The sequence below is a fragment of the Podarcis erhardii genome, assembly GCF_964252035.2.
Source record: "Podarcis erhardii genome assembly, chromosome: 14".
Lineage (NCBI taxonomy): Eukaryota > Metazoa > Chordata > Lepidosauria > Squamata > Lacertidae > Podarcis > Podarcis erhardii.
The window spans coordinates 53,160,763-53,275,154 of NC_138503.1; the positions used below are offsets into that span (position 1 = coordinate 53,160,763).

Below are 114,392 nucleotides of genomic sequence, written 5' to 3' on the forward strand. Positions count from 1 at the left end.
CAGGGAGTCCCCCACACCTGCCTGCCTCCTGTCCCCCAAAAACAGTACTTCTGTCTTGTCAGGATTCAATCTCAATCTGTTAGCCGCCATCCATCCTCCAACCGCCTCCAGACACTCACACAGGACCGTCACCGCCTTCACTGGTTCTGATTTGAAAGAGAGGTAGAGCTGGGTATCATCCGCATACTGATGAACACCCAGCCCAACCCCCCTGATGATCTCTCCCAGCGGCTGCATGTAGATGTTGAAAAGCATGGGGGAGAGGACAGAACCCTGAGGCACCCCACAAGTGAGAGCCCAGGGGTCTGAACACTCATCCCCCACCACCACTTTCTGAACACGGCCCAGGAGGAAGGAGGTTTTCCAGAGGTTTTCAAACTTTTTGAGTCCATGGCTCCCTTGGCCAACTACATTCTTTTGCGGCACCCCTGGGGGGCTCAGGAGCCCAGTTATGTCACCATTTGCTTGCAGAGCACATATTTAGATGTGCACCTGTTTGATTTCCACCCGCCCTGTCTTACTCCCAAATACAGTGGTATCTCGGGTTACATACGCTTCAGGTTACATATGCTTCAGGTTACAGACTCCGCTAACCCAGAAATAGTACCTCGGGTTAAGAACTTTGCTTCAGGATGAGAACAGAAATTGTGTGGCGGTGCGGCCGCATCAGGAGGCCCCATTAGATAAAGTGGTGCTTTATCTAGGTTAAGAACAGTTTCAGGTTAAGAACGGACCTCCAGAATGAATTAAGTTCTTAACCTGAGGTACCACTGTAGCTCCTGGTACCATTCATTTCCAAATTGCCAAAACCTGCTGATGCAGGCAAATTCATTGGATTCCATTCCAAGCAAAGATAACCGGCATCTGGGGGCCTCTCCAGATGTTTTGGAGCACAACTGCTATCCGGCCCAGCCTAGCTTTGGTTCCCCCCCAAACATCTGCCTAGCTTCAGGTTGCTGAAGGTTGCAGCTGGAGGGGTTGTTTGAGTTTTACATATGGCAGCAATCTGCACCTGAGGCACAAGGGAACGGGTGGAGGAATAGAAATACGCCCTTTTAGTGCAGAGGTTTTCAACCTTTCTGAATCCATGGCTCCCTTGGCCAACCACATTCTTTCTGCGGCACCCCTGTGGGGCTCGGTGGCCCAGGTATGTCACCCTTTGCTTGTAGAGTAGGCAGCCTCTCACCCTTTTTTGAACACGCTCCCTTCTAGGGTGTTCCCCAAGCCTCCTCTCCTCTCACCTCTCCTTGGGCATCCTCCGGGCAGCCGCCCCTGGTCTCTGAGCTGCCCCAAGGAGAGAGGTGCCTCCTCACACTGCTCCACAGGGACTTGGGACTTGTCTGTCCATTCCCAACTGCAAGGGCTGGTGGACTGGGCTCCCTTGCCTGCTGGCTTGCTTGCTCGCTCCTGGCAACCAGCACCCCCTGACCAGCCCCAGAGGCACCATTCGCTTGAGGAGCTTGGAGCCGGGGCTGCTGCACCAAACAGCTGTGTAAGCCTTTGGGAGGCAGAGATGCAAAAGGGCATCAGAGGAGGGAGAGAAGGAAAGAGAGACAGACAGAGGCCCCTGTTATCCGCAGCACCCCTGACCATCATTCAAGGCACCCCAGGGTGCCACAGCACACTGGTTGAAAACCACTAATCCAAAGGTAAATCTGTGTCAGACTGAGCTTGAGTCTGGACTAAGGGTTCTGAGCTCATGTATTCTGATTCGATACATGATGCCCCAATCACAGAACATTTCAGGATTTGGGCCTCGGCCATTGGCCCTTGAACTCTGAGTCGTGATTTGCAGCTTGGAAGTTTAGACAGCCAATCGTGTTGGGAGTGGGAGTGGCCCAGGCTTTCAGGTATGTATATGTTGTTGTTTAGTCGTTTAGTCATGTCCGACTCTTCGTGACCCCCTGGACCAGAGCACGCCAGGCACTCCTGTCTTCCACTGCCTCCTGCAGTTTGGCCAAACTCATGCTGGCAGCCTCGAGAACACTGTCCCACCATCTCATCCTTTGTTGTCCCCTTCTCCTTGTGCCCTCCATCTTTCCCAACATCAGGGTCTTTTCCAGGGAGTCTTCTTGTGAAGTCTTGGAGCCTCAGCTTCAGGATCAGTCCTTCCAGTGAGCACTCAGGGCTGATTTCCTTCAGAATGGATACGTTTGATCTTCTGGCAGTCCATGGGACTCTCAAGAGTCTCCTCCAGCACCATAATTCAAAAGCATCAATTCTTCAGCGATCAGCCTTCTTTATGGTCCAGCTCTCACTTCCATACATCATTACTGGGAAAACCATAGCTTTAACTATATGGACCTTTGTTGGCAAGGTGATGTCTCTGCTTTTTAAGATGCTGTCTAGATTTGTCATATAGGTATAGGTATGTATATAAGCAGTTGCTCTGCCTGTTACGCAGCTATGTAGCTCAATAAAGGTTCTTGCTGTTATCGCTTTGTCTTGCCTCGTGGGAACCCACCTACACTTCACTGGTGACGAAGGTGGAATGCTAGGCTAGTCTTACTGACCAGTGATTTAAATCAAGTCTTATTGACTAGTGATTTAAATTGTGATTTAAACCAGTTTGGTTTAAATCAAATCCACCCTGGTTCTGAGCGGGGGCACACCTTTTCCGTGTTTTTATAACGTAACCGCCCTGTGATTCTTGGATGAAGGGCAATGTGGAAATTTAAAAAATAAAATAAGACATAAGACCACTGTTCATGTATGCCACCACAGCAGCAAGAATCCTTGTGGCAAGAAAATGGAAAGATGAAAAAATACTGACAATTACAGACTGGCAGATACTTATGCTAGAATACCTACAATAGCAAAACTGACGGGAAGAGTTAGAGGAGTAGTGAACCAGAAAATATTTAGAGAATGGAGAATATTTAAGGATTATATAAGATCATATTTTACCAACGATACAATACTAGCAGAACTCGAGTGGTACCTGTAAACAAAATGCATAACAAACATCGTTTTTGGAGTAAATGGGAACAATACTAAAGATTAGGAAACTGTGACAAAAAGATAGTATAAACAGTGCAATGAGAACGATTGGAAGACTCATTTTATCAGAAGTCTTTTTATTTAAGTGTTTATTATGATGTTAATAGGAAGATTACATATGTAAATTTGTTTTTGCTCCTTTCTTCTGTTTCCCCCTTCTTTTCTGCAATTTTTCTTTCTCTTCTTTTTCTTTTCTCTTTTTTCCTTTCTCTTTATTTTTTCTTTCTGCAACATGAGAGTGTGAACTCTTTGTAATTTTTTGTGTATATGTGTGTAATTTACACTAGTAAAGATTACTTTTTTTAAAAAAAAAGGAAATTAAAAAAACCAAACTGCATTTTCAAGCCGCTAGTCCTCTGTGTCCTCCATTTCCTGCTCCTTATGAGATCCTACCCCCGGCTAGCCCTTAAAGCTGTGCCCTCACGCGCACCTGACAATTAAAGACCTCTGCGCCCCCTCTTCCACCCCAACACAATAGGGGCTCCCACGTCCCGCCTGCAAAGACGGCCGCCAAATCCCATATAGGAAGAAGAGGCGCCTCCTCTTCCTCCCTCCCGGAACTCTGGCGCCGAGGAGGGCGGTTTCCACACGGACGGATTTGAAGATGGACCCGCGCGCATGCCCAGAAGTGGTCGGGTAGGAGAAGAACCCGGAAGTAAAGGGGCGCTGGCTGTGCTCTCCCAAAATAAGTCCGGACTCCTCCCCCCTCCCATTTCCCCTTTTTACTTTTTGGAAAATAGGATGTATTCCGCGGGGACAGAGAGCTTCCTGCGCCAGGCCAGGTAGGGGGAGGCAAAATGGGGGCTGGGGGCTGGGGAAGGGGGAGTCACTGGGGGGGGGGAGCAGAAGCCCTCCAGAGGCTTTGGGTTCCAGCTGCTTCTTTGGAGGAGGCTGAGTTGGGGCTTGCCAGCTTCCTCTTCTTTATTAATATTACTACTATTATTTATTTATTTGTGCCCCGCCTTTTGCCCTGGCAGATACTCTTTTTTCCTTTTTTCTTTTTGAGTATTTTATTGGTTGAACACTATAACAGAAGTGTAGAATAGATACTCTAGACAAAATGAGAAATACAAAATAAACGGTTCTTCATTCGTTAACTAATGCATGCTTTGGACATCCAAAGTACTGTTAGATAGATAGATAGATAATTTATTACAGTCAGAGACCAGCTTATAAAACACACTTTGGGGTACAATCCCAGAAGGAAACGTTTAAAACAATGTACAACAATAAATTTGTAAATGCGATAAGCATATAGACACGTAAAACTTTAATTCAAAGTACTGTATTTTAATATTTTGTTGGAAGCCACGCAGAGTGGCTGGGGAAACTCAGCCAGGTGGGCAGGGTATAAATAATAAATTATTATTATTATTATTGGTGATTAGATTTTTCAAGACCTCCGATCTTCCCCTTGCATTCCCGAGTTAAATTCCTCAAAATAGGTGCTTAAACTTTCTTTTCCCCGTATCATTTGACTTACTATAGATTTTATTTTATACAGTTAACCTATTTGCACACCGAAGGTCAGTCAAAACCTCCCAACAAATTGACAATGTTCTTTTACATAAACTCTGTATATATCCCACTCTCTGGAAAATTTTTCATCTGTAACGTCTCTTATGCCCTGGGTGGCTCACAGATAAAAACAAGAGCAGCTGAAGTGCTATTTACTTAAACAAGTTTGCTGCGTTTGTTTGCAACCCGTCTCTCCCCCAGCCCTACCCGAAGGAGCTCACGCATGACCCTCTATCCGCACTCTCTCTCTCTCTCCATGTTACCCTCCCAACATCCCTGTGAGGTAGGCCAGGTTGAGGCAGCGGGTGGCCCCAGTGAATTTCACAGCTGAGTACGGATTTCAACCCTGCTCTCTTCCAGGTTCTAGTCTGACTTTCCTACTCTTGCACACTGATGTTCGTTTTTATTATTATTATTATTATTATTATTATTATTATTATTATATTTTATTTTATTTTCAGTTTTATACATTTCAATAATTTTACAATCATTTTAACATTTCAAAACTTGACTTCCTTGCCCCTTTTTCTTCGGTTCCTTAAATTTATTTTTAACATTTTCTGTGTATCCAAATTAACTCAATTTGCTCATTTATTCATCTGCTTTAAATATATACTCTTATAAAACTGCAGGTTATTACAATAATCCTCCCAATGTTCTAAACTGTTTACAGTTTATTTGTAAATATTAAATAAACAATTTCCATTCTTTTGTAATAAGTTTGTGATCTTGATTTCTTATTTTTCAGGTAAGTTTCTATACACTTTGGGTATTTCTGTCCCTTGAATCCCTCCCCCCTCCAAATACTTTTGGGATGTTCATTCTTAAATCTTAGCTACCCAAAGGGCTCCCACGGTGGCTTTTGATTGTTCTACTTATTTATATCCTCCCTTTCTTTCCAGGAGCTCAAGGTGGTTACTTTCTTTGGAAGCCGCCCAGAGTGGCTGGGGAAACCTAGCCAGATGGGTGGGGTATAAATTTATTATTATTATTATTATTATTATTATTATTATTATTATTATATTAACTTATTGCAACAGCCCTGTGAGGGGAGGTTATGTTGAGAGGCAGTGACTGACCCAAGGACACCCAGGGAGCTTCCCGGGATTCTGTGAAATGTGGAGACTTCCTCTTGGTTAAGATGTAAGGACACAGAAAGAGCCTTGCTTTATCAGGCCAGTGGCCCATCTATCCTGTTCTCACGGTGGCCAACCAGATGCCTTTGGAAAACATGCAATGCTCTGGTTTGCTCCTTGCAAACCATTTTCATAATGGAAATATAAAAGTATGCAAGGGTCTGCCTGGTGCTTTGCCAGCCCATGAGCCATCCAGCCCACCCAGTTGTCACTGAAGTTGCCAGCAGAGTCTTTCCCAGCCCAGTGTATGGCAAAGCAACTACTGTCATGGTTGGCAACAAAGGCCTGATGTGGAAGTTTGCAAAACGGAGATTTCTTAATATCTATATGCTTTCCTATTAGGGAGATCCAGGATGAAGAACTGAGAAAATTCATTTCACGAATCACAGGCTTTCTCCAAAATCAAGACTTCGGAAATGAGGCTGTCGATAGCTTGCAAAGACTGTTTTTGATCGTCTCAGCCACTAAATATGGACGGAAGTAAGTGAAGGCAAATGCTGGTTTTAATGAGTCCAAGCAAACATCTGTAGCATATTTATAGCTCTGTTAATCAAATGCTGCAAGTGTCTCTGTAGAACTACGATGTGAGTGGCTTTCCTTACCTTGGGCTGGTTCCCTTTCATACTGGTGTTCAGTCAGTAGAATATAACAAATATTAAAACATCTTACAGGGCAACGCTATACATGGCTGCCCAGTCTGACTTACTTCCAGATATGTGTGCATTGATTGCACCGTTAGCTTCTCTTCATTTTGTGTTTGCTGCTTAAGTTGATGATGCTTTTTGCAGGATAGATGGCAAATTTCTGGAACTTCTGCAGACAGTGTTGCATCTGCCAAAGACTCCTGAGCAAGTCCAGTTTCTTTGTGCTGCCATCCTGAGAGAGACGTCACTTTGTAATCATTTATCTGTGTCTTGGGATAACATCCAGGACACCAAGCTCCTGAGCCTTGCCTTCTCCATCGTGCTAGCCCAGGTAAGTGAACTGTGGTTTTGGAAAGACTACAGTTTAGTTCTTTGCTTTGTTTCCCTGTGACTGTGGCCTGTTTCACACCCAGATTTTGGACATGGTATGGTTTTTTCTTGTCATTTTTTTAAAATGCTCCCCCATCTGGTAAGATCTGGTATTTGCCAAATTCCAGGCATCCTAAACTTTGGTTAGTTGTTCACTCAGAATCTTAAATGCATTGCCAGAGGGCAGGTGCCTTTTGGGTAAGCTCAGCCCCTGTGGCTTGTGGGCCTTCAAAATCTTTGCTTTTATCCAAAGGGCAGTAAAAAGGCAGTGGTGGAAGCTTTTGGGCAGCGTGTGGTGAAAGTCCTAGAAGGCAGGCTTCCTGAAGGTCAAAATGCACGGCACCTTCTCCCCCTCCTGTCAAAAATCATCAGCTTTCTACCGATGAGCCTTAATGAAGGTAAGTGGAAGAAGTGGGCAGTCTGGTCGGATCTACTTTCTATTTTTACTAGAACCCCAACCTCTGAGCTGAGGAACTGAACTAAGCAGAGAGTCCTTTCACATAAAACTTCAATCCTGGTTAGCATTCTTCATTTTAAGAGCCTTGTTCAGGTGAGAAAAGTCATCTGGTTGCTGCTATTCTGAGACACCAGGGAGTCTGAAATCATTGCTGATCTCCTAGAGATCTGCTGGTAGACCCATATCTGTCTTTCGTCCACCCCTCCTGTAGAAAACAACCAAGTTAATTTGAGGCTGGGACTTTGAACATTTGTTTTAGTCCTTTGAAATTGTAAACCACTGTGGGTGCCTCAGCAGAAAGGCAGTATATCGTTCAGCCCAGACACTGAGGTCCAGCTCTGAGGGCCTTCTGGAGGTTCCCTCACTGAGAGAGGTGAGGATACAAAGAACCAGGCAGAGGGCCTTCTCGGTAGTGGCGCCCTCCCTGTGGAATGCCCTCCCACCAAATGTCAAGGAAATAAACATCTGACTTTTAGAAGACATCTAAAGGCAGTCCTGTTTAGGGAAGTTTTTCTTATGTTTGATCGTGTTTTTAATATTTTGTTGGGAGCCACACAGAGTGGCTGGGGAAACCCAGCCAGATGAGTGGGGTATAAATAATAAAATCATTATTGTTATTATTATTCAGACAGTGTAGTGCATGGCATATGTTTTGGCCATGCCAAATTTGGTACTGTGGGTTTTGTCATCCAGAACTTCAGGAGGGGAGCAGTTTGAAGAAGGTTTTTAAAATGTTTTGAACCATGCTGAGGTCTGTGGATGAAGGGCAATATACTAATTTAATTAATAATTAAAAAAACCTAGACACTGCCAATGTCTAAAGCAGGTAGCTGTTCTGCTCTGCTTATGCAGTCACCCAATATATTTTCAGCCAATATGACAGAGATGAGGTTTTAGAGGCTAAGGGGTTTGCTGTTTCGCAGGAGCAATTAAGTGCCATAAACAGGCTGCATCCAGCCCAATGTAATTAGGAAATGCTGGAGGTGTGTATAGAAGGGTAGTCTCTTCTGGTTCCTGATAACAACCTCTTCCAGCCTCTTTCCTCCACAGATGAGGGTGCGTGGGTAGAATAAATTGTGGGTGTTAAAGATGCAAATCCACAGGAACAGCTCTTCTGTTGATCTGCAGAGTTTTCTCGCTCCTGGCCCCAAGCACTAAGCTCTTCTCTGGACAGTGTAGGGGCAGATGAAGCTGTAGGTGGACCCGAGGCTGCCTGATGGTGAACCATTGGTATTGCCAAGGCTCCCCACAGTTGTGTCTTTCTGACGGGCTGTGTTGTTTTCGATCCATAGATCAGATCAACCTGCTCAGCAAAAGGATGGTGGACTGGCTGAGGTATGCCAGCGTCCAACAAGGAGTCCCCCAGTCCTCAGGAGGCTTCTTCAACCCTCGAGCAAGACAGGTGCAGAACTGCAGTTCCAGGGGGCATGAACCCAGGCTTGCTTTTTAAGAGACGGCACGTGGAAAAACCATCCAGCTAGTCAAGTGCACAGACGCAGATTCTGCGCTGGGGTGACCCTGAATCCTGCCCTTCCTCCAAGGAGCTTGGAGTGACTTGCATAGTTCACCTTTGCCCTTGCAGCAGTGGGAGTTTCCCCCAGGCATCCCGTTGGCCATATTGAGAATAGCAGGACGCTGGACAAGGTGGACCACTGCTCTGATTCTCATGTCTGGCCTTTAAACACCTGGGCTCTCTGGTCCTGATTCTCTGCTTTCTAAGTAGCGGCTTACCCTGCTCTTTCTTCCGCCCCACAGCCTGGCCCCATAATGGAGGTGGACGGCACGGCCACCACGGACTTCTTCACTGTGCTCTCAGTCGGCCAGTATTACACAGAGGACCAGTGGTTCAACATGCAGGCCTTCTCCATGCTGCGGAAGTGGCTGCTGTGCTACGGGAGCAACGGAGCTAGTAGTCCAAATTCAGGTAAGGATCTAGAGAGGTGGAGGGGAGGGCAGTGTGCATACAGCCAATGAGGAACATGATTGGCAGCCGCCGTCAGCACATCTGCTGTTATGGTAAGACACCAAGGGATCAGATGGCGGACAGCATTGTTTACAGCAGCACGCTCCATAACGGATAGATAATAAATACGATATTAGGTAAAGATAAAGGGACCCCTGACCATTAGGTCCAGTCGTGGCCGACTCTGGGGTTGCGGCGCTCATCTCGCTTTACTGGCCGAGGGAGCCGGCGTACAGCTTCCGGGTCATGTGGCCAGCATGACTAAGCCGCTTCTGGCAAACCAGAGCAGCGCACGGAAACGCTGTTTACCTTCCTGCCAGAGTGGTACCTATTTATCTACTTGAACCTTGAGGTGCTTTCAAACTGCTAGGTTGGCAGGAGCAGGGACCGAGCAACAGGAGCTCACCCCGTCACGGGGATTCGAACCGCCAACCTTTTGATCGGCAAGTCCTAGGCTCTGCGGTTTAACCCACAGCGCCACCCGCGTCCCACTAAATACAATATTATTGGTTTGTTATAATTGGGGGGGGGGTGCTTTTCTTTTGGGTTGACATATTATTTGTATTTCTTAAAAAAACAAAACCTCTCTCTCTATATATATATAAATATATAGTGAAGAGAGTGTGACTTTCCAATCACAAATTAAACCATGAGATCTCATGAGGAGAGGTTTCCTGCTGCAACCCTGCACAACCCACTGCTTATTCCAATGGGCTTCTGATGGGGGCAGCTAGGTTGTGCTGTGTCTCTGCATTGGGTGTGATTAGACCATTCAATTGCACCTCATGCAGAGAGGCAGTGGAGTTAGCGGCCCTTAGAGGAGCTGTGCCCAGAACAGGGACTCAAGCAGAAGCATTGGGGTGGGCAAGGAAGTTAGGCCCTTCTAAGTCTAGGCAGTGTTTACCATCTTGCAGTCTTAAAGGTAAACACTCTTGTATGAAAAGAATGAGCTGCACTTTCAATTTTAAGTGAGTTAGAATGTGTGTTAGAAATTTAGAGGAAAATAGGAAATTGACAGAGATAGATATTTACTTAATAATGATTTGAAATTTGAACTTGAACCTGTTTAGTATGTTGGTAGGTTCTTAGCCTTACAGTCATACCTTGGTTTTCTTTTTTTTTAAAAAAAATAATATTTATTAGAGTTTCAGATAATACAAAAAGCAAAAAATAATAAAAGGAAAAGAGAAAAAGAAAAAAAAATTCAACCTTTACAGTCCATATTTTCAATAACTTTTTTCCAGAACTTCCCCTCGCCTCCCCTTCTTGTATTCCATGTCCAAATATTTGTTCAACAAGTTCTTATCCCTAAATTTTTAACCTTAATTTGTTGTTATATTTAATTCAATTTATATATCAACTTTTAACTTATATACATCAATCATATATGCTTATACACTTTTTCTAAGGTCGACCCAGTTTCCCTTCCACGAATTCCCCATTTTTATACTAATGACAACACAAGAATAGAAAAAAAAATAGTAAAAAGAATCAGATACCCTTTGGATTTCCAAACTCCCACCCTCCCTTCCCCGGTTTCGATCCCCAGGCCATTGTCCATTAGTCCATCTACTATCAGCCTGGCTCATGTCTGAGGCCCTTAAATCTCTCTCAGTCTCTCTCTGCCGGTTTCTTTGAAAGTCCTTTATATTTAACACCAAGTCTCGGAGAGGCACTATCCCTATAATGTCCATGTTCCTTCCAGCCAGACCTCCATGGTTAAAGGTGGAGCTCAAATCTTGTTTCTTAATTCTTTTAAGTCCAAATAACCCAAAGGCTCCAACTTCCACCTTGATTAAATTTATAATCCATAGATCTTCAGATCCCCACAAAAGGAGATCTTTCCATTCCTCAGTTTTAAATTCAAACCAAATTTCCCTCATCCAGTCCTTATTTTCTTTTATATCCATCTTGACAGGCCTCCGGCTCTCCTTTGCCTTCTGCAGCGTTGCAGCCCCTCCTTCCTTTTCTTGTTCAGCTGCCTGGGTTTTGCTCTTGCAACTTACACAACTTTCTCAAGAGAAAAGCAACCTCGTCCAGGTCAGCTAGTATTTTCTGACCTATTTCCATTCTTGTAATGTCCCTGAACCCCCTCTAGAGGGATTCTGGTTGTTCAATATTCCTTTCACATCCAACCCAAAAGTCAGGTTAATTTGTTTCAGTTCTTCTTTATTTTCAACAACTTATAACTATATTGTATCTAATGTAGCCGGCAAGAACATCAGAAACAAAGTTCTCTGTTTTTTCCGACTTTGACAGCTAATTTGACAGCTGTCAAAATCTTCTATATCTCCTCAGCAGGCTCCTCTCGTGGATCACTCCTGGTCCCGGGATGGGTGGCACTTTAACTCAAGAAATTAGCTCTTATCCTCCAGCACAATTACTTATGCTATCAATCCGTGCAATTAATAACTTTTATCCAATAAAGAAAAGGCTCTTCTCTCGACCTTAGTTGTCAAACCCTTGCTTTAAATTGTATACAATGGGGGGGAGACGGACTTCCTTTTTGCACCTTCCCCCGCTCGTGCCGAATCCAAGAAAATTTTTAGTCCGATTTCCAAATTACTCACGGGTTGTTGTTTTTAGATTTTAGTCCAAATTTTCAGAAGAAGAAGTCAGCGCTCTCCGTCGAATGGCATGCGGCTTCGCTCGGCAGGGGAAGCAGAAGACTCACAGCACCGCGCCATTCCCCGTCCCCCGCTTCGCAGCCTTTAAAAAGGCTCCTTCGCGGTTCGGGGAGGGCACAAACGGTGCCCGCCAAGTCACCAGGTCCACGGGCTTCCGCGCCCGTGGTTTTTGAGGGTTCCCGCATCGCCGGCGCGGCAGGACCCAACCCCTGTTGAGCAGATTCCCTCCAGAGCTCAGAGGGAATCCGCCATTCGGCTATGGCGCCAACCCGGAAGTGAGTCATACCTTGGTTTTCAAACAGCTTAGCTCTTGAATGTTTTGGCTCCCGAATGCCACAAACCAAGAAGTGACTGTTCTAGTTTGCAAACTATTTTTGGAAGCCAAACGACCGATGGGGATTCCGTAGCTTTCTGCAGGAACTTCCTGCAGCCAATCAGAAGCCACGCTTTGGTTTCCGAACATTTTGGAAGTCGAACGGAACGGATTCTGTTCGACTTCCAAGGTACAACTGTATTTGTTAGGTTTTTTTCCTTCCTGTCTTTAATTATTTTCTTTCTCCTTAATTCTCTTTTTCTTATCTTGTAAAAGACAAGCTGCATAAAATGTGAGGCTGTATCAGGCTGAATTTAATGATTGTGTTTTGCTGATTTGGAATGTTTTGGACGCTCTATTTTGATTTTAAGTTAATAAAATTACTAGAAAAAGAAACTGAGGAAACCTTTCACTGACTCATCTTGCCCCATCTTTCTGTTTGCGTGTGTGATTTTTAATCGTATAGAGAACAAACAAAAAATATAAAGTTGGCATATAACCTCCCCCCATAACAAAACAGGAGTATTAGGACCATAAATAAGAAAACCATACATCAGTGAGAGGCAAAAATAGGTACAAATACAAGAATAGGAGCTGAATCTTAACAGAAGACAGGGAGGAGATCATGCAAGCCAAATTGCCCTGGCGATTCCCAACAGGCATTTTTGTCTGTGTGATTCAGAGGTATATGAAACTAAAGTCCCACCATATTGCACTCAAAGACTGCTGCTGTTCTTTACCCTGGAAATCTTTCTTCAAGACTGCATGTTCCTACACCACGCTTGTGTGGATAAACTGCTCACCTTGTCTCCACTTTCTTTGCAGATGATAAATCGGAGGTGGACGGCTCAGTCATGTCCATGGTCTCCGTCACCTCCACCTCCAGCCGCCTGCTCCCCCCCAAGGAGCGCTTGCGGGAAAAGGCCTTTGAGTACTGCCAGCGGCTTATAGAGCAAAGCAACCGCCGTGAGTCCCCTTTTCTGTGCTTGCCTTGTTTCCTGCTGGTGAGGGTGGCAGAGATTTAGGGATGCTGTTTGCTCTTTCACCTCTTCTCTTTTCTGTCTCCTATTTTGCATTGCAACTTGCACAGAAATTAATTTTTTTCATGCACCCATATGTCTGAATCCCCTTCTGGAGTCTTTCCTCCCAACTATCCCTCCAGTCGTCTATGAGGGGAAGGAAAAGCCCAGCTTTTCCAGGAGAAGCAGCAGGTGGAGGTGACTTTTTTTGGCTCACATGCCGATTCAGTTGTCACAAGCTGGGTATGTTTAACTTGGAGAAGAGGAGACTGAGAGGTGGCATGGATAGCCACCTTAAATATCTGAAGGGCTGGCACATAGAAGATGGAACAAGCTTGTTTCCTGCTGCTCCAGAGGGCAGGACCCAAACTAATGGATTCAAATCGCAAGAAAAGAGATTCTTACTAAGCATCAGGAAAAGCTTTCTGATGGTAAGAGCTGTTTGGGTATGGAAAGAGTCCCTCGGGAGGTGGTGGACTCTCCTTCCTCGGAGGTTTTTAAGCAGAGGTTGAATGGCCACCTGTCAGAGATTCTTTAGCTGCCATTCCTGCATCACAGGGGGTTGGATTAGATGATGATTGAAATTGAAACTAAAATACTTTATTGTCACTTGTACAATTTGTATGCAGTGAGATTACACGAGCACCCCCCACTTAGCTCTCTTAGTCTTAATTCCCCTTGTTTACTGATGCACACCCACCAAACCCAAAAGTCATTTGCCCTCTTGTTATCTTTTCATTCAGCAGCCTAACAGCCCACAGACAGAAGCTGTTCTTTACCCTGTTGGTGTGACTAATTATGCTTCTATATCTTCTGCCCGAGGGCAGGAGATCAAGAAAGTGCCAGCCAAGGTGTGAATCATCCCTGAGAATTTTCCTCACACTCCTGAGGCAACCTTCTTCTGCAATGTCATGCAGTGGATTCATGGGACAGCCCATAATATCTTGTGCTGTATTCATCACCCTCTGTAGGTACTTCCTATCAGCTGATGTCAAACCAGCATACCACACCGTGATGCAGTATTGAAAGGACACTTTCTATTGTTGACCGGTAGAAGGAGATCATGATGATGATTATGATAATACTTTTATTTATACCCCACCCATCTTGCTGGGTTCCCCCAGCCAGCTCCCAACAGAATATTAAAAACACGATAAAACATCAAATATTAACAACGTCCCTAAACAGGGCTGCCTTCAGATTTCTTCTAAAAGTCAGATAGTTATTTATTTCCTTGTCATCTGGCGGGAGGGCATTCAACAGGGCAGGCGCCACCACCAAGAAGGCCCTCTGCCTGGTTCCCTGTAACCTCACTTCTCACAGGGAGGGAACCTCCAGAAGGCCCTTGGAGCTGGACCTCAGTGTCCGGGCAGAATGATGGGGGTGGAGACACTACTTCAGGGATACTGGGCCAAGGCTGCTTAGGGCTTTGAAGGTCAGCACCAACACTTTGAATTGTGCTCGGAAACGTAACTGGGAGCCAATGTAGCTCTTTCAGGTTATATGGTCTCAGTGGCTGCTGCATTCTGGATTAGTTGCAGTTTCCGGGTCACCTTCAAAGGTAGCCCCACATAGAGTGCATTGCAGTAGTGCAAGCGGGAGATAACCCGTGGGGTCCCTTTCCAGTTCTACAGTTCTATGTTCTGTGGTTCTATGCATTCAGTTTTGTTTTGTCTGCCAGGGGCTCTGAAGAAAGCTGACGGGGAGCTTCAGAAAGCCGTAAGTAACCTGAAGGAAGGTCTTGGGGCTTGAGCAGGGATCTTGGGCTGCCATTCCGGAATCCCTGACGTTGACGTCTCTCCCCCTCTTTCCCTCGCACAGTGCCTTATTGAAGCCATCACCATCATGGATATAATTTGCAGACAGGACTCTTCCTACGTCTACCGCTCGCTCTCCTGCCTGAAAAACGTGCACAGCCGGATCAGCGGGGACCTGTCTTACGCCAGGGTGCTGCTGCCCATTGCCCAGTTCTTTCTGAACCACAGTGAGTAAGGCTGGCCGGCTGAAGCGAAGCTCTGCCTCCGAAACTGCCTTGGTAGGGAGGCCAGCTGCGATGCCAGACAGCATCCTTGGAGATTTCTGTCCTTGCAGGCAACTAGGGGCAGTTTGCTTGCCTTGCGTTTCCCTCTCGGCAAAACCAGGAAGCTGAACTCCAAGCAATGCATGCTGGGTGGCAGGAGGAAATTGGGTTTGTCACAAACTCTCCCCCAGACACCAGGTCTAAACTGAGAAAGGGACTTTTTATTAGAATATGGGAAAAGGGGAAAGCAGAGAGGAATAATAATAATAATAATAATAATAATAAATTTATTTATACCCCGCCCTCCCCAGCCAAGACCAGGCTCAGGGCGGCTAATACCAGGTAAAAACAATTGATTAAAATACAACTTAAAAACAAGATTAAACTACAACATTAAAATGCAGCCTCATTTCTTTGGAAACTCAAATCAAAAGCTTTTGGGGGGATGAAAACGTCAAGTCTTCACCAAGGCTAAATTTCCAGACTGGTCCTACATGGGCCAGAAAAAAGCCAGGGAAGTCCCCAAATAGGAGTTCCATCACAGAAGCAGAAAGGAAAAAAGAAAGAGGGGAAGGGAATCAAGTTGATTCCAAGCCAAAGGCCAGGCGGAACAACTCTGTCTTACAGGCCCTGCGGAAAGAAATCAGATCCCGCAGAGCCCTGGTCTCATGAGGCAGAGCGTTCCACCAGGCCGGAGCCAGTGTTGAAAAGGCCCTGCCTCTGGCTGAGGCTAATCTGACTTCCTTAGGGATGATGGGAGATGGAGTCTAGCAACATCTGGAAGGCCAGCAGGCTCCCCTCTCCCGGCATAAGGGATATAATTCACCAAGGCCAACTATCCAGACTGGTCCTACGTGGGCCAGAAAAAAGCCAGGGAAGTTCCCAAATAGGAGTTCCATCACGGAAGGAGAAAGGAAAAAAGAAAAGGGGGGAAGGAATCAAATTATTTCCAAGCCAAAGGCCAGGCGGAACAACTCTGTCTTACAGGCCCTGCGGAAAGAAATCAGATCCCGCAGGGCCCTGGTCTCATGAGGCAGAGCGTTCCACCAGGCCGGGGCCAGTGTTGAAAAGGTGCTGGCTCTGGTTGAGGCTAATCTGACTTCCTTAGGGGCCGGGACTTCTAGGGTGTTGCTATTTAGGGACCTTAAGGTTCTCCGTGGAGGACACTGGGAGAGGTGGTCTCGTAGGTACGAGGGTCCTAGGCTATGAAGGACTTTACAAAAGCACCCTGGGTTTCCCCATCCCCAGGGCTGACTAAAGCAGGATGGAGAATGCTAATTTTATGCATCCGTACGTGTGTGTTTCTATCCTCGCTCCCCAGGTGAGACGGCGGCTGTGGACTCCGAAGCTGTTTACAGGCACCTGTTCACCAGAGTTCCCGCTCAGCTTTTCCACAGCCCGATGCTGGCCTTTGAGTTTATCCAGTTCTGCAGGCAGAACATTCGGTTCTTCACTGAGAAACTCAGCATCTTCCGACAGAACTTCCCAAACCTATTCAAGGTACCTGAAGCAAGACTCTCAGGGGCAGGGGGCCTCATTGGCAGAAGTTAAAAGCTGTTGGAGAATGTGCAGGTGGCTTCTGCTTTTTCATCCAACTGCTCTTAGTTGGCTCTTTCTTAGGGCCATTATTATTATTATTATTATTATTATTATTATTATTATTATTACTACTACTATTATTTTATTTAACGTATTCATATGCAGCCTTCCTCCCAAGTTGAGATTCAAGGCAGCTTCCACCATTTAAAAGCGACATTATGAAATACAAAGGAATAAAAACAAACTGGTTGAAAAACATAAAAACAACATTTAGAATTGGCAAAATTAAAATCCAGTTTGCGGGTGGTGCTGTGGTCTAAACCACTGAGCCTAGGGCTTGCCGATTGGAAGGTTGGTGGTTTGAATCCCCGTGATGGGGTGAGCTCCCGTTGCTCAGTCCCAGCTCCTGCAAACCTAGCAGTTCGAAAGCACCCCAAAAAGTGCAAGTAGATAAATAGGTACCGCTCCGGTGGGAAGGTAAATGGTGTTAACGTGTGCTGCTCTGGTTTCGTCAGAAGCAGCTTAGTCAGAATCCACTTGGGGTGTTGAGGGAGAGCAGGCCCCCTCATTGCAGTTTCATCTCATTTCCCCCTCCCTTGCAGTTCCTGGCATGGAACAGCCCAGCCCTTGTCGCCGATTATATGGACCTTCTGCCAGCCCTGCTTGGGACCGACACGGCCCTGGAGATCTTCCACCTGCTGCTCGACTTGCCTTGTGTGGCAGTGGCGCTGGATGTCCAGCTGAGGTAATAGCTCTCCTCCCCGCAGCCTAGCTCCAGGTAGCGCAGAGTAAGGGTATTACAGTGGTTCCTTGGTTCTCAAACTTAGTCCGTTCCAGGAGTCCGTTACAAAACCAAAGTGTTCCAAAACCAAGGCGCGCTTTCACATAGAAAGGAATGCAAAACGGATTAATCCGTTCCAGACTTTTAACAACAACCCCTATAACAGCAATTGAACATGAATTATACTGTCTAACGAGACCATTAATCCATAAAATGAAAGCAATAATATTCAATGTTCTGTACTATAAAATAAATAGGACAGTATCGTAGATGATAAAAATTAAATTTATTATTTTTTCCTTACCTGCACTGATGATAGTCATTGTTTGGATGCGGGGCTTTTATCCATTTCCGCAGTCACACAATAAATATGAAGAAGTGTGCATGCACACGAAAGCTCATACCAATAACAGACTTAGTTGGTCTCTAAGGTGCTACTGGAAGGAATTTTTTTATTTTGTTTCGACAATCAGTCAGTCAGTCAATCAATCAATCAGTAGATGAACTGGTTTCCACACAGTCATAAAAACAAATTAACCGAAAAAGCCTCAAAAACAAAAACGCAAAATAAATAGCAAAAACCAAAGTGCCAAACTTACAGTGGTACCTCGCAAGACGAATGCCTCGGAAGACGAAAAACTCACAAGACGAAAGAGTTTTTCGTTTTTTGAGTTGCTTCGCAAGATGAATTTCCCTATGGGCTTGCTTAGCAAGACGAAAACGTCTTGCAAGTTTGTTTCCTTTTTCTTAAAACCGTTAATACCCAGGGTGCATTCAGGGGGTGCAGTTGCGACTTGACTTCGAGGAGCAACTCATAGCACGCGGTATGGTAGCCTTTTTTGAGGTTTTTGAAGACTTTGGTGATTTTTGAAGCTTTTCCAAAATCCGTGCATCGCAAGACGAAAAAACTCGCAGAACGAATTAATTTCGTCTTGCGAGGTACCACTGTAATTCGTTCCGGAAGTCCATTTGACTTCCAAAATGTTCGAAAACCAAGGCGCAGCTTCTGATTGGTGCAGGTGCCCTGGAAACAAGAGCTTACAGCCGCATCAGACATTCGGCTTCTGAAAAACGTTAGAAAACCGGAACACTTATGTAATGGGATTAGGGGTTGCTTGTGCGTAAGCGCCGAACCGCTCCAAGCTGAGTAGTTGGCTAAAACCTTCCCTGACCGGACAGCCCTTACTTCGTGGCTGTCTTAATCACTGGCAGAATCCATCAGTGGGCATTTCCTGAACTTTTTCCAACATAAAAGCTCCTTGACAGAGAGTCTCCGCCTGGATTCCCTGCGCAACAGCTTTCTGCGCAGAGTGGGCGTCCCCAGGGGAGGTCCTGAGCTCTCTCCACTGGTCTCGCTGGAAGCGTCCCTGAGCCTTCCCTCCTCCTCCTCCTCCTCCTTCCCTTCTTCCTCAGCGGAAGCTCTCCCTCTTTCCCTGCTGGTTCCCTCCCCAGCATCCGAGAGCCTCTCCACCCCCCTGAGCTCCGATGGCAGTTCCCTGACAACTTACTTCCAGGTTTTTGGCGATTGAGAACCAAAGTACCCACCGTACTATTTTATATTTATTTATACCCAGACCAGGAATCAAGGTGGCTAATCAATTAAAATGGAAAAAGCTCATCCTTAGATGCAAGGCTGAGCTAATATGCATTTACAGGCTTGTAGGAAGGGGTGGGGGGCTACTTGTGGCCAGATCCCTCTGCATTTTTAACAGATGGTACTTTTGAACAAGGTGTGTGTGGGATTTTTGTCTGTCGCTAGGTCTGCCCTGACTCCCCTGCCTGAGAGGACTCCTGTGGACCCGGCTCTGAAGCCAGTCACCTGCCTGGAAGCTTACCGCCACCCGGACTACAGAGCCCTTTTCCAGTATCTCCTTCGGGTCGAGTCAGCTCCCGGAGACCCTGGCAGGTAAGAGGCCATGCCTGAGACAAGCTACTCTTCTTAATTTATTTGATGCTGTCTCTTTTGGGGGTGGTACCCGGGTGGCGCTGTGGGTTAAATCACAGAGCCTAGGACTTGCCCATCAGAAGGTTGGTGGTTCGAATCCCCGCAACGCTCCTGTTGTTCAGTCCCTGCTCCTGCCAACCTAGCAGTTCGAAAACACGTCAAAGTGCAAGTAGATAAATAGGTATCGCTCCAGCGGGAAGGTAAACGGCGTTTCCGTGCGCTGCTCTGGTTCGCCAGAAGCAGCTTAGTCATGCTGGCCACGTGACCTGGAAGCTGTACGCTGGCTCCCTCGGCCAATAAAGCGAGATGAGCGCCGCAACCCCAGAGTTGGTCACAACTGGACCTAATGGTCCGGGGTCCCTTTACCTTTTTATTTTGGGGGTACTCGTACCTTGCCCGCTAAACAACGTTCCTGAGGCATCTGACAATATAATCAAAGTACTGTTGCGGTTGTGGGGTTTTTTGGCAAAACTTTTTTCTTAATGATTTTCAATTTTTTTGTCCAAATTGGTCACTAATTAAAACAAATTAAATTGAAACAAATAGACATTTTCCCAAATCTGAACAAATTTAACATTTTTCTGAAACTGACTTCCTGCACCCCCTCCTGGATGTGTTGATGTTTCTCCTTGGTGTTGCATCAAAGACCCCAGGGGTCATCTAGTCCAACCCCCTGGAATGCAGGAATCTCAGCTAAAGCATCCCTGACATATGGTCATCCGGCCTCTGCTTAAAAACCTCCAAGGAAGGAGAGTCCACAACCCCTGAGGGAGTCTGTTCCACTGTCAAACAACTCTTACTGCTCCTGATGTTCAGTCGGAATCTCCTTTCTTGCAACTTGAAGCCATGGGTTCGAGTCCTACTCTCCAGAGCGGGAGAAAACAAGCATGCTCCCTCCTCCATGTGACAGCCCTTAAGATATTTGCCCCTTTAGTCTGATCTAGCTGCAGCCAGACTCTTCTGATGCTCTTCTGGGTTCTTCCATTGTGGTCCCGTCCCCCAGGTTGACTCCCATCCGCCAGCTCCTGGGATCCATGGCCAGTTCCCCTCGCGTGGTGCAGTGTGCGGAGAGCGTCCCTGTCTTACTGCAGCTCTACTTTGGAGTCGTAGCCGAGGTAAGGTTTGCTTGCCCCCTGCAAGGATCTGTTCCAGTTTCATTTCCTCCAGTACGCCTGCTTCAGTGAAGGTTTCAAACAAGGGCTTTAAAAATTCAGACATCAAAGGTGCACCCAGTGCTTAGGTATCTGGGTTCCTTCCCTCCTCCCAAATCTGTATCCAGCTCCTGTTTTGATTCCAGAGCGTAGTCTAGGAGGGTATTCACTGTGGCCAGCATCATGGCACCGAGTCTTCTACAAGGCTGGATTGTTCCATAGAATCATAGAATCATAGAGTTGGAAGAGACCACAAGGGACATCGAGTCCAACCCCCTGCCAAGCAGGAAACACCATCAGAGCACTCCTGACATATGGTTGTCAAGCCTCTGCTTAAAGACCTCCAAAGAAGGAGACTCCACCACACTCCTTGGCAGCAAATTCCACTGTCGAACAGCTCTCACTGTCAGGAAGTTCCTCCTAATGTTTAGGTGGAATCTTCTTTCTTGTAGTTTGGAACCATTGCTCCGTGTCCGCTTCTCTGGAGCAGCAGAAAACAACCTTTCTCCCTCCTCTATGTGACATCCTTTTATATATTTGAACATGGCTATCATATCACCCCTTAACCTCCTCTTCTCCAGGCTAAACATGCCCAGCTCCCTTAGCCGTTCCTCATAACGCATCGTTTCCAGGCCTTTGACCATTTTGGTTGCCCTCCTCTGGACATGTTCCAGTTTGTCAGTGTCCTTCTTGAACTGTGGTGTCCAGAAGTGGACACAGTACTCCAGGTGAGGTCTGACCAGAGCAGAATACAGTGGCACTATTACTTCCCTTGATCTAGATGCTATACTCCTATTGATGCAGCCCAGAATTGCATTGGCTTTTTTAGCTGCCGCGTCACACTGTTGGCTCATGTAACACTTGCAACAGCCTTGAGGAGTGATGGCATTGAGAGAGAGAGGGAAGTTGCTGATTTCTGCCTGCTGACCATGCAGACTGGCACTTGCTTCTGAGTAAGCATGCAGAGGATGGCATCTTTGGGCCACAGTCCTCAGCACACTTACTAGGTAGTAAAGGTAAAGGACCCGTGGACGGTTAAGTCCAGTCAAAGGCGACTATGGGGTTGCAGCACTCATCTCGCTTTCAGGCTGAAGGAGCCAGCGTTTGTCTACAGACAGCTTTCCGGGTCAGGTGACCAGCATGACTAAACGGAGGACCGTGACGAGTGCCAGAGCGCACAGAAATGCCCTTTACCTTCCCGCTGCAGTGGTACCTATTTATCTACTTGCGCCAATGTGCTTTTGAACTGCTAGGTTGGCAGGAGCTGGGACAGAGCAACGGGAGCTCACCCTGTCGTGGGGATTCGAACCGCTGACCTTCTGATCTGCAAACCCAAGAGGCTCAGTGGTTTAGACCACAGCGCCACCCACGTCCCTTTACTTGGTAGTAAGCTGCAGGGAGCACAGTGGGATTCTCTGCATCGGATTGCTGTTACCCAGTGTGCTTTGCGGCTGCATCAGGATTTGAACTTTGGTCTCCCTGGTCTAAGTCCAGCACTTAAACCACTAGACATGCTAGCCCTCAACTTAAATGTGGATTTGTTGTTTATTTCTTTATTCTGGGAAGCAGCAGCAGCACCATGGGGGCTGATGATGTGCTCATCTCTGTATAGTAAAGGATTTGCCGCTAACCAGGATGCGAATATATAAAAGGATGTCACATAGAGGAGGGAGAAAGGTTGTTTTCTGCTGCTCCAGAGAAGCGGACACGGAGCAATGGTTCCAAACTACAAGAAAAAAGATTCCACCTAAACATTAGGAAGAACTTCCTGACAGTAAGAGCTGTTCGACAGTGGAATTTGCTGCCAAGGAGTGTGGTGGAGTCTCCTTCTTTGGAGGTCTTTAAGCAGAGGCTTGACAACCATATGTCAGGAGTGCTCTGATGGTGTTTCCTGCTTGGCAGGGGGTTGGACTCAATGGCCCTTGTGGTCTCTTCCAACTATGATTCTATGAAACCATGGTTTGCAGTGTGTTGGCAAGGCCTGGTTTGTGCTGCATCCGCGCCAATCGAAAGCACTTTTCCTGCTCCTCCAGCCTCTGCCTTTGCAAGAAAGGAAGCAGCTGCCTCTAGTGTCACCTTGGACAAAGTCCTTCAGCAGCAAGGTTGAAGCCAGCAAACTAAGCCAGCTTCAGTGCACCTTTGGGATCTTAAGCAGACCCAAGTCCGCAAGCCAGTTATTTCCCAAAAGAGACATCTGGTTGGCCCCTGTGAGAACAGGATGCTGGACTAGATGGGCCCCCTTTGGCCTGATCCAGCAGCCTCATCTCATATCCTTAGCGAGGGTCAGTGCTAACCCTGGTCCAGTGGTGTGGCTGCACCACCATGCCAGAATGCCAAAAAAGATCCCCTGTAAGCAGCACACAGGCTAATAATATATTGACAATATTTACAGAACACTATCAAACTCTTTCAAAATTCATAGACAGAAGACTTGTAATATGTCACAAACTAATAAGAGTCAAGTAACTATTCCATAAGCAGAATGATTAGAATGGTATGTCACTATAAAGCGTGACTGAAATGGAGGCTGAACGCCTTTCCACAGTAAATATCAGATCCAAAATGTTGTCGAGAGTGAGCTGGAGCACGGTGGTGCTATAAGAACAGATTGAATACAGGCCTGTCATTTCAGTCTCTGTATTGTATTTGAATGTAATGGATTTCATTTTATAGTATTGCCAGCTGATGAAGAATTATCATTGAAAATGTTCATTATCCTGGAAGAACTGTTTTGTCTGCTGCTGTGCTCGGAGCACCCTTTTGTGACGTTTGGAGCACCTACCATCTCACTTCTGAGTTGATGTTCTTATACATTTGGATCTGATATTTACTGTGGAAAGGCGTTCAGCCTCAATTTCAGTCATTCTTTATAGTGACATACCATTCTAATCATTCTGCTTATGGAATAGTTAGGTAAAGGAACTCCTGACCGTTAGGTTCAGTCGCGGACGACTCTGGGGTTGCAGCGCTCATCTCGCTTTATGGGCCGAAGGAGCCGGCATACAGCTTCCGGGTCATGTGGCCAGCAGGACTAAGCCGCTTCTGGCAAACCAGAGCAGCGCACGGAAACGCCGTTTACCTTCCCACCGGAGTGGTACCTATTTATCTACTTGCACTTTGACGTGCTTTCAAACTACTAGGTGGGCAGGAGCAGGGACCAAGCAATGGGAGCTCACCCCGTGGTGGGGATTCGAATCGCCGACCTTCAGATCGGCAAGTCCTAGGCTCTGTGGTTTAGACCACAGCACCACCCGCGTCCCTATGGAATAGTTACTTGACTCTTATTAGTTTGTGACTCCCTGCACATATTACATGTCTTCTGTCTATGAATTTTGAAATAGTTTTATAGCGTGATATAAATATTGTCAATATATTATTAGCCTGCGTGTTGCTTGATGTTTTTCAAAATACAGATGGGTGGCAGATCTGCTCAGTAGATCTTTGTTGTAGCGGGCGATGGGATGAGTGCAGCACGCAAGGGCCCGGGATTCTCCAGGATTCTTGGATCTTCCTTCGCTGAGTTAAGGCACTGAATGGTCCTGCTCTTCCTTCTTCTCCAGTTTGCAGATGGAGCTCTTGCAAACAAGCTGGTCCTGGCAATTCTGGAGAGGAGCGATCAGCTTTATGGCATCCCGGCTTTCAAGGCAGAGGTGTACAGGTGAGTGCAGACTCATCGTTTCAGGTGGGGAAAGGGCAAAATCTACCATCTCCAGCCTGGGGAGTTTCTCCTTGAGCCTTTCTCTCCAATGGAGCAGTTTTCTGATTTGATACTACATTGTCCCTTACAGTCAAGGTTCCTCTTGGGATATTATCTTTCTGTTCATTGCCCTGACCTATTGGTTGCTTACGTCTCTATCCCAAGTCTGGTAGAAAGTGGTCTATTCATTTGTTTTATTTATAAAAATATTTATTTACTGCTAATTCTTTTTTTAAAAAAAAATTGGAGTAGATTACAGCAATGGCACACAAAACTCATTCAATAAAAACCATATAAAAAAGTTTAAATCAGAAATCAGCTAACTTACTGTGGAAAGGTATATTGCCTGCTTAGGCATGATGGACTAGAAAAAAAATTAATTAAGCATTTAAAAGTTGAGACAGAAGTTGTCTACTGAACCTCTAGTGGCAGAGAGTTCCACAGGACTGGGCAGATGAAGCAAAAGGCTTGGTTTCCAAGTAATGTGTATATTATATTGCAACTGAACTACTGACACTGTTCTGACCAAGTGTTCTTTAGTTGAAAAGGCTCCCCAAGTGGTTTACTAAAATCAGTAGTAAGACAGTCTTTACTTCCAGGCTTGCAATCTCTTTTAAGACACGACACACAAAGAAAAAAATGATGGGAGGGAGAGAGGAAGAAACAAGCTCCATTCATGTTCTTATACCATCAACAAGCTTATAAACAGCTTTTTTAAAAATGCATTGTGAGCCATGGAGACAGTAGTGCCTTTGGATAAGAAAAGTCTGAGGATGATTGATTGGAAGAAGAGGTGGCCCTTGAGAAAATGCCAGGGCAGCAACTTGACTAAAGAAGCGTTAATTGATTAATCACACGAGACTGAGTATGGCATCTAAATTTGCATATTGGTGTAAAAAAAAAATGCATTTCTGATACGAGACACCAGCTCTCTTTGCTTTAATATTGTGTGCATCTTCAGAGGCCTTCTTTTCTGTGCACACAAGAGAAAAGGAGAGAATGCCTCTCTTTTTTAAGTTCAGGTCTCTTAATTTATATTTTTTCCTAGCTGCCATTTATGCGAAGGTTCCAGGGTAATGCGTACAGAAGTGAATAAAATCAATCCCCACAGCATATAAATGCAGTTTAAAGTAAGCATTAAGAAAAGAAGAGAAAGCAGGCATACAAAGCCACCCCAGAAATACAGTTCCCAAGAATTTCATCTACATGATACACATTTGTATTACAAAAAATAGCATTTTAAAAAATGTACGCTGCCAAATAAATCAAGAGCAAGTTTTTAGTTGATCTGGAACGTGTCCAGAGGAGGGCAACCAAAATGGTCAAAGGCCTGGAAACGATGCCTTATGAGGAACGGCTAAGGGAGCTGGGCATGTTTAGCCTGGAGAAGAGGAGGTTAAGGGGTGATATGATAGCCATGTTCAAATATATAAAAGGATGTCACATAGAGGAGGGAGAAAGGTTGTTTTCTGCTGCTCCAGAGAAGCGGACACGGAGCAATGGATCCGAACTACAAGAAAGAAGATTCCACCTAAACATTAGGAAGAACTTCCTGACAGTAAGAGCTGTTTGACAGTGGAATTTGCTGCCAAGGAGTGTGGTGGAGTCTCCTTCTTTGGAGGTCTTTAAGCAGAGGCTTGACAACCATATGTCAGGAGTGCTCTGATGGTGTTTCCTGCTTGGCAGGGGGTTGGACTCGATGGCCCTTGTGGTCTCTTCCAACTCTATGATGATTCTATGATTCTATGAGGGTGTTTTGACGCAGCGAGTGCAACAGATGAATCCCTTTGGTGTTGCAGCCCTAACTGATGCCTGCTCCCCTGGTGTCATCAAAGCTTTTGCGGCTGCCGCAACAGCCTCTCCCAGAGCCCACCCCAAACACCTCCTACCAAAAGCCTATTCAGAAGCAGAAAGTGACCCAAACGCTGTTTTAGAAGCCTTGCTCTGTGGGTTGCAGAGCACCCCTGGTCACCTCAGCTGTCCTCTTTTCCCTGCCAGGGTGATGAGCTCCCAGCTGTCAGTTCTGTGCAAGCTGCACCCTTCGCTGGTGGTGGAGCTGTCCCCACAGCTTTTGGAGTTTTCGGGATCGGTCACCAACATTCAGAGCAAAGAGGACCTCTTCACTGACGTGGTAAGCAGAAACCCACTTGCCCTGGCGGGTAGGACAGCCCCCACCTCTACATTCCCCTCTGAGATACTGATTATATTCCTTATGCCGGGAGAGGGGAGCCTGCTGGCCTTCCAGATGTTGCTAGACTCCATCTCCCATCATCCCGAAGGAAGTCAGAATAGCCTCAGCCAGAGCCAGGGCCTTTTCAGCACTGGCTCTGGCCTGGTGGAATGCTCTGTCTCATGAGACCAGGGCCCTGTGGGATCTGGTTTCTTTCTGCAGGGCCTGTAAGACAGAGTTGTTCCGCCTGGCCTTTGGCTTGGAATCAACTTGATTCCCTTCCCCTCTTTCTTTTTTCCTTTCTGCTTCTGTGATGGAACTCCTATTTGGGGACTTCCCTGGCTTTTTTCTGGCCCATGTAGGACCAGTCTGGAAAGTTAGCCTTGATGAAGACTTGACGTTTTCATCCCCCCAAAAGCTTTTGATTTGAGTTTCCATTGAAATGAGGCTGCATTTTAATGTTGTATTTTAATGTTGTTTTTAAGTTGTATTTTAATCAATTGTTTTTACCTGGTGTTAGCCGCTCTGAGCCTGGTCTTGGCTGGGGAGGACGGGGTATAAATAATAATAATAATAATAATAATAATAATAATAATAATAATAATAATTCAAAACAGGGATGGGGGAATCTGTGGTCCAGCTTCTAAGTTGTTTCTTCTTTGATCCACTCAGCTGAACCATTGCCAGTTTTTCATCCATTCACCAACTTGTGTTTGCTGTGGAATTCCCTCCCCAGATAAATTAATCTGGCATCTTTTAGGTACAAGGCTAAATTTCTGCCGGTGGTTTTAGCAGAACATTGACCAGGTGTTAATTTACTCCTTGCCAGGTTTTTTTTTATCACATTAACTTTTACTTTGGTTGAAGTTGTTATTTTACATGCCGATTCACCTGACCTCATGGAAAATGTGCACATAATCTGTTCCTGAAGAAGGAATTGTGTGTGTACGCAGTTGGGGATTCAGGTCGATGTGCAGAACCCTCAACGGGCTGTTTGGAATGTGCATGTCTTAACTGCATTTTTGTACATTCTCCAGCTGTTACATGTTGATTTCCAACAGAATTTGGGAAATGCACCTATCTCGATTTTGCAAGCTGCATCACTTAAAAAAAGGAATGGAGCAAAAATGTCTTAAATAACCAGAAGATAGCGGACCCTTTTGGAGTTACGGAACAATTTAAACTACTGAGTTTAGACCACAATTAGTTGACTTATTATTTAAATCCCACCATTCTCCCCAAGAACCTAAGGTGGGCCCCCCTCTCCTATTTTGTCCAAACAAAACCCCTTAAGGTGAGGTAAGGTGTGGGGAGAGAGGGAAGATTGAGTGGGGCTTTGACCCAGGGTCTTCTCAGTTCTAGCCCCCATTTTTATTTACACCCTATTGTTCAGTTCAGAAGGAGCCAAAAGGCAGTTTGTTATTTATGCAGCACACTAAAATGAGGACTGCTTGTACCTCTTCTGACTAATAATAATAATTATTATTTATTTATAACCCGCCCATCTGGCTGAGTTTCCCCAGCCACTCTGGGTGGCTTCCAACAGAATATTAAAATACAATAATCTATTTAACATTAAAAGCTTCCCTAAACAGGGCTGCCGTCAGATGTCTTCTACAAGTCTGATAGTTGTTTTCCTCTTTGACAACTGGTGGGAGGGCATTCCACAGGGTGGGTGCCACCACTGAGAAGGCCCTCTGCCTGGTTCCCTGTAACTTGGCTTCTCGCAGCGAGGGAACCACCAGAAGGCCCTCGGAGCTGGACCTCAGTTTCCGGGCAGAATGTGCTGCAGAGTTATGCCTGAGGCCCAGGAGAGTGAGAATCATAGAATTGTGGAGTTTGAAGTTTGAAGAGACCCCAAGAGTAATTTAGTCCAACAGTGTAGGAATCGTAACGAAAGCACGCCTGACAGATGGCCACTCGACCTTTGTTTAAAAACCTCCAAGGAAGGAGAGCACCTCCACCTTCCTAGGAAGTTGGTTCTGCTGTCAAAACAGCTCTTACCCTCCGAAAACTCCTCCTGGTTTCAGCCAGCAGAGTCTTCTCCCTTTCTTCTAAGGAGAACTGCTGTTCTCTCCCTGGCCAGGGAAAGAGGAGGCGGCACCAGGTACAGGTGAGTCGATTTCTGGTTAGTTCGCCCACCCCTAGGGTCCCTCAGGCTTTCTCTGCTGCTTCCCTCTCACGTTTCTAGCCCTCTGTGAGGTAATGAGGTACATATGCCCCCCCTATGAAGGAGTGTGCCTTCCCACAGGTGTGGACCATTGGCGAGTACGCGTCCGTATCGCACGACAAGCGGTGCACGGTGGAGCAGATCAACAGGTTCTTCGAAGTCCTTGAGGCCATGCTCTTTGAGATCACCCAGCTGCGGCCCTTGGCCACCATCCCCAAATACTCTCCTCGCGCCATCGCCGTCCTCATGACTGCGCTCACCAAGCTGGCATCTCGCAGCCAGGACTTGATCCCAAGGTTTGAACCCGGGGGGGAGATGGGGGGGGGGAAGCAGGACTGAACATCCACTTTGGTTTGCGTATGCGCACCTGGTAAGAACTGACGAGGACATCTGTTAGGGCTGGGCGACATCTGGTTTTCAACATTGTGATATGTCGCCAGCTAAACGTCTCGTCGTACCAATATATCACGGTGTAAGGATGGAGCTATGGAGAGGCGTTGGCTGGCTTCACAGTTTTTCCTGCTGCGTGATTTCTGCCAGTGCCTGCTCTTGTGATTCGCTGCTCCCTGTTTGCAGGAATCGAGTGAGGCATTGGCTGATTTCATGTTTCCCCCCACATTGTGATTTTTGCATAGCTATGCCCCCAGCCAGATGGACAGGGTACAAATAAAATTCTTCTTCTTCTTCTTCTTCTTCTTCTTCTTCTTCTTCTTCTTCTTCTTCTTCTTCTTCTTCTTCATATATTGCCAGGACAAAAATGATGAAAGCGATACCACATTATGGACTTCAAACTGGTTTTGGTTGATATTTTGATATATTGTCCAAAACAAGTTTGAAGTCCATACTGTGATCTCGCTTTCATAATGTTTGACCTGGCAATATATTGTGCCCTACACACCAGCTTGATATGGTTGGGGTACAGTTTGGTGGGGAAGTACCCACCCCTTGAAAGGACAGCAGCTTTCCCCAGCCTGGGCCAGATGTTTTGGAGCAGGGATCAGCAACCTTTTTCAGCCGTGGGCCGGTCCACTGTTCCTCAGACCATTTGGTGGGCCACACCATATTGGGGGGGGGGGGAATGAACGAATTCCTATGCCCCACAAATAACCCGGAGATGCATTTCAAATGAAAGGACACATTCAACTCATGTAAAAACCCGCTGACCGCCCACAAGCCAGATTTAGAAGGCAATTGGGCTGGATCTGGCCCCCACGCCTTAGGTTGCCTACCCCTGTTTTGGAGTATCACTTCCATCAGCCACCCAGGTTGGGGAGTGCTGATGTGAAAAGTCCCAGCATCTTAGGTAGTGCCTTGTCTCTCCCCCTCTTGGTTGCCGGCAGCAAAGCCTGGTCAGTGACACAGCCCTACTGGCTGGTCGGTACCAGAGTACCAGATCTGGCTTTAGTGGCAGGTGGTTTGCAAGGATTTTTGCCTCCCAATTGTCAAAGCAATAGCAACAGCTTCAAATTCCCTCCCCCAAAATTGCCAGAAACTTGTGGGGTTTTGCTGCAATAAAGCTTGCGCCCATGATTCTGTCCACCAATTCCTGGGCTGAGCCTCTGCTCAGAGGCCCTCCATTCCTTGGCCTTTTCCTTGGCCTGGCTGAGCTGCTGCCATTTTCCACGGTGAAATACAAAGTTCCCCCTGCAAAGCTTGAACCTGCCATCCCGAATGAGACCCTGTTGGACTGACAGGTGGGGCCACTGAATTGCTTCGTAGGATTTTGGACCCGAGTCCTCCCTCCCAACTCAGTTCTGGTCCTTAGAACCTCAGAGGAGCCTGGCTGCTCAGTCTGGCCAAAGCCCATCTCGCCCAGCAGCCGGTCCCCACAGTGGATGGGAAACCTGCATGAACACAGAGGTGCTCTCTCCCCAGTCACATTTCCCAGTGGCTGGTAGTCTGGGGCAAACCAGCACAGCCACCATGGGTCAAGGTAAAGGGACCCCTGACCATTAGGCCCAGTCACGGACGACTCTGGGGTTGCGGCGCTCATCTTGCTTTACTGGCCGAGGGAGCCGGCATACAGCTTCCAGGTCATGTGGCCAGCATGACTGAGCCGCTTCTGGCGAACCAGAGCAGTGCATGGAAACGCCATTTACCTTCCCACTGGAGTGGTACCTATTTATCTACTTGCACTTCGTGCTTTCGAACTGCTAAGTTGACAGGAGCAGGGACCGAGCAATGGGAGCTCATCCCGTCGGGGGGGGATTCGAACCGCCAACCATCCGATCGGCAAGCCCTAGGCTCTGTGGTTTAACCATGGTTAGTACCCATTATTAGCCTTGCCTAGTTTGCCTAACCCCACATTAATGGCCATCACTGCCTCTTGTGGCAGTGAGTTCCGTAGTTCAGCTATTTGCTAGTGTGAAATACTTCCTTTGCCTCCCCCCCAAAACACTTTTCTTAACTTCCCCAGAACCCCTTACCTGGGTGAGGTGCGCAGGATATGTTGGAGATGGCAGGTGACCAGGTTTGGAGCCCACAGCCCCAGTGACTCCAGCAGGAAACCTGTTTCTCCCTGCCCCAAAACCTCGGGGAGTGAGGGGTGCTCTCCTTCCCCCCCCCCCTGCGAGGTGGCTCAGCCCTGCTCTTCTCCCCATGTCTCCCCACAGGGTGTCCCTCTTTTTGTCCAAGATGCGGACCTTCATCCAGAACCCAGCCGTCTCCTCCACCTACAGCCCCGAGGACGCTGAGGCCATCCTGACCCGGGCCACGGAGCTGATGAACTTGCTGAAGATGCCCAGCGTGGCTCAGTTTGTGCTGACCCCGTCCCCCGAGGTCTCGAGCCCCCGGTTCCACCGCGACACAAACGTTTCCCTGCCTCTCGCCATGAAGGTGGCCAGCCAGATTCTGGAGAGGGGTGCAAGCTCCGTTCCTGGCTGAGTCCTTCAGATGGAAACGTATTGTCAAGGACTGTTGGCTGTGGGGGCTGCCAGAGGCATAAGCAGAGTTTGGGAGGGTGTGGGACAGGAACCCCCCACCAACAGGGTGGAGGGAGTCTCTCTAGGGAAGGTTTGTGGGCGAAGGAATGAAATTAGTCAAGTCGAACAATTTCCTTTTCGAAAACCAGTTTTATTTTTGCCTTCCCCATTTTTCGGGGGGATTCTGACTCCCTTCTCTGACTTCTCAGGTGCTCCAATTGGCCTGTCCTGTGCTTGTAACTGGGCAAACAGTTTGCAGACTTCTTTCCGCAACCCTGTAATCAGTATTGTTGGATCTGGGCTTTCCTATGAATAAAATGTTGATTTGGCATAGCCAGGCGCAGTGCAGGCTTGCTCCTTGATCTGCTGCCTCAGAAAGCAGACTTCCAGGGGCAGAAGTCTCCCAGCTCCATCTTTGGGGTCTGAGTCTCTGGACTCCCTTGGAGCAGCAAAGGGTTTGGGGTGTTTCTGCACTCTCAGCTAGCCCCACGGGCAACTCTGAGCCAGTCCCCCATTCCTTTCCCCCAACTCTCCTCAGCTTGAGCCAATTCAGAAAAGTCAGGGGTTTCAGCCCAGCTGAAGGTGTCAGGTGCAGTCCTTAGCATCTGCAGGCTCCCAGCCTGAAACCCAGGAGAGCCATTGCCAATCAGTGTTAATGGCTTTGACCTCAGCAGAACACCAGAAGGGCCTGCTGGATCAGGCCAGTTGGCCCTCTAGTCCAGCATCCTGTTCTCAGCATGGCCGACCAGATGCCCCGATGGGGAGCCTGCAAGCAGGAGCTGCGCCCAAGACCCCTCTGCCCAGCTGCGATTCTCAGCAATGCAGAGCTATATAGATGGTCTGATAGAGTAAAAGGTAAAGGACCCCTGGATGGTTAAGTCCAGTCAAAGGCGACTGGGGGGTTGTGGCGCTCATCTTGCTTTCAGGCTGAGGGAGTCGCAATTTGTCCACAGACAGCTTTCCAAGTCATGTGGCCAGCAGGACTAAACCACTTCTGGTGCAACGAGAAACCATGTTGGAAGCCAGAGCGCACAGAAGCGCTGTTTACCTTCTCGCCGGAGCGGTACCTATTTATCTATTTGCACTGTGTGCTTTCGAACTGCTAGGTTGGCAGGAGCAGGGACCGAGCAACAGGAGCTCACCCCGTCCTGGGGATTCGAACCGCCGACCTTCTGATCAGCAAGCCCAAATAGCTCAGTGGTTTAGACCACAGCGCCACCCGTGTCCAACCTTTTACCTGTGATGTAAAGGTAAAGGGACCCCTGACCGTTAGGTCCAGTCGTGGCCGACTCCGGGGTTGTAGCGCTCATCTTGCTTTATTGGCCGAGGGAGCTGACGTACAGCTTCCGGGTCATGTGGCCAGCAGGACTAAGCCGCTTCTGGCGAACCAGAGCAGCACACGGAAATGCTGTTTACCTTCCTGCCGGAGTGGTACCTATTTATCTACTTGCACTTTGATGTGCTTTTGAACTGCTAGGTTGGCAGGAGCTGGGACTGAACAACGGGAGCTCACCCCGTTGCGGGGATTCAAACGGCTGACCTTCTGATCAGCAAGCCCTGGGCTCTGTGGTTTAGACCGCAGCGCCACCCACCTCTGATATAGTGCAACCTAATAATAGCTGCCGGTATCAGGCCAGTGGCCCATCTGGCCCAGCATCTCTTTCCGCACTGAGTTTTCCTCTGGCGGGAGGCATTTTCAGGCCCCCCGTCTTGCTGACACCAGGCTCTGGGAAGGGCGTGCAAGGCCCCTCGCAGCCTTCCAGTGTCCTTGCTGACATTTCCAGGGCGCTATATGGTAGGGATAGTTGCACTGGGCATTTTCCGGACTGGGGGCAATTCTGCCTTTGTGCACGAACCGCTGTGAATGTAACCTCCCCATAAGTTGCCCCAGCCTGCTCTGCAACTGTGCGCCTCTTGAGTGTGTGAATGGTGTTCCCCTTCCCGGCACTCCTTTGCCTTCCCCTTTGCAAAAATGAACACAGAGCCCAGAATGAGACACGGCTGCCAACCCTTGTTAAAACAGTTGCTAGTTTTACTGTATCCAGTTATTTAACCCAGAGGAAAGGACCTTGGACATACCGGCCCTTTGTCCCTGGCCTTGTTCTTTATCACATCGCCTGCAATACTGTAACTATATATACATTATTATTATTTTTAAAAAAGATGCACAGTATTAACAAACAAAGGTTGTCGCCATTCCTCAATCCAGGGTGAAAAACAGCTGTCTTTCAGCCCAGTGAACCGAGGACATTCATCCCGGCAGAAGGGATTGAAAATGTTTGTCTTTCGGCTTGAGATAAATGCTGCTTTAATACTGTTCGCCTAGAAAACGGAAGCTTCTCCTATTCATCGGGGTATTGGAGGAGGTCCTGTGTAAATGAGATAAAGTCTCCCTGCGTGAATGGGACCACTGATGAAACTTTGCTTGAATCATTGGCGTATTTTGGCTTCTTTTTCTGATCTGCCACCCGGCACACAAAGGATGATGGGCAGTGTAGCTCTTGCGGCCGTACTAAGTTGAACTGCCGTGTGACGTGGCAAGAGCCTGTCCATTTGAAAAGGGCCAAGTTCATTCGAGGAAGATGGATTGGCTATTGGCTACAGCAGCCCTGTTGAACTTCCGTGCTCAGAGGCAGTTGAGCTGCTGAATGCTGGCTGCAGGGAGAGCGGCTGCCTTCACGGTCGTCCTTGCAAGCTCCCTGAAGAAGGCATCTTGCCCAGCCGCGACTCAGAGAGAGGCTCCTGGGCTTGGAGACTTAGACTAGGTCTGTTGCAGCTGGCATGGCTCTCTCATGTGCTTCTTAAGCAGGTGTTGAGACAGCCCAGCAAATCTGGAGGAATCCTGCCAGATTTAGGGCCATCCGCTAAAGTTCCCGTGTCTGTCCATCACTGGGTCTTAGGTTTGATAGAGGTGTGCATTTGGGGTGGCCAATAGCCATAAATGGGGAGGGGAGGGGCTGGCTGTGAGGCCCCTTTAATAATAATTTTATTTATACCCTGCCCATCTGGAACATGTCCCCAGCCTCCCATCTCTCTCTGTTGCCTGACATCCATTTCCCCTCTCTGGGACTTCGTGGGTTTAGCTTTTCTCCCTTTCTCCAGGCCTTGGGCATCCTGCGGACTCTGACTCCCATCAGCCCCTGTCAGGATGATGGGAACTGTAGTTCAGCAGCAGCGAGTGAGAGTCAGGCTCCGGGGCAGTGCTTCCCACCTCTCGTCCTGCACATGTACTGTGTCATAGTTGTGGCACCCAGGGCAGAGAAACCGGTCATGCTGTGTGGGCTCCCCACCCTGCCTTACTGTGCACCCTCAACATAGCTTGCCCACGACAGTTTCTTCCCCCTGGGCCTGTGCATTAGCAGGTAATTAAGCGATAACAAGCTCATTTTCTCCCAGGTGTTTTTGCAGCAGAGACAGGGAGGCAGCAGTCGAGGGCTTGGGATGTTGCTGCAAGGCTAAGGTCCCATCCATGCTGGGTGCACAAACAGCTGGTCTCGAAATTCTCCAGTTGCAATGAGTGCAGGCGGCCACAATGGGGCAGTGCCGCCTCTCTTTAAGTCGCTAGCTGTTGGCACCTGATGTCTGCAAGAGCAAAGCCCAGCCTTTGGCTCTGAGACCGCAGCAATTCAAACCATCTTGACGGTTCCAGAGCTGGGAGAGCAGAGTTTGCTTTTGAGGCCAGCATAGTCTGATGTTGCCGCCTGCAGGCACTTCCGAGGAGCTGGTGGGAGCCTGCGGCCGGGATGCCCCATTGCAAGAAGTCTCCCTAGGCTATGCCCACGGCCCCGATCCCTTGTGCCTGATGCAGCTTGAGCTGTTGGAGAACCCAGGAGAGCTGTTTCGGAGGCACCTCTTCTATTTTAAGGGGAAGGTGAGGAGCTGAAGCTGATTTTCTTGGCAGCCTCCAGGTCCGATTTGGCCACCAGGAAGCGCAGCTTCTTGCCCCCCGATCGGATGAGGTCGACGGCACTGAAAGAAGAAGGGGAGAGCCCATCAGAAGGAGTGGGCGAGAGCGAGAAGGCAGGATGCGGCCTTCCGCTGAGCCACATAATCGGGGGTCCACCTTGCAGCCCCTCTCCTCCCCCCCCCCACTAAGCCTCCCTCCTCTTTCCCTACCTCTGGTAATCAGAGCCAATGAGGCTCGTGCCGTTGACAGCCAGGATCCGGTCCCCAATGGAGAGCCTGCCGTCAGCTGCTGCAGGGCTGTCGTGGATCAGGGTCCGGATGTAGATCCCAGGGGAGTTCAGGGGCGTGTGCTGAAGAGGATGGGGGGGGGAGAGAAGGGAAAGCGGGAGTCAGCAGAGAGGTCAACGCCAGCGCTCTCGCCGATGGATGGAGGCGTTTGCAGCAGCCCACTGTTGGACGGTCACACTGGGAAACTCCTGGGCTGCCATCTTGCCATCTCTTCCTGCAACTGGTTGGCAGTTTGTTTCCAGGCTCGATTCAAGGGGCTCGTGTTGGTGTTTAACGCCCCAAACAACTCAGGATTCAAAGACCTGAAAGGTCACCTCTCCCCTCCAGACTCCCTCGGGTGCTACGGTGTATGACCCCCTCCTGGCTCTTCCCCTGCCCTCAGAGGCTCAGAAGGGGGCGGCCACCTAGGAGAGGGCCTTCTCTGCGGCGGCCCCACTATGGGAGTCTCCCTCCCTAGAGAGGTGCACCAGGCGCCTTCACTGCACAGCTTCCTCTTTGCCCTGGCTTTTGACGCCACCCAAAGACCCGCCTTATTTATTTTACTGCTAACATGACCACATCAACCCTGTCCCTTGCAGACGACTGCAGTGCCTGGTGAAAATCAGTCGGGTTGTGCATCCGTAGCTGTGACCCACAGAGGAATGGCCACTGGAAGGAGCACAGAGAGAATAAACTCCCTGGTGCATCTGCAGCAACACAACTAGACGCCTTCCTAAGAAGTTGGCCAGGGACCATTTTAGCACATGGAAGAAGCTCAATGTAGCTCAGGGGCAGGGGGTGTACTTTGCATGCCAGAGGGTCAATCCCTGGTGTCTCCAAGCAGGGCTGAAACCCTGAAGACCTGATACTAGTCTGTGCATGGACCAGGGCTGGCTCACGTAGGGGTGCTCTCCAGATTTTGTTGGGCTCCAAATTCCCCTTGGTCCCCGCAGCCAGCATGGACAATGGCGGGGTGGTGATGGCGGGAGCTGTGTACCTCTTCATCTGGGCAGCTTTCCCTACCAGCCCTTCTTTGGGAGCAGACCGAAAGCGACTGAAGCTGGGAGAGCGAGAAACTCACCAGGCCGTCGATCAGCCCCATTCCCAAGCCGATGGGCCCCTTTTCCAGCTCCACGATGAAGACGTAGCAAAAATCGTCCGTGGCCGAGCTGCGGCTCGAAGAGGCTGGCGTCGGAAAGTCGTAGGGCGTTGGCGAAGAGCCTGGGGTCGGAAGGAAGGCGGTTTGTGAGCCTGTCTGTTCCTCGCAAGCAACACCTTCTAAATACGAAAACTTAAGGAGAGGCTGCTGGATCAGGGCCAGGGCCCATCTAGTCCAACGTCATGTTCTCAAAGTGGCCAACCAAACGCCTGTGAGGAACCGGCAAGCGTTTCTCTCATATCTAAGTTTTATTGTTGGCCAGGTTTTCCTGACCCAGTGGTCAGTGGTCTTTATTTTCCCATTTCTGTGGGCAATACGCTCTTTTGCTGCTGTCAGCAGTATGGTAAATTGGCTGTAAATCACAAACTGCAAGGACCTTCTGACCAAGTGCACACAACCAGCGCTGGGAGCTTGCGCAGGCTGCAGCGAGCCCTCAAAGTGCGGCTGTTTTTGTGAAATAAATGGGAGCTCAGAGGCGAAGCGTCAGAAGCCTCTGAGCCCCACCCAAGGCTGGAGCTGCCAATGGACTTGGCAAGGGCTGGCTCCCAGCTGCTTCCACCCAGTGACTCAGGCGGGAGCACAAGGTGGTAACACTCTGCATTTTGCTGCCGAAGGCTGGGAGAGGATTTGGCAACTGAAATGGGCTCCCGTCTACCTCCAGTTCCCTCCCAGGAGCTGCAATTCCAACGTGGACAGGCTCTGCCCACCGATGGGCTTGCCTGGTGAGCCATAGCTCTTGCAAAACAAGCCTAGGCAAGAGTCCTAGAAGGCAACTGGTAGGGTGGGAGGCAGGGAGCCCACCACCAGGGGGTGCCAGAGCCAACGACAAGCAAAGCCAAAGAATTCTAATCCCATCTGCCCCCCAATCTTCCTCCTCCTCCCTGGTGAATTTTACAAGGGAATCACTGAGACGGATCCTCAGGAGAAGGGAGGCCTATACATTCCATTAATAGTAATATTAATAGTAATATTTACAGCTTGTTTTCACCAGATAAGAATCTGACCTATTGCTTCTCTCAGAGACTTGCATAGCCCACAAAGACTTTCAGAGACCTATAAGACTTGTGTTTATTTGGTTCTATGTTTTCAAGAAAATCCATCAAGAGTGCATAATTTGTGACTTTCAGAGATTTAGAAGATTTCTGTTTATTTGGTTTTGCAGAGAGTGCATATTTCATATTGTTTAATGTTCTGTAGAGATTACATAAGGAGTTTATATTGACATCGCATTGTTGTACTTGGTCAGCGTGTTGCCTTTGGATATTACTGAAGTAAGAGGGCAGGCAGGTTGGTGAGGCAGCACCCCATCTGCCCTAGTGCACCAGCGCCTCCTGAGAGGTTGGCATCACTTCAGCCTGCAGGGTGGCAGGTCCCATTTTGGGGGGAGAGAAAAAAACCTCCCCACATGTAGAAAACTCAAGGACCCCTGACCATTAGGACCAGTCGTGACCGACTCTGGGGTTGCGGCGCTCATCTTGCTTTATTGGCTGAGGGAGCCGGCGTTTGTTCACAGACAGCTTCCGGGTCATGTGGCTAGCATGACTAAGCTGCTTCTGGCGAACCAGAGCAGCACATGGAAACGCCGTTTACCTTCCCGCTGGAGCGGTACCTATTTATCTACTTGTACTTTGTGCTTTTGAACTGCTAGGTTGGCAGGAGCAGGGACTGAGCAACGGGAGCTCACCCCGTCGCAGGGATTCGAACCGCCGACCTTCTGATTGGCAAGTCCTAGGCTCTGTGGTTTAACCCACAGCGCCACCTGCGTCCCACCCCCAGGCTAATGCTAGAACCTCCCTCCCTCCTGTTTTATTGCTGGAGAGTTCTGGGGAGCGTTTGTGCTTAAGCCACGGGGACCAGCATCCCTTGCTACGTGAGACGGGGAGACCAAAACCATGCACGCCGCAGCGTCCAGACCAGGTGAGGCCACACAAACACCGGAGCATCACTGTGTGGATTCAGGGGCGAAATAGGTGAAGAAAAACAAGCAGAGCTTGAATCCTAGCAAGACGGAGGCACTGCGTTGGTCTTGTGCCCAAGAAAGTGGTCCGTCGGCTGCCCTGGGTGGGGTTGCCCTCCCCCTGAAGGAGCAAGTTTGCAGTTGGGGGGCTGCTTCTGCAGCCAGCTCTGTCCCTGGTCTGAGAGCTACGGCCATTCCTGGCCACAAGCAGTTCATGTTCTGGCTGCTTCAATACTAGATTACTGCAGTGTGATGTGTTATTTTGTTACTTACAGATCTAATAAATACAACAAAGTTCGGTTGTTGAACGCTTCGGAAGCCGAACAATTTGGAACCCGAATGCTGACAACCCGGAAGTGAATGCTTCCGTTTTTGAACAATTTTTGGGAGCAAAACGGCTTTTGAGCAGCTTTATTCATTTTTCTCCATTGACTTTGCAGCCAGCCCATTGATCCTCGGTTTTCAAACTCTTCAGAAGTCGAACTGTCTTCCGGAACAGATCAAGTTTGAAAACCGAGGTTCCACTATATTTGATAATCTGTTCAAATGTAACAGTTTGCAATAACTCTCAGCAAAATAATTCAGCAGAAACGCACTCCCAATTATTATAACAGCCTTCCTGCAAAGTTCAACTCGCCTCAGAAAGCGGCTCTTCGTTTCCTACCTTCAAGTGTCGTGGTTTTGGTGCCACTGAGGCCGTTCCTCCGAGGGTCTGCCATGGCCTTTCCGGGGGTGGCCTCTGGGGTGAGTTCGAGGCCCGCTGGGTCAAAGGTCAGAGGTGTGTTGGGCGGGGTCAGCAGGCAGGAGGGGTCTGCCGGCGCCGATGCGATGCTGCCCTTCCCCTGGGAGGCCTGCAGGTGGAGCTGGTGGAGGCTGTCCTGGAGCCGCAGCTCACAAGCCTCGTTATCCCCGGCGGAACCGTTGGCGCCCGGCGGGACAGGAGAGGGACCCCCGACTGCCCTAGGTTCCACGCAGCTCACGGGTCTGCGGCGCTGCCAGTTTGCCCGGGCATAGGAATGCCCCGTCACCTCTGCCTCCGAGTCTGCCTGGGGGGTGGTTTGGCAGCCGATGGCCTCTGTCTTTAACAGGGAGGTACAGGGAAAGGGGAGGCGTCAGTCTCTCCTTTACTTATATGAAACGTCTATATCCTGAAATTCATGGGGGGAAAGCTATCGCAGCAGTTTACTACAGCCATACAGGAGAACCATGAAAACCATATTAAAAAAAGAATATTAAAATCAGAAATCAGCCAACTATTGTGAAGAGGTTATTATTGCCATTTACTAAATGTGTATACCAGCCTTCATCAAGAAACCACAGGGAGGTTAACGGCATAAAACACAAAATAGGTGCTATAATAGTAGGAAAAGAAAAAATACAACCCCCCAGAAAACACATTTAAAAGGCCGTAGGTTGCATAGTTAGCCCAAGACCTGGGAGAAGAGGAACATTTTTGTCTGACATTTAATGGTGTAAAATGAAGGCTGCAGGTGAGCCTCCTGGGGAGAGTCCTCCACAAGCGGGGAGCCATTGCAGAAAAGGCTCCGTTCTCGTGTTGCCACCCTCTGGACCTCTTGTGAAGAACAGCCACAGGACAATTTCAGGTTCTGGGTCGGTTGCTATGGGGAGAGGCAGTCCTTGAAGTGTTGTGGTTCTGAGCCATTTAAGGCTTTATAGGTCAAAAACAGCACTTTGATTTGGGCCCAGAAACTGGCAGTTAGCGCAGTCGGGCCAGGATCGGTGCAATACGTTCAAATCGCCTTGCCCTGGTGAGCACCCCGGCCGCTGAATTCTGGTTGTTCTTAATTGCTCACGTAAACTTGGCAGAACAGAAACGTTTCCAGGAGGCATTGAAAATTTGGAACAGAAGGTGCCTGCTGAATCTCCAGTGGCAGAGAGTTCCACAGGACTGGGCTGGTGACACTAATTGCTGCATTTCATGTTGTAGTCGGACGAACCTGCCAGGGTGGGATAGAAGGATTCAGGTGGTCTTTGAGGCATCCAGGCCCTAAGTTGTTCAGGGCTTTGTCAATACAAGGACCGTGAACCTGGCTCTGTAGCAGAGGGGTAGCCAGCCCAGATGCTACAGAAGAGTGGAGCCTTCAAAGCATCCTCATCCTCCTTGATGGGAAGAAGAGGGAAAGGTCTGGACCCAAAATGCAGGACATGCAAGGCACCATCTAACCTGTTCTAATCTCTCTACAACCCATGGAAAGGGAAATCCACCTCTGGTGGGAGGGAGTTCCACAGTTCATCTCTTGAGATGTGAGAAGAAGAACTTGCTTTCCTCCGTCCCAAATCTTCCCGCATTCAGCTTCCTTCATTGGATGCCCACGAGTTTGAGGGCTAACTCTCCCCGTCTTAGCCCTGCTAAGGAGCTTTCCGCAGTCTTTCCATCCCCTCGCTTTCAGGTTAGGGAATTAGCACTAATCCCTCGCATTGGCTTCTGTCTCTCTGAAGCATCAGCCCAGGGAGGCTTTCAATAAAGGCCAGGAAGGGCTGCAATTGGAGATCAGGTAAAGCAAGGAGGAGTTGGTCTCCAGCGCCAGCAGGTGGCTCCCAGTAGGTGCCATCATGGGGTCATCGATAGGAAGAGATTTGCCAGACTCAGAGGGAGCCCTTTTCCCCTTGGTGCATGTCAGACACAGCCCTTTAAGGGCTGCTCAGAAAAGCAATTACAATTCCACCTGAAATAACTAAAACTCAGCAGGAAGAAAAGCTAATTTCGACAACCTGCGTAAACAGAGCACCGTGGCGCCCCTTGTCTCGCTTTGCAAAACTCCCGCAGCTTCCGCTACTCCGAACCAAGTTGCAGCAACAGAGAATCTTCTCCAAGGACCTGTTGATGGCATTTTAACATTGTACAGTGGTACCTCTTGTTATGTACTTAATTCGTTCCGGAGGTCGGTTCTTAACCTGAAACTGTTCTTAACCCTGAAGCACCACTTTAGCTAATGGGGCCTCCTGCTGCTGCCGTGCCGCTGGAGCACGATTTCTGTTCTCATCCTGAAGCAAAGTTCTTAACCCGAGATACTATTTCTGGGTTAGCGGAGTCTGTAACCTGAAGCGTATGTAACCCGAGGTACCACTGTACTGTTGAGAGTGTATTAACTTCTAGAATCATAGACTAGAATCATAGAATCCTAGAGTTGGAAGAGACCACAAGGGCCATCGAGTCCAACCCCCTGCCAAGCAGGAAACGCCATCAGAGCACTCCTGACATATGGTTGTCAAGCCTCTGCTTAAAGACCTCCAAAGAAGGAGACTCCACCACACTCCTTGGCAGCAAATTCCACTGTCAAACAGCTCTTACTGTCAGGAAGTTAGGAAGTTATGGTCTCTGTGTGTGGTTTGGGAGCTGCACGGTCTGGGAAAAAACAATGCTGTCCAGGGTTGTAAAGACTGCAGAGAGAATAACTGGGCGCACTCTTCCCACCTTGGATCAAATCTGTGCTTCCAGGTGTCATAAGAAAGCGGCAGAGATAGCGCAGGATAGTGCGCACCCCGGAAATGATCTCTTTCAGCTTCTACCTTCTGGAAGAAGGTCCAGGGTTATAAAGACTAGGACTAGCTGCCTGCGAAACAGTTTCTATCCAAATGCAATTTTGGTTTTAAAGTGTAAGGTAGTCTCTGTGGGAGTATATTGTATTTAATTATGGGGTATCAGAGTTTTTAGGGGGCTAACCAGGCTGGGATAGCTGGGATAGCAAGCTTGTGGGTTTTTGAATGTCTGATGTAGATTTTTTCAATTTCGTTGTTCTGTATGGGACAATGACAATAAAGATTATCGTATTATCAAGAGTGGAATGGACTCTCTTGCAAAAGGGACTGGCCGGCCAGCTGACACCCTGAACTGGAGAACTGCAAACTGCATTTGTTGCCTTGACCTGAAAATGTGTGGGTGCTGATTTCACAACCAGGTGAACCCGCAACCCCAGGGAGAAGGTGGACAATATTGTTGTCCTTCCTGATTCAGGTTATAGGAAGATTTCTTTGCAGACACTCAGCAGAAACAGGCAGGTGGTGTTGAAGGAAAGGTGATGAGCAGGTGCAGGCGCAAGTCTGGTGGGGGTTTAACATGCAGACACCTTGGAATTTGAGCCCTCGACTGGTTTTCAATTATTCAGAACTGCTGCTGGATTTCATGTTGGACTTGCAGCAGCAGCGGCAGCTGGTTTGCTGGTTGGGTGTGAGCCCTGGGGCGACGGAAGGAGCCACAATATTTCAGATTGGGGGGGGGAAGACTTGCCCTTTTGCTCAACTCTCTACCAGCGGGGTGAACCCCACTGAAAATCTCACGTCCGAGACTGCAGAATTAGATAAATTAACAGGAAGGATTCAAAAGCTGCGGGACCAGAGATTCTTAGAAGACTGGAGTAAATATATGAACTATTTGAAAAGTAATTGGACTGCAAGAAGGTGGATTAAGGATTAAGGTGGATTATTTGAAATATTGCAAGAAAGACTACAAAAAGAATGATTAGTTAAGGATAATTAAGTGTAATAGGAAATTTTAAAAAGGCAGAATAAGTGATAAAGAATGGAAAATCATCAGAGGTGTTGACGGAAGTCAAAAATATTGTATAAGATGTGAGATATGTTGTATGACTGTTGGAACTGATATGTTAAAAATATGTTTAAAAAATCAAGAAAAATGTGTGTGTGTGTGTGTGTGTGTGTGTGTATGTGAGATATATCTCACATCCACAGGTCTGCAAACAATCCAATGCATCCCCCCCATCTCAACAGCTCTCAACATATTCTGCAAAACGTGGGGCAGAGGGGGGTGGAGGGGAGATCTCAATGGCCCTGTGTGGGAAGATCATTTTGGATCTTGCCCAGACAGCCCTCAGGCATAGCAAGGATTGGGTGTGTAAACTAAGCCACACCACATGAAATGATTTAGCTGAACCGGTAGAGGAGCGACAGACAGAAAAGGCAACCTGTCCTTTCTCCTCACTGATTCTTCCTTTCTTAAAAGCTCCTTGTTGGTAAATTAGACTACTTCCTTTTGGGCTGTACTTCCTTCCTGCTTCTCCTCCAAGTTCAGGATGAGCTAGCATGAAATACCAGCCAGTGTGGTGTAGTGGTTAAGTGCGGAGGACTTGTAATCTGGTGAACCGGGTTCGCTTCCCCGCTCCTCCACATGCAGCTGCTGGGTGACCTTGGACTAGTCACACTTCTCTGAAGTCTCTCAGCCTCACTCACCTCACAGAGTGTTTGTTGTGGGGGAGGAAGGAAAAGGAGAATGTTAGCTGCTTTGAGACTCCTTTGGGTAGTGATAAAGCCAAACTCCTCCTCTCGCCAGAGTGGTGCATGCTCTGGTTATCTCTCGCTTGGACTACTGCAATGCGCTCTACATGGGGCTCCATTTGAATGAGACCTGGAAACTACAACTAATCCAGAATGCGGCAGCTAGACTGGTGACTGGGAGTGGCTGTCGAGACCATATAACACCAGTCCTGAAAGACCTACATTGGCTCCCAGTGCGTTTTGGGGCACAATTCAAAAGTGTTGTTGGTGCTGACCTTTAAAGCCCTAAACGACCTCGGCCAAGTATACCTGAAGGAGTGTCTCCACCCCCATTGTTCAGCCTGGACACTGAAGAAGAAGAAGAAGAAGAGTTTGGATTTGATATCCCGCCTTTCATTCCCCTTCAGGAGTCTCAAAGCGGCTAACATTCTCCTTTCCCTTCCTCCCCCACAACAAACACTCTGTGGGGTGAGTGGGGCTGAGAGACTTCAAGGAAGTGTGACTGGCCCAAGGTCACCCAGCAGCTGCATGTGGAGGAGCGGAGACGCGAACCCGGTTCCCCAGATTACGAGACTACCGCTCTTAACCACTACACCACACTGGCTCTCACTGAGGTCTAGCTCTGGTGGTTCCCTCCCTGCGACGGCCCTTCTTACATCTTAAAGATGTGAGACCAAACCCTCAAGATTCTGGAAAGGCAAAAGAGTTTTACCTTGGGGGTCTCCGCTTCGGGCGAGTCGCTGGGGTGGGGGCTTTTGCTGCGCAAGCTCCACAGGAAGTGGCGGATGTAGAGGAAGTGTTGGTAAATATTGTCGTCCAGGTGTTCAGCCTCCAGGTCTACCTTGAACCCTCCACTGGGCAGCATGATTGGCGGGTGGCTGTCAAAGGACTCCAGGATGTCATCTAAAGCCCGTTGTGGCGGAAGCAAATGCGTGAGTTTTGGGTTTTTGTGATGCAACCAGAAAGAACAGCCCCCCCCCCCGTCCCACTGTGATCCATGCAATGGTCACCTCCAGACTTGATTATTGTAATTTGCTCTACGTGGGGCTGCCCTTGAGACTGACCCAGAAACTCCAGCGGGTGTAGAATCCCATGGCGATACTCCTTACAGGGTCCTCGCCGCGGCATCACATTCATCCAGTGCTATACCAGCTGCACTGGCTCCCAGTGGAGTACAGGGTGCTGTTTTTAACCTTTAAGGGACGCGGATGGCGCTGTGGATTAAACCACAAAACCTAGGGCTTGCCGATCAGAAGGTCGGCGGTTCGAATCCCCATGACGGAGTAAGCTCCTGTTGCTCAGTCCCTGCTCCTGCCCACCTAGCAGTTCGAAAACACGTCAAAGTGCAAGTAGATAAATAGGTCGGAAAGGTAAACGGTGTTTCTGTGCGCTGCTCTGGTTCGCCAGAAGCGGTTTAGTCATGCTGGCCACATGACCCGGAAGCTGTATGCCGGCTCCCTTGGCCAGTAAAGCGAGATGAGCGCCGCAACCCCAGAGTCGGCCACGACTGGACCTAATGGTCAGGGGTCCCTTTACCTTTACCCTTTAAAGCCCTATACGGCCTAGGACCTTCATACCTACGGGACCGCCTCTCCTGGTGTGCCCCACGGAGGACCTTAAGGTCCACAAATAACAACACTTTGGAGGTCCCAAGCCGCAAGGTGGTTAGATTGGTCTCAACTAGGGCCAGGGCCTTTTCAGTACTGGCCCCGACTTGGTGGAATGCTCTGTCACAAGAGACTAGGGCCCTGCAGGACTTGACATCTTTCCACAGGGCCTGCAAGACAGAGCTGCTCCACCAGGCCTTTGGCCAAGGCACAGTGTGACCCCCTCTTTCTGTAATCCTCATAGAACTCTAGCCCAATGGTTGCCATTAATTTGATTCTGAATTGATTTTAGAATGAATTGATTTTTAGAATGCTGTGTTACTTTATTGTTGTTAGCCGCTCTGAGCCTGGCTTCGGCTGGGGAGGGCGGGATATAAATAAAATTTTATTATTATTATTATGTGCCCCAGAATCCTCTGTGCTGTTTGGAGGGGTGCTACCACACACGCCCCGTTGGCATGGGATGGGAGAACCACTTTCTAGCCCCGCCTAAACCAGCCAAGGAAGCAGAAATCGGCCGCCCTGTCTCCATCTTTCAGTCTAATTGCTTTGGCACTGATGAGGCTTCTCTGCCAACCGCTTTGGGTACTTGACACAAAATCATTCCCCAAATGTTGATTTAAAAGGTTGCCTTTCCTGGCAGGGAACGCTTGTTTCCACCGTGATATTTCAGCAGCCTCCTGTTTTCGCCCTAAAAGCTCTGTGGGGAACGATTGGCATCCGTGCTCCGAGACAAGAGCGCATGCAAAGGCTGTGGCTGGTGCCGTTTCCCTTGTGCGCAAACGGTGCAAAGACCGCATGCGGCACTCGCCTCTCTCTGAGCAATGTGCCCCTCAAACGTCTCCCATTAATCAAAACGTGCGCTGGGGGGGGGGGAGCAGGGGAGCGAGCCAAGCGGATTGGTCAGCCCTGCAAAATGACTTTCACCTATGAAATATGAAGCTACGCCTGGGACCCACAGCAAAATGTTGCAGTTAGTGCTCCCGTTCAAGGTCTCGGCTGTGACGACCTTTCCCAGAGCGCTCCGTTCCATCCCCTGTTCCCACAAGAATCAGCCAGTAATCTGTGCCCCCCTCCCACCAAGCACGGTTAGGGCTGCATTGGGTCCTCGCTCGACATGAGATTTTCTTTTTTGAAGTGTTTTTGTATTTTTGAAAGACTGGCAGAGGGTTTCAGAAAGGGGACTTCCCCAGCCCTGCTTGGGGGTGTCAGGGATTCGTAGAATCATAGGGACACGGAGGGTCATCTAGTCCAACCCCCATCAAGGCAGGAATGTAATTGGTGACGAGGGGTGGGCATCCAATCAGCACTGAAGTCCGTCCCATTTCATTTTCAGTGGCAGAGAAATGGGGACATTTGAACTGCATATACTGTACCGGAGTCAGCAAACTTTTTCAGCAGGGGGCCGGTGCACTGTACCTTAGACCTTGTGGGGGGCTGGACTATATTGGGGGGGGGGTGTGATAAAGAAATTCCTAAGCCCCACAAATAACCCAGAGAAGAATTTTAAATAAAAGCACACATTCTATTCATGTAAAAACACCAGGCAGGCCCCACAAATAACCCAGAGATGCATTTTAAATAAAAGGACGCATTCTACACATGTAAAAACATGCTGATTCCCCGACCATCTGTGGGCCGGATTTAGTAGGCTATTGGGCCGCATCCAGCCCCCGGGCCTTAGGTTGCCTACCCATGGCATACACATTTGTTTCTTTAAGCATTTCCCCCATTGCCCCTTCTGACTCTCCCCTTCTACGATTCCCCCACGATTCTCAACAGAATCCCTCGCCGGGAAACCCGGCTGTGGCTGATCTTACCTGTCCTGAAGGCTGCCAGGCTATCCTCCTTGCTGGGCTGCCAGGCTGGTACACAGCCCATGTCGGACGAGGCCTGGTACTGGGTGAGGATGTGGTGCAGCTGGGCAGGATTGAGGGCAGGGAATTCGGCTCTCAGCACAGGCCAGGTCATCTGAGCAAAGCAAGAGAGGGATGGGTGATGTTTTGCAGAGGGATGATCCCCACAGCCATCACTGGGCGGCTGGCGCCACCCTCAGACGTGCGCTGCCAACATCACGGGATTGTGAGGATCTTAGATGCTGAGATTTCAGAGACCAAACCTGAGACCTAGGGGACTGGCTGGACACTGAGAGAAGCGGGGTTGGAGACTGACTTGGAGGAAGGCATCAGTGATCTGGGAGAGCCTGGAAGATGAGGGTCAGAGGCAGGAGAAGCTGCAAGATTAGAAAGCAAAGAGCAGGTGCCAGAGGAGGGAGAGATGGGTTGGGATGGTGGAGAGTCAAGGCCAGGCATAGGCAAACTCGGCCCTCCAGATGTTTTGGGACTACAACTCCCATCACCCCTAGCTAACAGGACCAGTGGTCAGGGATGATGGGAATTGTAGTCTCAAAACATCTGGAGGGCAGAATTTGCCTATGCCTGGTCAAGGACTTCCACACCTCCTCCTCCTGCCCCACCACCCCTGCTTCACTGAGGGGAAGGGGGAGGGCAGGAGAGCATCACCCCCCATAAAGGTTATTCAAAAATTTCCAGAGATAGAGGTTAATTGGAAGAAGGGAAGAGGGAGGGGAGGAGAGCATTACCTCCCAGAAAGGTTATGCAATAATTTCCAGAGATAGAGGTTAATTGGGAGGGGGGAGAGGGGAGGAGGAGAGCATCACCACCCCGAAAGACTATGCAATAATTTCCAGAGATAGAGGTTAATTGGGAGGGGGAAGAGGGGGGGAGGAGAGCATCACCCCCCAGAAAGACTATGCAATAATTTGCAGAGATAGAGGTTAATGGGGGGGGGAGAGCATCAACACCCCGCGAAAGGTTATGCAAAAATTTCCAGAGATAGAGGTTAATTGGGAGAGGGGAAGAGGGAGGGGAGGAGAGCATTACCCCCAGAAAGACTATGCAATAAGAGATGGAAGTTTATTGGGAGAGGGGAGGAGGGCAGGACACTCCTGCCCCGTTTTAGGCCATGCAATAATCTGTATCCAGCTCCTGCTGGGCTGAAGCTTTCAAGCTGCAGGCAGCCTCCTCGATTAAATTATTTTTTTTAAAGGTGCCCTCACCCAGCTGGAGAGTCAAGCCCCCTCTGTCCGTCCTGCCACCTGCAAGGGGTAAGCAGACAAGCCTGGAGACTTTGGGTCAGCCCCCAGAGACCTGGCAACCCTACTCACGAAACGGTGGTTGCGGGCACATAAAACTCCCCCCCTGCTGGACTGCCCAACTGGACGTGCCCCTTTGAGGCCAAGGGCTCCTCACCTGCACCAGCTGGGAGTTTGGCATGGCCAAGAGGCTGGCCACACTGGAGAGCTTGCCAAAGAACTCGTCTGCCAGCTGCCCAAAGCCCACACGCTGTGCCCATTCCAGGAGCAGCCGAAGGGTGGCACGGACTCTCACGCCTTTCGACCAATGGAAGCAGCCCAAGGAGGAGCCTGGGGAGGAGGAGGAAGAGGAGGAGGAGAAGAAGAAGGTCATGGAAGGATCACCAGCTTCGGATGTGCATTGTCAGATTGCCCAGCTGAACCCCTGATGCTCTTGAGATCCTCATTTCTGCCAGGTTTTCCCATTTCAAATAATTTACAAGCGCTTCTTAGATTTTATTTCATTTACTTATTAAAATATTGATTGATTGATTGATTGATTGATTGATTGATTTGTACCCCTCCTTTCCCCCTGACAGCTAAAAACAGAGGGTGTGGGGAACGATAATTATGAAACAATTAAACCTTGATAGAATTAAATCTTGCTCCAGATCCCCGTCTCCAGATCAAGCCGCCTTGAGCATTGTTTTAACTATGGAAAGGCGGCGTACAAATAAAATGACAATGATGATGATCTCTTGCCAGCATCCTTGGTCCTCCTGTGGGAATGTTCAGGGAGGCAGGAGAGGATATATTGTTTAATTATATCCTTCCCAACTTGTGTTAACAAGTTCTATGAATTAGCAGAGTAACAGCCCTCTTTTAAACTTGGTAATTCCCCTTTTATTCCCTCCTAAAAAAGAATAGACACAACACAGTATTGTACAAAAGTATAAAAGACTTTACTCACACGTTCTGTTCACAAATGGATCCCAGAAGGCAGATTTAAGTTACAAAATACAGTCATACCTTGGGTTACAGACGCTCCAGATTGTGTTTCTTCAGGTTATGGACTGGCGAAACCCGGAAGTACCAGAACTGGTTACTTCCGGGTTTCGGCGGTTGCGCATGCGCAGAAGCGCTAAATCATGCTTTGCACATGCGCAGAAGCGCCGAATCACAACCCGCGCGTGCACAGACGCGCCACTGTGGGTTGCACACTCTGTGGGTTGTGAACGTGCATCCCGCACGGAACACGTTTGCGACCCGAGCGTCCACTGTATACACACCTGGAATCTATCCCATGAGATAGTTCCTTTGTCCTCTCTTGGCTGGAAACCAAGAGAGCATCTCAGGCTAAGGAGATGTTGCTTCTTTGAGGAATGGAGTCAGAGAGAGAGAGATGGCTGCTTGCCCTGTTTGTTACCTGCACAGGTAAGGTCACACCCACCTCTGCTCACCTGTAGAGGAAGTTTGTCCCAGCCCAGGAGGGAACAGGTGGTTTATCTACTGGCTGGACAAACATCCCTCTTCATGTCTAAACATGTCCACTCTAGGAATTTGACTGCTCTGTGTTTCACACCCCACACCTCCCACCTGGAAGCTCCTCCCACCACTCACCTTTTTCCATCAGCTGGTTGAAGAGGAGGGTGTTGGAGAAGAAGAACAGGTAGGCAAACATCTGGGAGCTGATTTCGAGGTGCACCTCATACTGGCGGAGGAGGTCCAAGCTGGCCTGGTAGGTCGACACCACTTTGCGTATCTCCTCAGGAAGAGGCGGGGAAGAGAGCCAGCCCTCTCGCCCTTCGCTCTGGAAGGGGTTGCAGTCCAACAAGGGTGGCAAAGACACGTACAGAGACTGGACAGGGACGGGGAGAGAGAAAGAGCGGCTCAGCTCTGAACTTCTCATAACAAATGTTCTGAGGAGGGGCGAGTGACCCACTTTGGTCCCACGTAGCGCTGGGGAAGCGTTGCAGCTTGTATGTGTGTGTGTGTATCTATTTATCTAGATATTTGTGTGTGTGTGTGTGTATTTATTTATCTTTTTGAATTATGATGCTGGAGGAGACTCTTGAGAGTCCCATGGACGGCAAGAAGATCAAACCTGTCCATTCTGAAGGAAATCAGCCCTGAGTGCTCACTGGAAGGACAGATCCTGAAGCTGAGGCTCCAAGACTTTGGCCACCTCAGGAGAAGAGAAGACTCCCTGGAAAAGACCTTGATGTTGGGAAAGATGGAGGGCACAAGGAGAAGGGGATGACAGAGGACAAGATGGTGGGACAGTGTTCTCGAAGCTACCAACACAAGTTTGACCAAACTGCGGGAGGCAGTGGAAGACAGGAGTGCCTGGCGTGCTCTGGTCCAGGGGGTCACAAAGAGTCGGACACGACTAAACGACTAAACAACAACAACATCTATTTATCTAGATGGAACGCCCTCCCATCAGATGTCAAAGAGAACAACAACTGCCAGACTTTTAGAAGACATATGGAGGCAGCCTCTTTAGGGAAGCTTTTAATGTTTGATGCATTACTGTATTTTAATATTTTGTTGGAAGCCGTCCAGAGTGGGCGGGGTATAAATAAATTGTTGTTGTTGTTGTTGTTGTTGTTGTTGTTGTTGTTGTATCTGAACCCACAACAGGCCTCTGGATTCCTGACTTGGAGCAACAAACACACACCTTTTTCAAATGTTGCTTTTGACAGCTCTTTTGTGCAAATCTGGCATTTTGGGAAAGTTGCATTTCCGAAATTAAAAAAAAAAAAGTAATTGGGTGGCACACAAATTAAACTAAGATGCGCTCAGGTTGCCAGGGGTTGGGCTAGATGACCCTCGAGGTCCCTTCCAACTTGACCATTCCATGATTCTATGAAAGGCCTCACAAATAGAAGAGTATTGCAGAGAAGGCAATAAATCAGGACTGGAATCATATAATTGTAGCGCTGGAAGGGACTCTGCAATACAGGAATCTCGAAACATGGATCCCCTTCCAAATCGAAACCATACTGGACCCTGCTTAGCTTTGCAAATATGCTAGCAGTTTTATTGCTGTGCCATATATTTCATACATTTTTAATTTTCAGAAATGCATTTTTTTATACGTGCCAGTGGTCTGGCATTAATGAAGTCTGCAGTGAGAGAGGGCAGGGCAGGCAGATACGGAGACGGTTGGAATATTGGACCAATCTCCAAGATGGAAAGAACGCGAAGTTTGCAGCTGTCTGGCTTGATTGTGTTAACACATGTCAATAAAGAGGAAAACACTTTGTCCCCTCCCTCTGTTATCAATGGATTCTGGTTAATTCAATACTATAACATATTATTCCTCTTTAAGATTCATCTCAGCCCACAACAGTCGTGGGTTTTCGTTTTATTCTGGGCTTGAAATCAATAGTCATATCATTCTATTTTTATTGCACCAGCGTGGAGTATACTATTGAGGGTTTTGTTAACCCTGCGTGGCATTTTCCCCTTGAATCGCTTTTCTTGCTTTCTTCATAATAATAATAATAAAAATTAAGATGAGAGTGGGAAGGACACCAGGAAAAGCTGAGAAGGGAAAGAAAAGACAGCTTTCCAACGCGGAGGCTTGCCGAATGTCCGCCAGAACTGGCAAAAGGCAGAGTCACTCCTCCAAATATAGTGTCTCAGAAAGTGTTCCCCCACCCTTCCGGTAAAAGTGCTCATTTCTCTGGCCTTGCAAACTGCGAGACCTGACTCATTTTGCGAGAGGTTCCTCTCGGCCAGACGCCTGGCGCTCGAGAAAAGAGCGTTGCAACCCGGGTACTCGGAGCTTTGCGAAGGAGCAAGCAGGGAGGTGGGGAGAGAGAGGAGTCCCCTGCCTTCGAGGAGCTTACACTTCAAATTTTACACCTTCTCGCTGGAATGGTACCTTATTAATCTACAGTGGTACCTCGGGTTACATACGCTTCAGGTTACAGACTCAGCTAACCCAGAAATAGTACCTCGGGTTAAGAACTTTGCTTCAGGATGAGAACAGAAATCGCACTGCAGCGCCACAGCGGAAGCAGGAGGCCCCATTAGCTAAAATGGTGCTTTAGGTTAAGAACAGTTTCAGGTTAAGAATGGACCTCTGGAACGAATTAAGTACTTAACCTGAGGTACCACTGTACTTGCACTTTTGGTGTGCATTTGAACTGCTAGGTTGGCAGGAGCTGGGACCGAGCAACGGGAGCTCACTCTTTCGCGGGGATTCGAACCACCAACCTTCTGATCGGCAAGCCCAAGAGGCTCAGTGGTTTAGACCGCAGTGGCACCTGCGTCCCTATAGTTTGCAAACAGGAGATTAAAAAGACAAGCCCTCTGTTTTGCTGACTTCTCGATGTCTACCCAAAAGCGTTTGTATTGTATCATGTCTTCAGGTTGCTGGAAGTTGCCGCCCTCCGATCTGATCTCCCTCCCTCTCGCCTTCTTCCCGTGACATCACCACAGCCAGCGACGGTTGTCACTGCCATGCACGGCTGGCTGCCTGTGGTGCAGTGCAGGATGCGCAGGGCTGCATCTGCAAGGAGACGCTTTCTCTTTGCGCGATGCCAGCCATGTGTGCAGCTGAGGGTCATGCCTAGAGATACAGCCGTTTCTCTGCAGGGGGCGGGGGCAGAATAAGCTCTGCAATGGTTGAGAGAGTCTGTGCCTCTGACTGCAACTGGGGAATGATTTGAGCTAAATAAGCAATCTTGGGTGCTCCTGGGGAGGTCTAGAACGAGGACACCCCCCCTCTGCTGTAACATTGGGTAAAGACCGTGATTCGTGGACCTCATTATCTTCATCCTCAGAAAGGTTGGTTTGGCAGCTAAAAGGGCCACTTTCACACGACAGGCAAAGATCAACATTAACCTTCTCCCTGACAGGCTTGATTTCTGCTTGCAAGGGGGGGTTGCCTTGCATTCAGAAATGCCCGCCCTTCCGTCTACCACAAGCCAGTCTCTCTGCAAGATCGCCTTGCCTCATGCATACCCTCTTGACCCCTTCAATCTGAGGAACTGACCCACATAATAGCCCTTCCTCAGACGTAAGGAGTCTGATCTTTTAGACTGGCGGCACCTACGCACTTTGGAACTCCCCGCCGATGGACACCAAGCAGTGGCAGCCTTCGTTGTCTTTTCTCCGCCACCTGCTGAAGAAACCTTTTCACAGAGCCTTGGGCTTGCCGATCAGAAGGTCAGTGGTTCAAATCCCCGCGACGGGGTGAGCTTCCGTTGCTCGGTCCCTGCTCCTGCCAACCTAGCAGTTCGAAAGCACGTCAAAGTGCAAGTAGATAAATAGGTACCACTCCAGCAGGAAGGTAAATGGCGTTTCCGTGCGCTGCTCTGGTTCGCCAGAAGTGGCTTAGTCATGCTGGCCACATGACCTTGAAAAACTGTCTGCGGACAAACACCGGCTCCCTTGGCCAATAAAGCGAGATGAGCGCCGCAACCCCAGAGTCATCCACGACTGGACCTAATGGTCAGGGGCCCCTTTACCTTTACCCAGATACCTAGAATGTGTTATGTATTTTGTATATCGTATTTTTTTGTTGTGAACCACCAATGAGATCTATTGGCATAGGACGGAATACAAATTTATTATTATTATTAATAATAAAAATAAATAACAAGAAGAAGAAGAAGAAGAATAGAATGCTGGTGTGTGTTTTAGCTTATTGCTGGTTTTTAATGTTCAAATGTTTTAACTGGTCTGACTAATAACCTCACTGTTTTACTCTTTCCGTAGATTGCCTTGAGGATTTCTATGCTGGAGCGGCACACACATTTCATCAAATAAATAAAATAAATATGGGGTTTTTTCCCCAGTCTTTGGACCTAGGTCAGGAGAAGCAGCCCTCAGCCCCACTGCTCCCTGGGACGTATATTTACCTTGGAGATGTAATAGACACACTGCTGGAAGGTATACATAATGACTTCCTCAAGGACTGTCATGGCTTCTTCGCTGGCAGTGATGGTCAGGGAAATGAGAGATTCCTTGGATCCTAAAAGGGAGACAGGAAAAAGAAAGAAGAACATTTGAGGCTGAGCGTTTGCTCCTCGAGAAAAGGCACCTCTGCAGCTCTGCAGAAAAAGCCTCACATTTGGAGGCCAAAACCTTAATGTGTTTATTTATTGTTCACGTTTGCAAACCGCCCCTTGTGCTGCAGGAACCCAGAGAGGTGAACACACTTAATAATCCCTTAAAGCAATTAATTTAAGCGTCGTTTTTAAAAAATCGCATTAAGATAATGCGCCAGGAAAAGACAGAGAATGTGAAGGGGTTCCAAGTCGGCATGGAAAGAGCCACACAGCCAACTCCACAAATGTTAAGACGGAGAGACTCCCACAACTCTGCATGTGTGAAATAACTCAGTGAAGTTTGCTGACCTTTTAAACTGACCGGGTTTATGGTCTCCTTTGGGTATCAAGAGATGCAGAAATGGAGAGGAAAGCCTGTCCAGCCAGCCAAAAGCACCCCTTCTTTCCAACCAGACAGGAAGGCAACAGCCCTGTCCAACTTCTGCCCCCCACCTTGATAAAAGGCTCCCATGGGTGTCACTCTGGACCTGTAAAACTCATCGGACTCGGCTGCCATTGGACGCCCTCCCTGCTCGTCTTCAGAGGGAGCGAATCAAGAAGCCTGATTCTTGCCCACCCATGTCAGGGCTGAGCCACATCAGGCTTCCAGTTGGGACTTCGGTGGCTTAGAGGTCCTCCATACCAACCCCACCACCCCACAGAAAACTAGATGGGGAGTAACATGTACAAATGGCTTGAGATACCTATTAGGTCCACAAATTGCCATATACTAGCATATATTCAACACAAAAAACAGTAGACAATTTGTTGTTGACAAAGGACAGCTGGACATATAAAGGGCCCCCTTACATTCAGTAGCTTAGGGCCTCATCAAACCTAAATCCAACCCTGACCCCACCCACTCCAACCAATCTAAAAGCATAATAAAACACCTTTCATGTCCAGCTCCTCCTCCATGCTCTGGATGTAAACCGGGGATTTCTGCTGGACGAAGTAGAGGATTTCGATGGAGTTCGACATCCAGAAAAGGATGTGCTGCAAGTCGGGCAGCAGGTCTTTGATGGTGAAGCGGGAGAGAGACGCAGGATCCTGGCTGACGAGACAAGCGCAGAGTTGAGAGGCATCCCAGCAGAGCTACAGGGACGCAGTTCCCGCACAAACACAACACCACCCCTCTCCAAACGGATCTTCGAACCTCCGCTTTGCTCACCAGACTCTGAGAGACCCTCGCAAGATCTCACACAACCGCCTTGAGTTTCCTCAAGAGCCTCCCAGAGCCCGGAATGCAAGGCGGAGAGCTTAGGGAGAAAGCTGCCCCAAAAGAGCTTTTAAGCTCTCCGCCTTCCGTGCATTTCATAGAATCATAGAATCATAGAGTTGGAAGAGACCACAAGGGCCATCGAGTCCAACCCCCTGCCAAGCAGGAAACACCATCAGAGCACTCCTGACATAATGGTTGTCAAGCCTCTGCTTAAAGACCTCCAAAGAAGGAGACTCCACCACACTCCTTGGCAGCAAATTCCACTGTCAAACAGCTCTTACTGTCAGGAAGTTCTTCCTAATGTTTAGGTGGAATCTTCTTTCTTGTAGTTTGGAGCCATTGCTCCGTGTCCGCTTCTCTGGAGCAGCAGAAAACAACCTTTCTCCCTCCTCTATGTGACATCCTTTTATATATTTGAACATGGCTATCATATCACCCCTTAATCTCCTCTTCTCCAGGCTAAACATGCCCAGCTCCCTTAGCCGTTCCTCAGGAGGCATCGTTTCCAGGCCTTTGACCATTTTGGTTGCCCTCCTCTGGACCCGTTCCAGTTTGTCAGTGTCCTTCTTGAACTGTGGTGCCCAGAACTGGACACAGTACTCCAGGTGAGGTCTGACCAGAGCAGAATACAGTGGCACTATTACTTCCCTTGATCTAGATGCTATACTATTGATGCAGCCCAGAATTGCATTGGCTTTTTTAGCTGCCACGTCACACTGTTGGCTCATGTCAAGTTTGTGGTCAACCAAGACTCCTTTAATTTGGGCGAGTTCAGCCAAACAGCTGCCAAGCACATGAAGTTGAAATCGCGCAAGTCGGATGTGGCACAAGGTGGAAAGGTTTTGACCAGTGTAGGGATGGCTATTCCGCCTGAGGTTCCTGTGGAAAATCTGGGGCACTTGGGAACTATAGTCCAAAACATCTGGAGAGTGCCAGATGTTGGCGCAGGCTGCACTAACCACTGCACCACATGGCTCTGCTTAACCCCAGCTTCCTGAGAAGCAGCCTTCTTTTTCAGAAGGATATGCCCCTCTTCTTCCCGCCAGCATTTCCTTACAGTCTCTCCAGGCGCCAAGATTGGTTGTTTATTCCAAAAGAATAAATAAAATCATATGGGATCATTTCACCAAAATGATAGGCTCCCGAGAGCGACTGCACACACCAGCTCTGCTCCCTTATATTAAGACTGTTCCAATTATGTAAAGAGGACAAGGAAATCTGGATCTGGTTTCATTCTTCCCCTTGCACCAAAGCGCTGCTTTTTGTTTCTGCTTTATATATAGATTGCCGCAATAATAATTCAACCCTGTCTGAATGGATTGTCTTAATCAAGTCCCCTCCTTCTCTCATCAGATGCCTTCCTGAGTTGTTAAGGAATCGGAGGAGGAATGCAACCGAGCAAATAAAGGACACTAGGAGAGCCTGGCTGAGTTGCTGTGCAAACAAGATAAGGCAACAATAAACACAAAGAAAAGGAGACCGAAAAAGGCCGGACTTGGCGCACAGAGACATTTGTCCTTTCCACACTCTGTTTGTCACCATCGAGCTAAACAACAACCGCAAGAAGTGATCAGGCTTCTGTAAGGTGGTCAACCCTAATTCTGTGCCAAGGCAAGCAGCATTCCTCAACCCATGTGGATTATGCAACTGAAGGAAAATTTGGAGTGTGAGAGGCAGCGTGGTGTAGCAGTTAGAGCATCAGACAAGGATCTGGGAGAGGCCAGGGTTCAAATCCATGCTCAGCCGTGAAGCTTGCTTGCTGGTTACCTGCCTCTCAGTCTAGCCCACCTCACAGGGCTGTTGTGGGGATTAAATAAGGTCAAGGGGGAGCAACATGCATGTCACCTTGAGCTCCCTGGAGAAAAGGGTGGGATATAAATGCAATAAAGGTAAAGGGACCCCTGACCATTAGGTCCAGTCATGGCCGACTCTGGGGTTGCGGCGCTCTTCTTGCTTTATTGGCCGAGAGAGCCGGCGTACAGCTTCTGGGTCATGTGGCCAGCATGACTAAGCCGCTTCTGGCGAACCAGAGCAGCGCACGGAAATGCCATTTACCTTCCCTATTTATCCACTTGCACTTTGACATGCTTTCAAACTGCTGGATTGGCAGGAGCAGGGACCGAGCAACGGGAGCTCACCCCGTTGTGGGGATTCGAACCGCCAACCTTCTGATCGGCAAGTCCTAGGCTCTGTGGTTTAACCCACAGTGCCACCCCTGTCTCTTATAAATGCAATAAATAAATGCAATAAAGAAACAGATAGACAAGTATCAGGGACTCCAGGGTTTGAATTAGGAATCACAGGTGGTGGCCTTGTATGTTGTGTGTGGCCAGGCATTGGAGGGAAGGAGACACAGGTTTGTGATATTGGTTCCTGCGACCAGCAGGCAGAATGAATCCTTTGGGTGACGATTGAAGGTTCTCCTAGGGGTTTAAGTGGATGCTAAATCCCAAATCCCTCTGGGGTCTCCGAGACCTTTCTGCACTTGAGCAGAATTGCAGAATACACATGTCAGGAAGCAGATCTGGACACAAGCCAGTTTACTCCACTTCGACCCTTTTCTATTCCCTCTCTTGGAGGAAGTACAGTGGAACCTCGGTTTTTTAACGTAATCCATTCCGGAAGACCCTTCGACTTCCAAAACGTTCGAAAACCAAGGATCAATGGGCGGTTGGCAATATCCATTGAAAAAATGGAAAAACATGCAGCAGAAGCCGTTCGATTTCCGAGGCACATTCAAAAACGGAAGCAATTACTTCCCGGTTTTCGGCTTCCAAATCATTCTGCTTCCGAGACGCTCAAAAACCAAGGCTGTATTTCTGTCCAGAATGGTTATGCAACTGCAGAAGCAAATTTAATTAAGAAATGTTCCTATTAAAGGCTGTCTCTTGGGAGCTGGAGCTGAATGTCAGAAGATTCGGGATAGATAAAAGGAAACTTTATTTTATCCACCCAGAATCTTCCAATCTAGCTTCACTACATGTCCAATAGTTCTAGTGGTAGGAAAACGAAAAAATCTCTCTCCATTTTCTCCAGGCTGTGCATAATTAGCAAAAGCAGCAAGAACAGCAACGAACGATGACATTGTGCTGCAATTTCTTGCCAGAAAACAAAACAAGGCTAGTCTGCTGGCTAGGTTCAGCATTCACACAAAGCACGAATAAACCATGGCTTGCTGTACTGTGAGAACTAGGTCCTTTTATCATTTGCTTTTCAATTGAATAGGCTTTGCATTTGTTAGAAGACTGCCTTTAAGATAAAAACTGCTTGTTATATGATGCATTTGCATGCTGTATTTTGAAGGCATCCTCCTCACCCCCAGGATGACACAGAGCTTGGTTTGGGTGGCATGCAAACCAAAACCTACATGCACATTTATTTGGAAGCAACATTTCACAGAAAGAAGCGGAAATCCTAGATGCAGTAGACTTACTGTTGCGACTGTTTCTCGGCTAGTTCGTTTGTTTTCTCCTGGAATCGAGGAAGGCAACAAAAAAAAGGGAAAGGGAATGAAATATCACTGACACTGTGAAGATGAGAAAGTACCCAAATCTGCACAGCCAGTCCCAATGTTGCTTGCTAGCCACGTTTTCTCAGAATAAATTCCCCCTCCTTCCCCGCCCCCCCCCCCGCCCCAGTAGTGAGTGTTCATTCACAGCAGGGAAACCCAGAGATTTGCAGAAGGACAACCAATCTTCAGGCCTGGTTAAAGAGGACGTGCAATGATGGTGCCAGGTGAGCCTCTCTGGGGATAGCATTCCACAAACGGGGAGCCACCACTAAAAAGGCCCTGTTCTCTTTGACCGAAAGAAGGAGAGAGATTCAATTATATGTGTGGGAATGTTCAGGGAGGCAGGAGAGGAGATACTGTTTATTAATATCCTTCCTAACTTGCGCTAGCAAGTTCTATAACTTAGCAGAGTTTTAACATTCCCCTTTGAACGCACAGTGGGTAGCTGGTTGCAGGCTTGTTTAAGCTTCTCAATATAGATTTCTGGTAATATAGATTCTCTGGTAATATATTCTGGTAATATAGATATAGAATCAATATAGATTCTCTTACACAATCTTGTGTAAAGTATATAAAAGTAGTTTGCACACATCATCAGTTCACAGTTGGATCCCTGAAGGCAGACTTAGTTACAAAGATATATACATGTGGGTCTACCCCATATGGGGGGTTAATTGGAGTGACTGCAGACTGGCAGTCACTGCAGTTCACACGAGGAAAGGAAGATGGAGAAGAAGGGAGGAGGGCTGCGTGCCTTGCGCTTTTGTTACCTGGACAGGTAAGGCCACGCCCACCTCTTGTAACATGCCAGAGGAAGGTTGCCCCAGTCCAGGAGGAAACAGGAAGTTTTTAACTGGCTGAACCAAACATCCCCTTGCGTGTCCACTCTAGGAAAACGAGGAATGTTGTACTTGACTGCTACTTATGTATCACATCCCACAATACAGTGGTACCTCGGGATGTGAACGGGATCCGTTCCAGAGCCCCGTTCGCACCCTGAATAGAACGTAAGACTGTGTCTGCGCACGTCATGTTTCGCCACTTCCACGCATGCGTGTGACATCATTTTGACCATCTGCGCATGCGAGCAGCGAAACCCGGAAGTAACACACTCCATTGCTTCTGGGTCGCTTATATACTTATCCTGAAGTATATTTACTCATATACTTATGCTGAAGTATATTTACTTATATGCTTATATACTTATCCTGAAGCATATTTATCCTGAGGTATGACTGTATATCCAATATATACTGACCCACACGGTCCTCTGTATCATCTTGGCCAACTTGAGGAGGAGATGGCCAAACTCCCCGGGTCTGAAGTGGCCGGCCGAGTGCTGGACGCAGAGGCAGAGGAGGAAGGCAGGTGCCAGCTTGTGGTCGTCGCTGGTGGGCTCGATGAGCGTGACGATCCTCCGCAGCAGCAGGTCCTCGTTGGCCTTGTCAAACTCCAGCTGCAGCTTCCGGCGGCCTCCCCTCCGCCCAGAGGCTCCCTGTGGCGGCGTGGGCGCCTTCTTGGCCGACGAGCCCTTGTCCCTCGCCTGACTGCCGCAGACCTTGCAGGTGGACGGCAGCTCGGGCTCGGAGGCTCGGCGCGCGGCCTTCAGCCTCATGAGGGTCTGGGCGGGCAGCGGCTGTGTCTTCACGGGGTCCTTGTAGAGCAGCAGGTAGTAGAGGCCGAGGGAGATGAGGTCGCCGTGGTGGAGAGCCGCCGTCCTGCCCACCTCGGAGAAGTTGATGGAGACGGCCGCCCCGGGGATGGGCTCCAGGACCAGCTTCTCCTCGGGGCGGTGGCTCGAGCGGCCGGACGCCTTGACCTTGCGGATGGTGCAATGGAGGGGGAGGATGTCCGGAGCCGAGAGGCTGATGCTGGGCTTGCTGGCTTGAGTCCTCTGGCCAACGGTGTGCTGGTCGCGATTCAGCAAATAGACCAAGCTGTCCTGCATAGAGAAAACCACAAACATACACAGAGAAAGACGTTTATTCAATATTTTCCTTCCTTCCTGCACTAAGTGGGGTTGGACTAGATGGCTCTTGAGGTCCAACTCTAAAATTCTATGATTCTATTCCATTTATGGGACATGGGTGGTACTGTGGTCTAAACCACAGAGCCTAGGACTTGCCGATCAGAAGGTCGGCGGTTCGAATCCCCATGACGGGGTGAGCTCCTGTTGCTCGGTCCCTACTCCTGCCCACCTAGCAGTTCGTAAGCATGTCAAAGTGCAAGTAGATAAATAGGTACCGCTCCGGCAGGAAGGTAAACGGCATTTCTGTACGCTGCTCTGGTTCACCAGAAGCGGCATAGTCATGCTGGCCACATGACCGGAAGCTGTACGCCGGCTCCCTTGGCCAGTATAGCGAGATGAGCGCCGCAACCCCAGAGTCGGCCACGACTGGACCTAATGGTCAGGAGTCCTTTTACCTTTATCTTTATTCCATTTATATTCCACCGTCAATGGTCCATCTCAATGACCCATCTGGGCCAGCACCCTGTTTTCTTTTTAATTTATTTATTCGGTTTTTCAGATTAAGATTTGACAGTCACATATTCAACATACAACATAAACACCAAGGTTCCAAAAATCTCCTGGACTTCTCTCCTCCCCTTTGTGGGTCCTCATTATATATCATTTTGAGGTTTCCCTTTTCCTAATAATATTCACCTGTTCCCATTTTTTTGCAGGGGACCAAGAAATAGTTTGATGCTGAGTCCACGAAGGAGCATCTGTCTCCATATTGTCATATTGCTGAGATGCTAAGGATTGAACCTAAGAATGTCAGAAGAGCCTGCTGGATCAGGCCCACCTTCATAGACTCAGTATCAATCTGTTCCCCGAGAGCCAGTGTGGTATAGTGGTTAAGAGCGGTGGACTCGTAATCTGGTGAACCGGGTTCACGTCTCAGCTCCTCCACATGCAGCTGCTGGGTGACCTTGGGCCAGTCACACTTCTCTGAAGTCTCTCAGCCCCACTCACCTCACAGAGTGTTTGTTGTGGGTGAGGAAGGGAAAGGAGAATGTGAGCCGCTTTGAGACTCCTCCGGGTAGTGATAAAGCGGAATATCAAATACAAACTCTTCTTCTCCTTCTCCTTCCAAATGACAAGGCTCAACCCTACTGCAATCTGTGGTCGGCGTGGCAAGCAAGGAGAGGGTGCCTCTGAGGATGTGCAGAAAGCCTTCCGTTCACTACAGAGTCACTGGAGACCGGGGAGCAGCTTCCATGCTGACCTGGCTGCTTTCTGTTCTCTCTCTCTCTCTCTCTCTCTCTCTGTGTGTGTGTGTGTGTGTATGTGTGTGTATATATATATATATATATATATATATATATATATATATATATATGCTTTTTCAGATTAAAATTTGACAGTCACATATTCAACATACAACATAAACACAAGATTCCCAAAATCTCCTGGACTTCCCTCCTTCCCTTTGTGGGTCCTGTTTGTAAATCATTTCCTCCTGCATCTTTTATAATATAATTCCAAATCTTTTATCTCTCCATTGTATCCAAAATTCATGATTAAACTACAAGGTTTATTCCAATCCTACTAACGATTTTAACTGCTTACAATGGTCTTTAAGATAAGTTATAAATTTCCCCCATTCCTTATTAAAATTTTGGTCTTCCTGATTTCCGATTCTTTTGGTCATTTTAGCCATTTCGGCATAATCCATCAACTTGATCTGCCACTCTGTGAATTTGTCCTCTTTTAAAGCCATCCAAGTTGATGGCCATCCCTGCTTCAAGTGGGAGGGAGTTCCACAGTCTAACTCTGTGTTACACGAAGAAGGGCTTCCTTTTGCCTGTCCAGAATCACCCAGCATTTGGCTTCATCGGATGTCCCTGAATTCTAGTGCAACGAGAGAAGGAGAAAAACTCCCTCTCCACTTTTTGTACACTTTGCATAATTTTATACATCTCTTATCGTGTTTCCTCTCGCTCACCTTTCCTCTGAACTAGAAAGCCCCAAACATTGCAAGCTTCCAGCTCCTTCCAATACTCTTTTCTAAGCCTTTTCCAGCTCTGTAAAATATTTTTGACGCGTGGTAACCGGAACCGTACACAGCATGCACCAGAGATTTATATAATGCCATTAGGATATTGACCGTTTTGTTTTCAGGGGTAAACTATGGACCCCAGAATGGTTGAAGGTAAATGATGTGCTTTGAATGGGCATCCAGTGACGCTGGGAATTGGAAGATTTGGGATGGATAAAAAGAAATCCTGCTTCATGCAGTGCAGAGTTAAACCGTGGAACGCCCCCCCCCCCACGAGGGAGTGAGGATATCAACTGAATAAATGAATGAATTGAAAAATCTGAGGACCCTAAACTTGTGCACCCCCTGCCTCTTTGTGGTGAAAGGGCCTGGCAAGTAGCCGATCCCATGGCCCCCGCCCTCCCGAATTCAAGGGTGCTGTCATGTAAGACAGAAATCGGCCTTACTCGTTGCTAACGCACGGGTCCTCTTACACGTGTTTGTGGGTTATTGGTTTTGCCTTGTTCTGATTGTGCATTTTGAGTTCTCGTTCTGTATTTTTACGTTGTGAACCGCCCTGAGATCTTTGAATGAAGGACGGTTGTACAAAATTGGACAAATACAGTGGAGCCTTGGGTTACGTTGCCTCCGGCTTATGTCACCCTCGGATTGAGACCGACGCAAACCTGGAAGTACCAGAATGAGTTATGTCTGGGTTCGCGCCGTTCACACACATGCAAAAGCACTAAATCGTGCACATGCGCAGACGCAACGCTTTGCATTGCATTGTTTTCGGGTTGCGGCGGGGCCTCCGGAACGGATCCCCGCCGTAACCTGAGGTTCCACTGTAGTAGTAATGACAGCAACTTTGATTTTGCAAAAATTGACACGGATTAAGTTGCCTGCTGTTGCTTCAGTTTTTTCTGTGCACCACTTACAAATAATAATAATAATAATAATAATAATAATAATAATAATAATAATTTATTTATATCCTGCCCACCCCAGCTGAAGCTGGGCTCAGAGCGGCTAACAATAAAGTAACCCAGCATTCTAAAATCAATTCATTCTAAAATCAATTCAGAATCAAATCAATGGCAACCATTGGGCTAGAGTTCTGTGCGGATTACCAAAAGAGGGGGTCAGACTGTGCCTTGGCCAAAGGCCTGGCGGAACAGCTCTGTCTTGCAGGCCCTGCAGAAAGATGTCAAGTCCCGCAGGGCCCTAGTCTCTTGTGACAGTGTGTTCCACCAAGTCGGGGCCAGTACTGAAAAGGCCCTGGCCCTAGTGGAGACCAATCTAACCACCTTGCAACTTGGGACCTCCAAAGTGTTGTCATTTGTGGACCTTTCCACCAGATTGGGGCCACAGCCGAAAAAGCCCTGGCTCTGGCTGAGTCCAGCCTAACCTCCCTGTGGCCCGGGACCTCCATGATGTTTTTGTTTGAAGACCGTAAGGTCCTCCGTGGGACATACCAGGAGAGGCGGTCCAGTAGGTACAAGGGTCCTAGGCCACATAGGGTTTTAAAGGTTAAAACCAGCACCTTAAACCTGATCCTGTACCCCACCGGGAGCCAGTGCAGCTGGTATAACACCGGGTGAATGTGATCCCGTGACAAGGAGCCCGTAAGGAGTCTCGCCGTGGCATTCTGCACCCACTGGAATTTCTGGGTCAGCTTCAAGGGCAGTCCCATGTAGAGCGAGTTACAATCAAGTCTGGAAGTGACAGTCGCGTGGATCACAGTGACTAAGTCAGGGCGAGAGAGGTAAGGAGCCAACTGCTTAGCTTGGCGGAGATGAATATATACACAGAGAGAGACATACAGTAGACCCTCGGGTCACATTACTCTTGAGTAATGTAAACGTCGGGTTGGAAAAGTGGCAAACCTGGAAGTATTTTTCCGGGCCTTGCGCTCGCGCATGCGCAGAAGTTCTCTATCATGTCGTGCGCATGCGCAGAAACAGCGCATCTGGATACGGATTTTTCAGTGTGCACACGAACCCCTGGAACAAATTAAATTTGTACCCAGAGGTATATAAAGCGGTAGACCTAAATGCCGCAGAGCCTAGCAAAGGCGCATCTCGCCTGCTTACGTGTTGCTGGCTGTAGCCCTGCAGGAGAAGCAGGTGTGGGGACTGGTACAGCGAGTAGCGCAGGCTGTTGCCACTTTGGTCCCCGGCGGGCGCCGGCTGCGCATCCCTTCCGCTCTCCAGGCACTGGAGGGTCTCGGGCAGCGTGGAGTAATGCCTCCTCAGCTGCTCCTCCTGCTGCCCCCCTTCGGCGCTGGCGCTGCCCGCCTGGCTGAGGCTGGTCTCGCTGACGGTGCGGCGGAGGGAGGTCTGCGTGGCGTGGCTCTTGCACCCCGTCAGAAGCGTCATGGCGCCCTTGGTGCGGTTGCGCTGGAGCTTCCGGGCCTGAGCATTGATCCCTGGGGGGGGGACAAGAGGGGATTTTATGCCAGGCATCAAAACAACACATCATCATCATCAGCAGCAGCAGCAGCATTATTATTCTTGCCCCACCTTTTTGCCTGGCAGAGATTCAAGGTGGCTTACAGGTGGGGAATCATTAAAAAAATTAAGCATACATATGTGAGAAATCTATTAAAACCATGAAGAGAATGATTAGTTAATGACAATTAAAAGTCATAGAGAAATTAAGAAATGCAGAACAAGTGATAAAGAACAAAAAATCTTCAGAGGTTGTTGACGGAAGTCTAAAATATTGTATAAGATAAGAAGTTATGTTAAATGAATGTTGGAAATGATGTGTTAAAAAACTAATAAAAATGTATAAAAAGGGGGGGGGAGAGGGAAATCTATTAAAACGATACTTACTTACTTTGCCAAACCTTTATTAAGCGTTACAAGTATAGGCCATCATAAAACATCCATATATAAAATTTTAAAATATATACAAATAAACAGCCATGTAAAAGGTGCAACAACGAGGATTTTTATGGGAGTTTCTTCCCACTAAATAGTGCCAATAATTACAATAAATAGGATACTTTCCTTTTTATTGTATCCTTTCAAAAAACAAAGCAAAAACAAACAAACAGAAGCCTTTCTGTTAGGCATTATGTCCACTGAAATCCCAAAAAACTTTAGAGCCATCTTTAAGCATGCAACCACGTTGGCCAGAATTCTGGTAGCAAAAAATGGGAAAGGTGACTTAATTCCTACAAAGCTTGACTGGGAAGTGAAGATGATAGTATACCTGGAACTTGAGAAAATGACTGGGAGAATAAGAGAAAACTCAAATCAGAAAGTGAGCAAAGAATGGACAATATTTAAAGAATATTTAAAACAATACTGTGAGAATGCAAATCTCCTGACAGGTGTAGATTGAATGTTGAATATTAAAGAGAATTATAAGCGTAAAAATTGTTCCTGATATGTAAGATATAATAAGAAGTGCGTAAATAAGAATATTTAGAAGCCCAATGAGGTGTTTTGGAAGTCAGAAGTATGTGTGATGTTAGATGATGTATAGCCAATTAATGTTTAGTTGTCATTGTGGTATTGTTTTTGTCTGTGTTTTGCAATGAAGATAATAATAATGACATGGGGGAAATGACCGATAATTAAAATAAAAAAGAGGACCAGCTCTTTCCTTAAAAGCAGTCAGTTCCCCAAAGCCTGTTGGAGCAGGAAGGTTTTCACTTGGTGAGACAACAGCAAGGAGGGAGCCAATCTGGCTTCCCTAGGCAGGGAGTTCCAAAGTTGCCTGGGAGGAGCCACCACCGAGGAGGCCCTCTCCTGCCACCCCACCAAGTGTGCCTGTGAACGAAGCCTTTAATGAGGAACATGAGGAAGCCTCACTGGATCAGGCCAAAGGGATTCCAGCCAGCCCGAGATCCTTGTTTCCTTGGGCGGCCAAGAATCCCACAAGGGCAGGGGGTGATGCTTTTCTCCACTATTGCTCCTCAAAAGTTAGTAAGGGAGACTGCCTCAGAAACTCAGGAGGCTCTTTGTTGTTTAGTTGTTTAGTTGTGTCCGACTCTTCGTGACCCCCTGGACCAGAGCATGCCAGGCACTCCTGTCTTCCACTGCCTCCCGCAGTTTGGTCAAACTCATGCTGGTAGCTTCGAGAACACTGTCCAACCATCTCGTCCTCTGTCGTCCCCTTCTCCTTGTGCCCTCCATCTTTCCCAACATCAGGGTCTTTTCCAGGGAGTCTTCTCTTCTCCTGAGGTGGCCAAAGTCTTGGAGCCTCAGCTTCAGGATCTGTCCTTCCAGGGAGCACTCAGGGCTGATTTCCTTCAGAATAGAGAGGTTTGATCTTCTTGCGGTCTATGGGACTCTCAAGAGTCTCCTCCAGCACCAGAATTCAAAAGCATCAATTCTACGGTGATCAGACTTCTTTATGGTCCAGCTCTCACTTCCATACATCACTACTGGGAGTGATCTACTGGAGGCTCTACTCATGGTTAAAAACTCACTGCCTACAGCAGGGTTTCCAAACTTGAGTCTTCAGCTGGATTTGGACGACAGCTCTATAATCTCTGGCCACTGCTAGCTAGGAATGATGGGAATTGTAGACACAAGTTTGGGGAACCCTGGACTACTGTGTGGTTTTATAATGTGCCTTTTTACTTACAAAGAAATCAATGGAGATATATATATATATTGAAGGAACATGCCATTGAAAAAAGACCGGCCTGGCCTCCATCTCAGGGGATTAGTAGTTTGCCTCCCAGGTTTCTCATACAGTGGTATCTTGGTTCTCAAACTCCAGAAGTCCGTTCCAAAACCAAAGCGTTCCAAAACCAAGGCGTGCTTTCCCACAGAAAGTAATTCAAAATAGATTAATCCATTCCAGACTTTTAAAAACAACCCCTAAAACAGCAATTTAACATGAATTTTACTATCTAAAGGGACCATTGATCCATAAAATGAAAGTAATAAACAATGTACTGCAGTTACACAATCAATCAATCAATCAATCAATCAGTAGCTGAACTGAGTTCCACACAGTCACAGAAACAAGACGAAAAGAGCCACAAAAACAAAAATGCAAAATGAATAGCAAAAACTGACAGACCTCAGCGTAACACTCAAAACGGAAGTGTGCCACTCAATACGGAAGCTTAACACTCAAAATGGAGCACTTTCGGCTTCTGAAAAAGGTTCGCAAACCGGAACACTTATTTCTGGGTTTGCAGTGTCTGGGTTCCAAGTTGTTTGAGTACCAAGGCATTTGAGAACCGAGGTACCACTGTACTCCAGTTAAAAGCCAGGGGAAGATGTCAAAGCAGAGGCTGGGGAGGAGGAAAACACCCACCCACCCTCAGCCAGCTTGCTCACTTCTTGTCCTTTACCTTTACCTTTACCTTTACCTTTACCTTTACCTTTACCTTGGGTTAAGAACTTAATTCGTTCCAGAGGTCCGTTCTTAACCTGAAACTGTTCTTAACCTGAGGTACCACTTTAGCTAATGGGGCTTCCCGCTGCCGCCGTGACGCTGGAGCACGATTTCTGTTCTCATCCTGCAGCAAAGTTCTTAACCTGAGGTACTATTTCTGGGTCAGCGGAGTCTGTAACCTGAAGCATCTGTAACCCGAGGTACCACTGTACTTTTGTTATAAGAATTTAAGGTCTCAAATATATAAATTAAATGTTCATAAATTTACAAGGCAAACACATACATAAATATATAAACCACTGAAGCAGTACAGGAAAATAGTCCTGGAACCATTTTAACTCTCCCAAATTGACCTCAATTTTTTTTCTCTACAAGGAGAGAGGAAATGGAAAAAACCTCCCCATTGTCTCTTTGCTCACAAATACTGCCTTAAGGGCACATGAATATGGTGCAGCCTGTGACCTGGACTCAGGAATTAAGTATTTATCATCACAAAAGGATGCCCCCCCCCCCGGCTCTCCAGGTAAACCCATTAACAGCCAGGTAAACCCATCAACAGGTTTCTTGCCAGACAGGATTCTGTTGTAGATGCCTCTTCTGTGATGTATGTGTGATGTATGGGGGGGGGTGTCTTGGGCTGCAGGGTGGGCAATTTAAAAAGGCTGTGCGCACCATTGTTCGGGGTCCCTCCTTCCTCCTGCATGGTGTGAGTGGGGACCCTGTTGCAGAAGTTCAATAAAGATCAGGCTTTGCTTCTCAATGTTCTCTGGTTGGCCTCTGTTATTTTCTCCTACCAATAGGGAAGCCACTTAAGGACTCTATATGGGCTCCAGGGTACGCCATAAGGGGGAAAGGGCAGGTTTTGTTTACAACACTTTAATACAGTGGTACCTCTGGGTGCGAACGGGATCCGTTCCGGAGCCCCGTTTGCATCCTGAAGCGAACGCAACCCGCATCTGCACACCTGCGCGGGTCGTGATTTGCTGCTTCCGCGCATGCGTGTGACATCATTTAGAGCGTCTGTGCATGCGCGAGTGTCAAAACCCGGAAGTAACATGTTCTGTTACTTCCGGGTCGCCGCAGAGCGCAACCCAAAAATGCTCAACCCGAAGCGACTTCAACCCGAGGTGTGACTGTACAGTGGTGCCTCGCAAGACGAAATTAATTTGTTCCGCGAGTTTTTTCATCTTGCGATTTTTTCGTCTTGCGAAGCACGGACTTTGGAAAAGCTTCAAAAATCACCAAAGTCTTCAAAAACCTCAAAAAAGGCTACCACACCACGTGCTATGAGTTGCTCCTTGAAGTCAAGTCGCAACTGTACCCCCTGAATGCATGGTTTTAAGACAAAGGAAACAAACTCGCAAGACAAAGGAAACAAACTTGCAAGACGTTTTCATCTTGGGAAGCAAGCCCATAAGGAAATCCGTCTTGCGAAGCAACTCAAAAAACTAAAAACTCTTTCGTTTTGTGAGTTTTTCGTCTTACGAGGCATTCGTCTTGCGAGGCACCACTGTACTCTAATTTACCAGGAACATTTAGGGAACTAGCCACGTCCCCTTAGTCCCCTGACCGCACGTCACTGGCAGTCATAGGAAGCAAGCAGATGCCAGGGGGAGAAAGCCCACGCCCAGCTCTTCTGCAACCAACCAAGAAATGCAGGACAGATGCCGTAGGGGGAAGGGCACTCTCTGTTGCTCCTCTGCCAGCTGGGTAGTAAAAAAATCTGCAGGCTAGTAATTTCTATGGGCTTATTTACAAGGTCGACACAACCAGCTCTTCTGATGGCCAATATCCGCCCCTCCTTCTCTCTCTGCCACTTCAGGCCTGCACTGAGACGATGCATGTGAGATTGATATAGATCTGAATAATACTACTACTACTACTAATAATAACAATTTATTTATACCCCACCCATCTGGCTGGGTTTCCCCAGCCACTCTGGGCGGCTGCCAACAAAATATAAAAAAATGCAATAAAACATCAGACATTAAAAACTTCCCTAAACAGGGCTGCCTTCCGATGTCTTCTAAAAGTCAGAGAGTTGTTTGAACGTACCGTCTTCAGTTGCAGACGTCTCCTGGGTATATGGGGTTATTACTTAATGCTTGTGGATGGGCAAATGTTATTTGGCGGACGTCTGGCTGGAAGGAGACTTTGGCCAGGGACTTTTTGGCTCACAGCTCCTGCACCCAGCTCTCCCACTATGTCCCCCGCAGTTTTTAGGCTGCCCTCCCAAAACACATTTACCGGGAAGCAAAGCCACGCTGGTTTCTATCGGGGCAGTCACAGGATTTGAGCACAGGGCTTGCGTATCCAAGACCAAAGTCATTGATAGAAATCTACCATAGGTGTGCAGGATCTCAAGGTATGCTTGCTTTTAAACTAGCAAGGAAAGTTCAGGAACGGACCGGGGGAGGGCAGGAAGCATAACAGATTTCCATCAAAGTGCATTTTAAAAAACCATCACGCCCCACCCTCCTGGCCCCTATTTTGCTCTCGTCTCCAAAACATGCAGCGATACAATCCTGATTGCAAAATTCATTCCAAGGCAACACACTGAGGATGCGAAAAGGGGGGGTGGGGTGGAGAGAGAAAAAACCATTTCTATCCCCGCTAACTGTCTGCTTGGCTCAGCTGTAAAAACAACGGCATTACTCCAATCTTTCCCTGACAGCTTTCTCTCCAGCTTCCCTTTCCCCCTCCGAAATTCTCTCACTCTCCTTTTTCTTAGAAACCCAACCTTCCCTGCCCCAACCCCATCAAAGAAACCCATCTGGGGGCTTGAGAGCACCCCTCCACAGCTGGCTGGCGTAGTGAGCAGAGAGGGCATTTTTCCAAAAAACCAAACAAGAAATTTAAAAGCGAAAGCTGGAACGCAGAAGGTGATACACCCCCTGCCCCCGCCAGCCGAGAGGGATGGATTGGGGGGGGGGAGTCAGTGGCTTACCATGGAGCAGGGGGTGTGCGGTGTCCCAGACCCTCTCTGGCATAGGCTATGGGCACCTGCCTCCTGCCTCCTGCAGTCAAGGCTGGCAGGACCTGCAGACTGCAGTGAGCCTTCTGCTTGCTTTGCTGCAGAGGCAAGAAATAATTAACTTCTCTACACCGTCTCTTCAGGGGAAAAAAAGAAGAGGAAGGCTGCCAGGAAGACAAATGTGGGACTCTGGGCGGTTTGCGAGCACCCAAATGCAAAAGCCCAAACGGCGTCCCTGCTCCGGACCCAAGTGGTAGAGTCTCCTCCCCCTCCCCCAAGTGGAACGGTCCTCTGCAATCCACCCTCGCTCTTCTGTGCTGCAGGGTGTAAAGTTGGAGCAAAGTTAGGGAGCTTCTCAGCAGGCAGAGAAAAGAAGACCCGAGGCAGTTGTGTGCCAGAGGCCGCAAACCCCAAACGCAGCAATGTAATGAGCGGCGAAATGATGAGCATGGTACACAGAAATCTGCTTGCCCCCCCCCGCCCAATGGCAGAGCCGGGCGACTTTCATACCTGGCATCCACTGCTATCTTGTCTATGATGTAAATCCAGCTGGAGCCTCTACTTGGTGAATGCCACCATTTCCCATTCCTGAGCTTTAAAAAATAATAATCCGAAAGCGAAAAGCCCCCGAAGCATTTTCTTTGGGTTCTTCTCTGCTAAAAATGACCACCTGGACACATGCAGAAGACAGACTCTTCTGGAAACAGAGAAGAACCCTGCAGAAGTTGGGGAGGGGGCCGGGAAAGGCATCCCTCACCTTGTTCACAAGAGAGCAAGACTCTTTCACAGAGCAGGCAAAACCCTCTAAGTCTGAGCCAGCCAGCTGCGTGTCCCATGTTGATCCCAATATCCAAGCTAGTGCCTTATTTGGTGAGGAACTCTCCCTGGGTTCCAAAATTCATTTTTGTTGTTGTTGTTGTTATAAAATCCATCCTTCCTTTGCTGGGAAAATTAAAGAGGTGACCAGGGAAAGGGGGAGAGAGGGGAGGGCTGCCCATGCTGTTTACATGCCTTGGGGATTAGAAGAGGTGGACAAAAAGAGCACAGTGTTCCGGCGCTGTGGCCTGCAGCCATTTTAGGCAAAACCGGAGTCCTGCGCGGCCACAAACCTGCCCCACATGACGCCAGCCGCTCGGCCAAAGGAAGGCAGTCGCGAGTCCACAAATGACACGCAGGAGTTGTGTTCGTGGCACGCGGCCAGAAGACAAGGCGAAATTTGCCAAGGAATTGCACGCGCGTGAACTCGCACCAAGGCTAGTTTCAGAGTCCTGCGATGGCACCTGAATGATGCCAACTGCAGGGCTCTGCCAGGCTTCCATGCGAAAAAAAAAGAGAGAGATAAGATGAACGAGCCAAAGCCAGGCTCTTTTCAAGAAAGAGGAGGAACCTGAGTCCTTGCGGCATTATTATTATTATTTATTAAATTTATATTCAAAGGGGCTCTGACTCACCACCACCATTGACAGAGCCTGTGTTGCCAATGGCCAAGGGGATTTAAGGTGCCCAAGAACCTCTGGAGGACCACAGCTTTGTCTCTCAAATGTCTGAGGTTTGTCAGACAGGGCAGGGCAGTCCTCCATCCACTGGTCTTCAACTGGTGGGTCGCAACAGGAGCACTTATCCCACAAGTGCCCACTTTGCCGCTTCAGTCAGCCAAACTGGCATTGCTACAGGTGCCACCAGAACCCTGTTCTGCATTTCTAAGAACTCAGTTGTTCAGTGTGGTACTTTGGAACTCCCTGCCTCTTGATATAACCAGCAGGCTCTTACGCTGTTCTCTTTTTGTTGCCTGCTAAAAGCATTCTTGCTTAGGCAAGTTTAGAAAGCTGGTGTGAGTTTCAGTCTCTTTGGATATTTGAACTTTTTGTATGCTTTGACCGCATGGCTGTGGTTTTATTTCTGGATTTCCTTGTTTTATCCTTTTGGCCTGTGTGGTCTTTCTACGGCCAAGCTGTGTACAAATTTGTGAAATAAAAGCAAACTAAATACAGGCGTCCCCCCGACTTGCATGCATTCTAGCCACAAGTGACCACATGTACGTGCGGAGCCAAGAAAAAATTAAATACAATGGTATCTTGGTTCTCAAACTTAATCTGTTCTGGAGGTCCGTTCCAAAACCAAAGCATTCGAAAACCAAGGCGTGCTTTCCCATAGAAAGTAATTCAAAATGGATTAATCCATTCCAGACTTTTAAAAACAACCTCTGAAACAGCAATTTAACATGAATTTTACTATCTTACGAGACCATTGACCCATAAAATGAAAGAAATAAACAACGTACTGCAGTCACACAGTCAATCAACCAATAGCTGAACTGGGTTCCACACAATCAGTGGTAGAGGAATCCTCTCCAGCACCCGGGGTGCAAAGCCGAGGGGCGGAGCGAATTGCCCGGCGGCACATGTGCGACGTCCGTACGGACTGTGCATGCACATCAGCCCGTAAGGACTGCACATGTGCCTTTGGCCGCTCTACAGCTGGGGGGAGGCAGCGGGACATCTTATCACACTCCCCCCGGGTGGTACCCGGGGCAGACTGCCCTCTGCCCCCCTTCGTACGCCCCTGCACACAATCACAAAAACAAAACAAAAAAGCCACAAGAATGCAAAACAAATAGCAAAAACAGACAGACCTCAGCGTAAAACTCCAAACGGAAGTGTGGCACTCAAAACGGAGCACATTCGGCTTCCGGAAAAAGTTCGCAAACCGGAACACTTACTTCCAGGTTTGCAGTGTTCAGGTTCCAAGTTGTTTGAGTACCAAGGCGTTTGCGAACCAAGGGACCACTGTAATTAAAAGGAGCGATAGGCTAAGAAGCAGGTGAAAACACACACCAGCATTCTGCGCATCTGAGCAGGCATGGCCAGACAGAGATGTTTTTAGCAGCCGCTGCAAACAGTGCAGCAAAGTTTCCTGCCTGGTGTCCATTGGCAGGGAGTTCCAAAGTGCAGATGCTGAAAGTTTGTTTTTTTCCTACCAATGCGGAATGGCTATTGCAGAAGAAAGTGCTGAGCAGAGCAAGGGCGGCAGTCGGCTCCTCCATGAATGGAAGGCCCTGGTGCCAAGATATTCCTGGCAAGCGGCAGGAATGAGGCCTCAGAGGAGGAGGAGGAGGAATGTGCCACGAAATTGCAGGCTTTGGGGGCGATGGTGCAGGAATCGGACGCAGCAGAGAGCCCTGGCTTTGCTTTTTGTACCCCTCCCTCCTTCCCTCCCTCTACAAATCCAGCTCTCTTCCCGGTTTTCACCAGAGCCATTGCACAGGCAGATTGGAAAGGAAACACCATAAAACGAAAAAGGCCGACCCCATTATGAGTGACATACAGGTCATGATATATTATTCATTTATTATTACATTATTTTTATTCATTTATTACACAGATATAAACCCTTTTGCACAGGTCAATATAAAAACTGCTAAAGACAATTCTGGTTTAGACAAGGCTACCCCAGAAAGCTTAGAAAGCTGATGTGAATTTTTACCTGTTCTAATATTTTAACTTATTGCATGTTTTAATGCACTGATTCCACCCCCCCAATTTTTTTATCTTTTTGTAAACCACTCTTAGGTTTCTCTTTTGACAATCAATCAGTGTACAAATGTTTTGAAATAAAGACATAAATAAAAGCTACCTTTGGGCAGAAGGAAGATTCTGTACCCGTGCACTGTTTTCCACATTTTTCCTGTTTCCGATTTTCTCTGTGGTTGTAAGAATCTGTATTTCTTCCTTATAGTAATTGTATCCGTACAACTGTTTTGGTTTTTATCCTGCACAGCTATCTATGTATTGACATTTGTGTGTTGATATTACACATCAGTATTGGTATTTGCGTTCTGTGTTGCAAACAGCCCTGTGGTCTTTTGACGAAGGGAGGTACAGTGGTACCTTGGTTCCCAAACCCGAAAACAAAGTAAGTGTTCTGGTTTTCAATTTTTTTCGGAACCTGAATGTCCGATGCGCCTGTCAGCTGTTGTTTCCAGGGTGCCTGCACCAATCAGAAGCCGCGTCTTAGCTTTTGGACATTTTGGAAGTCAAACAGACTTCCAGAACGGATCAAATTTGAGAACCAAGGTACCACTGAATTTGGTGCTTTTTGTTTTGCTATTTATTTTGGGTTTTTGTTTTTGAGGCTTTTTCGGTTACAGTGGTGCCTCGCAAGACGAAAAGAATCCGTTCCGCGATTCTCTTCGTCTAGCGGTTTTTTCGTCTTGCAAAGCAAGTCCATTGACAGCTTAGCGGATTAGCGCTATTAGCGGTCTAGCGGCTTTTAGCGATCAGCTGTTAAGCGGCTTATCAGCGGAACAGCTGATAAGCGGCTTAGCGGCTTAGGAAAGGGGGGGGAGTGAAAAAAACCCACGGGAACTTGCAAGATTTTTTCATCTTGCGAAGCAACCCCATAGAGAAATTCGCTTAGCGAAGCACCTCCAAAACGGAAAACCCTTTCGTCTAGCGGGTTTTCCGTCTTGCGAGGCGTTCGTCTTGCGGGGCACCACTGTAATTTGTTTTTGTGATTGTGTGGAACCCAGTTCAGGAACCCAGTTCAGGTGATTGATGGATTGTGTGACTTGCGGAAATTGATAAAAGCCCCCCCCCCCCAAACAATGACTATCATCAGAGGAAGTAAAACAATAATAATAATTATAATTTTCATCATCTACAATACTGTCTTATTTATTTTATAGTACAGTACATTGATTGTTGCTTTCATTTTATGGATCAACGGTCTCGTTAGATAGTAAAATTTACGTTCAATTGCTGTTTTAGGGGTTGTTTTAAAAAGCCTGGAACAGATTACAGTGGTACCTCGGGTTAAGAACTTAATTCGTTCCGGAGGTCCGTTCTTAACCTGAAACTGTTCTTAACCTGAGCTACTACTTTAGCTAATGGGGCCTGCCATTGTGCCGCCAGAGCACGATTTCTGTTCTCATCCTGAAGCAAAGTTCTTAACCCGAGGTACTATTTCTGGGTTAGCGGAGTCTGTAACCTGAAGCGTCTGTAACCTGAAGCGTCTGTAACCTGAGGTACCACTGTAATCCGTTTTGCATTACTTTCTATGGAAAAGCGTGCCTTGGTTTTGGAAAGCTTTGGTTTTGGAACGGAGTTCCGGAACGGATTAAGTGTGAGAACCAAGGTATCACTGTACAGTTGTACCTCGGGTTAAGTACTTAATTCATTCCGGAGGTCCGTTCTTAACCTGAAACTGTTCTTAACCTGAAGCACCACTTTAGCTAATGGGGCCTCCCGCTGCTGCCGCGCCACCAGAGCACGATTTCTGTTCTTATCCTGAAGCAAAGTTCTTAATCTGAAGCACTATTTCTGGGTTAGCGGAGTCTGTTACCTGAAGCGTCTGTAACCTGAAGCGTCTGTAACCCGAGGTACCACTGTATATCAATTAAATAAATGAATGGATCAGACAATCTGTGGACCCTAAACTTGTGCACTCACTGCCTCTTTGTGGCGAAAGGGCCTGGCAATGATCTTTAGCCCCTCCCTTGGCCCCCTCCCTCCCAAATCTTGAAAGGCGGCCCTGCCTCTCCAGTGAAATCAGATGCAATGACAGGCGGCTGAAAGGGAAATGCTCTGCTGGAACTATACGCTTGTTTCGGAGTTCACTCTCACGCTCTCTCGCTAGAGAAAGCAGCCTGCAGCTTCCTTATCTGTAGGAAAGGAAGCTTCTGTATTTACTTTGCATAGCAAAAACCAGGGCTTTTTGTGTGTGTTTTGCTTCGGTGGGGTGGGAAATCGCGGCGTTTTCTGACGTTGGAGAGAACTCTGGTTTCAAACACCGTTCAAACTCTCCATGCCACACTGGAAAGATAAACACAGGGCTTTTTCCTGAGCATAACAAAGTCCCTCTATACCTCTTTTTTGGGTCAAAGTCCCTAGCTAGCAGCTCCCCTTCCACCCTCCTGTCGATCTCCGGTGTGGTATAGCTGCCCGCATTTTGCAAACAGGGATATCATAGAATCATAGAACTGTAAAGTTGGGAGGGACTCCCAAGGGACATCTAGTCCGACCCCCTGAGATCAGAGCCGTCTTTCCCATAGAGCTTAGTGGTGTGTCACGCCAGGGCGCCAGCCTCTCAGGGATGCCCCAGCGAGTGGTGGAGCTGCGCGGCTTCCCCTTTCCCTGCAAGCCCACTAGCTGCGCCCTGTCAACCATATGGCTGGCGGGCATGCAGCTTGCCTCCCAAGCCTCCTCGGGAGGAGAGCGATCCCCACAGAGGCTTATGATGGAAGCTGTGCCCCTCCAACTATATGGCTTGTGACGGCCTGGGACTCGGGCTCGGAACCAGAGGAATCTCAGTCCGCACCAGATCCTTTGCCCATCTGAACCTAGTCTGAGACCTGATTCTGAAGAGTCCCAGTCTGCACAGGTTCCCCTACAACAAACCCCAGCTGGGCTGAGTCAGGGGCCTGATCCTGCCCTGGCTCCAGATGCGGGGATGACCTCATTGCCTCCAGCTGGGCCATCACTTACAGATGCTCCACTACCAGTTGGGTCAGGAGAGACGGAGGCGGCCTCTGGGTCTAGTAACCCACCAACATCTCCCGAGCTGCAGAGACTCAGGTCTGAGAGAAGGAGAGACCTGAGTCCTCGCAGGAGGAGGGCTCGCCTTCGGGCGAAACAGGGAGGTGAGTCACTGGGGGATCAGGACCGGCCGTTACCCCGACAAAGATAAAAGGCTGTCAGATCCTGCCGCAGGTTGCGGGAGCAACGTTGCTGTATGCCAGATCCTGTCTGAGATCCTGTACCTGTCCTTGCCTGGTGTCCTGCCTTGGCCCTGTCGGACTGACTCCTAGTGGAACCCTTGGATTCGGGACCGGACCTGGACCATGTTGCTCGGGTTAACCCTGGGCCCAGCACATGGCTGGCGGGCGGGCAGCTTCTTTCCCAAGTCTCCGCAGGAGGAGAGGGATCCCCGCAGAGGCTTGGGAAAAGGTTGACAACTCTGGGAAATGGGGGGGGGCGCTGGAGGGATCTTTGCTTAAGACGGCCCTGCCTGCGATGCAGATGATATTTATGCTTGTAACCTGTTGTTAGATATTTTGCATTTAAAGGTGACGTTACTGAATTTGCACTTTCTGAAATATTCGAGCCAGCGCTGGTGTCGTGGTTAGAGTGTCGAACGAGGACCTGGGAGAGACTTGGATTCAAATCTACCACTCGGCCATGAAGCTCACTGGATGAATTTGTGGACTAGTGTCTCTCTCAGCCTGGTCTACCTCACAGGGTTGTTGTGGGGAGTGATATAAGAAGAATCCTGAATCATGCCCCCTGGAGCTCCTTGGAGAAAATGGTGGGGTATAAATGCAATGAATGAATGAATGAATGAATGAATGAATACAGTAGCCGAAATGCAGCCATCCTGCAAAATTCACACTTCTCTGAATTTTGCAATTCTGCCAGGCAGTGTGTACAAAAATGCATATTCTTGGATAAAGCATGCATATAAATGTTAGTGGAAATAACATGCAGAAATGCATTGCATTAGAGGAAATTGCTTGCAGAAAATGTGACTACTTGGGGAAAAAAACACATACAAAAAATGTCTATCAGGATAAATTTGCACAAAAATGCTGATGGGTTTTCGTGAGTTTTTGGGTGGTGGTGGGGATGTCGGGGTGGGGGTGGGGTCACAAACTGAAATTAAAGTTGGGAAAATGAGAAACTGAGAGGGACCAAACACAACAAACTCCTCCTTGCCAAGGCCTGATCTGAGGGGCTGAATGAAGTGATTGTTTGCCAAACTTTACTCGGACGCTTCTTTCCCCCTTTCTCCATCAATTAATCAGAAGAGATACTGCACTCGAAAATGGAGAAAGACAAATTCTGGGGAAGTTCTCACAGGTGAATTGCAGGGTTTTTGCTGTGCTCCTTTTCAATGTGGCTGAAAAGACTTTTTATGTATGTGACAACAGCCACACGGATGCAACTAGATGATATGGCAAAACTGACCGGAAAGCTCAAGAACCGAGAAGACCAAAACTTCAAGAAAGAATGGGGGAAATTTATAATTCACCTAGGAGACCACAGTAAGCAGATGAAAACATGATCAGGATTTTAATAACACTTGTAACGTAGCAAATATCATGGACAATATGGAGAGATGTAAAAAAAATGGATTATGAAATAATATGCAGTTGAAAAGGTTAATAACAGGACCCATGGAGGGGAGGATGAGAAGTCTGGAGATTCAGAGATATCTCTAAATATGGATGTGTACAGTGGTACCTCTAGTTGCGAACAGGATGCATTCTGGAGGCCCGTTCACAACATGAAAAGAGCGCAACCTGCAGCGGCGCATCTGCGAATGCGCAGGTCACGATTCGCCACTTCTGTGCATGCACGTGACGTCATTTTCCACATCTGCGCATGCGCAAGCGGCGAAACCCGGAAGTAACCCTTTCCGGTACTTCCGAGTTGCCGTGGAACATAACCTGAAAGAATGTAACATGAAGCGGACGTAACATGAGGTATGACTATATTTGATGTTGTTACAATTCAAGACTTGTAAAATCAAGTAAAAATTATTTCAAAAAATAAAAAAATTATTTCTCAATGTGCCTGGCGGTGTCGTTCTTTGTGAGTGCCCTTTCTTTCATTCCACAAATCCTGCTGGTGCCGGCGTGCTGCCGCTGCAGCCTTCCTGGGTGCTTTTTGTTCCCAGCGCAGAATCTCCTGCAGGGGACGAGAGGCCCTTTGGGCTCCGGTCTTCTCCTGGCAAAGGCCAGCTGCGCAGCTTTTTGTCTCGGTCACAAGGTCCCTCCCTCCCCTAAGCGACGCCACGCTGCCATTCACCAGGCCTGGCAAAAGTTCTCCTACTTCCTCCAGGGGTCTGTGTCAGAACAGAACAAGCGCCACAGGCACACTGTTCCCGCCCACAAGCGCCATTCACACATTTCAGCAGAGTGCTTGACATTTCACGTTCCTTGCCTGAAAAAGCAGGCAATTGGAATGGGGGCGGGGGGCAAGGGAGGAGCCTTACAAAATAACCAGAATGGGATAAAAATAACTCGACGACTGCAATCCTCTTTCAGTCTTTTTTTCCCAAGGCAAGAAAACCACTTTAGTCGAGACAGAAGGCTCAATCCCCAGGTTCGTATTTCAGGGCATGTAGGTCACTGGTTGGGACATGAATGGCGCTATGGGCTAAACCACTGAGCCTAGGGCTTGCCAATCAGAAGGTCGGCAGCTCTAATCCCTGCAATGGGGTGAGCTCCCGTTGCTCAGTCCCTGCTCCTGCCAACCTAGCAGTTCGAAAGCACATCAAAGTGCAAGTAGATAAATCGGTACCGCTCCGGCAGGAAGGTAAACGGTGTTTCCGTGTGCTGCTCTGGTTCACCAGAAGCAGCTTAGTCATGCTGGCCACATGACCCGGAAGCTGCACGCTGGCTCCCTCGGCCAATAAAGCGAGATGAGTGCCGCAACCCCAGAGTCGGGCACGACTGGACCTAACGGTCAGGTGTACCTTTACCTTTAGGTTGCTGGTGCCCGTAGGATATAGAATTGTAGAGTTGGAATGGACCGCAAGGATCATGTAGTCCAACCCCTTGCAACGCAGGAATCTCAACTAGATCATCCTTGACAGATGGCCATCCAAGCTCTGCTTAAAAACCTCAAAGGAAGGAGAATCTGTATCTCCCACGGGAGTCCGTTCCACTGGTCAATGGCTTATTGTCAGAAAGATCTTTCTGATGTTGAATCAGAATCTCTTTTCTTGTAACTTGAAGCCATGGGTTCGGGTCCTATCCTCCAGAGCAGGAGAAAACAAGCTGGCTCCATCTTCTATGCAGAAGCCCTTGAGATATTTGAAGATGGCTCTCACATCTCCTCTCAGTCTCCTCTTCTCCAGGCTAAACATCCCCAGCTCCTTCAACCGCTCCTCATACGGCTTGGTTTCCAGACTCTTGATCATCTTGGTCGCCCCTCCTCTGCACACCTTCCAGCTTATCAATACCCTTCTTAAATTGTGGTGCCCAAAATTGGAAACAGGACTCCAGGTGTGGTCTGACCAGGGCAGAATAGAGTGGGACTATTCCTTCCCTTGATCTGGACACTATGCTTCTGTTGATGGACCCAAGACTTAAATTGGGTCTTGTTGTTGTTGTTTAGTCGTTTAGTCGTGTCTGACTCTTCGTGACCCCATGGACCAGAGCACGCCAAGCACTTCTGTCTCCCACTGCCTCCATGGACAAAATTGGGTCTACTAGACCCCAAAAATTTAAGTAATGTGGACTAAATTCCCTCTGGGATTGGGTCCCTGAAGCTTAAGCTTCATACGTTTCATGGTAGATTCCTCTGCACACTTTCCAGCTTGTCAATATCCTTCTCTGTCTGAGAAAGCCTCTTTCTGAGATCCTGGAGAGATGACACTTGCCTGGTCGTCGGAGGGATGTTCAGTTTGCTGCTGTCCCTGCAGTCAGCTTCCCCAACCTGGTGCCCGCCAGTCATTGCTCCACCGCCACCCGTAAGCGGCAAACAAAGACTGTAGTCGGCCGGGATGTCTTCTCCAAACCTTCCAAATGGCTTTGCCATTTTGCTCCCTGCCCCTTCTTCAGAAACAGCCTCCTTCTCATATGAACCAGGCTGAGAACTTTGCTCTATTCCAAGGCTCGCAAATGTGCAGCTGGAGGAAATTCTCCTGATCTGAATTTCCTTTCAGGAATTTGGAACGGGGAAAGGACCATAGGTTAGTGGTGGGATAGCTGCTTTGCAAGCGGAAGGCCCCAGGTTCCATGCCTGATGGTAAGTTTGGGAGAGATCCCAGACTGAAATCCTGGAGACATGCTACCAGTCAGCGCAGACAATATTGAACTAAATAGGCCCATGGTCTCACCCAGTTCTAGACAGCTTTGTGTATTCCTAAGAATTATAATGAAAGTAGTGGCAGTTTTGGGATTTTAAGCTGTTGAGCCTCCTTGGAGATGGTTTTCATGCAAGAAACAGGGTGTGCCTAATTTCATAGCAAGATAGGGTTGCCATATTTTATAGAGTGAAAATCCAAACATTTTTCCCAATTTCTGTTCAGACACTGCTGCTGACTGCTGTATTCGGCATATGCCCAGGAAAATTCGGACGTATGGCAACCCTAACTATAATGTTGTTGTTTAGTCATTTAGTCGTGTCCGACTCTTCGTGACCCCCTGGACCAGAGCACGCCAGGCACTCCTGTCTTCCGCTGCCTCCCGCAGTTTAGTCAAACTCATGTTGGTAGCTTTGAGAACACTATCCAACCATCTTGTCCTCTGTTGTCCCCTTCTCCTTGTGCCCTCCATCTTTCCCAACATCAGGGTCTTTGCCAGGGAGTCTTCTCTTCTCATGAGGTGGCCAAAGTATTGGAGCCTCAGCTTCAGGATCTGTCCTTCCAGTGAGCACTCAGGGCTGATTTCCTTCAGAATGGAGAGGTTTGATCTTCTTGCAGTCCATGGGACTCTCAAGAGTCTCCTCCAGCACCAGAATTTAAAAGCATCCGTTCTTCGGCGATCAGCCTTCTTGATGGTCCAGCTCTCACTTCCATACATCACTACTGGGAAAACCAGAGCTTTAACTATACGGACCTTTGTTGGCAAAGGTCCGTATAGTTAACTATAATACTCCATGCAAAACTCAGCAAAATCCCTTGGTGCAGATCATCCCAAAAACATATAAAAACGTTGCAAACATCAGGCAAAGGGAAGAGAGTGAGTTTTGCTACATTTGCTGGCTTTCTGAGATTCTGCCATTCTGACTGCAGATCAGGGTTACATCTGTGTGGAATTTTCTTTATCTCAAAGGTGATAAAACATTCCATGGCACCCAGTCCAAACTAGGGAGAATTAGCAAAAATTATATAATTTATAAATTAAAATATTAAAAAAGGATATATGCAGGAAATGATATTATTTTGAAATAAACCAGAGAAGGAGGTTGAGGGAAGTCCGGGGGGAATGGGGGAATTTTGGAATTGTGAATTATGTTATTTGTTATGATGTAACATTGTAAAAATGGAGGACTTAATAAAAATTATTTTAAAAAAACAGGGGGTGGAGCAAGGATGATGGTGGCAGCACAAATGCAAGACTGTGGCCAAACCGATTTCAGCCAGGATGTCCTTCTGAGCTGGTGGCTGCCTTTGTGTGCTTGTCACAAAAGCGGTGCAACCCTGCCCGCCTGCCTGACATCTGCTTCTTGCTTGGATAACTGTCCTGCCCCCGGTTATCAGCTTGTGCGATGCGTCAATGATAGGAGACAGGGAACATCTGCTGGACGCTTCTCTCTCCGGGGCAGAAAGGAAACAGACCAGCAAAGGACTCTCGGAAAACAGACGTCCTTGAATCCCGAAACACACATGCACCCAGCGTTCGGAGTCAACGATGGAGACGGGAAAATCTCTGTATGATTTGGAAAGGGTCCTGATTCTCAAAGTGTTCTACAACATAGGAGCAACCCCCAGGCCTCCACTATCCGCCCTGTCCTAAATTGGGCTGCCAAAGTGAAGCAATAATAATAATAATAATAATAATAATAATAATAATAATAATAATAATTTATTTATACCCCACCCATCTGGCTGGGTTTCCAACAGAATATTAAAAAACAATAACCTATTAAACATTAAAAGCTTCCCTAAACAGGGCTGCCTTCAGGTGTCTTCTAAAAGTCTGGTAGTTGTTTTTCTCTTTGACATCTGGTGGGAGGGTGTTCCACAGGGTGTGGGTGCCACCACCGAAAAGGCCCTCTGCCTGGTTCCCTCTAACCTCACATCTCCAAGTGAGAGATAACCAGAGCATGCAGTCTGCGGGAGAGGGATGAGGGGGCTGTGGACCTTCAGATGTTGCAGGATAGCACCTTCCAGACTGCTGGTTGGATGCTAAGATCCTCTGCTGGACTCCTTCCCTTGGTCCCACCATCATCAGAGGTGTGGTTGGGCGTGAAATGAGACAGGGACTTTTCTGTGGCTGCCCCCATCTTGTGGGATTTCCTCCAAGAGAGGTCAGGCTGGCTCCCTCTCTGTCATCCTTTCACAAGCAGGCCAAGACCTTCTTCTGAAAAGCAAGGTGCAAATGAGGCTGACCTACTGGGCTACTTCTCAGAGGAAACTGTGCTTTAATGGTTGGCTCTAAATGTCTTCAGATGTGTTTTAATTACAGTGGTACTTTGCTTCCTGAACCCAATCCGTTCCGGAAGTCCGTTCGACCTCCAAAACATTCGCAAACAGAGGAGCCGCTTCTGGTGGGCTGATTGGCCTCGGAAACAATGTTGACAGCCCAAACGGATGTTCGGCTTCCCCAAAAACGCTCGCAAACCAGAACATTTACTTCCGGGTGTGAGGCGTTCTGGAGCCAAGCCGTTCGGGAACCAAGGTACCATTGTACTGTTTTGAACTAGATTGTTTTGTTGCTCTGTATTCCATAGTGCTGTTTTTAAGCGTTGCGAGCTGCCTGGGAGAGAAAGGTGGGCTATAAACACATTAAATTAGAAATAAATAAACAAAGAATTCTGGGGATGGGATTTGCTTCCGGCAAGCTGCAATCTTTGGGTTAGCTGTCACCTCCCTAAGGCTGAAGAATGATTCCTAGGCTGTCTCTGGAAGGCGAAGGTCCACCTTCCAGGTCCATCCCATCAGGGCTCACTCCCTATCTGCAACCTTGCAGCAAAATGCCTTCGGAGTCCTGCCTGCTAAGTCACCCGTGATCCTAATCGGCTGATCAGCTCTCCCCCCAGCCCGTTTCTGCCGTCCTCCACCCACCTGCTGCCACAGCCAGGAGAAAAGATGAGCTTAAGTCTCTCACCCTTCAGTTGATGGATCAGCTTCCCAGAGTGGAATCCCCTTCGCGTGCGCAAGAAGGTCTTATCCTCCCTCCCCACTGAAGCCCAGTTGACAAAACTGCTCCTTATATCCAGCAGCTGCAACGTTGATCCCAGAGGGTGATAGGAAGAGCAGAGGAGTGTCGTTGCCCAAGCAATAAGGGCTCTTATGCCTCTACCACCGTGCCATAGCTCGGAGGTACAGCATGGAAGAAGGGGGAGAGGTCACAGGTTTAATAATAATACAGTGGTACCTTGGGTTACATACGCTTCATAGAATCATAGAATCATAGAGTTGGAAGAGACCACAAGGGCCATCGAGTCCAACCCCCTGCCAAGCAGGAAACACCATCAGAGCACTCCTGACATATGGTTGTCAAGCCTCTGCTTAAAGACCTCCAAAGAAGGAGACTCCACCACACTCCTTGGCAGCAAATTCCACTGGCGAACAGCTCTTACTGTCAGGAAGTTCTTCCTAATGTTTAGGTGGAATCTTCTTTCTTGTAGTTTGGAGCCATTGCTCCGTGTCCGCTTCTCTGGAGCAGCAGAAAACAACCTTTCTCCCTCCTCTATGTGACATCCTTTTATATATTTGAACATGGCTATCATATCACCCCTTAACCTCCTCTTCTCCAGGCTAAACATGCCCAGCTCCCTTAGCCGTTCCTCATAAGTCATCGTTTCCAGGCCTTGGACCATTTTGGTTGCCCTCCTCTGGACACGTTCCAGTTTGTCAGTGCTTCAGGTTACATACGCTTCAGGTTACAGACTCCGCTAGGCCAGAAATAGTGCTTCAGGTTAAGAACAGCGGCGCAGCGGCAGCAGGAGGCCCCATTAGCTAAAGTGGTGCTTCAGGTTAAGAACAGTTTCAGGTTAAGTATGGACCTCCGGAACGAATTAAGTACTTAACCCGAGGTACCACTGTAGAAGAAGAAGAAGAAGAGTTTGGATTTGATATCCCGCCTTTCACTCCCTTTAAGGAGTCTCAAAGCGGCTCACAATCTCCTTTCCCTTCCTCCCCCACAACAAACACTCTGTGAGGTGAGTGGGGCTGAGAGACTTCAGAGAAGCATGACTGGCCCAAGGTCACCCAGCAGCTGCATGTGGAGGAGCGGAGACGCGAACCTGGTTCCCCAGATTACGAGACTACCGCCCTTAACCACTACACCACACTGGCTCTCCTGTACAGTCATACCTTGGGTTACAGATGCTTCAGGTTGTGCGATTTCGGGTTGTGAACTGCGCTGAACCCAGAAGTACCAGAACGGGTTACTTCTGGGTTTTGGCACTTGCACATGTGCAGAAGTGCTAAATCATGCTTTGTGCATGCGGGGAAGCGCCGAATTGTGACCTGCACGGATGCGGCGCTGCGGGCTGCGGGTTGCGATCATGCTTCCAGCACAGATTCTGTTTGCAACCCAAGCGTCCACTGTAATTTGTCATTGATAATAATAATAATAATAATAATAATAATAATAATAATAATAATAATTTTATTATTTATACCCTGCCCACCTGCATGGGTTTCCCCAGCCACTCTGGACGGTTTCTGAAAAAGATTAAAAATACATTAAAACACCAGTCATTAAAAACTTCCCTGAACAGGGCTGCCTTCAGATGTCTTCTAAAAGTCAGATAGTTGTTTATTTCCTTGACATCTGGTGGGAGGGCATTCCACAGGGTGGGTGCCACTACCAAGAAGGCCCTCTGTAATCTCATATCTTGCAGTGAGGGAACCGCCAGAAGGCCCTCGACACTGGATCTCAGTGTCCGGGCTGAACAATGGGGGTGGAGACGCTCCTTCAGGGATACAGGACTGAGGCCGTTTAGGGGCTTTGAAGGTCAGCACCAACACTTTGAATTGTGCTCGGAAATGTACAATCCCCACCAAGTAGGACTGGGAGGGTCCCCTGCCTTTAGCCCTCAAGAGCTGCTGCTAGTTGTAAGAATATAAGAAAAGCCTACTGGATCAGGCCACTGGCCCATCTAGTCCAGCATTCTGTTCTCACTGTGGCCGACCAAATGCCCCAGCGGGAAACCAGCAAGCAAGCCATCGATAGTTCTCCCTTCTCCATGAACTTGTCCAAACCTCTTTTAAAGCCCTCCAAGTTGGTGGCCATCGCTGGTCTCCTGCAACAGGGAGTTCCCCAGTTGAACTATGCACAGAACAGTTTTGTATGCTGCTACTTAGAACAGAACAGAATATGAATCTTCATTTGCATCAGCCACTAGCCATAGCAATAAAATAAAATAAAAATGGACTGAAGATAAAGGGGGGAATTATTTATAGGGGGGGGAAAACATTTTGGGGGTTTACATCAATTACCAAGTAACAGATGTTATTCTAATTTTCCCCACTAAAAACCTTGCAGTTTTTGCTGTCACCTGGTCATCTTGATCTGCTAAAAGAAAGGACATGGTAGCAATGGTTGAGCGACCCAGAATGGACAATAATAGAGGGGTAATAACCCCACTTTTATATTCCTGTTGTCTTTGTCCATGGAGGTCCGTATAGTTAGAGCTATGGTTTTCCCAGTAGTGATGTAGGGAAGTGAGAGCTAGACCATCAAGAAGGCTGATCGCAGAAGAATGGATGCTTTTGAACTATGGTGCTGGAGGAGACTCTTGAGAGTCCCATGGACTGCAAGAAGATCAAACCTCTCCATTCTGAAGGAAATCAGCCCTGAGTGCTCACTGGAAGGACAGATCCTGAAGCTGAGGCTCCAAGACTTCACAAGAAGACTCCCTGGAAAAGACCCTGATGTTGGGAAAGATGGAGAGCACAAGGAGAAGGGGACGACAAAGGACAAGATGGTGGGACAGTGTTCTCAAGGCTGCCAGCATGAGTTTGACCAAACTGCGGGAGGCAGTGGAAGACAGGAGTGCCTGGCGTGCTCTGGTCCAGGGGGTCACGAAAAGTCGGACACGACTAAACGACTAAACAACAACAAAAGAACCCCACTTCTCAAATCTTTAAAAACTGTGCAAGCCAGAAGCACTGACTCGTTTTTGCTCCAATCAGGTTTGCCCAAATACTCATTGGCATTACAAATGTCTGCATTCTGCACACGCACAGAGGCTGCCCCCCAACTCCTTGGAGAAGCTCAGGTTCCATAGATTGGTTATCTTTGAGGGGTGACGTCTAACGGCCTTGTTCATGTAAGGTAAAGCAAATGCACTTATTTTTGTGCTGCGTACATTCGATTCTGAAGCCAGATCCATCAGAGGCCACGTTCCCACTGCTGCTGCAGAAATGTAATTCCGGTTGCCAACAGAGAACTTGGCCCCAGAGCTACACTTGCCTGCTAAAGCAATAAAAACAGGAGGGGAGTTTGCTCAGATTCGTTTCCTGAAAATATGTTGATGGTCTTCGTGACCTAAAAGGGCCAGGCAGGCCACAGGAAAACTCATTATCTTAGCAGGAAAAAAAGGAACAGGTGGAGTTTTCACAGAAGGTACAGAAAGCGGCCGGGGTCTCTTTGCCATCGCTGGTTGTGGGAGGGAAATGCCTGGGAAAGTGGAATGTGCAAAGGAGGAGAGCCCAGTCCAGGGGTGAAGGGATTAGATTTGTGAATTGGCCTGATTCGCATAAACCAGGGTTAATTCACAGATCGGAAAGCATTGCAACCACCAGCCAAATATTATGCCTTGGATACTCCTCTACTCAAATCAGGCCTCAAAGTGCATTCGGAAAACACATCTCTCTGCAAAAACAGGTTTAGTAATACATATTTAAATACATATTGCACAATGCACTTTCTTCCAAAGTTTGCATTTCTGGACAGACAGACAGAAATAATTGCAGAGTAATGTGAAAACAAAGCAGATGGAAGGCATATGAAGCAGGCGAGATACCAGCGGTGGTTCTCCCTGGTGTTTGCGACCCAAACTGGTTCCGCAGCCCATCTTCCCATGCATGTGGGTTTTTTCCCATAGAAATGTCACTGCATAGATGGAGAAGAGTAGACCAAGGTGGGTTGTGTATAAGAGAGTGGACTATGTGGGTTTCTGGCTGATGCTGGAAGCTGGAGACACAGAACAACGGCTGCTCTGTGCTGCACCCAAATATGTGACTTGTGGCTTCCCTGGAAATGTTGTGTTTTTGTGTTGTAAACCATGCTGAAGGCTTCAGCTGAAAGGTGATATAGAAGTTTCATTAATAATAGTTCTCTCCCCAAGGAAGTGGCAGGATATAAATACAGTGGTACCTTGGTTCTCAAACTTAATCCATTCTGGAAGTCTGTTCCAAAACCAAAGCAATCCAAAACCAAGATGTGCTTTCCCATAGAAAGTAACGCAAAACGGATTAATCTGTTCCAGACTTTTAAAAGCAACCCCCAAAACAGCAATTTAACGTGAAATTTACTATCTAACGAGAACATTGATCCATAAAATGAAAGCAACAATCAATGTACTGCAGTCACACACACAATCAATCAATCATTGGCTGAACTGGGTTCCACAGAGTCACAAAAAGAAACACAAAAACAAAAACGCTTAAAATAAATAGCAAAACGGACAGACCTCAGCATAACACTCAAAACAAAAGCGTGGCACTCAAATCGGAAGCGTAACACTCAAAACGGAGCATGTTCGGCTTCTGAAAAAAGTTCATAAACCGGAACACTTACTTCTGGGTTTGCAGTGTTCAGCTTCCGAGTTGTTTGAGTACCAAGGCGTTTGAGAACCAAGGTACCACTGTAATAAAATTATTATTATTATTACAGTCACACCTTGTGTTGTGTTTGCTTCAGGTTGCGTCCTGTGGCGACCCAGAAGTACCAGAAAGGGTTACTTCCGGGTTTTGCCACTCACGCATGCGCAGACGTGCAAAATGACGTCAAGCGCATGCGCAGAAGCGGTGAATCGCGACCCGTGCACGCACAGATTTGCAGATGCAGTTTGCGTTCTGCTCATGTTGTGAATGGGGCTCCGGAACGGATCCCGTTTGCAACCAGAGGTACCACTGTATTATTATTATTATTATTATTATTATTATTATTATTATTGGATAGGATGCCCCTATTTTCATCGGAGAAACGTTGGAGGGTATGGTCTCAGCCAGTATACCAGATGGAGCTTGGTAGGGCAGCCGCCCTGGAAACAGAATTGACCTATCTCCTGTTAGGATTTTTATCTACCTCAGCAAGTAGCACTATGTTGTTTATATCAAGTGAGTGTCTGAGAGCATGAGACAGGAAGCCTCAGGACTGTTGGAATATTGCTGAAGAGTTTAGTTTCACTTCTGTATGTGATGCTGTTCTGTACTGGTGCTGAGAGAGCACAAACATGCTGATGGATTCTTTGTATATAGACTGTTAATAAAGTAGTTTTAGAGCTACTGATTGACTCTTTCTTCTGCAATGAGATGCCAGAAGATGACCGTGCTCCTCTCAGGAGAGAGGGGTCACTTATCACCGGTCTCTCTGGATTGAGGAAGAATTACAGCCAGAGAGTGAGCACCGGAGAGATGCCCTGGTGTCTTGGGAAGGTGGTGGCCTTCCTGGGCGTATTTTCCAGTGTGGTGCAGTGGTTAAGAGCGGTGGACTCATAATCTGGTGAACTGGGTTCACGTCTCCGCTCCTCCACCTGCAGCTGCTGGGTGACCTTGGGCCAGTCACACTTCTCTGAAGTCTCTCCGCCCCATTCACCTCACAGAGTGTTTGTTGTGGGGGAGGAAGGGAAAGGAGAATGTTAGCCGCTTTGAGACTCCTTCGGGTAGTGATAAAGCGGGATATCAAATCCAAACTCCTCTTCTCTTCTTCCATCCTGGACCCCAGAAGCCTACCACTAATACTACTACTACTACTAACCCAAATGACCCAGGGTCTTCTTTCTCACCTGCCGTGACGGTGTCTTTGTCCCTGGAGGCCAGCTCTTCCACCTCCGCCCGCTTACGGAGCTCCAGCCTCCGGGAGCATCCTTCACGCGGCTTCCATAGCTCCTGGATCAGCAGCGGCTTCTCGTGGTCCTGCAGGACCCTCAGCCCCTCCATCTGCCACTGCCTCTCGGGGCCCCCGAACCGCCCGACGACATCGCAGAGGACGTAGCGCCCTGCGCTGACCTGGCTCAGCCCGTAGCGCTCGAGGGCCTCCTTGGCCAACTCCCGGGCACTGGAGCTGGCTGTGGCCAGGACGCTCTTGTAGTGGGCCCCCGTGCAGACGGCACCCCCGAAGATCTTGAGCACCCCAGGGGCCGAGGCCTGGGTGGAGAGCTCGGAGGGGTCCTCGTTGCCCTCTGCCGGGCACGCGGCCACAGAGAGGCGGTCCTTGTAGCTCAGAGTCCGGTGCAAGACCTGGGAGAAGATCCGGCTCTGCCGCTTGAACTTGCCTTTGGATGGCGGCGACATGGCCGAGGGCGAGCGGTAGAACATCGCGGCGGAGGCGGTCATGGGTCAAGGCTGCAGAGGCGGGAGAAAGAGAGGGTCAGCAGGCTTGGAAGAAAGGCGGAAACCCCAAAAGAGAAAATTATCCCCCCCTTTAAATAATTTTTATTCATTTTCCATTTAAGCATATATAATCACATCATTCGGACGCAGGTGGTGCTGTGGGTTAAACCACAGAGCCTAGGGCTTGCCGATCAGAAGGTCGGCGGTTCGAATCCCGTTGCCCGGTCCCTGCTCCTGCTAACCTAGCAGTTCGAAAGCATGTCAAAGCGCAAGTAGATAAATAGGTACCACTCCAGCGGGAAGGTAAACGGCGTTTCCGTGCACTGCTCTGGTTCGCCAGAAGCAGCTTAGTCATGCTGGCCACATGACCCAGAAAAACTGTCTGCGGACAAACGCTGGCTCCCTCGGCCAGTAAAGCAAAATGAGCGCTGCAACCCCAGAGTCATCCGCAACTGGACCTAATGGTCAGGGGTCCCTTTACCTTTAATCACATCATTATTATCCACTTCACCACTTTGGCTATTCAGAGCCTATTGACTTCCTTCCCTCCCACCTCTTGGCCTTTAAAATTACCGTAACCTTTATATCACAGCATTTTATATATTGTCTGGTTCTAATGAAACTCATCACAAAATACCTCAAAATTTAAATAAATATAGAAAGGTAAAAAAATTCTCATTACAAGTCTTCAGATAACCCTACTAGTCCGGTGCTAATCCCAGTACGTTCCTGAGCACAATTCAAAGTGTTCGTGCTGACATTGAAAGCCCTAAACAGCCTCGGTCCAGTATACCTGAAGGAGTGTCTCCACCTCCATCGTTCTGCCCGGATACTGAGGTCCAGCTCCGAGGGCCTTCTGGCGGTTCCCTCCCTGCGAGAAGCCAAGTTACAGGGAACCAGGCAGAGGGCCTTCTCGGTGGTGGCGCCCGCCTTGTGGAATGCCCTCCCACCAGATGTCAAGGAAATAAACAACTATCTGACTTTTAGAAGACATCTGAAGGCAGCCCTCTTTAGGGAAGCTTTTAGTATTTGGTGAATTATTGTATTTTAATATTTTGCTGGAAGCCGCCCAACGTGGCTGGGGAAACCAGTGGGTGAGGTATAAATATTATTATTATTATTATTATTATTATTATTATTATTATTATTATTATTATTATTTTTTTACCTGAACAGCCGTCCAAATAAGGGTTGCAATTACTTGAAGGAATAGTGACATCAGATGTCAAGGAATAAACAACTATCTGACTTTTAGAAGACATCTGAAGGGAAGTTTTTAAAGTTTTATGTTTTATTCTGCTTATTCTTTTTCAATACTCTGTTGGGAGTCACCCAGAGTGGTTGGGGAAACCCAGCTGGATGGGCAGGGTATAAATATTATTATTATTATTATGATCGTGAACATGCAAACCAAGCTCCATTCTGATTCCTCCGTCTGCAGCAGAGCTATCGCACTGCCCTGTTGGTTTTGGAAGTTGTCTTTCTGTTTGGGAGGGGTCGCGACTTTCTTAGGCCAGCCTTGAAACTCATATTCTCAATGTAACCTCAGAAGAGCCACTCCTGCGTGCCAGATGGACTCGGCATCCATTCAAGCGAGTGGGGAGCATCTCCTGCAACAATTTGGGAGCCAAGAGCAGAGGGGTGGAGTCTGCATTTCTGGACGGGTCGATGAATCAGTGTACAGTATGCAACCCATCTGGGACTCCTATGAAATTATTTCCTCCCGTCAGGAATGCTTGGCCCAGCTGAGCAGAGTCTCTCTAGCTGGGTGGCTGGGAAAGAAAGAGACAATTTTTTGAGCATCCCATCTTAGAGGCTCTTCCTTTCTCACCTTCACGTATTAACGCTGGATACACGTTCTGTGGCATATCTAACAAAGAAGAATTGGTGTGATTTAGATTTAGATTTAGGTTGGATGAGGCCCTAAGCTCCTGAAGGTAATGGGGCCCTTTATATGTCCAGCTGTCCTTTGCCAACAACAAATTGCCGCTGCTTTTTGTGTTGAATACAGTGGTACCTCGGGTTGCGAATGCGGCTAACCCAGAAGTGCATAGTTCCAGGTTCGCTGTGCGCGCATGCACAAAAGCACTCTGCACACTTTGCACATGCTCAGAAGCGCTCTATTGCACCGCACATGTGCACAGAAGCGGTGCCTCTAGATACGGACTTTCCAGGATAAGTATGGACCCCTGGGACGAATTAAGTTCGTATCTGGAGGGTCCACTGTATATGCTATTTGGTAATTTATGGACCTAATAGGTATCTAAAGACATTTGCGCATGGTGCCATGCAGCCAGTCCATGCAGAATGTAGGCACCCTATATATAGGAAGGAGCAAACCAGTGATATTTGAGGGAGCAGGCTAGCAGGCGGGGCCCATGACTTGCATGATAGGAACCTCCACAACACAAAACACTGTTGCTGTATGTAGGTTTTATTTTATTTGTATTTTTATCTTATATTTTGGAAATGTACATCCAGGTTTTTTTTCCTTTATTTTTTGGGGGGCCCCCCCAAGAGAGTGGGGCCCTAAGCTATAGCTTGTTTAGCTTATACGTAAATCCGGCACGGGGACGGGGAGCCAATTCACACTGCCCAGGGGAACATGCAGCCCTTCAGATGCTGTTGGAGTTCTGGCTGGCTCTGCCAACGGTCAGGGATGAAGGGATATTTGAACCCCTCCTTATCCCTGGGGCAACCCTACAGCTAAAGACAAGGCATGCTAGGGAGTAAGGGGAAGGATCGCTTCACAACATCTCACCAGCCCTTACAACAATCCTGTAAAGCAGGCCAGCCCTGTTATCCGCCCATTGCAGAAGCTAGGAGCTGAGAATGGAGAAGTGTGGCTTGCTTAAGGCTGTTTGGCGCATTTGCAGGACAGTAAAGGTTTGAACTTAAATCCAGTGAACGTATGGCTCAGTGGTATATAGTCCTGCTCTGTTCTGACTTTTTTAAAAAAAGTAATCCCCCCCCCCCCAAAAAATATAATCATACCACAAAAACCATTCTGAGTCCAAATGTCAAGAATACTCTGAATCATCCCTTCCATGGGCCTATTAATCCTGTTTTCAACTGCATATCACGGGGTGCCCAGATTTGATGAAGTGAACATGCGTGAGGGCCGACCAAAGTCGCTGAGCTTTTTTAAGGATTTGACCCCAAGAAATAAACTGCCACAGGGGCTAGATGAAACCAGCCAGGGGGCTGGATTAGGCCCCCGAAACGGACTTTGGACATGCCTGCCATATCACTACAATTTTTCTCTTTCTGAATTATCCATAGTCAAAACAAAAAATTCCTTCCAGTAGCACCTTAAAGACCAACTAAGTTAGTTCTAGGTATGAGCTTTCGTGTGCATGCACACTTCTTCAGGTATCTTCAGGTACCTGAAGAAGTGTGCATGCACACGAAAGCTCATACCTAGAACTAACTTAGTTGGTCTTTAAGGTGCTACTGGAAGGAATTTTTTGTTTTGACTATGGCAGACCAACACGGCTACCTATCTGTAACCTGAATTATCCATACATACTGTTACATTACAAGTGTGTTTAAAATCCTACCAGTGTTTTAACCTGCTTACAATAATCTTGTATATACATTATAAACTCTTCCCATTCTTTTTTTAGAGATCTCATCTTCTTGATTCCTGAGCTTCCCAGTTAGTTTTGCCATTTCGGCGGAGTCCATCATCCGCTCTGTTCTGTCTCGGTCAGACCACACCTGGAGTCCTGTGTCCGGTTCTGGGCGCCACAATTTTAGACGGATGTTGACAAACTGGAAGGTGTTCAGAGGAGGGGAGACCAAGATGATTGAGGGTGGGGAAACCAAGCCTGATGAGGAATGGTCGAGGGAATTGGGTACGTTTAGCCAGGGAAAGAGGAGACTGAGAGGAGATGACTTGCCAGCAGGGCGGCTTGTTCAGGCGGGGGCCGTGCCCACCCACTGGCCCCCAGAAGCCTACACAGAAAGAAATGAGGCCCTCAAGCTGAAGAAGCTTCCTTCATGCCTTGATATATATCTCTAGAGCAGCGGTTCTCAACCTGTGGGTCCCCAAATGTTGTTGGACTACAACTCCCATCATCCCTGAGCTCTGGCCTTGCTAGCTAGGGGTGATGGGAGTTGTAGTTCAACAACATCTGGGGACCCACAGGTTGAGAAAGGCTGATTTAGAGCATCACGGGCCAATTCAGTGCAAATCTGAGCCCTCTTTTTGGCACTGCAGGCAGCTTGGCTGGGTAAGAACCCAGAACGACCCCATTTGAGGAAATGCCTTTGCGTAAGGTTACCAGATTTTTTTCCAAGGAATCCAGGGAAGTCGGAATGGATGGATCTTGTCAGGGGACCAGCGGCGTAGCGTGGGTTGTCAGCACCCGGGGCAAGGCAAGTAATTTGCGCCCCTAACCCCCAACCTGCCGCCGCTGCCAGCTTCTTCTTGCTGCTGCCTGGGCTGGGGTATTTACGGTAAGGTAACCACGGCGGCGGCGGTGGGTCTGTGTCAGGTGATCTGAGGCGAGTTGCCGCTGGCGCTGCCGCCCAAACGACGCCGCTTGCCCAGAGGAGGAGGAGGGCAGAGAGGCGAGGAAAATGCAACATGGCCCAGCAGCAGCAGCGGCGGTGGCGGGGGGGGGGGCTGTGAGGAGGGGCTCTCTGGCGCTCTGCGGCCCTGACGCGTGGGGACCGCGGCGAGCGCTGAGAGCCTCTGCCTGCCAGACGCCTTCAACCCGGACGTGCGCACAGCTCGTCGGTTCCGCGAGACATGGGGCTCTGCTACAGCCTGCGCCCGAGTCTCTTCGGCGACTCCGGAGGCGGCGAGCGCCCCCCCAGATGTTGCGCCCAGTGCGGCCGGCCCCCCCTGCACCCCCCATGCTACGCCACTGCAGGGGACTGATTTGTAAATCTAGGGACTGTCCCCGGGAAACGGGGATGTCTGGTCACCTGACTTTAGCGGTTGGGTCAGCCCAGATGCCTGGCAGGGATCTACCGGATCCCTCTCCCTCCTGTGGCTTAAAAGGCTCCTTGCCTCCTCCTCCTCACCTGAGCCAGGGACCCCCTCCTCCTCCTTTCATGCTATCACAAACAGCTTTACTACTTTAGCCCTGGAAAAGCTCCAGAAGCAGCCTTCCCTGCGCGACTAAGAGGCAAGGTCACCTTCTAACCCAGTAATGCTTTCTATTCTAAGCGCTGCGATGGGACGTAATCCGCGGTGGCTTCGCTGGCTCCCGTCCCACTTTGCGTACACCAGTCTCTCTGGGGCCCTCAGCCCAGCAGCGACCTCTTTCCCTCCTTCCCTTGTCACCCCAAGAAATCTTCAAAGGGCAGCCGCTGCCCGGATGCTGCCGGATTTCAGCCCCCAGCCAGCGTGCCTTGCCGTCCCGGGAGTTGTAGCACAGGGTGCTAGCCCGGTGCAGAAGGGCTGTAGCTCAACGGCAGAGCTATATGTGGGAGGACCCAGGTTCAACCACGCAGGGATCTCCAGGTAGGGCTCCCTACGTGAAACCCAGGAGAACTGCTGGCAGTCAGTGCAGGCGATATGAGCTAGGTGGAGCCAATGGCCTGGCTCTCTTTTAAGAAGAGCAGCTGTATCCGTTTTGCTTTTTACTCAGCAGAGGGGCTGTCTGGGCAGACCTGCAAGCAGGGCTGGAAATCCACCCGTCCTTCAACCAGCACGGCTCAAAGTCCCCTCGTTCTTCTGACATGCCTGCAAACACAGGGAGCTGCCATCTCTACACAGCCAGGCCACTGCTCCATACTGTCAACACTGGCTGGCAGCAGCTCTCCAGGATTTCGGACAAGGGAGATACCGTCGCTTGCCCAGCCTGCCTCTGAGCTATGATCCTGCTCCGATTGCTAGTCCCAAACCCTCCAAGCACCCCTATTTTCCAGGGACAGCTCCGGATTTACAGAAACCCGGAATGTCCCGCTTTTCCTTACGACATCCCTATTTTCATCGGAGAAACGTTGGAGGGTATGGAGCAGGCATAGGCAAACTCGACCCTCCAGATGTTTTGGGACTACAACTCCCACCATCCCTAGCTAACAGGACCAGTGGTCAGGGATGATGGGAATTGCAGTCCCAAAACATCTGGAGGGCCGAGTTTGGGGGTGCCTGATGGAGATATGCAACCCCCGAGCCAAGGAGATACAGTGGTACCTCTGGATACGAACAGGATCCATTCTGGAGCCCCATTCGCATCCTGAAGTAAACGCAACCTGCGTCTGCGGGTCGCAATTCGCCACTGCCGCGCATGCGCATGACGCCATTTTGACCGTCTGCGCATGCGCGAGCGGTGAAACCCGGAAGTAACATGTTCTGGATCCGGCCCAATCGCCTTCTAAATCTGGCCTGTGGGCGGTCTGGGAATCAGTGTGTTTTCACATGAGTAGAATGTGTCCTTTTATTTAAAATGCATCTCTGGGTTATTTGTGGGGAATAGGAATTCATTCATTGTTTTTTTCTTTCCAAAATACAGTGGTACCTCAGGATGCAAATGGGATCTGTTCTGGAGCCCTGTTCGCATCCTGAAGCGAACGCAACCCACGACTGCGCGTCTGCATGTGTGTGGGTAGCGATTTGCTGATTCTGCGTATGCGCGTGACATTTTGACCGTCTGCGCATTCGCGAGCAGCGAAACCCTGAAGTAATGCATTCCATTACTTCCGGGTCGCCACGGAGCGCAATCCGAAAGTGCTCAACCCGAAGCTACTTCAATCCGAGGTATGACTGTACATAACTATACAACCTTTAGAAGACATCTGAAGGCAGGCCTATATAGGCAAGATTTTTAATCCTCAATGTTTTATTGTATGTTGGAAGTCGCCCAGATGGGCAGGGTATAAATAAAAAAAATTATTGCTGTTATTATTATGGAATAGGACTTCCCTATTTTCAGAGGAGAAACACTGGACGGTTTGTAGTCTGTTCCACCGCCCCACCCTGAGCAAAACCTGCAATGATGGTGTGAGCCATGCAAACGAACAAACGGGGTGGGTTTTAATTTTCTTAAATTTTTGCATTTGGAGTATGTTGGGTCTTTCCTCTTTGCCCCTCCAGATCTTCCCTTTCTCCTTTGCATATTGCCAGCCCTGGGCGCTGGGGGCAAGAGGATAGGGATTGATTGGGACAACTTTGGCCCCCTCAGAGGCCTTCAGCGGAGAGCTCAGAGAGGGGAGAAGTAGAGCCTTCCAGCACCCACAATGTGGGAGAGAGGAGGGTGCCAACACTGCAAAGAAAATGTGCAGGGAGGTGGGGCAGAGCGAGGGTGCAAAGCAAAGCTTCCCTTTCAGCAGCTAAGTTTAGGTGCCCTCCCTCCCCAAGGTGGGCATTGCACTGCAGCACCCAGCGAAGTCACACAATATCCTGAGAGATCCCACCCATCCTGCTCACAACCTCTTTGAACTGTTGCCTTCGGGCAGAAGATACAGGACAATGAAAACACGAACCACACGCCTTCTGAATAGTTTCTATCCAAGAGCTCTGATTGCACTAAATAATGATCTCAGGGCCAGTTGTAAGAAATAGCAAGCAGTGAGTAGTAAGGAATGAGATAGGTTTTAGGTTATGCTATGCTTCTAATAGGTTGTGTTATATTCTGGATTATGTATGTTTTAATAGATTATGTCTGAATAGGATGAGAGTGTTGGAGATACGTGCAAATGTGTATGTGAATCCGGTCTTGGGTGTTTGATTTTCGTTGTTGTGTATACTGTGTATATACGGACAATGACAATAAATTTATCTAATCTAATCTAATCTAATCTAATCACTTGGTGCCAGGCTCTCCGCACTGCCTGCTTCTGGGGATCTTCTTCGGTGCATCGCCTCTCTGGCGGCGAAGCTCCGGGGACACGTGGCAAACTGCAGAACCAAAAACATCTCAGCTGCAAGCAAGCGACATGGTTAGCTTCCTGCAGGCTGGTGCGATTCCGAGCCAAGGGTGGTACACATGGAAAGTGGAGCGAGGCGCCAGGGAGCGTTTGTTCCCTGGCTGGTTTTGCAATGAGGTCTCGGTAGCGGAAATTTCTCGGGCCTCTTTCGGCAAACGGCTCCCCTTAAACGGCCAGCTGAGCGCTAGGCGACAAAGGCCTCAAGAGAGCAGTTGGTTCGGTGATGCAAAAACATCAAGAGAGCGGATGGCGGATAGCCTCCAGGAGGCCCAGGAAATTCCAGCTAGGGGCAGGTTTCCCAGTTTAATTTGCAGCCTGATCAATTAAAGACAGGCTCCAGCAGACTGAGCGGACAAAAGCAATGGCAGGTCCAACCACTGACGGATTCACGTATAAGCTAAACAAGCCATAGCTTAGGGCCCCACTCTCTTGGGGGCACCCCAAAAAAATTAAAGGAATAAAAACTGGATGTACATTTCCAAAATATAAGATAAAAAACAAACAAAATAAAACCTACAGGCAGCAAGAGTGTCTTGTCTTGTGTAGGCTCCTATAGTGTAAGTCATGGGGCCCGCCTGCTAGCCTGCTCCCTCAAATATCACTGGTTTGCTCCTTTCTATATATAGGGTGCCTACATTCTGCATGGACTGGTTGCATGGCAACATGCGCAAATGGCTTGAGATACCTATGAGGTCCATATATTACCATATAGCATATATTCAACGCAAAAAACAGCGACAATTTGTTGTTGGCAAAGGACAGCTGGACATATCAAGGGCCCCGTTACCTTCAGTAGCTTAGGGCCTCATCCAACCTAAATCCGGCCCTGGGTCCAACTGTCAAGAAAGCAGTTTCTGCCCCTTCTGTGGAAGGAAGTGAGGGGCAGATGAGCTCATCCGCCTGGGAAGAGAGCCGACCTGGGAGAAGGAAAACTGACCCTAAACCTCCGCTACCTTGTGGGATACCATCAGGAGAAGAAAAGGCTCAGGAGGAAAGGTAAAGGTAAAGGGACCCCTGACCATTAGGTCCAGTCGTGGCCGACTCTGGGGTTGCGGCGCTCATCTCACTTTACTGGCCGAGGGAGCCGGCGTACATGTGGCCAGCATGACGAAGCCGCTTCTGGTGAACCAGAGCAGCGCACGGAAACGCCGTTTACCTTCCCGCAGGAGGGGTACCTATTTATCTACTTGCACTTACTTGCACTTTGACGTGCTTTCGAACTGCTAGGTTGGCAGTAGCTGGGACCGAACAACGGGAGCTCACCCCGTCACGGGGATTCGAACCGCCGACCTTCTGATCAGCAAGCCCTAGGCTCTGTGGTTTAGACCACGGTGCCACCCACGTCCCTCATAAATCGAGAGTGGAGTCCCTAAGACGGTTGGGTGGCACCTTGTATGCCTCCTTCCAGCAACGGCTGCAATCAGGCTGGTGCAAAATATCTTGCACCACTTTCTTTTGGAGCACATTGGCGAGGCCGGGTGTGTGTGTGCTTGTGTGTCTCGTCAGCTGGGCATCCCAGGACTTCCATGCACACTGCCCAGGTCTGCACCCCGGGGAGGTCAGTTTCTAATGCAGTGGTTTGACTTCACCCCCGGAGGCACACTCCATTGTCAGACAGATGCCAACAACAACAATGACACTTGCTTTTTTCTTACTGTAAACCGCCGCAATGTTTCTTTTTTACGCAGTCCAGCGGCATCTAAACCTCATGCAATAAATAAATAAATTTCCAGTCGCCTGCAAGCCTGATATGGGCACATAGCAACCTGAAAATATTTTCCTTCCTTTTCTGCTCAGCTCAGGGCTGATGCCTGAAATGTAATATTGAGCTCCTTCAAAAATCACACAGTGCATAGGAATTGCAACTGCTTCCCCAGCCCAGGGAGGGGGTTGGGGGGGACAGAAGCAGCGATGCAGGTTTTTGCTCTTAATCCAACAGAAAAAGAAAATAAGGCGACTCTGTGGCATTTGCTAGTGTTCCTGGCGCTAACGCAGAGGTCTCAATGGGATGCCTAATGACGGTTTTATTACAGCAATAATGACTTTGTCGTAATTAGCTGATCACACAGAGCTCTGGAAAGAGAAACTCCCCAAGCAGCTCAGTTACCTGACGCTTCTCCGGGTTTTCTCCCTATGGCCGCAGAACGTATTGCAAACATTTCCCAGGGAAACCCAGGCAGCCTCAGCAGGGCAAGAATGCTAAAGGGGGTGAAACAACATATTGGGAGCAGAGGGTCCCATATTTCCCCCACCCCCCCATCCATGCCTCCCTCAGTCTTCTGGAAGCCCCCGAAAACAGAAAGACAAAGAATGTGGGGGGAAACCACTGAGGTTGCTGGAGGCTTCCTGTGCCTGAGTCAGGCAGAAATTCAGCAGGTGAAAAAGCTTCACCTGTTGAATATCTGCCTTGTTGTAACACCGGACTTTTTAAAAAGCCTTCCTTTTGCGTACAGTGGGAGCTGCACGGACCTTAACTCTTACACACAATCCTTCCTCACTATTTTGATATAAGAGCCTTTGGGGGCTGTAAATAGAAATATATGTGGTGGGGGAATCTAGCCCACATGAGTCCAGTTGACCACTGCTGCCCTAGGGCATGGTTTTAGACCCCGCAAATGACAAAAGAGCCTCGTTCGTGGCCCCGTCCACTTGGGAGCTGGCCCGGCTTCTACCACCAGGCCCAGCTTGGTCACCAACAGCAACCGGATGGGCCTCGACTCGTCGTCCAGCTATTTTTTTCCTGGCTGCACTTTCTGAGGGAATGGAAAACACGAGGCAGGCTCTTCGTGTCAGCTGCTGAGCTGGTCGCCTCTGTACACAGCAACCCTTTAAACAGAAGAACCTAAGGAGAGCCGGCAGGATCAGGCCAGTGGCCCATCTGGGCCAGCATCCCGTTCTCACAAGGGCCAACCGGATGCCCCTCATGGGAAGCCGGGAAGCAGGGTTGTGTGAAGGACAGCGGAGGCAGTGCAGAGCCCTCTCCTCAATGAATTTGCCTTCTTTTAAAGCCATCTGAGGTGGTGGCCGTCCCTGCCTCCTGCAGCAGGGGGTTCCACAGTTTACATTTCCTCTACATACAACCCCTGGGAGAGATCATCAGGGGTTTGGGCTGGGTGTTCCTCAATATGCGGATGACACCCAGCTTTACCTCTCTCTTAAATCAGAACCAGTGAAGGTGGTGAAGGTCCTGTGTGAGTGTCTGGAGGCAGTTGGAGGATGGGTGGTGGATAACAGATTGAGGTTGAATCCTGACAAGATAGAAGTACTCTTTTGGGGGGACAGGGGGCAGGTAGGTGTGGAGGACTCCCTGGTCCTGAATGGGGTAACTGTGCCCCTGAAGGACCAGGTGCGCAGCCTGGGAGTCATTTTGGACTCACAGCTGTCCATGGAGGAGCAGGTCAATTCTGTGTCCAGGGCAGCTGTTTACCAGCTCCATCTGGTACGTAGGCTGAGACCCTATCTGCCTGCGGACTGTCTCGCCAGAGTGGTGCATGCTCTAGTTATCCCCCGCTTGGACTACTGCAATGCGCTCTACGTGGGGCTACCTTTGAAGGTGACCCGGAAACTGCAATTAATCCAGAATGTGGCAGCTAGACTGGTGACTGGGAGTGGCTGCCAAGACCACATAATACTGGTCTTGAAAGACCTACATTGGCTCCAAGTACGTTTCCGAGCACAATTCAAAGTGTTGGTGCTGACCTTGAAAGCCCTAAATGGCCTCAGCCCAGTATACAGTATTTGAAGGAGGGTCTCCACCCCCATCATTCTACCTGGACACTGAGGTCCAGCGCAGAGGGCCTTCTGGCGGTTCCCTCACTGCAAGAAGCCAAGTTACAGGGAACCAGACAGAGGCCTTCTCGGTAGTGGCGCCTTCCCTGTGGAACGCCCTCCCACCAGATATCAAAGAGAAGAACAACTACCAGACTTTTAGAAGACATCCGAGGGCAGCCCTGTTTAGGGAAGCTTTTAATGTTTAACAGACTACTGTATTTTAATACTTTATTGGAGGCCGCCCAGAGTGGCTGGGGAAACCCAGCCAGATGGGCGGGGTATAAATAATAAATTCTATTCTAATTCTATTCTATTTCTTGTATCTGTCCCAAATCTTCCCGTTCTCAGCCTCATTGGATGCCCAATCAAAGCACATTCTTTCCCTCAAAGAATTCTGGGGGCTGTAGTTCACACCTCGCAGAGCTACCATTCCCCAGCCTACACTCGAGTAGGACCCTGGCAGAGACACATGCCCGACTGGCATGTTCTCTCCCTCCTGGACTTTTATTCGGGAGCTTCATAAACTTTCCTCTGCAGTGACCGATGCCAACTTTCCTCTGCTCCTCATTCGGGAGCTTCATAAAGTTTCCTCTACAGTGACCGATGCCAACCGACACTGGCACACTTAGGGATCCGCAGAGTCTTCGCAGTTGGTGTAACAGACCTCAGCAACTCAGCATTTTGGCTAATCTACTTTATTTACATCTAAACACACACGGAGCACTGCAACATGGCTCCCTCTCTCTCTAGCATCAGACAGCAAAGAGAAAAAGAGCAAAGGACAACAGTCCCACTTCACAGAACACAGGAACACAAACATCCTGTCTCTGTCACTTCCCACTCTGTGGAGTCAAAACATACACTGGCATGTGATCGACAACAATCCCATGACTGCAGACACGGAGCAGGAATTCTAACAGTTCACACCTCGCAGAACTACCATTCCCCATAGCCCTTATAAAACCACAGAATAATCGTAGAGCTGGAGGAGACCCCAGGGGTCATCAATCCTATCCCCCTACAATGCAGGAATCTCAGCTGAAGCATCCATAGCAGGCATCCATTAAGAAAGTCCATTTCCCAGGATTCTCTGGGAGAGAAAATGCGTTTGTGAAACCGCACGCCGCTTTGTGTGTGGTTTTCCTCCCTCTTGCGAGGGCAAGGATGCTTCCTCCCTTCCTTCTCGTCCCCTGCGTGTCCATTTCTGCTCCACTGCCAAGGAGCTCCTTTTGCGCACTGGCGCGTCCCCTGATTCCCACACCTCTCTGCCCGTCTCCATTTCAGCGTCTCTGCGTCCAGGTCGCCAGCTCACCTTTCCGGTCCGTCTGCCTCGACGGACATCTCAAGGTCAGCCTGTGCTGCAGGTCTTGCGCAGCCATCGGAGAGGCTGCTTTCTGCAGAGTCAGAACATTGGTCCATCAGGCTCAGTGCTGTCCACACAGGCTGGCAGCAGCTCTCTAGAGTTTGAGAGAGAATCCTCTCCCAGAGATGTCAGCAGGGACTGGACCAGGAATATTCTGCATGGGCCTTTCCCCAAATATCTCCCACTAACCCCCCACTAATCTAGCTGCAAACATCACTCCTGGACTTGCAGGCCCCACTTCTGATGCCCCCACACAACAGCCGGTTCTGCCTGTGTGCGCCTGCTCTATTAGCATGGCTTTTAGGTAGGTATCTGTGGCCACGTTGGCACGATGCATTAGAACCAAAACGGCCCCGCTTTAAACAGTCCCCAAGAGTCCTGGGATGTCTATTGAGGATTGTAGCTGGGACAGCACCATCCCCTCCCAGTGCTACAGTTCCCAGTGCGGTTTAAGAATCGTTTCCTCCTCCGCACAAGGTGCCAAGCCAAGGGAGCACAAAATAAAATAATAATAATAATAATAATAATAATAATAATAATAATAATACTACTACAGTGGACGCTCGGGTTGCGAACACAATCTGTGTGGGAGGCACGTTCGCAACCCGCAGCATTCGCAACCCACATTGCCGCCTCTGCACATGCTCGGGTTGCGATTTAGTACTTCTGCGCATGCACGACTGCCGAAACCTGGAAGTAACCCGTTCCGGTACTTCTGGGTTTTGGCGCGTCCATAACCTGAAAAAACACAACCTGAAGCATCTGTAACCCAAGGTATGACTGTAACAACAACAACAACAACACCACCACCAAAAACACCACCTATATTTATACGGGTTCCTAATCAGAGTTAGGCCCCGGTCAGACGGGCGATTGAGTTACTGCAGCTAGAACATAGAACACTTGAGAGCCAGCGCAGAACAGAAACTGAGAGGGCCCCCAATAAATTTTTAGGGTGTCAATTTTTGTCCTCGCTCAGGGCGCCATATTACCAAAGTCCACCCCTGTCCCCTGGGACCTGTGTTCCCATCCCGGGCACCCATGTTGCTATTAGTACCGTATTATTATTACCGATCCCCCAGCCTTCACCCTAAAGTTCCATGGCAGGTTGCAGCATTAAAACACCTTAGAACAACTCAGCGATGGACTCTAAGCCTCTTCTCCTTTGCCAGAGGTTTTCAAGCAGTGGTTAGATGGACACCCGTCAGCTGTGGTCCCGGGCATTGCAGGGGGTTGGAATAGAGGACCTCCAGGGTCCATTCCAACTTGACGATTTGATGATTACATGATTCCACAATGTGATGGCCTGGGACTCGGGCTCGGACTTGGAGCCAGAGGAGTCTCAGTCCGCACCAGATCCTTTGCCTCAGGTGGCATCTGAAGCGAGTCTGGGGCCTGATTTTGAAGAGCCCCAGTCTGCACAGGTTCCCCTGCAACAAACACCAGCTGGGCCGAGTCAGGGGCCTGAGCCTGCCCTGGCTCCAGATGCAGGGATGACCTCGTTGCCTCCAGCTGGGCCATCACTTACAGCTGCTCCACTACTGGTTGGGTCAGGGGAGGCTGAGGCGGCCTCTGGGTCTAGTAACCCACTGAAGTCTCCCGAGCTGCAGAGACTGAGGTCTGAGAGAAGGAGAGACCTGAGTACTCACAGGAGGAGTGCTTGCCTTTGGGCGAGACAGGGAGGTGAGTCGCTGGGGGATCAGGACCGGCTGTTACCCCAACAGAGATAAAAGGCTGTCAGACCCCGCCCCAGGTTGTGGGAACAATGTTGCTGCTGGTGATCCTGTGCCTGACCTAGCCCAGTTTCCTGCATGGCCCTGTCGTACTGACTCCTAGTGGAACCCTTGGATTCGGGACCGGACCTGGACTGCGTTGCTTGGGTTACCCCTGGGCCCAGCACACACGAACTTCCAACTGTAAAAATAAGGTGGGTCCTAAAGACATAAACTTTGAGTGTCAAAGCTATGGGCCAAACTCAGTCCAGACCTTTCGCAAGTCAGCTGAGCTTGCAAGTTCCCCTTTGGAAGCACTCTGTCTGAAATGCTTCTATTAGCTGCTTAATTAATCTGGGGTAACGACCGACTTTGGATCCCAGCCTCACAAACCTGTCGCTTTCCGTGGGTGGAATCATAGAATCATAGAATCCTAGAGTTGGAAGAGACCCCAAGGGCCATCGAGTCCAACCCCCTGCCAAGCAGGAAACACCATCAGAGCACTCCTGACATATGGTTGTCAAGCCTCTGCTTAAAGACCTCCAAAGAAGGAGACTCCACCACACTCCTTGGCAGCAAATTCCACTGTCGAACAGCTCTTACTGTCAGGAAGTTCTTCCTAATGTAAAGGTGGAATCTTCTTTCTTGTAGTTTGGAGCCATTGCTCCGTGTCCGCTTCTCTGGAGCAGCAGAAAACAACCTTTCTCCCTCCTCTATGTGACATCCTTTTATATATTTGAACACGGCTATCATATCACCCCTTAACCTCCTCTTCTCCAGGCTAAACATGGAGGAAACATCTCTCCTAGCGCCACTTGCCATGGAGGAAGAGGAGGAGAAGAGGGCTCTTGATGGCCACATAGTCAGAACAGCTCTCCTCTGCCTCCACACTCAGAGGCAGAAATACTCCTGAACCCCAGTTCCTGGAAGATTCAGGTCGGGAGAAGAGGGCACATGTGCCCAGTTCCTGCTTGCTGCAGGTTTCCCTGAAGAGGCACCTGGTTGGCCACTGAGAGGACACAATGCTGGACTACTTGGGCCACTGACCTGATGCGGTGGCCAGCCTCTTTTTACAGAGCCTCCAGCTCCAGAGGCAGTCTATCCACATTCCTGCATCATTGGGAGTATTTGGCCACTGGCCTGATCCTGCAGCCAGCCTTTTTGCAGCCAGCCTCTGAAAGCAACCCTGTTTAGGGAAGCTTTTAATGTTTGGTGCATTACTGTATTTTAATATTTTGTTGGAAGCCGCCCAGAGTGGCTTGGGAAGTGCAGCCAGCCAAATGGGCGGGGTATAAATATTATTATTAGTAGTAGTAGTAGTAGTATTACTATTACTATTATTACTATTATTTTCTTATGTCCTTGTTCCTTCCTGTCCACCTCAGGGCTATGAAAGCGCACTATCTTTTTTAAAAAACCTGCGTTCAACGATCTCAAGGGTCCGGGGCACGGATCCTGACCAGGGCTGGATTTAGGTTTGATGAGGCCCTAAGCTCCTGAAGGCAATGGGGCCCTTAAATGTCCAGCTGTCCATTGCCAACAACAAATTGCCGCTGTTTTTTGTGTTGACTATATGCTATATGGCAATTTATGGACCTAATAGGTATCTCATGCACATAACGAAACATCTATTTTATCATAAAATGCATATTTTATGTGAAGGTAAAGGTAAAGGGACTCCTGATATTTTTTGTAGGTACCCTATATATAGAAATGAGCAAAGCAGTGATCTTTTAGGAAGCAGGCTATCAGGTGGGGCTCCTTACTTACATCACAGGAGCCTACACAACACAAAATACTTTTGCTGTAGGTAAGTTTTATTTTATTTGTTTATCTTATATTTTGGAAATGTACATTGTTTTTCCCCCTTTAAATTTTTTTTTGGGGGGGGGGGCAAGAGAGTGGGGCCCTAAGTTATAGCTTGTTTAGCTTCTTCTAAATCCGGCACTGATCCTGATCCTGACCCCTTCCCTTCCCAGTCCCTGGCTGGGATCTCGGGATCCGCGCTTGCACTGCAACCCGACCGTGCGCGCGGCGCGCTGGTGTGTTTGCGGACGCCGCGAACTCCGTCTCTATGTCAACCTGTCCCACTTTCTGGCTCCGCCGCTTGGCACGTCGGCGGAGCCCGAATTCCTTTGCACCCACTGCTCGGAACAGTTTTTCTCTCTTTTGGGGGGCGAGGAGGGGAGCCCCTCCTTGGAATCCCCACCCCGCCCCTCTCCTTTCCTCCCCAAATTGCGCTCAGGCAGCAACAACCACCTCCATCCCCCGCTTCGCCCTTGCGCTTCGCGGCGCCACTCCGGTGCCACCTTCCAGGGCGCATCCCCAAGTGCCCCGATCCAGCCACTCACCTCCCGCGGCGTCCTCCTCCGTGCGGCGCCCGGGGCATCGTGGGCGTCGGGCGCCCTGGCAGCTCCGGAGGAGGCGAGTCCGGCCGAGGCTCCTTCGCCCTCCCGCTCCGAGCGCACGTCCCGGCCGCCGGGGCGGAGATGAGCCCCGAGCGGAGGCGGCAGCCGAGCGGGTCGCGGCGCCGCCACGTGGCGGATGGGCGGAAGAGCCAGGCGGAGAAGCCAGGATTAGGAACAGCTGGGATGGTTTTTTTCTGGGGGTACTCTCAGGTACGCAGTACCTGCCCCGTGTTTAATAATAATAATAAATAATAATAATAAATTTTATTTATATCCCGCCCTCCCCAGCCGAAGCCGGGCTCAGGGCGGCTAACAACACTAAAACAGTGCGACATTATCAAAACATTATAAAAATTAATTAAAATCAAAATGGATGGCAACCATAAACTAAGGTTTTGTAAAGATTGCCAATATGGCACTTACTGAAACAACTCGTAAGTTTTAATTTATATATATTTTTAACTGTTGCTATATCTGTATTGTCCCTGTTATACCTAATTGCAAATTCAAATGTATCTCTATCGTGTTTTATGACTTCTTTGATATTGTATGTGGGCTGGAACTGGTCTGTGATGGAAATAATAAAATTCATTCATTCACTGAAACAACTTCATAGTGAGTACCGGCACTTTTCTTTTTCTTTTCTTTAATTTTATTTTATTTTGGCAATGTAATAATCATACACTCCTGCCAACCTAGCAGTTCGAAAGCATGCCAAAGTTTCACCAGAAGCGGCTTAGTCCTGCTGGCCACATGACCCGGAAGCTGTACGCCGGCTCCCTCCGCCAATAAAGCGAGATGAGCGCCGCAACCCCAGAGTCGGCCACGACTGGGCCTAATGCTCAGGGGTCCCTTTACCTTTTTTAATAATCATACAAAAACAAGAATAAAAATAGTTCTAGTTACAGGTAGGTGGCCGTGTTGGTCTGCCGTAGTCGAAACAAAATAAACAAAAATCCTTCCAATAGCACCTTAGAGACCAACTAAGTTTGTTATTGATATGAGCTTTTCGTGTGCATGCACACTTCCTCAGACTTCATGCATGCACACGAAAGCTCATACCAATAACAAACTTAGTTGGTGTCTAAGGTGCTACTGGAAGGAATTTTTTTATTTTGTTAAGAATAAAAATGTGCACCCCACCAACGAGACCATTCCATTGTTACTATCCAACCCAGTGCTGGATTTGCGTTTGAGCTAAACAAGCTATAGCTTAGAGCCCCACTCTCTTGGGGGCCCCCCAAAATATTAAAGGAACAAAAAACTGGATGTACTTTTCCAAAATATACGATTAAAAACAAATAAAAATAAAACCTACACACAGCAACAGTGTTTTGTGTTGTGTAGGCTCCTATGATGTAAGTCATGGCTCTGCCTATTAGCCTGCTCCCTAAAATATCACTGGTTTGCTCATTTCTATTTCAATATTAATATACTTCTTCTTAATTGTATTTCAATTCAACAATTACTTTGATAAAATGTAAATGGTGCCTAGGCCCAAGTGCTCATTTTGCGGGCATCCAATGAAGCTCAGCACTGAAAGATTCAGGGCGGATAAGAGACAGCCCTTCTTCATGCAGTGCAGAGATAAACTGTGGAACTCCCTTCCACAGGAGGCAGGGATAGTCGCCAACTTGGATGGTGTGGGATGTAATCCACTGGGAGCAGTCAAGTACAACATTCCTTGTTTTCCTAGAGTGGACATGCAAGGGGATGTTTAGTCCAGCCAGTCAAAATTTCCTGTATCCTCCTGGGCTGGAGCATCCTTCCTTTGTATGTGACCAGAGGTGGGCGTGACCTTACCTGTATAGGTAACAAAAGGACAAAGCACGCTGCACTCTCTCTCTCTTTTACTTCTCCATCGTTGGAGCAGCTTTTAGCTAGAATTGCTCTCTTGGCTTCCAAGAGAGGACACTGAGATGGGATAGATCCACATGTATATACATACTTTGTAACTAAGTCTGCCTTCAGGGATCCAACTGTGAACTGATGATGTGAGTAAACTTCTTTTATATACAGTGGTACCTCAGGCTGCAAACGGGATCCGTTCCGGAACCCCGTTCACATCCTGAACAGAACGTAAGATGTGACTGCATGTCTGCGCGTGCATGGATCGCATTTCACTGCTTCTGTGCATGCGTGTGACGTCATTTTGACTGTCTGCACACATGTGAGTGGCAAAACCCGGAAGTAACGCACTCCGTTACTTCCGGGCCGCTGCAGAGCGCAACCTGAAAATACCTATCCTGAAGCTTATTTATCCCGAGGTATGACTGTACTTTACACAAGATGTGGTGTGCTTCTTCTTTTAAGAGGGATATAAGGGAACTTACCAGGAACCTAATGGTGAGAGGCTTAAACAGGCCTGCAACCAGTTATCCACTGTGCGTTTAAAAGGGGAATGTGAAACTCTGCTAAGTAAAGGAACTTGCTAGCGCAAATTAGGAAGGATATTAATAAACAATATATCCTCTCCTGCCTCCCTGAACATTCCCACAGATTGCTTTAAAAGAAGATTAAACAGATTCATGGAGGACCTGAGGCAATTCATGGCTACTAGTCACAATAGCTATGCTCTGCCCCCACAGCCAGAGGCAACAACACTTCTGAGCACCAGTCGCTGGAAACCACAGGAGGAGAGAGGGATCTCGCACTCGGGTCCTGCTTGCTGGTTTCCCATTGGGGCACCTGGTTGGCCACTGTGAGAACAGGATGCTGGACTCGATGGGCCATGGGCCTGATCCGGCAGACTCTTCTTAGGTTCTTACTTTACCATCGCTTGATAAATCTTCTGGGACCTCGTCATGGGGTGCAGAATTCAAGTGGTAGGTTGGTGCGTCTAGAGATGCAAATTAGCATATGCAAATGTGATGCAAATCTGCTCTCCTTTGTGGCAATGCAGAAGCAGCACCCTACCACTGGCCTGATCTATTATGGCAGCAGGATTGTGTAATAAATGACAATCTGCCCTTATTCCCTTATGGGGGACACAAGAGCCCTTATAGAGCCCTTGGCAGGTTCTCCATTGGTCAGAGAAAAGAACAGAGGCCAACCAGAGAATATTGAGAAGCAAAGCAGCTGGTAAGCCTAATCTTTATTGATCTGTTGCAACAGGGTGCTCCCCTCACACGCAGGAAAGGAGGAGGACCCCGAACCCAGGTGTGCCCACCCTTATATAGACATTTTAAATTGCCCGCCCTGGAGTCCAAGACCACCCCCAGAAACATCATACATACATCACAGAAAGGGTGTAGCTCAAGACCACCCCCCAGACACATCATCACAGAAAGGGCCGTCTACAGCAGAAATCTGAGTGTCTTGTTTATTTCCTGTCGTTGTTTATCTCCTGTCTGGCAGGTTACCTCCAAATGCTCACTTAATTGGATACCCTGGGGAGACTGGCCAGTCTTTTGTAGTGATAAATACTTAGTTCCTGGGCCAGGTCACAGGCTCACCCTATTCATACACAGACCTACCCTTAAGACAGGATTTGTGAAGGAAAAGACAATGGGGAGGCTTTTCCGTTTCCCTTTGACCTTGCAGAGAAAACATTTGGTCAGTTTGGGAGCCAAAATGGCTCCAAGGCTGCCCTCCTGTGCTGCCTCAGACATGTGGCCCATACATTTATGTACGTGTTTGCCTGGCAAATCCATGAACATTTATTATATATAGAAGACCTTAATTTTTTTTATTTCAATTGGATGAGAGGATGCAGATTTTTTTATTTTATTTTTACACGGGTGAATCGTTTTAAAACATGACACACGACCCCCCCCCCCCCATAGAGCCATTCCAGGGTGTTTTGCTGCCTGAGGCAGAGAAGCAAACAACAGGGTTTGTAGTTCCTGAGGCCAGCCGAATTTGAATACCTGAGGCAAATAAAAAACCTTAAAAATATAAATCAATTGCTTCTCTTTCTTGGCTCCCAAAACCAGCCACCTGAGGCTGCTGCCTCCCTCTGCGTTGCTGGACTGAACCCACAGAGGCTTCACCCAGTTTTGCCGCCTCCAGGATTTCACCCTCTCTAGAATCACAGAATTGCAGAGTTTGAAGGGACCCCAGGGGTCATCTAGCCAAACCCCCTTCCCTAAAATGGGGATTTCTTCAGTCCAGCTGTGGTGGTCGCTGTGGTTGATGGAAGCTGGAGTTCAAAACATCTGGAAGGTTGGGGAAATTGGCTTTCACTGGTCACAAGCTTTGTTCCTTTCTTTTTTTTTAATGCTTTATTAGTTTTGAAAATGTATAACATAAATAATCAAAAGATGTTAAAGACAAAATAAAAGGAAACCATCATTCTTTCCTTAACTGATACTTGTTTTGTACATCATTTTATAGTTGAATTTAACGTAACCTCCAGTCTTCCCATTATGTTCCCGTAATTGGATTCCTTGAATACGCACCTAACTTTATTTTCTCCATGTTGTTCAACTTACTTTAAATTTTATAAGATTATCCAATTCACACGCAGAAACTCAACCGAAACCTGCCAAAGGATTGATATTTTGACAATGTTCTTTTACATAGACTCCGTATATATCCCACTCTCTGATAATTTTTTCGTCTGTAACGTCACGTAACCTTGCTGATAGTCTCACCAATTCTGCATACTCTCTTAATTTATTTTGCCAGTCTGATTTAGTCTCAGGCAAGGCTTCATTCCACCTGCCTTGCCCCGCCCTCCAGTCTCTGCTTCTCAATTTGTATTGTATTATTTTATGCACAGTGGCTAGCCGTTGTTTTATTGATTGTAGTTTCGAAATTATTTATTGTAATTGTTAAGAGTGGGTTTCTGTTTAATTTTTATATGCTGATATTATTCTATACTATTCTAATGATTGTTGAATGTTACTTTATTTGACGTAGATTGCTTATTTTAAAGCTGTTTTATTTTTGTATTGCATTAGATTGTTCTAAGGTGTACATTCTTTGTTTCTTCAGCTTGCAAACCACCTTGAGTATTGTAAGATAGAAAGGCGGTACACAAATTAAAAGTGATGATGATATCCTCTCCCTCCCAACCTTTTGCGATTAAAATTCAAAAAAAGTCCAGGAGAGTCTTTATGTATGCTACAGTTGCTGCCAGAATTTTAATCACAGGTTTTGTTCCAGTGACTTGCCCTTCCCATCCCTAAATGGCCCAAGGAAGCCCAAACCCCTTTCCCAAAATGGAAGGACGAAGAGACAACTGCAAACAAGGCAACTTTTATTATTATTATTTCCAAATCTTATTCCACGAGAAACAGTCTGCCCTAACATGATCTTTAGTAC

The 114,392-nt window shown here is 48.3% G+C and overlaps 2 protein-coding genes across 4 annotated transcripts; one reads left to right on the top strand and one right to left on the bottom strand.

Moving 5' to 3' along the window:
- The first annotated feature begins 3,625 nt into the window (after positions 1-3,625).
- On the top strand, positions 3,626-31,773 carry AP5Z1 (adaptor related protein complex 5 subunit zeta 1). The gene is made up of 17 exons (XM_081839679.1): positions 3,626-3,782; positions 5,997-6,134; positions 6,443-6,629; positions 6,921-7,065; positions 8,417-8,526; positions 8,880-9,048; positions 12,853-12,993; positions 14,728-14,765; positions 14,868-15,030; positions 16,388-16,566; positions 17,208-17,350; positions 19,146-19,292; positions 20,335-20,446; positions 24,043-24,140; positions 26,178-26,310; positions 28,601-28,815; positions 31,132-31,773. The coding sequence occupies exons 1-17, from the start codon at positions 3,742-3,744 to the stop codon at positions 31,400-31,402; spliced, it is 2,430 nt and encodes an 809-aa protein (XP_081695805.1). The 5' UTR covers positions 3,626-3,741; the 3' UTR covers positions 31,403-31,773.
- Positions 31,774-33,451: 1,678 nt separating this feature from the next.
- RADIL (Rap associating with DIL domain) lies at positions 33,452-109,178 on the bottom strand. Of its 3 annotated transcripts, XM_081839583.1 has the most exons (15): positions 109,068-109,178; positions 91,440-91,998; positions 65,558-65,892; positions 60,740-61,423; positions 59,404-59,441; positions 55,642-55,802; positions 54,560-54,672; positions 50,304-50,541; positions 48,862-49,034; positions 47,410-47,560; positions 44,695-44,885; positions 39,394-39,808; positions 36,695-36,834; positions 35,557-35,696; positions 33,452-35,409 (listed from the first exon to the last, which is right to left on the bottom strand). In XM_081839583.1, the coding sequence occupies exons 2-15, from the start codon at positions 91,987-91,989 to the stop codon at positions 35,301-35,303; spliced, it is 3,438 nt and encodes a 1,145-aa protein (XP_081695709.1). In that variant the 5' UTR covers positions 91,990-91,998; positions 109,068-109,178; the 3' UTR covers positions 33,452-35,300. The 3 variants fall into 3 exon arrangements, with proteins under 3 accessions (XP_081695709.1, XP_081695711.1, XP_081695710.1); XM_081839585.1 differs by lacking the exons at positions 91,440-91,998; positions 109,068-109,178 and adding an exon at positions 72,316-72,563; XM_081839584.1 differs by lacking the exons at positions 91,440-91,998; positions 109,068-109,178 and adding an exon at positions 71,779-72,074.
- Between the last annotated feature and the right edge of the window lie 5,214 nt (positions 109,179-114,392).

Bases quoted from the DNA above. Each gene is read 5' to 3' on its own strand.
- AP5Z1 (XM_081839679.1), top strand. From the start codon at position 3,742: ATGTATTCCGCGGGGACAGAGAGCTTCCTGCGCCAGGCCAG. The intron at 3,783-5,996 runs GTAGGGGGAGGC...CTTTCCTATTAG, and splicing joins AGCTTCCTGCGCCAGGCCAG to GGAGATCCAGGATGAAGAAC. The intron at 14,766-14,867 runs GTAAGTAACCTG...TCCCTCGCACAG, and splicing joins ACGGGGAGCTTCAGAAAGCC to TGCCTTATTGAAGCCATCAC.
- RADIL (XM_081839583.1), bottom strand. From the start codon at position 91,989: ATGACCGCCTCCGCCGCGATGTTCTACCGCTCGCCCTCGGCCATGTCG. The intron at 59,442-60,739 runs GTCAGTATATAT...CCTCGATTCCAG, and splicing joins TGATACAGAGGACCGTGTGG to GAGAAAACAAACGAACTAGC. The intron at 55,803-59,403 runs GTAAGTCTACTG...TTGTCTCGTCAG, and splicing joins GCCGAGAAACAGTCGCAACA to CCAGGATCCTGCGTCTCTCT.